At 39.6% G+C, this 144,179-nt stretch overlaps 4 protein-coding genes across 9 annotated transcripts in view; 1 reads left to right on the top strand and 3 right to left on the bottom strand.

Moving 5' to 3' along the window:
* Window positions 1–23,746: 23,746 nt before the first annotated feature.
* On the bottom strand, window positions 23,747–68,417 carry LOC308700469 (uncharacterized protein). Its single transcript, XM_081382103.1, has 3 exons — window positions 68,295–68,417; window positions 66,708–67,084; window positions 23,747–26,483 (listed from the first exon to the last, which is right to left on the bottom strand). The coding sequence occupies exons 2-3, from the start codon at window positions 66,763–66,765 to the stop codon at window positions 24,568–24,570; spliced, it is 1,974 nt and encodes a 657-aa protein (XP_081238229.1). The 5' UTR covers window positions 66,766–67,084; window positions 68,295–68,417; the 3' UTR covers window positions 23,747–24,567.
* Window positions 68,418–80,454: 12,037 nt separating this feature from the next.
* Window positions 80,455–95,780, top strand: LOC308700481 (uncharacterized protein). Its single transcript, XM_081382115.1, has 4 exons — window positions 80,455–80,562; window positions 81,838–82,097; window positions 88,823–90,710; window positions 95,523–95,780. The coding sequence occupies exons 2-4, from the start codon at window positions 82,040–82,042 to the stop codon at window positions 95,545–95,547; spliced, it is 1,971 nt and encodes a 656-aa protein (XP_081238241.1). The 5' UTR covers window positions 80,455–80,562; window positions 81,838–82,039; the 3' UTR covers window positions 95,548–95,780.
* LOC308700393 (uncharacterized protein) lies at window positions 85,470–134,292 on the bottom strand. 6 transcript variants are annotated; one of them, XM_081382000.1, is made up of 5 exons: window positions 134,157–134,279; window positions 133,481–133,696; window positions 120,434–120,532; window positions 111,429–113,523; window positions 85,470–85,574 (listed from the first exon to the last, which is right to left on the bottom strand). In XM_081382000.1, the coding sequence occupies exons 2-5, from the start codon at window positions 133,536–133,538 to the stop codon at window positions 85,526–85,528; spliced, it is 2,301 nt and encodes a 766-aa protein (XP_081238126.1). In that variant the 5' UTR covers window positions 133,539–133,696; window positions 134,157–134,279; the 3' UTR covers window positions 85,470–85,525. The 6 variants fall into 6 exon arrangements, with proteins under 6 accessions (XP_081238126.1, XP_081238129.1, XP_081238128.1 ...); XM_081382002.1 differs by lacking the exon at window positions 85,470–85,574 and adding an exon at window positions 96,502–97,101; XM_081382001.1 differs by lacking the exon at window positions 85,470–85,574 and adding an exon at window positions 104,345–104,715.
* Window positions 134,293–136,880: 2,588 nt separating this feature from the next.
* LOC308700601 (uncharacterized protein) overlaps window positions 136,881–144,179 on the bottom strand; it is a 16,904-nt gene continuing 9,605 nt past the window's right edge. Inside the window, exon 3 of the mRNA XM_081382282.1 lies at window positions 136,881–138,509. Within this exon, the coding sequence (XP_081238408.1) occupies window positions 137,497–138,509 (1,013 nt within the window). The 3' untranslated portion in view covers window positions 136,881–137,496. The remainder of the gene's footprint in view (window positions 138,510–144,179) is intronic.

The raw sequence follows: 144,179 nt of genomic DNA, 5'->3' as shown, positions 1-144,179 counted from the left end.
GAGCACGTCAGAAAACAGAGGTGTGTGTGTGTGTTCATCTCAGCCTCATTGGTCTGTCACTGCTTGTCATTTCAAATATTCTGACATTGACCAATCAAATCAAAGTAGGCGGACTTTACGTTCACAGAATTTTAGCAGCTGACGCGACGCTTCAGTTTGCGGTCAAGTGCGAGGTAAGATGTAAGTAGCTAACAGCGTAAAAAAAAAGCCCAAATGTAAATTCACAGATGATTTACAGAGAAAATTCCTGCGTTTTCATTTCGGTCGGGATCCGTGTAAAGCAGAATGCATGAACAGCAAAGCTGGCACGCATGTGTCAGTGTCAAATACAGGTGCTATGTCAGGTTGGGGGTGAAGGAAGAAGCGAGGACTCAGGTGCAGAATTGATGGGCTTTATTTTAAAAATAAAATAAAACAGGAACAAACAAAAACTACCCCGAAGGGGAAAACAAGACAGACTTGACTTTGACTCGGCTTGACTTGACTTGACTTGACGGCAGGGAAACACACAGTGTACGACGACAACGAACCAGCACAGGACTGAAGACACAAGGAGAATAAATAGGGAGCACAAACAAAGCAGGTAACGAGGGAGGACAGGTGGGGAAAATGAATCAATAATCAGGTAACAAGGTGGGCGGGGTTAGACAATCGACAGGAGAGCACATGGCACAAGGAAACACATGACAAGCCATGTGCTCACAACAAACAGGACTAGAACACAAAACGAGACATGAACACGCAGCTAGTGAAAACTCATAAGCCACGTGTTCACACAAAACATAACATGAAAGCACACAGCCAGTGAAAAACTAGCTGTGTGCTACACAGCACAAGACAAGAAAAAACACGCAGACAGAAGAGCGCGCGGCTCGAGCGAACTCGAAACCGCGCGCGCTCACGTGACAAGACAGAGCGCACGAGAACGAGCGAAAGCTCATTCCGTGCGCTCACAAAAGAAAACAAACACGCGGAGCATTGATGCCCGAATCCCGACACAGAACCGAAACCTAACTAGACAGACGTGTCGGGATCCAAACACCATGCCCCGCACATATAACAAGGCACGTAGACAAGTGAGTGCACGGCCCGAGCGTGCTCAGAACCGCGCACTCACACAGAGACGAGAAAACACAGGGAGTGTCAGAGCTCTGTCACAAAACCAAGAAATTGACTAGACCGAAGTGACAGAACCCTGACACTACCCCTCCTCCAAGGGACGCCACCTGGCGTCCCAAAGCGGGACATCAAAAACAAGACAGGAACATGACAAGACAACTCACCAACAGACAACACAAGACAGGAAGATCAAGACACAGAGACAAAGTGGGGAGGGAGGGAGGGAGGGAGCCAAGTCAGAGCCAGCAGGAACATCCACAAAGTCAAAAAGAGGGACCAGGGAGGGACGGGCGGGTTGAGCCAGGGAGGCTCAGGCAGATCTGGGGTCATGGCAGAAGACCAGGGTGGAACCGGAGGGACAGACCAGGGAGATTCCGGCGGGTCTGGAATCCTGGCTGAGGGCCAGGGCGGTGCTGGGGGAACTGACCAGGGAGACTCCGGCGGGTCTGGAATCCTGGCTGAGGGCCAGGGCGGTACTGGAGGAACTGACCAGGGAGACTCCGGCGGGTCTGGAATCCTGGCTGAGGGCCAGGGCGGTGCTGGAGGAACTGACCAGGGAGACTCCGGCGGGACAGGAGTCCCAGCTGAGAGCCAGGACAGTACAGGGGCCTTGGGTTGCGTCGACAGGGCAGGTTGCAAGGGCAGATCCATCAGGGCAGGCGGAGCAGACTGGCCAGACTTGGGAAAGACAGGGATTATAGTGAGGAAGGGAAATCCCACAAATATCACTGCTGCAAAGGATGCACAGTGGGCATAGGACAGACGGTTCTCTGGGACGGCCTCCGGGCTGGCTGCGGGCTCTGGGACGGCCTCCGGGCCGGCTGCGGGCTCCAGGCCGGCTGCGGGCTCTGGGACGGCCTCCGGGCTGGCTGCGGGCTCTGGGACGGCCTCCGGGAGCTTGTCCGAAACCGGCATGACAGGGAGCATGGGTGGCGCCGGCAGGGCAAGGAGCTTGGGTGGCGCCGGCAGGGCAAGGAGCTTGGGGGGCGCCGACAGGGCAAGGAGCTTGGGTGGCACCGGCAGGGCAAGGAGCTTGGGTGGCGCCGGCAGGGCAAGGAGCTTGGGTGGCGCCGGCAGAGCAAGGACCCTGGGTGGCGCCGGCAGGGCAAGGAGCCTGGGTGGCGCCGGCAGGGCAAGGAGCCTGGGAATGGCCTCTGGACCCGCAGCAGGCTCTGGGACGACCTCTTGGTCCTGGGGTATGGAGGCAGCCTTCCTCCTTCTCCTCCTCCGTTTCCGAGAGCGAGGTGGTGCTGCAGTCTCTTGGACCTCCACAGGGGGCGCTGCAGCCTCTTGGACCACCAGTGAGGGCGCTGCAGCCTCTTGGACCGCCAGTGGAGGCGCTGCAGCCTCTTGGACCGCCAGTGGGGGCGCTGCAGCCTCTTGGACCGCCAGTGGGGGCGCTGCAGCCTCTTGGACCGCCAGTGGGGGCGCTGCAGCCTCTTCAGCCGCCAGTGGGGGCGCTGCAGCCTCTTCAGCCGCCAGTGGGTAGGAGGCAGAACTGTTCTTCCTCCCTCTCCCCGAAGGGGTCATCGGAGGACTGGGGACCTGGCAGTTTGTGAGGTGAATAGGAGGTGGACCAAGAGGTGGAAGGCCACCCTCCTCTCCACGGTTGTATACAAACCCCACAAACTGCCAGAATGAAAGTATCCCCAGCATTCCCATCTCCCAGGCAGGGACAGGCTCATTGAGGCCGTTGTTGAAAATGTCCTTGAGCGCAGTGTTGTTAATATCAAGCCCCTCCGCAGTGATGACAAACTGGTGGGCAAACTCTTTCACTGTAGACACCCCTTGGCGAAGAGAAAAGAGCTTGCCATAGTGCTTCATCGTCTGACAAGTGGAGGGGCGAGCACTGGGAGATGGAAACAGGAAGATGACCATCTTTCTGCTGAGTCCTCTGATGGCTGGTTCGTTCTGTCAGGTTGGGGGTGAAGGAAGAAGCGAGGACTCAGGTGCAGAATTGATGGGCTTTATTTTAAAAATAAAATAAAACAGGAACAAACAAAAACTACCCCGAAGGGGAAAACAAGACAGACTTGACTTTGACTCGGCTTGACTTGACTTGACTTGACGGCAGGGAAACACACAGTGTACGACGACAACGAACCAGCACAGGACTGAAGACACAAGGAGAATAAATAGGGAGCACAAACAAAGCAGGTAACGAGGGAGGACAGGTGGGGAAAATGAATCAATAATCAGGTAACAAGGTGGGCGGGGTTAGACAATCGACAGGAGAGCACATGGCACAAGGAAACACATGACAAGCCATGTGCTCACAACAAACAGGACTAGAACACAAAACGAGACATGAACACGCAGCTAGTGAAAACTCATAAGCCACGTGTTCACACAAAACATAACATGAAAGCACACAGCCAGTGAAAAACAAGACAAGAAAAAACACGCAGACAGAAGAGCGCGCGGCTCGAGCGAACTCGAAACCGCGCGCGCTCACGTGACAAGACAGAGCGCACGAGAACGAGCGAAAGCTCATTCCGTGCGCTCACAAAAGAGAACAAACACGCGGAGCATTGATGCCCGAATCCCGACACAGAACCGAAACCTAACTAGACAGACGTGTCGGGATCCAAACACCATGCCCCGCACATATAACAAGGCACGTAGACAAGTGAGTGCACGGCCCGAGCGTGCTCAGAACCGCGCACTCACACAGAGACGAGAAAACACAGGGAGTGTCAGAGCTCTGTCACAAAACCAAGAAATTGACTAGACCGAAGTGACAGAACCCTGACATGCTAGCGACCTAGAAGCCCACATAAAGAAAGTATAGGCTACAAGAGAAGAACAGGAGGATTGAATTTATTTATTTATTTATTTTACTTAAATAGTGTAGTAGATTTTTTATTTTAGCAGTAGATTTTTAACCTATGCTTATGGCAATGAAAATAAATAGTGTCATCATGTAAAAGGTGTTAAAAGCTAAACCTTTTTTTAATAGTATTCTATTTTTGCGGGCCAAACATTGAATGGAAAGGATGTATTCCTTTATGTATTAACCCCCTGAGGTCGGCTATCGCGCCGGCGCGATAGGCTCGTTTTTTTCCGTATGAGTGCAAAAAAATAATAAAATAAAAATATTAATTTTTATCTTATATGCTTGTGTTATACATCAATCTATCCTGTTAAGTGTGTATTATTTTTGTGTACACTCACAATAAAAACAAAGTGTTGTGCTTTTCGCCAAATAAAGAAAAATAAACACGAAGCGAGTTCTGCCTTCTCTCTGTCCGTGTAGTCCATTCTGAAACGCGTCCGAAAATGAATCATAACTCAGCGAATACTTCTCACACAGGCACGTGAGATATGTCTTTATGAAGCTTGAAATCTCCCCTTTTAAATGAAGTAATTTATATAAAAAACAAATGTTATCAACTCATGTAATCCGTTTGAAAGCAAGGAGAGGTACCGTTTTTCCTTCTGCCTCATTATCTCTATAATCAGCTGCGGCCGCCCCGCCCCCGGCGCGATTCACATGTAAATCGTTAGATGATCTAGTATGCAGCGCACCCGCCCCCTGATCAATGCCATAAAAAGTTTCTTCATCAGACTTACTGATAATTCATCGCGTTTTGAGTATGAAACGCTTCTCCGGTAATAAAGACTCCCTTCAGATGATTCTGGACGGCGAGGAAGAATGCACCTTTTCCTCAGAGAAAGATTGTAACTCAGACGACGAACGGCAGCATTTTGAAGAGCGAATTCCGCCGAGAACACAATTTCGGAGTAAGTTTTACTCAAAAGTCTTTTGTCTTTTATTTTTCGTGTTCGCATTTATGAGGAAAAAACAATATTACGTGACAGTTCTCCATTATGGACGCGAGCGCTCTAAAAAAATCACTAAAAGACTTTTAAACTTTCACAGAGACCTCAAAACAGAAAGTACAAATCCTTTCTTTAAAACGAATTTCGTTTTGTATCAATTGTATCTTACTTTTAATAATTTTTTCATTAACAAATTTCCTGGATTTAAACTGCAAATTAACATTTATATTTCTTATAATAAAAATGAAAGACCTATGTTACAGACATATGAAAGACAACATTTCGTTGATTAGTTTTGGATAGATTATACATTTTTACTGTAAAATATCTGCCACCTCAAATAAGCTTTTGTTTGCCAATATTTGCTTATGTTAAATATAATATGTTTTGTCAAAAATAAAGTTATCAAATAATCAATCAAATCCTTAACTTTGAAATATGTATGATAAAATGTATACTTTAGTTTTACAAAGAAAGATTACACTTGAATTGTTGTTGTAATTGTAACCTTTTTAATAAAAAAAAATATATTTACAAGGTAGATGTAAACAAACTAGTAAAAGGTAAATATAAGCCTTTTCTTTAAATAACTTTTATTGTGTTTTATTAGTGACAAATTTGGGGAGAGGATAAATATTCCAAAACTGAAAATACAGTATGAGAATTAACTGCACAATTACTAGACATGTTTTCCTTGGATATTATAGGCCAAATTGCAAGCACAATATGTGGAAAAATAAAAAAGAATTGAGATGCTTCCAACTGTTGCTCTTGCATTCTTGTGGCTCAGTGACTCACCTGAATGAATGGCTAATTAAGTATGCAGGCCCCATTGTCTCCTCGGGTGTGAACCACTAAATATACATGACCGTTGACTCCCACTCCGCATATTGTCTTTCCAAACAGAAAGTGCTTTGCAAAATTCAAATCAATGTATTGTGTTATGTGAATAAGGCAGGGTGATTTTCACTTCATTTTGAAGAAAAAAACACTAGGCGATGACATCTTTTAGACAAAAGTCTTATTGGCACATATTTAGAATGTGTTTTATGCCCTTATTTCAGAAACTTTAGTTTTTAGTTTTTTCAATAACCATGCATAAACATTATTCTCTCAAAAATGCAGACATGTACATTCTTGTTGCTCACATTTCATGGTAGCCCTGTTTGTGCTAAATAGTGTGTAATTTTTTTTTTTTGCCATTAATATGTTTATAAGCAACTGAAAAAAGCAAAAATGTCAGGGCATGTCAGAACATCTCAAGGACCCCAAAAACCCCTTAGACCTCAGAGGGTTAAACAAGCTACAGTTAGTCCAAAATGCCGCCGCTAGAGTTCTAACTAGATCAAGAAAATATGATCATATAACACCAATTTTATCATCACTACATTGGTTACCTATAAAGTTCTGTATTAATTACAAGGTATTGCTACTGACTTATAAAGCCCTAAACGGCTTAGCTCCAGTCTATTTAACGGATCTTCTATCGCCCTATAATCCATCGCACTCTTTAAGATCAATAAATTCGAGGCTTTTGGTCATACCTAGGATATCCAGATCCACCAAAGGAGGGAGAGCAAGATTAAAAGTATTATATGAATGCCTGGCTTAAGAGATGTGTCTTTAATCTAGTTTTAAACTGAGAGAGCGAGTCTGAGCAACGAACAGTATCAGGAAGACTATTCCAGAGTTTTGGAGCTGAATGTGAAAATGCAGTTAAATCCGACCTCTAGTTCATAAAAACGCCAGAGGAGAACTGGCCCCCGACTGAACCTGGGTTCTCCCAAGGTTTTTTTTTTTTTTTTTTCTCCATTAGGTCACCTGATGGAGTTTATTTCTGGTTCCTTGCCACTGTTGCCTTTGGCTTGCTCAGTTGGGGATATTTAATTTAATTAATCGATCAACAATACTATTGATCAGCATTACCAAACGTGGACGTTTTCCACTAGAAACAAGCATTGATGTATTTTAATTAAATTTTAATTTAATACTGTAAAACTGCTTTAATACAATCTGTATTGTGAAAAGCGCTATATAAATATACGTGACTTGACTTGACTTGACATAGAGTGTCTGTGCTGTGGCGAGTGGGACAAGGTACTGCCATCGATGACCAGGCTCAACGTGTGGGGATTTCAGGTGTTGCGTGATATCTCTGGTCATAAGGTCATACACACTTAAGATGACTTGAGGGTGAGTAAATCATGGGCTATTTTTCCTTTTTGGGTGAACTATCCCTTGAAAATGCTTTCTCAATGGATCTGCCAGCTCTGTGTAGTAATGTTGTTGCGTGATCGAGTTCGGCTCACGAGTAAATTGCTCCGAGCGGATAAACTGTTTGCGCTGCGCAGCTCAGACGAGTAGTGTGGTTTCATTCTGCTTTCGTTTGCTGTGTGATGTTTCTCGTATGCAGCAGAAATGGCAGCTCTCTCTTATAAAAAGTTTGCAAAATGTGACCATTTAGTCTCAGTCCAGAGCCCTGTATAGTGCTGCATTTCTGCTTTACATGAGCGCCACCTACTGTCAGAGAGTGAATTTGTGTTTTTTTTGCATTGATTTGAACTGACAAATTAGACATTCCTGTTGGTTGAACATAAGTTAACCATTGTTTAATCCTCTGGGGTTGGCAAACGCGCCCGTTCATTTTGCTGGATTTTCTTCACATTGTAACACAATAAACTTAAATTACTCCGTCATTTATGGTCATACAGAAAAAAGAAATATAAAAAAAAGAATCTGTGAGATGTCTACTTTTATATGTGTCCACTTACAATTGAATCAAAGCATTGTGCTTTTTTAAAATAAAGAAAATAAACAGGGTGTGCTTTCTGCCTCTCCGTCGCGGTGAACTTTTCTTGAACACGTCTATAAACTGAAACAACTCAGCGAATACTTGTCACACGTTTATGAGTCATATATCTTTATACACATTTAAGTGTGTACTTTTAAATGATCGGATTCAAACTGAAAACAAATATTCTCTGCTTAAGTAATTTGTATAAAACCAACAAGATGTCCAGTTTCTCAAGCGCTTGCTCATTATTTTTAATTTGACCACACCCACACGCACAAAAGATATTCACATGCAAATCTCCACATGGAATGCGAACGCGTTACTGTCTCTGCTTTTCGTCGACTTTGGAAGACGTGCCGTGAGCTTACATTGGATTTACCTCAGAAGAAGAAGAACGCTGTTAATGTTATTGTTGCATAAATTTCACATTGAAGTTGAACTGTTACTAGATATATGGTGAATATTATAAACTTTAGACCCGTGTTTACTGTTAAATATTGTTTGTGGATTTCTGCTCAAACATGGATATGTAAAGCCTAATATGGTGTAACAACAATGCCTCTAGTTAGGGAATTTATTAGCTCGAATAAGAGGTCTTATTCCTGAGATATGAATATGCATATGTCGTTTACACAAATTAAATTATGCCTAAATAGGGAATAGGTCAAAACCTCAACTTATATCATCAATTACATTTAGATATTTTTATAATTCAATTACATAATTTAGATAGGAGTTTAAAGCTCATTCATTGCACGCACAATCCATCCGGCAGATCGGATGCACAATGTCTGAACAAAACTCTGTTGTCTTTAACACCGACAAATAACCCTTTCCTGTGGCCACAAGGAATTGATTATTTTCGCGAGTAGACAACTTTCAATATTTTAATAGTAAAAGGTTGGTAGAGCTTAAGAGGTAAAAATCTGCACTACTCAGGGACTCAGAATTGAAACAAAACAGGCAATCTTAATTCAAATGATTTAACAAAGTTTATTTAAACGATCTACCGGTTACAGATACTATTTCAAATCACACAGGTGTAAATATGCATAAACAAAACAATATACGATCGCAATAAGGAATACAACAAAATAAACGTAAGAATCAAAGGTTAACGCAGAGGAAGAAAAAGGGAGAATATAAGAGAGAGAGAGAGAGAGATGAGAAAGAAAGAATAAGAGGGATTTTAAGAATGGGTTTGTGTGTGTGTACAATGATAGCGTGGTAAGGAGAGGTGTGTGTGTGTGTGTGTGTGTAGGAGCACACCTATAGCAGCACGTGGTCGTGTGTTTCTGTCTAGGAACACATGGGTATGGGTGCGGGTATGTGTGTGTGTATGTGTAGGTGTGTGTGTAAAAGATTGTGTAAGTGTGAGTGAAAGAATTTAGAGATAGGTAGAAACAGCTCAGTCATTCATAACAAAACCCCAATAGGCACAGTAATTTAAGACACTTTAAACAGCACTTCAGATTGCAAATTTAAGGTCTACGTTACTCTGTTTGAAGCTCGGCCTTGTTGTGTGTGGGTCGAGTCGGAGCAGACAAAGCGCCTGGATCACGTGGTCACCGGAGTGGGTTGCTACGGCTTCTGGTTGCTATGGAGACTTGAAGCGAGCGAAAACTTAGCAAGATGATCTTAGCTTTTAAGTTGGTTTCGTTGGTTGGTTGAAGAAGACTATCAACTGAAGTCAAGTAGTTTTAAGAAAATAAAACTTGGAAGAAAATGAAAATAAAAGCGAGTGAGGGTTTCCTTGAAGGAAGGAGGCGTGGTCTTCTCTCTCTGGCGGAATGCGAAGTTCAAGAGATAAGGCGCCGTGTTTTGAAGGAGCTAAAACCACGCCTTCTCACGTACCTACTCCAAGTACACGCCCTCTGGGCCACATATTGGAGAAATAAACTTTGGGTATAAAACATTTATAACTTGGCATAAATGGAAGAATGCATAATTTTATACCTTGAGTTGCAAATTCCGCATCTTTGTTTTTTTCTGAACGCAACGATACCACGGGTCGTGGTTCTGGCAGTTAATAACACAGAGTTACATGCTTCTTCAATATAATGAGCATTTCACCTTTTGATTATACCATAAAACTTAGTTATAACGGTCTTTCATATAAGGACCATGACATATAACACAAATACATTTCAAGAGTGTATAGGAAAAAGTGATTTTGATCATAATGTCCAGGGATGATATTGTCTCGGTGTGTGTGCGTGTCGAACAGAGTCACTGAAAGTTCACCATGCTGCTGAACTTTTGCTCTTGGAGCCACGGGGTGATGGTTTATGTGTGTGTGTGCTGGCTTGGGTTGATTAGATTAGCGGCCAACACGTCCGGTCGGACACTGTTCTGTTGTCCTGAGCTGTTAATCAGTGTCTCAAAAGATCTCCAGGGGTTTAAAGATTGTAGACATCACGGCGTTTCTGCTGCTCGTGACTCCCCGGAGGGCAATAAAACCAAAAGGCGCTTGTTGGTTCAAGAATAAGAATTCTGTGTGTTTAGGTAGCAATCGATGAGTTATTCTAATTGTCGGCGCAATTTGGGTCCGCACGTCCTGCGCGGCGGCATTGTGAGACAATAGAGGTGTTTGTAGAGGCTGATTTCAGTAATTTAAATATATAGAGAGAGAGCTGGTAATCTGACCATCTGCTTTGTGTTACAATGGTAACCATAATGTTTAATATTTTGGAGCATGCTGTGCGTTTGATTGTTTCATATTCAAAATGGGCTGTGCGTTTGAAAAGCAAAATGCACCAAACATTAGGCTTCATGTTTTACTCCAATCTCATTTCATATCATCATAACAAATTGAAACATTTGAAGTAATATATGATAATCAATATATTTTATATCTAGCGTAGCTGTTACTCTGAAATGTTGCTTTTGAAAGATTTATAGGCTGCTATAGGTTATTGTTGTTATTATTATTATTTTATGCAGCACTGCGTGTAGCCTATGCCTACAAGGCACAACAAACCTGTTCATTATATATTGTTGGAAACATTTGTGTGTGTGTGTGTGTGTTCTGTGAATTTTAAAATGCAAATTTTAACCAGAAAAACGTCTCAGGTTACGACTGTAACCTATGTTCCCTGAGAACAGGGAACGAGACACTACGTCAGAATGACGCTATAGGGAACGCCTCAGGCGTGACAGGTGTCTGAAATCAAATATCAACTCACGTCAATCATGTTGACCAGCGACAGCCCGTGAATCATCAGCTTGATTGATTAACGAGCGACCTGGATGTATAAAGGGGAGCCTTGCACACATGACAACATCCTATCGTCTGAAGGGACTGTTGCAGGCAGGCCCCTAGGCATGGCAGGGAGACGTAGTGTCTCGTTCCCTGTTCTCAGGGAACATAGGTTACAGTTGTAACCTGAAACGTTCCCTTTCGAAAGGGAACTCTACACTACGTCAGAATGACGCTATGGGGAACGATATACCAACTCCACCATGCTAAGGGGAGTGCATGCCCTCAGGTCACACTGGGCTGTCAGTGACAGCATTCCCTACGGTCATAGCCCAAGCTAAAGGATACCACAGAAAAACCTCCACAGCTTTAAAGGAAGGTCTACCTGGGCCAGCTCAAAGGCCTAGGACCACAATTCAAAAACTAGAAAGGGTCCCTTCTAGGGAATGTGGCTAGGGGACCCGAGGGAACCCCAGCCAGTCACTATTCAGGGGAGCGTGCCACCTGAAATGCCACCAGGCAGGCCTGACCTGGTGTCACTACATAAGACACTACAGTCTGGCCACTTTCTGTCTGTCCGAAGACAGAGCCTCTGGAACTTGCCTTAGGAAGGCATCCAACCCGAGGGACTGCGAAGCAGGCAGTGAACCACTCAGCCCGGATCTCAGAGACGGGACATCCTGGAGAGTATGACTCAGCATAGTGCTTTACAACCCTTGCCAGCGAGGGGAGTTTCTCTACTCGATCCATGGATCTACCCAGTGTTTGTGTTTCAAAACACTGAGGAGGCCTGTGAGGGCCTAAAGGGAGCTTACCTCCAGGAAAGCCTGGTAGGACCTCTAACCTGGCAACCACAACATGGGGGAGCTTGTATTCAACCTCAATATGTGGGAGCTTACATTCAGGAAGGCCGGTGAGGCCTCTAGCCTGGCGACCACAGCATGTGGGAGCTCATATCAGGAAGGCCGATGAGGCCTGTAACCTGGGGACCACAACCTGTGCTTACTTTCAGAAAGGCCCTAGAACCGAAGTCTGGGCCACGTAAGAAAGGGAATTAAGCGTACAGCGCACAACCCTTACCATAAATATGGATTATAGAAAGTACATGAAAGAAAGTGCATGTACTTAGCCATTCTGAATCCAAGAAGGCCTGATGAGGCCTGTAACCTGGCGACCACAGTAAGTGGGAGCTCATTCTTAGGAAGGCCACAGTATGTGGAAGCTCACAACAATACGACCCTCATATGTCAAGTCAAGTCAAGTCAAGTCAAGTCAAGTTTATTTATATAGCGCTTTTCACAACATAGGTTGTATCAAAGCAGCTTCACAGTAATAAATTAGAACAATACATCAATGTTTGTTTCTAGTGGAATGTCTACGTTTGGTAATGCTGATCAATAGTATCGTTGATTGATTAATTAAATTAAATATCCCCAAATATCCCCAACTGAGCAAGCCAAAGGCAACAGTGGCAAGGAACCGAAAAACTCCATCAGGTGACCTAATGGAGAAAAAAAAAAAAAAACCTTGGGAGAACCCGGGCTCAGTCGGGGGCCAGTTCTCCTCTGGCGTTTATGAACTAGAGGTCGGATTTAACTGTAGGATTAAAAGTATTATATGAATGCCTGGCTGAAGAGATGCGTCTTTAATCTAGTTTTAAACTGGGAGAGCGAGTCTGAGCAACGAACAGTATCCGGAAGACTATTCCAGAGTTTTGGTGCTAAATGTGAAAATGCTCTCCCTCCTTTGGTGGATCTGGATATCCTAGGTATGACCAAAAGCCTCGAATTTAGTGACCTTAAAGAGCGCGATGGATTATAGGGCGATAGAAGATCCGTTAAATAGACTGGAGCTAAGCCGTTTAGGGCTTTATAAGTCAGTAGCAATACCTTGTAATTAATACGGGACTTTATAGGTAACCAATGTAGTGATGATAAAATCGGTGTTATATGATCATATTTTCTTGATCTAGTTAGAACTCTAGCGGCGGCATTTTGGACTAACTGTAGCTTGTTTATTGAGGATGCAGGACAACCGGCTAATAACGCATTACAGTAATCTAGTCTCGAGGTCATGAATGCATGAACTAACTTTTCTGCATCAGAAACAGATAGCATATTACGTAGCTTAGCAATGTTTCTAAGGTGGAAAAAGGCTGTTCTTGTAACATATGAAATATGATTTTCAAAAGACAGGTTGCAGTCTAATATAACACCCAGGTCTTTTACTGTAGAGGATGAAGTAACAGGACACTATGTTAAAGTTGTATTGTGAGAGGTTTTGTGGGTGGTTTTTTGAACCGATAAGTAGTACCTCTGTCTTGTCTGGATTTAATAAAAGAAAATTATGCGTCATCCAATCTTTTATATCTTTAACACACTCTGTCAATTTGGATAATTTAGCGTTTTCATCTGGCCGTGATGAAATATAGATTTGAGTGTCATCAGCATAACAATGGAAACTAATTCCATGTTTCCTTATAATATTTCCAAGTGGCAGCATATATATTGAGAATAATAGAGGGCCTAACACAGATCCCTGCGGCACTCCATAGTTTACTGGAGTTATGATAGATTTTTCTCCATTTAAATAAACAAAATGGTAGCGGTCAGATAAATACGATCTAAACCAGCTTAATGCTTGTCCTTGAACACCAGTATAATTTTGTAGTCGATCTAAGAGTATTGTATGATCTATAGTATCGAACGCAGCACTAAGATCAAGTAAAACTAATATTGAGATACAGCCTTGGTCAGAAGCTAAAAGTAAATCATTTGTGATTTTAACGAGCGCAGTTTCAGTGCTATGATGCGGCCTGAACCCAGACTGAAACTTTTCATAGGTGTCATTTTCTTGTAAGAAAGAGCCCAGTTGAGCGGACACAACTTTTTCTAGTATTTTAGACATAAAAGGAAGATTTGAAATGGGTCTATAATTTACTAGATTATTCGGATCTAATTGTGGTTTCTTAATGAGAGGTTTTATAACTGCCAGTTTAAATGTTTTTGGAACATAACCTAAAGATAAAGACGAGTTAATAATATTGAGGAGAGGCTCTTCCACTACAGGTAACACTTCTTTCAATAGTTTAGTTGGTATAGGATCTAGTAAACATGTTGTTGTTTTAGATGAAGTAAAAAGTTTATTTAACTCCTTTTGTTCTATAGTTGTAAAGCACTGTAATTGTTCTTGCGGGGTGATAATTGAGGCTGAATTATAAGGCGCGATTGAGGATTGAACGTTTACAATTGTGGTTCTGATGTTTTCTATTTTCTCAGTGAAGAACTTCATGAAATCATTACTACTAAACTGTAATGGAATATTTTGTTCAGGAGACATCTGTTTATTTGTTAGTCTCGCCACGGTGTTAAATAAGAACTTAGGATTGTTATGGTTGTTTTCTATTAGTTTGCGGAGATGCTCAGCCCTGGCCGCTTTTAGGGCCTTTTTATAACGTAACATACTGTCTTTCCATGCGATTCTAAAGACCTCTAAGTTGGTTTGTTTCCATTTATGCTCTAAATTACGGGTTTCTCTCTTTAGAACACGCGTAGTATTGTTGTACCATGGTGCTTTACTTTTCTCTCTGACCTTTTTTAATCTAATGGGCGCAACAATATCCAATGATCCAGAGAGAATGGTGCTCATAGTGCTAGTTAATTCCTCAAGTTCATCTGTTTGTTTGGGTTCAGGCAGCAGCTGAGACAGATCCGATAAGCTGTTTGAAAAATTATCTATGGTGGATGGAAGGATTGTTCTGCCTAATCGATAACGCGGCGCAGCATGATATATTACAGGAGTACGTAATATGCAAGTTACCATGTAATGGTCAGTGACATCGTCACTTTGTGGAATGATATCTATATCGGTTGGATCGGTTCCATGTGATATAATTAAATCGAGTGTATGATTAAATCGATGAGTCGGTCCGGTAATGTTTTGCTTGACCCCAAAGGAGTTTAATAAATCAGTAAACGCAGCCCCTAACGCATCATTTTGATTATCTACATGGATATTAAAGTCTCCAACAATTAATGCTTTATCTAAGTTAACTAATAGGTCTGAGAGAAAATCTGCAAACTCTTTTAGGAAATCAGCGTAAGGCCCAGGCGGTCTATATACGGTAGCCAAGGCTAGAGATAATAGGGATGTTTTTCGAACATCTAAGAGCGTAACATTTAGTACAAGTACTTCAAATGAAATAAAATTATAACCCGTTTTCTGAGTAACATTGAGAAAATCTCTATAGATTGTTGCAACACCGCCGCCCCGACCATTCAGACGGGGCTCGTGCTTATAGGAGTATCCTGCTGGAGTAGACTCATTTAAACCGAAATAATCATTTGGTTTAAGCCAGGTTTCAGTAAGGCAAAGTACATCGAAGCTATTATCTGTGACTATTTCATTTACAATAACTGCCTTAGGTGTGAGTGATCTAATGTTTAGAAGACCTAGCTTTAAAAATTGTTTTTGATTACCAATAGCAACATTTTCTGGTTTAATAACAATTAGATTTTTTCTAGATCCTGCAGTAGATTTATGATTTGATCTCACTAAACGAGGAATAGACACAGTTTCTATGCAATGTTCTACACTATTTATATCAGTTAAATTGGTGCAGCAGAGACTATGATTTGGACTTTTGGTTACTAGTCAAAAGGTATTTAACATTTTGGAGATGTTATCGCCCTATCATTTCCTCTAAAACAACAACATGTTTATTAGATCCCATACCAACTAAACTATTGAAAGAAGTGTTACCTATAGTGGAAGAGCCTCTCCTCAATATTATTAACTCGTCTTTATCTTTAGGTCATGTTCCAAGAACATTTAAATTGGCAGTTATAAAACCTCTCATTAAGAAACCACAATTAGACCCAAATAACCTAGCAAATTATAGACCCATTTCAAATCTTCCTTTTATGTCCAAAATATTAGAAAAAGTTGTGTCTGCCCAACTGGGCTCTTTCTTGCAAGAAAATGACACCTATGAAAAGTTTCAGTCTGGGTTCAGGCCGCATCATAGCACTGAAACTGCGCTCGTTAAAATCACAAATGATTTACTCTTAGCTTCTGACCAAGGCTGTATCTCAATACTAGTTTTACTTGATCTTAGTGCTGCGTTCGATACTATAGACAACACAATACTCTTAGATCGGCTACAAAACTATACCGATGTTCAAGGACAAGCATTAAGCTGGTTCAGATCATACCTATCTGACCGCTACCATTTTGTCTATTTAAACGGAGAAAAATCGATCATAACTCCAGTAAACTATGGAGTGCCGCAAGGATCTGTGTTAGGCCCTCTATTATTCTCAATATATATGCTGCCACTTGGAAATATTATAAGGAAACATGGAATTAGTTTCCATTGTTATGCTGATGACACTCAACTATATATTTCATCACGGCCGGATGAAAACACTAAATTATCCAAATTGACAGAGTGTGTTAAAGATATAAAAGATTGGATGACGCACAATTTTCTTTTATTAAATCCAGATAAGACAGAGGTAATACTTATCGGTTCAAAAAACCGCCCACAAAACCTCTTACAATACAACTTTAACATAGTAGGGTGTAGAGGGCTGCATTGGGATTGAGTCCCGCCGGGTCCCGCGGGACCCAACGCAAATCTCGCGGGAGCGGGCGGTTTGAACTTTGCTGCGGGCGGGAATGGGCGGCTAAAAAAAACACTGCGGGATCGGGAGGTAGCCTTGCAACATGATGGAGATGGCAATAATGGCGCTTTTCCACTACACAGTACCAGCTCGGCTCGGCTCGGCTCGGCTCGACTCGACTCGCCTTTGTTTGGTTTTCCACTGTGTAAAAGTTGTAACTGTATCTGCTTCCAGGTACTTTTTTTCGTACCCCCTCCGGCGAGGTTCTGAGCGAGCTTAGGCGATACTAAAATGTGACGTGAAAACACGGCAGACTGCTGATTGTTCAGAGAGAAGCATCACTATTCACTGCGTCATCATTGCACGCGCAAGACAGAGTATCCTGAATAAAAAACAGCAAAAACGAAAACAAAACCATCCAAAAACAGCACACTCGATTTCCTACATTATCCTGTGTGTGTATGTGTCCAGTAGGCTATGCCGGCCAGGGAAACGAAACAAACAACCCCATGAATCTCTTTAATAATAGCAATACAAATATGTGTTTTTTCCTGCGGGACGGGAGAAGACACAAAATCAATGCATCTCTATTATTGTGCGGGAATAAATTCTCAGAGTTTTGCGGGTGCGGGCGGGACTGGACATACATATTGCGGGAGCGGGCGGGAGTGAAACACATACGTTGCGGGAGCGGGCGGTAATGGTCAGAAATTCGGCGGGCGCGGGCGGGAGCGGGATGAAGAAAACAGTCCCGCGCAGGGCTCTAGTAGGGTGTCCTGTTACTTTATCCTCTACAGTAAAAGACCTGGGTGTTATATTAGATTGTAACTTGTCTTTTGAAAATCATATTTCATATGTTACAAAAACAGCATTTTTTCACCTTAGAAATATTGCTAAATTACGTAACATGCTATCTGTTTCTGATGCAGAAAAGCTAGTTCATGCATTCATGACCTCGAGACTAGATTACTGTAATGCTTTATTAGCTGGTTGTCCTGCATCCTCAATAAACAAGCTACAGTTAGTCCAAAATGCAGCCGCCAGAGTTCTTACTAGATCAAGAAAGTTTGACCATATAACACCAATTTTATCATCACTACATTGGTTACCTATAAAGTTCCGTATTAATTACAAGGTATTGCTACTGACTTATAAAGCCCTAAACGGCTTAGCTCCAGTTTATTTAACGGATCTTCTATCGCCCTATAATCCATCGCGCTCTTTAAGATCACTAAATTCGAGGCTTCTGGTCATACCTAGGATATCCAGATCCACCAAAGGAGGGAGAGCATTTTCACATTTAGCACCAAAACTCTGGAATAGCCTTCCTGATACTGTTCGTTGCTCAGATTCGCTCTCCCAGTTTAAAACTAGATTAAAGACGCATCTCTTCAGCCAGGCATTTATATAATATTTTAATCTTACAGTTAAATCCGGTCTCTACTTCATAAACGCCAGAGGAGAACTGGCCCCCGACTGAGCCTGGGTTCTCCCAAGGTTTTTTTTTCTCCATTAGGTCACCTAATGGAGTTTTTCGGTTCCTTGCCACTGTTGCCTTTGGCTTGCTCAGTTGGGGATACTTAATTTGATTAATCGATTCAACAGTGCTATTGATCTGCATTACCAAACGTGGATGTTTTACACCAGAAACAAACACTGATGTACTATTTTATTTAATACTGTGAAGCTGCTTTGATACAATCTGTATTGTGAAAAGCGCTATATAAATAAAGTTGACTTGACTTGACTTGACTTATCTGACAGAAGATCCGATCCGAATCTGCTTGGGTGTAAGCCATCAGCACGGTAAAGCCTAGGACGCTCCCAAAACAGATTCCAATTATTTACAAAGAGAAGTTTCTGCTCATTGCACCATGACATTAACCATTCATTAAGCGCAAATAATCTACTAAACTTTTCATGACCTAGTCGGTACGTGGGAAGCGGTCCTGACACAATAATCGTTATATCAGGCGATGTGCTGCGTACCGTATTGATCAGATTCCTGAAGTCTTTCTTCAGAACCTCCGTCTGGCGCAGCCTGATGTCGGCCCCTCCCGCGTGCAGGACCACGGTTCCGACGCGCTCGTTCAGAATCTCGGGAACGTGAGCAGCGATTTCAGAAACACGAGCACCAGGAAAGCAGTGACTATGCACCTTACTTTTATTTAACATAGCGTGTACGTGTCGAACGATGGAATCGCCGATGATCACAGCATCGCGTTCTGTTTCGCGAAGAGGGGAGAAGCGGTTTTGTGTGGATATCTCGAAAACCGAGAGGGTCGGAGAGAGTTTTCTTGGTCTAGACCTGACTCGCGTCTTCCGCTGCGGAAAAATCCAGGCTTCGTGATGGCATGTTGGAGCCGGAGTGAACGAGACCATGGCTGATCGCGACCTCGACGTTCGGGACCGATGTTGAGGAACGCACGGAGTAGACGAGGTCGGAGTCAGCGGGTTAGTAACGTTAATCTCTGATTTGTGTGCCTCGGCACGTGATGTTTCAAGAGCTAACCGCCGGTCTATCAGCTCGGCTTTTCTCACTAAAAGGTCGTGGATCTGTTTCTCAACAGCTTCCAGCTCAGACTGCACCGCGTGCAGCTCAAATGTGTCCTCACCTGCACCAAAAGGTAGACTACTTACATTTGATATATTCGCCATTTTAACAGATGGAAGTAAGTTAAGTTAGCAACGACGCTACCAGTGATGCTATCAATATTAATACTAATTTATGGCTTAAGTCTTGGATATAATCCGTCTTTTCAGTGGTACGGGTGTAGAGTAGACGCACTATAGGCGAAAAAATGTTTGTTTGTAAATGAGTGCGGAGAAGACGCGTTCAGCCGTGATCCACGGACGTAACCTATAAGAGTATCCAGCGTTGGATCACTGGGCTTGAGACGCGTCTGCTCAACAATCCGTTATACACAGCGTTATAACTATGAGGTGAGGAAAAGTAGAAAATGTTCGTTGTAAGTGAGTTTAAAGAGAAATCAAGAATTATAAATCAATCGATGGAGCTCCAAAGACAACAACGCGCTCAGACGCGACGCATGCGCATTCGAAACAGGAAGTCGAAAAGTATGAAGTATATCAGTATCAAGTATATTTATATGAGGCTATACTGTGTGTGTTAAACATTTCTGCTCAGTGTCAGATATTTCTCTGTTTTGTAAAAGTCATAATATGAGAAGACAAAATTTTGATCTTAACTCAAGTGTTTTCGCCTACATTTTAAACGGCACATTTTTTCATTTAATCAGAAATCAGAAAATCTTTTTCAGAAAATCACACACACACACACACACACACACACACACACACACACACACAGAGGTATTATTTTTTTGATAAAGTGTGTGCGGTTTCGTTTTCTTAAAGGTGCCCTAGAATGTGTTGAAATAATATTTTAATTTTGTCCCTGATATCTAGATAGAGGGTATGTGGCTTAAAAAGCCATTTAAAATGTCCAGAAAAGGTTTTACAGGTCAATTTCCAACCCTATAAATTGGCCCTAGAATGAAATGGTCTGTTTTTACCTTATTTGGAAGGGTCATGAATAGTAATGAGGAGTTCTGCTCTGATTGGCTCTTTCACTGCAGGCTCATTACAAAAGCTCAGAGAGTCACAGCAAACAGGTCCGACGTGCAAATGGAGAGACTCGGTGTACAACCGTATATGTTTGAGCCGGTTTCAGACGACGATGCAGAGTTTGAGGAACAAGCGGTTGTTTGTAGAATGCATAGAATCCCATAGAGAGAGGATGAGCTCCCATGAAAGCAGTAAAATCATACACCTGTGGGGGTCTCTAAAAATCATCAGCACCATTATTTTAAATTACAAATAAAGCACTTTTTCCTTCAGACTAGCATGACTTAAAAGATAGGACAAGATGCCAAACACATGGATCTCACGGGATCTCGGATCGTCAACACACTACATCCTTATGCTTAAATCAAGTGATCAAAGTGCTCATTGCCGCTGCGATCAGTGGCGCGGATACTGTGTTTGTTTGTGGCTCGCGCATTCTTCACTCGGACGCGCGATTCAATCCGTTGTGGAGACTCTCTATTCGTTCCAGTGAAATTACAAAACAAAATGCACACAAACGTGTCTCTGCCTGATATACAACCACTGATAAACATAATCGGATTTGATAAAAAGAAAAACCTATACGACTGTGGATTCGAACCCAGAACCTCTGACACGCTTGACAAAAGTTCTACCACTGGACCACTTAAGTACACGCTTAATTACCAAAATGTAACACCAAATGTAAAACCAAATGTACTATTTAAACTGAATTGTGTTACCAACGCTTTTTTTTTTAAATTAAATTTGTATTATATTTACAAATTTTTATATTTTTATATTACATTATTAAGCTACACCGCCCCTGCTCATAGGCTACTTTTTTTTTTTTTTTTAAGAGACCCCCAAAAAGATGAAATCATAATTCGAACCCTGATTATAGATGAACATCAGCCACGCCTGTTGACATTGCTTTTCTGTGGGAAGTGTATGAAAAGTCGTCACATCCCCTGCACAGCCTGGTACATAACATCTATGTCCATGATCAGCCATTTGCCCTACGATGCTCGCTTGATTCTTCACCTGCGCAGCGCAGTTCCGTGTAGCACCGTAGCTCTGAAAGGGCTTGGCTTATGCAAATTTTGGAGGCGTACATATTAATGATCCCATCGGTTACGTCACAGTTGGTGTTATGTGGAGATTCGCCCGTTTTTCAGGAGTGTTTTTCAAAAACGAGATTTAAACAAGAAGGAGAAAATTATGGTGTTTGAAACTCACTGTATGTCATGTCCATGTACTAAACTATTGTTATTTAACTATGGCAAGTTAAATTCAATTTCACATTCTAGGGCACCTTTAAGTACCGTTTCAAGAACCGTTTAAGCACCGGAACCGTTTGAAAAATACCGAGTAGGTACTGGTATCGGATAAAACCCAACCGATACCTAACCCTACTCTTGACACAGTTTTTATTTTATTTTTTATTATTATAATTCAGATCCTGTCTCTGTACATGAACATGGTGAAGTGAAAATCAAACACCTTGGAAATGAAAGGTACAATGTTTTGGATCATTGTTTTCAATAGTGTACTTTTTTGTCATTTGTTGTGTATCTTTGGATTAGGGGTGTGCGATATGACGATTTTTGATCGTGGACGATTAAAATGTCTCCACGATCTGCTTTTGAAGAAATATCGTAGAATCGTGCATTGTATCTGTTCTGGCGCCTCTGTCCCGAACATACTGAACAACGCGACGTATATTCACATAAAACGTTAACGCAGCGGAACAGGAGACTGCAGTTCACAAAAGTTCATAATTTGCATGTGCTTTAATGCCTTGTCGGTTAAACATTTAATTCGCGTGCTGATGCGCTGTTCTAACGTATGCGTTTCTCAGCGCGTACATGTGAAGCTCACTTGCACTAAAAGCCTGTCTACCAGCGCCTGGATACTGGACTAAGTTAAGTTATCTTTCGAGTCTTATTGTGCTTATACTGTTAAATACACACAAGGTTTACATAAAGTCGGTTATGTCTAAAGTGAAAGCAAACTTGAGAAAATTGAGAGAAAAACTGCTTGTCAAATGCGTGTATAATTAGACGCGTCGCGCGCAACTCTTAAAGATACAGTATAGTAAACACGCTGCCGCTTGTCCTTAAAGGGATAGTTCACCCAAAAATAAAAATCTATCATAATTTACGCACTCTAATGTTGTTCCAAACCTGTATTAATTTCCTTCTAATATTTCTAATATTTTTCTAATATTAATATTTTGAAGAATGTGGCTATCCAAACTGTAGCTGGTCCCCATTGACTTCCATAGGAGAAAAATATGGTAGTCACCGGGGTACATCAACTGTTTGGTTACCCACATTCTTCCAAATAATTTTTATTTTCAACAGAAGAAAGAAACTTATTCGAGTTTAAAACAACCTGAGAGAGTAAATTATGATAATTTGAATTTTTAGGAGAACTATCCCTTTAATGTCAATAAAACAGAATGCAAAGAGAAAATCACTCACTGCTCTTGACTGATAACTTTAATAGTAGCTTTAATACGTATCAATGTATAATTTATACAGTGAAGTCTGTTTTGTTTTATTTTCATATTTGTTCATTTAATTACTTCAATGCTACTGTTAAATACACCTACTGTAGCTGAAAACATAAAGCACTGTTTTGCCTATTTAATTTGTATATTAAGTTGTGTATATGTAATGTGTATCTTTAATCTTAAAGGAGAACTCCGGTCAATTTTAACATTGAGCTCATTTATTTGTACATTTGGAGTGCTGTCAATACAGAGAACAACGACAAAAATCGGTGTTGCCTACACCGAATTATTCTATTTTTAAAATTTGCACCCTGTTGACTTCAATGGGGCAATGTTTAAACCTGCTTTTAGCCTCTTTACATCCTTGAAGTGTCGTTACAAGTGCACCGCCAATGTGTGTGATTCCTTCAGCGTGAACACGGGTCAATCTGACTGCAGTAGATGTGAAAGATATTAATAAAAATGAAGTTAATTCAGCCAGCGCACATACCTGTTTACATCCTGTTTCCGTTAGAAGTCCACAGTAGTCGATTGCCGAGTTCATGCGCGCGATCATAGGTAACTAAGCAGCAGTGGAGACTCAGACTGTCAGCTGTCAGCCCAGCGGATGACGGTGCTGTGTGGTGTTCTGAGAATATCAGATCAGATGGATGGATTTTGTAGTTAGTTTAGAGGAATATGAGAAAATGGTTCTATGATCGCGCGCATGAACTCGGCAATCGACTACTGTGGACTTCTAACGGAAACAGGATGTAAACAGGTATGTGCGCTGGCTGAATTAACTTCATTTTTATTAATATCTTTCACATCTACTGCAGTCAGATTGACCCGTGTTCACGCTGAAGGAATCACACACATTGGCGGTGCACTTGTAACGACACTTCAAGGATGTAAAGAGGCTAAAAGCAGGTTTAAACATTGCCCCATTGAAGTCAACAGGGTGCAAATTTTAAAAATAGAATAACTCGGTGTAGGCAACACCGATTTTTGTCGTTGTTCTCTGTATTGACAGCACTCCAAATGTACAAATAAATGAGCTCAATGTTAAAATTGACCGGAGTTCTCCTTTAATATATAATAACAAAGAAAATAATGACAAATATTTTTATCTTTGCCCCTGTCTGCCATTTTTTTCTTTTTTTACCTAAGGCTTTGTTTTTAAAATATGGACATTAGTTTGGCTGTAATGCTCAGTCACAAAATAGTAAAACCAACATAAAAAGAATCGTGATAAAATCGTTAATCGTGATTTTCCTGAAAAAAATCGTGATATGATATTTTTGCCATATCGCCCACCCCTAGTTTTGATTATGTTGTGTTGTAAATAAATCCAAAATATCAAACAAACATTATTTTTTAAATCTCCTCATTCTTTGTGAAAGGTTGCTCAGAATGGCAGGGCCTGATAGCTTCTAATAGTTTTTGTTTTTCTCAGGTGTGAAAAGCCATCAATATTCAGGATGTGTTTACACCTACTTGCATAAAGCTTTCTCACACAAAACACGTCTTATAAATTTTAAATCAATATATTGTCTTATCTGAATGAGCAGTCAGGATGATTTTCCCATAGTTTTGGACCAAATATTCTAGGCTACGTGATACAATTTTCAAAAGTCTTATGAAGAAATAATCAGTATGGGTTTCATGACCTTATTTCAGTTACATTTTTTTTTTCACAAACCACGCATTAATGTCATTATCTCAAAACTACAAACTTTTACATGCATGCTGCTGATATATTATTCTAGTTTGTACTGAATACAGTGTAATTAGACTTTAGCCATGAAAATGTCACAAGTAACAGAAATAAGCACAAATGTCAGAGCATGTCAGACCCCAGAGGGTTAATAGATATCAAACAATCAACAAAGTGTCCAGTGCTCACCACACACCGGCTATAGGTGGAGAGGAGAGATTTGCCTATAGGGTGATGTGTGTCTTAACTTACACAGAAGAGACTTTGTTACTCAGCACATGGAAATAAACTACTTTTTGTGATCTCAAGACTGAGGTGATGTGGTTTCTTCACTGCATGGATCTTCATGTGTAGATTCAGGTGAGTTTTAAAAGCAAAACTCTTTCCACATTGATCACACGTGTGCGGCTCCTCTCTGCTGTGGATCCTCTCATGTGATCTCAGATTTGCTGACTGACTGAATCTCTTGTCACAGTGTGAACACTTGTAAGGTTTTTCTCCAGTGTGAATCCACTCATGTTTTTTCAGATGTGCTGACAGATTGAATCTCTTGTCACAGTGTGAACACTTGTAAGGTTTTTCTCCAGTGTGGATCCTCTCATGTGTTTTCAGAGATGATGATCGATTGAATCTCTTGTCACAGTGTGAACACTTGTAAGGTTTTTCTCCAGTGTGGATCATCTCATGTGTTTTCAGCGATGATGATCGATTGAATCTCTTGTCACAGTGTGAACACTTGTAAGGTTTTTCTCCAGTGTGGATCATCTCATGTGTTTTCAGAGATAATGAGTGACTGAATCTCTTGTCACAGAGTGAACACTTGTAAGGTTTTTCTCTAGTGTGGATCATCTCATGTGTTTTCAGAGATGATGATCGATTGAATCTCTTGTCACAGTGTGAACAATTGTAAGGTTTTTCTCCAGTGTGAATTCTCTGGTGCTGTTTTAAACAGTTTGCTGTAGTGAAAGTCTTCTCACACTCAAAGCACATGTACTCTCTCACACCAGTGTGAATTTTCTCATGTGTATGTAAATATTGCAGCAGTGAAAAACTCTTTCCACACACAGAACATGAATGCGGCTTCTCCTTCATATGAACTGTCAGGTGTGACTTCAGCTCTGATGACCTAAGAAATGTTTTGCCACACTGATCACATGTGAACGGCTTCTCTCCGGTGTGGATCATCATGTGTTTCTTAAGATTACCTTTGCATGAGAATCTCTTTTCACACTGATCACACATGAATGGCTTCTCTCCCGTGTGGATCCTCATGTGAACATTAAGTTGCTTTTTGTTAGTGAAACACTTCCCACATTGATCACACGTGTGCGGCTTCTCTCCAGTGTGGTTCATCTCATGTGTTTTCAGATATGATGAGTCACTGAATCTCTTGTCACAGTGTGAACACTTGTAAGGTTTTTCTCCAGTGTGGTTCATCTCATGTGTTTTCAGATATGATGAGTCACTGAATCTCTTGTCACAGTGTGAACACTTGTAAGGTTTTTCTCCAGTGTGAATTCTCTCGTGCTGTTTTAAATTGCTCGCTGTAATAAAAGTCTTCTCACACTCAAAGCACATGTACTCTCTCACACCAGTGTGAATTTTCTCATGTCTATGTAAAGATTTCAGCAGTGAAAAACTCTTTCCACACACAGAACATGAATGTGGCTTCTCTTTCGTATGAACTGTCAGGTGGTGTATCTTCAGGGCTGATGCACAAATAAATGCTCTGCCGCATTGATCACATGTGAACGGCTTCTCTCCAGTGTGAACTCTCCTATGCACATCAAGATTATGTTTGTTTGTGAAACTCTTCCCACATTGATCACATGAGAACGGCTTCTCTCCAGTGTGAACTCTCATGTGAACATCAAGACTCTGTTTGCTTGTGAAGCTCTTTCCACACTGAGTGCAGGTGAAAGATTTCTTGGCTCGTTTCTTTGAGCGACTCAATGGTTTTCCTCCAGGTTTGACATGATGTTCCTCCTCCACTTCACTCAGTTCTTCACTCTCCTCCTTCACTACACTCAGTTCTTCATTCTCCTCCTCCACTTCACTCAGTTCTTCACTCTCCTCCTTCACTACACTCAGTTCTTCACTCTCCTCCTCCACTTCACTCAGTTCTTCACTCTCCTCTTCCACTTCACTCAGTTCTTCACTCTCCTCCTTCACTTCCATCATGTCTGGAATCAAAGAGAAAATTATTAATTTCATTACATTCAGTACATCAAAATAATTAAAAGAGAGAAATATAAAGTGAAAGGACATTCAAGTGAGCCCTGGTGTAATAGTAGAAAGTAGACAACCGTTATAAAATATTATGATAATTTGATGTCTTTTTATAAATTGATCATATGTCCTTGAAACTTTCCAAAAATTAGGAAAATTTATCTTCCAATTATTATTTTTAAAACATTATAGGCACAAATCCCATGTTTCTTTAGCAATAACTATTACATATATTTGGTAATGACAATTATCTAACATGATATTAGCATTAAAAAATACAATACTGCCATACAGTCACCAAAAGAATTATTAGGAACACCTGTTCAATTTCTCATTAATGCAATTATCTAATCAACCAATCACATGGCAGTTGCTTCAATGCATTTAGGGGTGTGGTCCTGGTCAAGACAATCTCCTGAACTCCAAACTGAATGTCAGAATGGGAAAGAAAGGTGATTTAAGCAATTTTGAGCGTGGCATGGTTGTTGGTGCCAGACGGGCTGGTCTGAGTATTTCACAATCTGCTCAGTTACTGGGATTTTCACGCACAACCATTTCTAGGGGTTACAAAGAATGGTGTGAAAAGGGAAAAACATCCAGTATGCGGCAGTCCTGTGGGTGACAATGCCTTGTTGATGCTTGAGGTCAGAGGAGAATGGGCCGACTGATTCAAGCTGATAGAAGAGCAACTTTGACTGAAATAACCACTCGTTACAACCGAGGTATGCAGCAAAGCATTTGTCCACAACACGCACAACCTTGAGGCGGATGGGCTACAACAGCAGAAAACCCCACCGGGTACCACTCATCTCCACTACAAATAGGAAAAGGAGGCTACAATTTGCACGAGCTCACCAAAATTGGACAGTTGAAGACTGGAAAAATGTTGCTTGGTCTGATGAGTCTCGATTTCTGTTGAGACATTCAGATGGTAAGAGTCAGAATTTGGTGTAAACAGAATGAGAACATGGATCCATCATGCCTTGTTACCACTGTGCTATCCTATCAATATGGGCCAAATTTCTAAAGAATGCTTTCAGCACCTTGTTGAATCAATGCCACGTAGAATTAAGGCAGTTCTGAAGGCGAAAGGGGGTCAAACACAGTATTAGTATGGTGTTCCTAATAATCCTTTAGGTGAGTGTATTTTGACACCAACTTTGAGATTGATATTTATTTGACTAAAACCGTTAATTATCAATGGACGTTCACACTAGACTTTTCCTTGCACTGACTGGTGCAAGTGGGACACCAGAGCATTTCTTAAAACTGTGACACACAGGAAGTGACATCATCTGGGCGCTTTCTTCTGCATGATAGGAAGACAAGAAAATAATCTCAATCCTTTGTCTCAGTTTTTACACAAACTGTAGCACTGACTGTATTCATCAACCCTGTTACCAAAGTTACTCCAAGAAGAATATGAACAACATATGATATTTGACAAATACAACTTTATTAGTAACTTGGTGTTTACTGATTATGTAAAATAAAAGTTACAATAGTATTTAGCTTGATCTGATGTTGACAATCAATATACAATTCTCAAACCTTCCTCTACTGACCATTTGTTGAAAAAACAAAAAACAAACCCAGCAGGGCTCCAGATTGTGAACAATTGGTCGCATTTTTTATGGAAAATGTATAACAATACATGGACTAACAACATTGAAGACAATAAAGAAAGGAAGCATAAAAAATACTAATAAAATAAAGCTAATAAAAACACAATAAAACAAAAAAACAATGACTAAATTCCCAAATAGACAAACAGATACACAAACAGACAAAACAGTATTCCTACTACTTCAAGGATTTCTATTTCTTTTTCCTTTCTTTTTTCTTTATAAGTTTAATAACCATTTTTTTTACTGAAGATTTAAAATTATAATATGAAGAGCTCAACAGTTTGAGATTTAAAGGTAAACTATTCCACAAGACAGCTGCAGAGTATAGGAAAGAATACTTTCCCACACAGCTCTTAAAGCGGCAGGGCCTATAATCTGTGGAACTCCCCCTGGTACAGTAATTGTGCATATCACTAATTTTTTAAAAGTAATCACATAAATACTTGGGTGCCAGATTATTTCTTATTTTATAAACTAAACACAGTTTAAGTTGAGAAACCCTCTCCTCCACTCTAAGCCACCCAAGACTGGAAAAATGGTGAGAAAGAAGATGAGTTCTAGGATTTAATTTAAGAATCACTCTGATTAGTTTATTTTGACAGATCTGTAGCTTGTCTTTAAGACCTTTAGTAATGCCTGTGTACCAAGATGTACAGGCATAGTCCAGATGACATTGAACAAGCGCATCAGCCAGGATTTTTAAGGTTTTACTATCTAAGAGGCTGGATATTCTTGCTAGGAACTTAGTCCTTTGGCTTACCTTTGAAATAATTTTTCAGGCCATAATTTCGCCTGATCATTTGTTATCTAGTATACAGCCCAAGTAAGTAACTGCTTCCTTGGCTGTAATTTCAACATTACCTACAACTACCCTAAACCCCATAGCCTTTTTCAGTTTATCTCTGGACCCTAAAACAATTGACTCTGTTTTGCCAATGTGGAGAGACAGCTTGTTGTCTGTTAGCCAAACACTGAGGTTAAGGAGTTCTGAACTAAGCAGCCTTTCCACCTCTGATTCGTCTTTATGAGAGACTAGAATAGCAGAGTCATCTGCAAATAAAAACAAATTACAGTCTATAGCTGACGACATATCATTAACATATAATAAAAAAAAAGAGAGGACCCAAAATACTCCCCTGGGGAACTCCACAAGTTAATTTAAGTGGTGAGGACAAGGTCCCTTCCACATCTACCACCTGTTCTCTGTCCAACAGGTATGACCTCACCCACTGAAGAGATGCTGGAGAAAATCCTAGGGCTTTTAGTGTGTTCAAAAGGACATCATACTGAACCGTATCGAAGGCCTTTTGAAGGTCAATTAACACCATGCCACAATAATTCCCCTTCTCTACCTCTTTTCTAATAAAGTCTGTAAGATAAAGCAGACAGGTATTAGTGGAATGGGCTTTTCTAAAACCTGATTGGAAGTCAAATTAAAGGTTATGTTCTGCTAAATAACTGTCTATTTGCTCATAAATAATCCTTTCCACAATTTTTGATATTGAACACAAGATAGATACAGGACGAAAATTTCCAGGATCAGATTTGAGCCCTTTTTTAAATAGAGGTATCAACTCTTGCCACCTTAAATTTACTGGGGAAATGTTTTTTTTTTTCAATAGATAAATTAATAAGATAAGTTATGACAGGAGTGATTATTTCAGCAGCATCCTTAAGAAACCTGGCAGAGATGTTATCAAAACCGGTAGCCTTGGAAGGATTTAGGCCTTTAAGTTTTTTTAGTACCAGCTCCTCTGTTACTTGCTTAAAATAAAAAGTGTTTGGCTGAACTCCCTTTTCTTCATAAAACTTATGCACCCTCTGTGGATCACTAAAAACACCTGATGCAGATGAAAGCTTCTGCACCAGATTTCTTGCAATTGTTGTGAAGAAACTATTAAAAGTATCTGCCACCACTTTTCTATCATACAATATGGACCCATTAATATCTAAGCCTATTTTACCTTGTTTTTGCTTAGGGTTCTCTTTCGTCCCCAAAGGCCTAAGAGTTTCCCACAATTTCTTGGGATCCTTTTTATGCTCCTCAATTTTAGACATAAAAAAATCCTTTTTCGCCTCATCCACCATTCGCTGAACCTTATTTCTGATTACTTTATATTCTTTAAAAAGAACAGGCAGCTTGGTTCTTTTAAACTCACTTAAAATTTTATCCCTCAAGTAAATAGTGTCCAAGATATCATTATTTATCCAAGGCTGTGATCTTTGTTTAATCCTGGTCTCTTTTAATGGGGCTATCTTGTCAAGTATTTCCAAGAAAATAGATTGAAAGCAATCCCATGCTGTATCAACATCACATATGTTGGTAATTTCCATCCAGTTGATATTATTAAGTATGCCCTAGTGCTGGGCGGTTTGACCAAAAATCCACATCACGGTTTTTTTCTAAATTAAACCGGTTTCACGGTAAATGACGTTTTTTTTTTTTTTTCAAGCATGATGGGTGTTAACCACATTTTCTACTGAGTGAGAGAGGAAATACTGCAGTAGATTAACTTATAATGCCCTATTTTATTGTCATGAGTGAATGAAAAAATCCACACTAATATTAATAATACAGGTTTGCAAAGCTATTTACAAAGAGGTGCCAGCAGGACGCGCTTTAGGAGCGGCAGAAATAATGGTTTCCCCGGTAACGGCTGTACTCAAAGCAGCAACGCTGCTTTATCAGGAAAGATAAAGAAAGATTCAATCGTAATAACAAAGAAACTTTTCTAAAGACCGTCAGTTCACTTCAGATATTTTCATACAGTATAAAAACACGCGCGCCGCGAGAAAAAAAAAAACACTCCCCCACACGGCTGCGACACGGCTACCGGAGCTGATCGCGCCCATTCTAGTCAATGCTTGTGTTTCAGATCGAAGCTTCCCAAAAGCAGCTCTCCGCGCCGCTTCGCTAAATATAGGCGCCTAGTCTATTTTGACGCACGCGTGTGGAGGACGGAATAAAACCTTGTCGCAGACGTGTGTTCTGTGTTGTAAATGAGGTGCGAGACAGTGTCGCGCAACGCCGCGTTCCGATTAAAGCGACATACACCGGTATTGCGGTTTATTAAAAATTCATATCGTAACATAAATAAACACCGGTATTCGGTTTGAACCGGTAAACCGCCCAGCACTAGTATGCCCTGAAAATTTTTAACATTATACCCTTTTAAACTTCTGCTTTTCACAGATTTGTGACATTTAATCTGAGCCCTCTTAACTTTCCTGATACAGTAGGTTAAAAAATGGTCACTAATTCCATACACAATGACACCACTCTGTAGAATTTTGCTTGCGTCAGATACAATAATGTGGTCAATGGCAGTTTGGCTATGCTCAGTTATTCTGATTGGAACACTAATTAATTGGGTTAGACCATGCATTTTCAGAAAGTCACAAAAGCCATTGTATAGTGGCCCTTCTGTATTCAAAACATCAATATTATTATCTGCCATTAAAATGACTTCCTGGTTTAAAAAATCATGACAGCCTGCACTAACGCATTCCAAGGTTTGGATGAAGTCATTTTGATTTGGAGGTCTATAGACAACACCACACAAAATTGGTTTGCTTTTTGGAAGCAAAATATCAATCCACACAGCTTCAAGGTTAACATTGTCCAGGTCCTGTCTTAGATTGAAATCAAAATCAGACCTCACAAATATGCCAACCCCACCCCCGTCTATTCCGATCTTTGCGAACGATAACAAAGTTTTCAATTTCAACTTCAGAGTCAGTAATATAAGAATCTAACCATGTTTCTGAAAAACATAAAACACTTGCCTTGATTTTCCTGGCCAGCTCACGTACCTCTGTGATCTTTGGCAGTAAGCTGCGAATGTTTAAACGAAAACAATGCAAACCCTTCGATGCAAAAACGGATATTTGTTCCTCAGTGAAGACCAAGTTTTTACTTCTCACGGTAGTGGCCTTCGGCCTCGATCTTGTAGCCGACACCACAGGTGCCAGTTGCCAGAGACTCCGCCGACCGCAGCCGTCCCGTCCTCGTCCCCTCCAGCGCCTTGTGTCTACTAGCGTTTGGCATTGCAGCCCCAGCAGCACACTGCAGCCGCACACTCGACCGCCTCGGCACCCGGCATCCGCCGGCTCCCGAGTCCACCGCCGCGTTCGCACCAGGCATCTCTCGCTGCCAGTGTCCGCTAGCCGCATCGCTAACCACATTGGATGACACAACATCCAGCAGACCTAATGACAGCCCGTTCACCAGGTCCACGCTCTCAACAGGAGCAAGTTGCAGGTGACTGATCGCTTCCTCTGTTTGTGCCTTTGTTGGCAGATTTCCTCTACAAGCAGTCTCTGGACCAGGGCATTGGTGTATATCGCCAGATAGCAATAAATAGACCGAGATAATCAAACCGTTGTTATTTTGGCGTCTGCTCACGGCACAGGTTTTACGCTTTTGCCCAGTGCGCGGAGACTTTGCCCAAACGCAAGTATGAATTACACCCCTTCCAAAGCCGAAATGTTTGTAGCCTGTGCCCATTGTTTTTAAACTTATACTGATATGGATTTCAACTCCTTGGCATTGGGAGGAAATATTTTTCCTGTTCAGATTAACTCCAATGCTATCAGTTGGATTTCCACAAAGGCTTAATAATAAAGCATACAACAGAAGAACTACAAGCACACCTGTTAGAGCCCTGCATTTCAGCCCGAGCCCGACGGGCCCCGACTTTTTTACGCCCCTAGGGCCGGGCTTCTGGCCAATTTTCACGTCATAGTTTACATGCGGGCCGGGCCTCGGGCCTTTTTTGAGCTATCCTTCTTTTTATATTTTTAGACATTAGTAAAAAAAAAATATGAGAAGTTGACGTCGACGATAGAAAAACAAACATAGAAAGACATTTAATAACCTCATAACTTTCATAATCTTATAATTATTTACACTGACATATGATTGACATGACAGTCGCACGCACGCACGCGCACACACAAGTGGTTTCCCGTCAGCGGAACCAACGATTCACCTCATGTGCAAATAATGGAGAATATTAAGAGAAAAATCGCGAGTGATAGAAGAGAGGACTGGGTTAAAATCTTCCACTGTGGATGCTATTCTTTTTCTCCACGATGCTCTGTAAGAGACTATTCTAACTTTTCGTTTGATTGGACTTTATTTTCGTTTAACTGTTGGAGACGTCTGATGTTTTTCGTTCGATTGGACTATTTTCGTTTAACTGTTGGAAACTATACTGGAAAAAAGAATGGCCATGTTCTGTGGTGCATTTTTGAGGTAAGATAACCTGCAAGTTTGTTTTTGATTTATTTTATTTTATTTGTTTAGATTGACTATTGCTCATTTCGTTTGCGAGCGCTGTTGCGAGCAGCCTGAGCCTGCCTCAGTATTTAAAAAAAAAATTACTCACTGTGGTTTAATAAATAAACATTAAACTAACTGTCTGTGTGATATGCTTGAAGTGTTTTACATCTATGGATTTTATTGTAGCTAAGTAAAGTATTAGCGTTGATTTGAGAGGCTAAATTGATCAAACATGTTTTACTCGCTGTTGGCTCGGCTTGCTTGGCCGTCATTTTTTTTTTTTTAAATGCTCCCAACATTTGTCTAAATTAGCTTAATAAAGAAATGAAAAGAAAAGAAACATAACTAACAAAACGGACATATTTTAATGGCAGTCTGCCGCTGTGAAGAAGAAAAAAAAAAGAAAAAAAGAAAAAAAAAACGGGCTCGGGTCGGACTCGGGCTGATAATTCAGATGAGCTGTCGGACACGGGTCGGGCTAGGGCCTGAGCGTCTCGGGCCAGGGCCGGGCTCGGGCCTAGATTTGAGGCCCGTGCAGGGCTCTAACACCTGTATCACCCACCGCCATTTTTTTGCCTGTGCATTGCTGAGCAGCGAATGCAAAAAAAAAAAAAAAAAAAAAAGTGAAATGAAATGAAAATGCGCTACATTTATGCTTCCGTTTATTATACCGTTTATTTTTTTGGACCAATCATAGACAGCGCAGTGCCCCAAACTTGCCAGTCGCGGGCCGATCTCGATCACACAACACTGTTTGAAGGAGATCCAGACTCTGGAGATCCAGTGAAGAAATCCATTGAATTCGCTTCAGAATTAATATCATCATCGCTGCGAGTTCCAGTGAGAAACATTCCAATTAAACTAACCCTAACCCATAGATATCAGATCAAACAGCGCTAACAGGGAAACAAGAGAAACACTTATAGAAGGCTTTCAGTCCACAAATCAGCAACATTCACCATGGATTTAGGCTAATGTTGTAACTCTACCCATAACTACTTGGTTACTAACGTAACCTCAGTTCCCTGAGATGAGGGAACGAGTATTGCGTAAGGCTAGCTTATGCTATAGGAAAACCTCTTTCTCCAGAATATTGAAGCAAACTTTTTCAAATGCAGTGCAGCTTCACAGCGAGCACAACTGAGTGTGAGAGCGGTCATTGGCTGTGCTGCGGCAACTTCACGAACCTATGGCGAGGCTATGACGCCAGAACCAATCAGGACGCCTGGCGTGTCAGAGGCCGCCAGATGGGCGTGGTCAGAGGCTATATATTGCCGTGCCTCACCTAGGTGCTCCAGGTTTTAAACGAATGAAGCAATCTCCTGATCCTAGCACAGTAGCACGGCGGGTTACGCAATACTCGTTCCCTCAGCTCAAGGAACTAAGATTATGTTAGTAATCAAGTAGTTCCCTTTCGAGAGGCTCGCCCTATGGGAACCCCCTTCAAAACACTGTGCGTGCTAACTTCGCCCTACCGTAACCCAAGGCATATGAATGAACCACAAGGGAAGCATGATCCTAATATAAGTCCGTTCTAGATGGGCTTCATATACTGGATAATTAGGAACAGTAGTTCATGGTCATAAGGGATACATAGTAACCAGGTGAAGGCCAGAGCCAGGTATGTATGAGCCCTAAGACTTTTGGGGGGGGGGGGGGGGGGTGATTAACACTTACACTGAGAGAACCTTGGCCTGGTACCTCCAAGTTATAAAACTTCACAAATGTGGACTGCAAAACCCAAAATTCAGGTCCACAGACCAAAGCGGCTCGAATGGGGAACCTTCATGGCCTCCAGGACTTTAGAGAGGTCCCAGATAGGCACAGACGTGGGGAACAAAGGGTTTAACCTCCTAGTGCCCTTGAGAAAACGGACAATGAGGTTGTTCCTTCCCAGTGGTTTGTCGGCTACCGGTGCGTGAAACGCTGTTCTGGCTGCCACATAGACTTTGAGTGTGGAGGGGGTGCGACTGAGTGATCCAGGAGCTCTTGTAAAAATGCGAGCACACTCGGTACTTAAAATGAACGATGGGCTACGTTTAGTGTAGCACACCAGCTAGAAAACACTGCCTATTTCTGAGCGTAAAGGCGCCGTTGTTGAGGGCGCTCTAGCTTCCGAAATTTTTTGCAGCACCCTATCCGGGAGATACCCGGGTAGCTGTTGAGGGGCCATGCATGGAGGGCCCATAAGTCGGGACGTGGGTGCGAAATTTTCCCATTGGCCTGTGTGAGGTCTTTCCTCTGAGGAATCAGCCATGGGGCTGTTTTCAGCAGCTATATCAGCTCTGGGTACCATAACTGGGTTCTCTAGAGGGTGGGGGGGGGGGGCTATTAACAGCACTGCACATCTGCACTCCCTGATCCTTTCGATGACCTGTGGTAACATCGTGACAGGAGGGAATGCGTACAGAGGGCAGCTTGGCAAGTCATGGGTGGGCGCATCCCTGTTATTTGTAAAAAATATTTGGCAGTGAGGGTTGTCTTCTGAGACGGGCCTGCCCTCCTAGAGGGCCCCCCAGGCTGAGCTGGAGGCATCTGTCGAGACTGCTTTTCTCCTCGAAATCACACCCAATCTCACGTCAGACCGATACCAGTTGGTCGCTTTCCAGGGGGTCAGGGCTCTAATGCAGTAGTGACTCGCTCTGATTTGTAAGTGACCAGAGCGCCACGCGTGAGCTTGGACCCGTGGTTTTAGCCAGCACTGAATAGGACGCATTCGCAGCAGTCCTAGTTGGAGTACTGGTGAGGCCGAAGCCATGAGACCCAGCATCTTCTGGAATCTCTTGAGGGGAACACGGGTGCCCGCCCTGAAAGATGTCGCCAGGCACCGTATAGAAAGCTTGCGCACTTCGGTAAGGTGCGCTCTCATGTGTACCGAGTCTATTTCTATACCCGGGAAGGACATGTTCCGGCTGGGAGATAGTGTGCTTTTGGAGAGCTTGATCCTTAGGCCCAGGTATTCTAAGTGGTTGAGAAGCCAGGCTCTAAGTTCAATACAACATAAACACAGAGAAGAGGATGATTTTCTGCACCAAATGTGGAAAGCATGGCCACTCAATAAAAGATTGTTGGGCAAAACCATGTCAGTGTGCAAGTCAGTGTGCAAAACCATGATGAAACCTCTCAAGGGAAGATGTGGACAGAAGCACAAGTTCATCAGCTCATTGAGGGAATTATTCGTAACCGATGACTGGAGATACCAAAGACAATAAGAAAGTGCGAGAAGCTCAACAGCAATGGGATGAAAAACATACCACTACTGACATTCCACACATTCCTGAGTTAGAATTGCTAGAAAAAGGTTAGAGTCTAGATAGTAGGTGTAATGATATTAGCTCAAAGGGGAAATATTAATAATAATCCATAATTACCAATTATGATTAATTATTAATAGTTGGGTCAGTTAATTAGATTAACTTTTAGGTAAGCCAAATTAATATTACAAACCACTAATCAGTTCCAACGAACTCTTTGATTATTCATTTATTCTAAGGAAAATGTATCTTTAAATATATAAAAATATAAAATAATTATTCCTTATGTACAGTCATTAGAGCATGTAACAAGATCCAAATCGAAAAAGGGACTTTGAATTCAAACAGAGGATCAGAAACCAAATGCATAATTGTGCACAAGTTTTATTAACTAAATCACAAACATAACTAAACTAAACAAACAAACATACGTATACATACATTCATACATACATACATACATGCATAGGTAAAGTGCTGAGTGTTATGGAACCGGAAGCAGGAAATAGAACTATGGAATAAGATCTCAGTATGAAAAGAAGAACCGTCAGCTTATTTCATAGCAATCTCATCAAAGAATACTTGCATGGCAGTTGCAATCGTGGTTAATTCTTGAAGTGGTTGAAGATTGAATTTGTTGAGTCTGTGGCCTTGAAGAAGAGCATGGTGGCTTCGAGCACATGGCTGTTGTGAGTCGAAGCCTGCTGAGGGCACGCTGGACGGCGCGGCGCCCCCAAGTGCCGAGAAGACCAGGAGTGGATCGTTGTGTCAGTGATGGTAAAGTTGCCGTTGTTCTCCGAAGAAATTGAAGAGATTGAAGAAATGTCTGACTCCCTTTTGGGAGTATGAAAGCATGGCAGGCATTGCTCAGGCCTGTTTGGGCCCAGGGAGCTGGGCCCCAGTGGGGGGGGGGGGGGGGGGTTCCCTTTCCCCAGTAATAGCAGAAACTGCGTTGTTGTCGGCTGAGAAGCGCTGAGAGAGAGAGAGGCAGGGCTAACCGAAGGGCCTTTTAAAGCTTAACCAAAAGGCACGCCTTGAACCAATCAGAAAGAGGGAATTTCTGGCGGGAGTTTCCTTTGTGGGAAAGATTTACAACGCTGTCTCAAGCCCTCTTTTTCTGTTCATTAATACTCAGATAGATATAACAAATCCACACTGCATTCTAAGAGAAGGTGATGTACATCAAAGCGTGAGTCATCAAATGAAGAATAATTTGATAGGAGACATGATACAGGTAAAGTTACAATGACCGTTGGTTGTATAATAAAATACATACCATGGTGTATACATAATAGGACACAAAACATAACAATCATTCACACAGTTTCTGGGATCCACGTTCATTTCTAGATCATTTAGTTTCTGATTAATGCAGCGAAGTCTGCATGGAAGATTGTTTCTGTCCCCCCATTGTCGTCTCTCTTACACATGCAGCCACATACCTTTTGGTCGTAAACCCCTCTGTGTTTCCTGTAACAAGACACCATCCTGCCAGTGTGTTAGCGTCATTTGGGATGTCAAGTTTTGGTGAAAGTTTCACAGTGAGTTTGCTGGATTATTCATTAAATAAATGAATTGTGTGTGTCCGATTGGTCCAGACGCTACATAGGAATCATGTGAGATACTCTTAACAATCGATACAAGTGTTTGCCTTAAAAGGAGATGGTATCATTAATCACAAGTTAAACCTTGCTTAGGGAATGAACAAAATAATGAAGGTTAATGGCTCGATATTGAGCACTGTTCATGCATTAGCTTTTAAGATTGGGAACAAAGAAGTGATGTTTAATTATTTCTCTGCTTCCATTTCAGGAATCAAGTTCAGAAGCACGTTACATGATGGAATAAGTGGAAGTATGATATATGGAGGGAAGTTATGTCCAATTTCTCCTGATCCATTTTGCATTGAGATTCTCTATCCTCTTTATTTGGGTGGAATTCATGTTCCACATGTGCAATTGCTGCAGTTAGAGCCACAGTGGTGGAATAATGATTTAGTAGAGGAGAGGAATTATGAACTCTTTGAAATGGTTAAGAGAGTTAAAGGAAGTGTTAAGGCAGCTCAAGAGGAGGGAATTCAAGCAAGGGGTCATGTTATTGTAGCGAATGGAATAGCTAAGTTGATGTCTGAGAGGAAATTAACGTAAATTCCAGGGAATCTGCCATGGTTGAAATGAATAGTTTTGACTATGGTAGGAGTCTGTGTGATTCTGTTAGCAATAAACCTCATCATATGTGTTACTGGAAGGAAAAGTACCAAACCTGTTAAATTGGTTATTACTAACCAAATGGATAGAACCGGGAACGGGAAATTCGGTGTGAAATAGGAGATTTTACAAAACACAACCTCACAAACAATGAACACCCGCTTACTGATTTTCAACCCGAGGGATAGAATCCTTTAACATCAACATTTATTTTAGTTTATAATAATGGAAGAAAATCCAAGGCACTCTTCTTTTGGAAATTAATAAAAAGCCTTTATTAGACTGGCTATTTCATTGGGAAACCTGTACATACATACAAATACTCATATACACATTGGAGAAAAAAAAAATAAAAAAATAAAAAAATAAATAAATAAAATAAACCTGTACATACATAAACATACTCATATACACATTTAAATTTTTTTTTTTTTTTTTTTTTTTAAATGTGTATATGAGTATGTTTATGTATGTACAGGTTTCCCAATGTGTATATGAGTATGTGTATGTATGTACATATGTTTTTTTTTCTTCTTCTTCTTCTTCTTCTTCTATCTTCTTCATCTTTTCTCTTTGATGTAATTTGTAATGCAACCTCCTAGTGGATCTTCTCTGTATGTGCATGTAATTTGTCATTCAGGTGTTTCTAATTAGCACCTATAAAAGAGGAAAGTGTTTGATTGTAAAACATACCCTGAAGAAGGCTGTTTGTGCCGCTACGCGTGGGTTGTTTTTTTCCCATGTCTTTTAAAATTTTCTAATATGAAATAGCCAGTCTAATAAAGGCTTTTTTATTAATTTCCAAAAGAATAGTGCCTTGGATTTTCTTCCATTATTATTCACTGAATTCCCGACCCCAAAGAGCACCTTCTAAAAAAACTTTTTTGAACTCCTTGAGCACCCTGGACATTCTTCTCTTTCTATTTATTTTAGTTTGTTGTTTTGGCCAGGAACTTGAGGAGTGAAGTAATTAACGAGTCAAGGCACTGACGGAAGATTTATTAGTTTTTCTTTTCTTAGATGATTGGGGCTCATTTTTAAATGCTTACACATAGACGTTAAAATAACACATAGTATACGGGGACATGACATGAGGGTTCTTTGTTGTTTTGTTCTTTGTTCTTTTGTTTTCTTTTCGGTTTCTATTCTTCTGTCTATGTTTATGTCTTGGTCTGTTTGTACTTCCTTCACTATCGCTTCATTAGGTGGCCACTGGTGGAGTGATGGTGTGGATCTTACTGACGTAGTTCCAGAGGAGGGACTGAAGACACAAATTTCACCATTTACTGTTGTTTTGGTATTATTACTTTTTATTAATATTCATAATCAGTAGTATTATGTATCTATTTTATACTTTTTATATACATTCATAATTATTTGTAATCATTGTATTTTGTGAATATGTGGGAGAGACTTTGGGAGACTTTGGACTTGAGTGTGTGCTGGAGAGACTGAAATGTATATGCAGTGTTTCACCAAGCATAGCATAAGAGGGTATACATTCCAACGTTAATGGAAACCATATGCTCTTCTGCTGAATGTATGTGTTCCTATGGTGATGTAGTTTTTTCCTTGGTCAGTGGTATAAAAATCAAGCCCTTTTGTCCGAAAATCAGGAAGAGATGGAAATGTAGAGAAGATGACTGAGAAGCTGAATTAGACCTTCGCTTGGTCCATTGTCTCTTCCTCCTATGTTTTATAAACCAAATAAATAAGAGATTTCTTGGCAAAATCACTGGTGTCTGTTTCCATGAAATCAAACAACAGGGGAAAGCAAGATTTTTAAATCAACACCTTCTTTTCCCTGAAAGGGGAAAAAGATGACACCGTGTTGGAAGTGTTTATGTGTAGGGGCGCGCACATCATAATGGACACCTGAACTAGGGGTGGGGGATATGGCAAAAATATATCACGATTTTTTTCAGAAAAAGCACGATTCACGATTTTATCACGATTCTTTTTTTTAATGTTTGTTTTACTATTTTGTGACTGAGCATTACAGCCAAACTAATGTCCATATTTTAAAAACAAAGCCTTAGGTAACAAAATATAAAATAAAAAAGAATAGCACACAGGGGCGAAGATTTTTTTTTTGTCATTTTCTTTGTTATTAAATATTAAGATCAAAGATACATTACATTACTCATACATTACTCATACACAACTTAATATACAAATTAAATAAACAGTGCTTTATGTTTTCAGCTACAGTAGGTGTATTTAACAGTAGCATTGAAGAAAGTAATTAAAATAACAAAAATAACAAATATGAAAATAAAACAAAACATAGACTTCACCGTATAAATTACACATTGATACTTATTAAAGCTACTATTAAAAGTTATCAGTCAAGAGCAGTGAGTGATTTTCTCTTTGCATTTTGTTGTTTTATTAACATTAAAGGGATAGTTCTCCTAAAAATTCTAATTGTCATAATTTACTCTCTCAAGTTGTTTTAAACTCGAATAAGTTTCTTTCTTCTGTTGAAAATAAAAGTTATTTGGAAGAATGTGGGTAACCAAACAGTTGATGTACCCCGGTGACTACCATAGTATATTTTTCTCCTATGGAAGTCAATGGGGACCAGCTACTGTTTGGATAGCCACATTCTTCAAAATATTAATATTAGAAAAATATTATAAAATATTAAAAGGAAATTAATACATGTTTGGAATAACATTAGAGTGCGTAAATAATGAGAGAATTTCTATTTTGGGGTGAACTTTCCCTTTAAGGACAAGCGGTAGCGCGTTTACTATTGCTACTGTCTCTTTAAGAGTTGCACGCGACGCGTCTATTATACACGCATTTGACAAGCAGATTTTCTCTCAATTTTCTCAAGTTTGCGTTCACTTTAGACATAACCGACTTTGTTTATGTAAACCTTGTGTGTATTTGACAGTATAAGCACAATAAGACTTGAAAGATAACTTAGTCCAGTATCCAGGCGCTGGTGGTAGACAGGCTTTTAGTGCATTTGAGCTTCACATGTACGCGCTGAGAAACGCACACGTTAGAACAGCGCATCAGCACGCGAATTAAATGTTTAACCGACAGGGCATTAAATCACATGCAAATTATGAACTTTTGTAAACTGCAGTGTCCCTTTCCGCAGCGTGTGAATATACGTCGCGTTGTTCAGTGTGTTGGGAGTGGGACAGAGGCGCCAGAACAACAGCAACTAATAGAATGCACGATTCTACAATATTTCTTCAAAAGCAGATCATGGAGACATTTTAATCATCCGCGATCAAAAATCGTCATATCGCACACCCCTAACCTGAACTACACTGGCAGCGTGAGCTGGCTAGAGACTGTATGCACAGTGTTTATGTGTAGAGGTGCAGAGCTTGTGGTGGGCACACCTTCTACATTTGTTAAACTCCAGTCTTTGTGCTAAGCTGGGCTAGCGGTGGGTGCGTCAGACAGAGTTACAGCACACACGGAGATGAGTAGGGATGCAATCAACCAAAGAACATCTTGGTTGACTGAAGTCCTGACATTTTCTACTAAAAATCGACAAAAAATTATGTTAGGAAAAGCACTGTGCGCAGTACTTGGTAGCCTTGTTGTCCACCTAATAAAAAATAACTAGTAGGCTATTTGCAGTATATTTAATCGTTTTTTACCTAATTATTTTGCACTGAAATGAGTCTGACACACGAGTTTGTCGGCTCTGACAGCGTTGCATCATGTGCACCTGCGCAATATAACGTTGTAACGTAAATATATCTGACTCTGGGTCAATGCGAATTAGCTCAAAAATATAGGGAATTTTGGAAATATTACTAATCATAACTCATGGTCATAATTCATAAATCGCATATACATTTACCTTATCAATTATCGAGATTACCTTGTTCTGTAACTGGTCTGGTCATCAGTCATTCGTCCAGCGAATAAAAGTAAGATTATCACAGTTAAGAAGGGGTATCCCTGCTTACAAACTCCAAGGAAGTTTATCTTCAGGCCACGAACATAAAACTTTCTGAGTTTATGAATTAAAACTACTCAAAGTAGTCTATAATAGAGCGTGTAGCTTAATTAGATCTTTTTGCATTTCATTGACTTCATAAAGGTGGGTTTTCAAACACAGAGACAGTCAAATTATGAATGGGTTAAAAACTAGAGAAATGTCAAAACTAGAGATTACATAAGCTACAACAATAAACGTACGTAAAAATGCAAACAATAAAACAAACAAACATTTAAAGGTGCCATGTGTAAAAATTGAGGTAAAAATGTCCAAAAAATGAGCTACACGCATCAAAAGAATGAGAAGAAATAAGGGGTGATGATGTCATTAAAAAAATGACAAGTTATAGTGCTGCAGAGATATCAACCTGAATTAGCATTAGCATTACTAGCCACGGCCCGACAGGTGTCGTAATACCAGTTTCGGCCATGGGAGGCGGTATGCGGGCAACATAACCACCAGTCAAACATGCAATACACGAATAACTTGCACGGCTTGTGGGCGTACTTGAACCTGATGTCAATCGTGTGGAAAGTAGCCTATAGCCCACTACTACATTCAAATAAAATCTGATAAAAAAAGGAGCAGAACCAGAGTAAAAATTGGCACTGCTTTCCATCGCTGGAGACAACTAATGGACATGAAAGAAATGAGGTTCGACTCCGAACTTGCAACATTTCTTTTGGATTGGTAAGTAAAATGCTGTTAGTATTTCGTTAGAAGTTCTTTTTATATGTTTGTGTAGTTTTTTCGGGAAGTTATAACATAGAAATGTATCGAAGGCTGTTCGATAAACGTATATATAACGTACATAAATATAGTATTGTAATAGTACATATATAGCACAATCTCTATAGCTCTTTTTTTCTTGCCAACTACGTGACCTATATTATGTTTATTAAATGGCTTTCCTGAGGTAAATCTGACATAATTGTTCTCCAGCTGTGTTATTGACCTCTTCACGCTGATAAAAAAAACACTGATTGGTCGATATTATGTATGAGGAATACATTTTGGTAAGTTGTAGCCTACTGTATCTTTTAACAGTGTTCGTGTTTTTTTTACTATTAGTAGAGATGATCGGTTCACGTGCGCTAGGGATCTGTCGTATAACATTTACAAGCGACAAAACGGTATTTATTGTTTGAATTGCGTAATAAAATTGGCAGAATCTGAGAGCTGAGATTTTTTTATATCATAACTAACCTGCTCTGTCTAGTCTGTCGGTATCCGTGTCCTCTTTGCTTCGTGATTTTTCTATGCGTGAGAAAATTGATGTGTGGCGTGAGAGCGTGTGAAAAGTGTCAATTGCGTGTGTCTCACGGTGAACGCGTGAGAGTTGGAAGCTCTGGTTACGTTGGCGCTAGCTTGGTCAACATCAGCGAATGCTGTCTGTCAAATTAATGTAATTCAAACTAACAATAAAAATGTAATCTGAACAAAACGAATATGAACATATTCACTGGTAAAGGTGAAGGGGAGTAGCTTGAAGATGTAATATTCATACTCTAGACTAGACCAACTCACTTTCTGGAGGTATACTGCCCCCATCTGGTATGGAATGTGGAGTATGATTTCTTTTTTTTTTTACACAAGGCACCTTTAAACAAAAAAAAGAGAGAGAGAAAGTAGCTTGGTAATTATTACAGACAGAAACCTAATTTCAAGAAGCACCTGGAATCAGCTTTTATAGAGATCAATATACTTGCAAGTTTGTTCTCTGTTCGGGTGATGCTGAGAGGCAGGAACGCGCGGACGGTGTCCTGTTTGTGCTACGTCTTCCGGTGTCGCGGGAAGCTTAAAAAGGCTCACTGAATGTAACGTTTACCAGAAAATAAGATTCATCTCCCGTGAAGGAAGAGGCAAATATATATATAACTTAGTTGCAAAGAACGGCAGCTACGACTCGAACATGTGTTTGTCCGAGGGAAAACGGCGGAGCCTTTTCAGACGTTCCTTGGAGAAGCGTTGCGCGGGGGAGAAAAAGATAAGAGGGAGATGAGAGAGATAAGAGGAGAGGGTCTCTACTTTTAAAGGGCATCTGCTTACGCCCTCTTTTTGGGAAAACAGCAAATCGGATCTTCTGATCTGAAGCAGGAAAAGGAACGCCTACTTTGAGAGATAGAATTCGTATTTTCTCTTTCAGAAAGATAATACCCATAAGAATACATTTCATTGTAATCTCATACATATATGCAATTCCGTGAGATCACTACGATTAGAATGATGCCAGAAATGATGTGTACAGAGTGTGGGGAAACAGGTATGCATGTCAAATGTAGCATTCTGAGCATTTTAGGTGTCAATTGATTTCTATAATAGAACATAGACATCTCAATCTGCCATGGAAATTATACACACATAAAAATACATATAAAAAACATTGCTATTGGATCACGTGTGGAAATTTCTGTTTCAAAGTCCACGAGTGTTCTTGTGCGTGTGTGTGTGGAATATCTGGAATGTCTTTGAGGCTTGTCACGTGATTCACAGGCATGTGGGTTTTAGAGAGAGGGGGGATTTTAACCCCCTGAGGTCGGCAATCACGCCGGCGTGATCTGCTCGTTTTTTTTTTTATCAGTGCAAAATACTCTGTTGATTTTGATTTTACATGTGTTGTACATCATTCAAAGCTGTTAAATGTCTTCTTTTATTTGTGTACACTCATAATAAAAACTAAATGTTGAATTTTTCATAAAACAAAGAAAATAAACATGATGCGCGTTCTGCCATCAGTCTCAATGTGAAACTCATTCTGAAATGTGACAGAAAATGACCTGTAACTCAGCGAATGTTTGTTACACAGACTTGAAACGCATGTCTATACAACGCTTGGAATCTCTATTTTTAAAGTATGTAAATTATATAAAAAACAAATATTATATTTTTAAGTAATCCATACGAAAGCAGGGGCATGTACAGTTTCTCAAACGCGTCCTAATTAACTATAATGTGACCACACCCACGCGCGCACGAGCGATTGACATGCAAATTATCCATGTGGAGAAATGCAGACCTGTATTGCCCTCATTACCTCAAAACAAAGAAGCAGAGACTTCAAACTTACTCCTCTCTGCTTTTCATCGAGTTTGGAAGACCTGTATTTTTTAGCTGTGCTGTGCTGTGCTGTTTACCTTGAATTTACCTCAGAAGAACGCGATTTGAAGATGAGACTATTTTTAAGGTAAGACATGTTCAACTGGTCGTGCCAGATTAAAATGTATGTTATAAAATGAGATTGGAGTAAAAACATGAACTAAGCCTAATGTCATATATGTACATGTATAGACAGAAACATGAAATGTGAACTAGAATGGTAGGCAACCTTTCAGTGCTTGTACATGTTCGACACGAGGATGTTTTTATATTCTATAATAAAACACAGCATGGTAAAAGGAGGCTAATATATATATATATTAGGGCTGTCAAAGTTAGCGCGTTAATAACGCGTTAACGCAAAATCATATTAACGGCACTAATTTTTTTATTAGTTTTTTTTATTTTATTTTTTTACTCAGAAGGGGTGTTTTCGGCGGCTGTACTGGCTGTCACCAGGTTGCGGTCGCGTCTGATCCCAGATCATGTCAACATGCTTATCTTTTTCAACAGAAATCAGTAGACTGGTGCAGAAGTTCTATGGGAACTTCATGCGTTTTCTCAGATCGGATAGCTATCTGAATTATCAAAACGATTCCATTTACACCTGGTCACATAAATGTGTTTTTGCAAAACGGATATAAATCCGATCTTGAATTCCCGCGATATGCATATTTAAATTGTTGCACGTCACTGAAAGCAACTGATATGAGCTGCATTTTATTGATCATCAGCGAAAATGTCTAAATCAAAGACTGCAACAATATTGCGGCAACAGCCCTGGTAAGATCATCTCGGTTCTTTACTTTTAATGAAGATGATTGTGTGTTGATGAATGACTTTCACTTTGATTTGCGATAGTTTGCATGTTGGCTTGATGAATAGATGCTCATCTGTGGTGATGCGTGTTGAAGTAGCGTCGTCATATCTGGCTATAACATGACATATAGCCTAGATAACACGCTCTCACACGTTTATTTCTTAGCATTTTTGGGATAAGTCAAATTTACATATGTGGTTTCAACAACCAGATGCATTTACACTTGCCGAGTTTCGTCTGGAATACGCCTCAGATCTCCTCCTGAAGTGGTTTGAGCGATCGGGTTTAAATCCGTCTCGAACGCGTTTCGGAGGGCATTTACACCTGGTCTTTTCACGATAGCTATCCGATCACAGAAAACGGATGAAGTGGCCATGGGTCCGTTTAAGAACGCCGCTCGCAGCTGCAGGCTCCGCTGTTTTAGAGCACCGCAGGGCATTTCTTCAAGTCTACCGAACGTCCAGTTTCACTGCCACAAGTTGATCTTCTTGTAATAGAGATCTCATCGAGGACAAACAAACTGTATTTTTGTATTTTCATTGCATTTTTGATTTATAAAAAGTTAAAGAAATAATGAATTTCAATATAAAAATATTAATGATTAATCGATAGTCGATCGTTAATTCTCCCGACGATCGACTAAGAAAATTTAATCGAATGCCCATCCCTAGTTGTGTTGTAAATAAATTAAAAACAAATCTAAAAGCCATTCTTTTTTAAATCTCCTCATTCTTTGTGCAAGGTTGCTCAGAACGACAGGGCCTGATAGCTCCTACACTGTAAAATCCAATAGCTTTGCTGACTCACATTTTCTTAGTAAACTTTACTCAGTAATATAAAAGACATACTTCTTACTAGGTTGTGTTGAGTTACAGTCAATTGCAGGGTGAAAATAACAAGTTACTCAATCGTTTGAGTGACACTTACTTGAAATAAGCAAGTAGCAACAAAGGATGCAATGACGTTACTAAACCAGTGAGAGGCAGCAGTGAATTAAAGCATGCCTGATGTGCAGAAAAACAAAGAAGAAGAAGCGGCACTTGTGAGAGCATGCGCAATAGATTCCGTGCGTATTTTATTTTCGGGTGTGAGCATGCTCAGTAAAAGCTACCAACGTTCAATCTCCTGTTCTCGACGACAACAGTGGTGCCTGTCGGACTGTGCTGACACATTTGCTGGAAATTTAACGATTTCATCGCTTGTGGAATAATAAGGTAAGTTTAAAAGCAAGTTAGGTTAATTTTTGTGTGTGAATTTGTGTTTCTGTCTGCTGCCTCAACATTAGCTAACATTTGTTAAACATTAACAAACAAGCAGCTAAAGTTAATAGGCAGAGCACATGTTCGGGCATGTTTTGGCGGCTTTCCACCACCATCCAGGGAATCTTGGTTTCACCTGAAAAATCTATTTAACTGAAAGTGAAAATTTAAATGTAGCTACAGCAAATTTTAGTTTTCCCCGAGTTGACACAGTGGATGTTTATTGTTCGAATGTTGGGTATTATTAACAACACAGAAATTTGAGCAGCAGTGCATTTCTAGATTGATAAAATGCCAACTTAAATTTTATTTTCATGAAGATGTTTCATAAAAATAAGTTTCAAATGTTAAAAATGTTTCATAAAAAGCTTCAAAGTTTTGTAAAGTTATTAGAAATTTTATTTTTATTAAACATTTTTAGCTTAATTTTTATAACTATTTACTTTAAATAATTTTGTTGTATAAAGTTATTAAAAAAACACTTTCTTTCAAATAAGTACTATTATTTCTTTAAGTAAATGTGGTTGCTAATATTTCTGTAATTATACTTAAGTGAGGAATGTTTATAGCCTACTCTTAATTTTCCGAATTATTTAAACTCAATCTGATTCTTCAAATATTAATATAAGAGGCTATATATATATTTTATATATTTATATTGGAAAACAAGCATTATTCTGTAATGCTTGTTAAATATTCCCACCTGTACAAATCACATCACTGTAAGTGGAGATTTCTTTTAACTAAGATATTCTTTTTTCTTTACAGAAGTGCTTGTGGTGACTGCCTTGAGGGCTCTTCACAGCTGCTTTTGTCATTGTTGGCCTCAGTACATTGGAGGTGAGACAACAGTAGACAACATTTTGGTGGACATATACAGTATATATATATATATATATATATATATATATATATATATATATATATATATATATATATATATATATATATATACATATATATATTAGGGCTAGGCACTTGAACCGGGTGAAGTCTGTGCGAGTGAACACATGCACATTAGATGACCGAAGACTTAGAACTTGTACTTAAAATTTCCACTTAAAATAATTTATTGCAGATGCAGTGGACCTGTAAGCAGTGCATTTTTTCTACAGACAAAAGAGGACAGTTGTTAAAACACTATCGCCTAAAACATGGAGGCTTTACTCGGCAACAACCAATACCATGTCTTCATAACGATTGCTTATGCACGTTCAAATCTTTTAATGCACTCAAAGTGCATTTATCTGTTTGGCACTGTCAATCAGACATTGGACAAGCAAGTAAACCCACAGTTGTATTTCACTGCCAATTATGTGAATACATAGCGCCCTGCACTGAAGCAGAGTTTTTCATACACTTGCGCAGCCATTTGAAACTTAAGCAAAGAGTTGTGTGTCCATACGAAGGCTGTGATTTTCAGAGCAATGTATATTCAACATTTAATGCACACAAAAGTAGGGTACACAGAGGGAGTTCTACTACACATTTTAAAACCGGAATAGTATCAAACATTGACGACCAAGATCAGTTGACTGAAGTGGAGAAAGATGTTTCCTCACAGGATGACATGGAGTGTGAGATTGAAGAGTCTGTAAGTGACATACAGGACCTGGAAAGTCAGCTTGAACGTAACCTTGCTTCTCTGTTTTTGAAAATGCAAACAATCCTGCATACATCAGAAAGTGCTACACAAGAAATTATTCAGCAGCTCAATCAGATCCACTTACTTTCACAACCACTACTTCAAAGTAAAGTCCAGGAGATTATCAGTCAGCATTGTGGTGATGTGGATAATTCCATCGTGAGTGACGTTGTAAATGCAGTTTCACAAACGAATATCCTGCTGAAATTCACTTCTGCAGGAGGATCCTTATCAACTGCTAGCAGGAGAGCAGGGCCTGAATTTCGTTTTTTAAACTGGGGGGGAATTCCCCCCTTACATGGGTCACATAGGGGGGATCTAAAGATTATGGGGGGGGGGGAGAATAACTTTTGATGCATCGGTCTAATTTAATCATGTTCATTTATTAATATCTAAAGATTTGTATGCATGAATTTTGCATTTCCAGTTCTCAAATCAGTTAACAAAACAAAACAACTTTATACAAAATACACCATGCTCTTCTTCAAATTGACATTAAGACCTCTGTCTTAACTAGGCCTATTAATGTCTCTCTATTTCAGTGTCGTTCATGTGTTTCAGTTCAGTTCAATTCTTTGCTTTTTTTTTAAACGTTTGATATTGATATCGTAAATTGATATTAAGAACTCAGTTTAACTATATGTATTTATGCATTTCAGTTCTATTTCAGTCACTTTTTTTCCATTTCTTGTTACTTTTTTCATGTGACTTTATTCTAAGTTTCTCATCTGTCTCCTCATCTTCATCTCTTTCCATTTGATGATGGCTCTGTTGAAGTCAAACTGCTCAAGGGAAGGTCCAAGCTCTGAAATGATCATTAGATTTGTGAGACTTGTATTATTCAGTGAATTTCTGAATTTAGTTTTGATCCTGTTTTGTGTGCTGAATCCACGTTCACACGACACACTCGCAACTGGTATGACCATGGCTGTCTGAAGGAGTTTCTCCATTTCAGTGAAAACATGACTATGTTCACTTAACACAGTCTCTGCAAACTGCTGAAAGGACAATGAAGAATATGAATCACAGGAGACCATGACTTGCTTCAGGTTTGTGAACTCCTGATGAGCTTCCTGCATTTTCACATTGGATGAGAAGTGTTTCAGCAGATTGTTTAATTTCTCAACACCATAGAGACTGAAATTCCCTGAAGACTGTTTGGCAGCGGTGGCCTTTTTTGGCTCCAAAATGGTGAACCATGAAAGAAGACTGATTGTGTCAGCAGGGAATCTTCTGTCGATTTCATCAATCAAGGATCCAACATACCTGCTCTTCAAGTTATCAAAGGCTGGCTTTTGAGTATGGAATTCAAAAAGTTTGTCTCCTTTAAATTTGTTTCCCTCAAGACAGCTGAAGAATTCTTGTTCTGCTGGACCAGGATGAGCTATTAATTGTCTCAGTGCTTCTTTGGTACCCTGGGTCATTGGTTGGACTGTGGAAAAGTCCAAGTCTTCCCTTTGAAAATGCTTAGAAAGAAGGACTATATGTGTAAGCACATCCTTCATCATGTGACACAGTGCCACAAAGTTGAACTGCCGAACAGCAATCAATAACCCTTTGGTTTTTCCCGAGTCCTGACTGTTGGAGGCAGCCATGTGTTCCAGGACATCTCTTAGGGCTTTCAGGGATCTACATACCACCGATACTGCACTGTGAATTGACAGCCATCTCACTGTGTGGGGCTGGGTAAATTTCAGTTGTTGCTCATCTAGTTGTCTTTGCAATTCATGAAGCTTGTTGCTTCTGACAGCAGAGTTGCTGAAAAACACAAAAATTGCTCTTAAATCTTCCTGAAACTTTTTCACCTGTTCAACGGATCTGGCTGCATCACTTGCAGAGAGAGCGAGACGGTGAGCTGTACAGTGCACTCCTACCAATTCAGAATTGTATTCCTCTCTGAGTTTTTGAACAACTCCATTACGGCATCCTGTCATAACAGCAGCACCATCTGTACAAACTGCTACAAGTTTTCTTCCATCTAAATTCTTCTCTATTAACAGTTGTTTCACATCATCCACAATTGTGTCTGCTTTTCCATCCACAATTTCAGAGTTTCTGAACAATTTTGTTTGAATTTTGTTGTTTTCTATGTACCGAACATAGGTAATCAGCCGTTTGCTGTTGCTTATGTCTGTGGACTCATCCAGAATTAAGGAAAACACTGGACTTTTTAGGACAGCCTTATTAATGTCATCAACCAGTGTACTTGCAATAGCCTGGTGCATTTCTGACAATGCTTTGTCATTAAGATAGCTTCCATAGCTTGAGTCTGTCTTTAGATGTTTGAAAGAAGAACAATCCATCTCCTTCATAAATTTCACAAAATTATGAAATTTTGAATTTGCCAGTTCATTTTCTGCAAGGAAATAAGCAGTTTTAAGTAACCCCTTGAGCTCCTCTTCTCCCTGCAGCTGTGCAGTTTGGATAGCATTAGCCATAGCATTTTTGGATGTTTCTGCTTCTTTCTTTCTTTTTAAAGCTGCTGTATGGCCAGTTCCATTGGCATGTCTAATTAATGTAGATGTTTTGTAGCATTGGCTGGTAAATTGTGGACTGCTGTACATCTTACACACTGAGCAGCTCATTATCCCATCATTCATTTCTAGCCAAGGGTAAATTTTTAGCCAGTTCGTTTGAAATTTATCCTTTGACTGCTTCACCTTTTCTTGTGGATCTTCGGTTTGGCTGCTTGTCGGCCTTTCGTTGTAGGACACTTTTTTCTTTGGATCGTCATCATCCGAACTTGTCTTTCGCTTCAGCCAGCGGTCCATATTTAAACTAACGTTACGCTAACCAAACAATTCATTGTATGTGGCCGTGTTTGTGCGCGCGGGAAATATGCTGCGCATAACGAATAGAAAACAAGGAGAAACGCGCAGTCACATGCTCAAACAATCAACAACGTAGCTCGAGATGTGAAAAAACAAGTGGAAAGCACGGGCGCGCGCGCTGCTGTCTCCTTTCCACAAGCGCTTGCACTCTCGTGGCGTCTGTCGTTGCCATGCAACCAACTGCGCTCTCCATGATGACAAGGAAGTATCAGCAAAAGATTAATTGATTTCCAGCCCTTGCGTTAACTTTATTACTAGATATATTTATGGAGATGAAAAATAATAAGGCGCCCTGTACAGCTATGATCAGCTGTTCGGCTGAACATTCAATGTTGTTACGCTGCAAGCTGATCAGTTGGTTCGTTGCTGCCGCGCTCTATCACTTGCACACCATAAAGAGCAAAATGGTTTTAGAGGATACTCACCAAGACCGAAATTGACATTATTTTCGCATGTTTTTGACTGTTAAAGCGATATAATCTACGAAAAATAACTTCTGTTACCCACGAGCTGTTTGTGAGGCGGCTTTACTCTATGTATGTGTGCCCAGAAAAAAAACATCTCTCAGACAGCGCGCAAGTACCGAAGAGTTTAAAATTACGTGAATGTTTAAACTGGTAAGACTTAAAAAGACGTGCAAATGGTAAACTTTAGTTACTCATGATGCAATGCTGGCCCGATTATGCAAGTGACAATTCTGTCTATCACGACTCCCGAAACGCGAGAGTGTATTATCGCCGCCTGCAGCGCGCTTAACGATTGCCTTGTGCAACCCATTTTGAGAGACGAGAGAGAGAAGACGCAGCCCCGCTGAATCACTCACGCTGTTTGTGAAATTGCGTCTCGCAGACAGTTTTAAAATGACTGATTTGATTTTATAATCTGTGTGGATTCATTTACTAATACAACCTACATGCTAAAGCGAATCAATGTTTGCGGGAATTTCCCGCATTATAAATGGCAGACCTGCGGGAATGATTAAAATTATGCGCAATACCCGCAATCCCGCGCCGAAATTCAAGCCCTGGGAGAGCATCTTATATACAGCAAGAATTTCCTCTCATTATGCCAGTTGAGTTTCGTCTTGACAGAGATAGTTCTGTTGTATATGTCCCAATACTTAAAATGTTGCAGGCTTTGTTAAGCAATCAGGATATTTTGGATAGGTTGCTGCATGCAGAATGTGGTGCTTCACCGGAAGGATACCACTCATTCAGAGATGGCTCTCATTTTAAAGAAAATGTTCTTTTGAATGTGGAAGAATTTAGGATCGCTCTTGGGCTATATATAGATGATTTTGAGGTTGCTAATCCACTGGGAACATCCAAGAAAAAACACAAACTATGTGCAGTATATTGGGTACTTGCTAATCTTGACTCCAAATATCGTTCAGCTCTTCACTCTATACAACTTGCACTTTTATGTAAGGTCAAGACTGTGAAAGAACATGGCTATGCAGAAGTTCTTCGTCCTCTCATTCAGGATCTCGTCACACTTGAGGAACACGGTGTGTATGTTGAACAGCTAGCAGAAAGTGTTAAAGGCACTGTATTGTATGTAGCAGCGGACAACTTAGGGGCTCACTCTTTGGCAGGATTCCAGGAAAGTTTTGCAGCAGATTTATTTTGTCGGTTTTGTATGTGTAAACAAGATGACATACAGGATAAGGAGGTCAGATCAGGTCTACTCCAGCCAAGGACAAGAGAGGACCATGACCGACATGTGCAAGAGGCTATACATGACCATACTATGGCCAGACATCATGGTGTAAAAAGAGGGTGTCCACTGAATGAAAACTTGAAACACTTTCATGTGGTGGATAGTTTTCCACCTGACATTCTGCATGACTTTTTAGAGGGCATAGTACCAGCAGAAATGTCACTATGTCTTCAGGACTTGATGACCAAGAAGTTTTTTTTCTTTGGACTCTTTGAATAAGACTATTCAACAGTTTCCATACACATTCTCAGATAAAGCTGACCAACCACAGATCATTCCAAAGACCTTCATCTCTAAGAGAACCATTGGGGGCAACGGCCATGAAAACTGGGCTCTCCTGAGGCTGCTTCCATTGATGATGGGCCATAATATCCCAGAAGGAGACCAAGCATGGGAGATACTGATGCTTCTAAAAGACATACTAGAAATAGTAATGTCATCACACTTTACTGAAGAATTAATCCACTTTCTGGCTTGCAAAATCTCAGAACATAGAGAGTTACTGCAGCAAACTTTTCCGACCTACAAACTCCGTCCAAAACATCATTTTATTGAACATTACCCTCAAATGATAAAAACCTTTGGCCCGCTAGTTGATGTGTGGACAATGCGTTTCGAAGGGAAGCACAAATTTTTCAAAAAGGTTGTGCATGACACTCGCAATTTCAAGAATGTAGCACACACCTTGGCTGTAAGACACCAGAAGATGATGGCCTTCCATTTAGATTCTGCGCCATTCTTTAAGCCTTCTATGGAGATTGATAAAGTGAGGTCAGTTATGATCACATCTTTCCCTGAAAATGTTCAGCGCTCACTACATCAGCAAAATGCCAAGCAAAGTACAGTGCTGGTTGCATCTTCTGCTTGTGTTCACGGTGTAAAGTACAGTGCAGATATGATCATTTCAGTTGGATGTTGCTCAGGTCTCCCAGAGTTCCAGCAAATAGCACACATTGTTGTTATCAACACAGAAATCCTGCTAGTCTGTAGGCTTTTGACCTCATGGTATGTTGAACATTTACGTGCTTATGAGTTGTGCTGCAGTGGGGGAGGGTCTCTCACAGTTACCCAGCTGTCCGAACTGAATGATGTTTTCCCCTTATCTTCCTATAGGGTGAAAGGCAATGTGTATGTGACACTTAAGCGTTACATTAGATGCTGAATGACATTATGTGGAATGGGTACTAAAGTGATCTTTATCTCTGTCTAGGACAATGGGAAGCTATAAACTAAGAGTCATCATAAATGAAGAGGACATACGGAAAGTGTCACTGGATGGAAAACCAGAAACGGTTGAGGAGCTTAAGATAAAGGTCAAAGAAAAATGCCAGCTGCAAGATGACTTCAATCTTATGTATGAAGACCCTGACTTTGGTTATTCCCTCTGCAACCTTAATGACATAGGAGACTTGCCAGCTACAAAAGCAACTGTGAAGGTCATTCCATTGGTGACACTGACACTGGTACCTGCTTCCACCACCACCGTGTCTGATGCCTCAAATGCCTCAGATGATACAGAGATTCTGTCAACATGCAGCTCATCGTTATCAACAAGACAAGAGCAATGGCCAGAGTTTTTCGACATTCCAAACTTCTCAGTTGATGTGGAATTTAGACTGAGACAGGCTAATCTTCAGTTTTTAAAAGACCAAACTTACCTTAATGTACCAAGAGACATGAAGCATGGAATTTTGGAGAAGCTTGCTGAAGCAATCTACAAATTTGATGCCTATCCTAACGAAGAAAGATGCCGTTCTGTAGCATTGGCGCTCATTAGCAAACATCCCTGCCTGAGGGAACCAGGCTCGCCAGATGGGTGTTCTGGCTTGAAAAATAGCTTAGCATACAAAATGGGGAATTATCGCACCAAACTGAGAAAAGCTGGATGTGCAGAGATTGTTATTAATCGGGGGAAAAAAGGCAACCCGGAAATGGCATCAAAAGGCCTCAAAAAAACAAAAAGGTTTGAGGTCAATTACTTGCCAGACCTCCCTGAGGGGCAGAATGAAGATAGATTAGAGGCTGAAAGAAAGCTTTTGGTTGAAGAAATGAAAAAACGGAACCCCTGTGGAACTGTCATTGGATCTAAGATGGACCAGACCTTCCCACTGCGGAGACAGGAGATTGTGGAGGCTGAACTTCCAGTGAAAACTCTGAAGGAGCGCTGGCCAGCTCTATTTACAGAGAGACAAGTACGTACTTATATTGATATGCTTTTTTTGTTTTATCCTATGACAAAGTGTGTATTTAGGTTTTAGGACTTGTAACCAAAGGTTTTCCAAAATTTCCACACTGGCTCAAGCCAGTCTACTCACTCACATTTTTTTCTGTGTCTTGTAGGTGTTTGCTGAGTTCAACCGGATAGCTACGACAAACTTGGAGAATAACTTTTTTGGTGCTGTTGACCGGTACACACCACGCTTTACCATGATCTTCAAGTCCAAGAAAGGAAGTGTTGGAGAGAAACTGGCTGAAATTGTGCAGCATATTGATTCAAGGGTCAGTCGACTGCAGACTTGTTAGTCTGTACTGTTCTTTGCACTGTTAAGCATAAATGGTGACACCTTTTTCATATACACTTTTAAAAATGGGTTTGTATTGTAACTTTTGAATGTTGCATAATCTTGACTTCTAGAAACCAGATGTGACAGCAGTGCGTACCCTTGTTCTCCAAGGCATTTCTGTTCTTCTTGGTGATGACCCCAGTAACTTCTACAACACCACCTTTGTAAGTTCTCACATCTTAAAGCAGCACATACTGTATATAACTGTGTGTTCAGAACAAAGATGGGCTACATGCTGTGACAGTTCAGTGTATGCCAGCAGGGTGATGCTACCAGCCTAGCTCCTGTGAAATCAGAGAAATACAGCTTTTGCATATTTAAGATTCAGTTGAGATAAAAAAACAACACAACCCCCCGCCCATTCATGTCACAGGGTTGCACTGCTGAGTGCAACAATGCTAAGCCCACTTGTAATGCTGCAATTGTGGGTTCTGCACAAAAGGTATAACCTTTTTCTCCCTCACATACACTAGCTGTAACAGCAATAACATCTGAATGAATTGTATATTAGGACAGACATCAGAGTTTAATTTCATTCATGTTCTTAAAGGGATAGTTCACTTTGAAATTAATTTTTTATATGTTTTAGCTTACCTCGAGGGCATCCAAGATGTTGGTGTCTTTGTTTCCGCAGTAGTTTCAATTTTGATATTTTTAGGTCAAACCGTTCTTGTCTGGTTCTGGTCTGTGGTCACTGTCTCAAACCCCAAGCACAGAGTCCAAATCAAAACAATTCCCCATCGTCCAAATGAAACAATTCCCCATCATAAGTACACATTGATGGCCTAAGACACGAAACGAGCGGTTTGTGTGAGAAAACGAACAGTATTTATATCGTTTTTAGCTCTTGAAAACAGCACACGTCCAAATGATCTGACAGCGCGGGCGGGTATAGATGTATACTTAGATGATGCCTTGGCTACGGTTTCGTTCCAATGAACTGCAGTAGCGAAGGCGACATCTAGTGTATACATCTATACCCGCATAGATGTATACACTAGATGTCGCTTGGCTACGGTTTCGTTCCAATGAACTGCAGTAGCCAAGGCGACATCTAAGTATACATCTATACCCGCCCGCGCCGTCAGATCATTTGGACGGTGTGCTGTTTTCAAGAGCTAAAAACGATATAAATACTGTTCTTTTTCTTACACAAACCGCTCGTTTCGTGTCTTAGGCCATCAATGTGTACTTATGATGGGGAATTGTTTCATTTGGACGATGGGGAATTGTTTTAATTTGGACTCTGTGCTTGGGGTTTGAGACAGTGACCACAGACCTGCATTATATGACTGACAGACAAGAACGGTTTGACCTAAAAATATCAAAATTGAAACTACTGCGGAAACAAAGACACCTACATCTTGGATGCCCTCGAGGTAAGCTAAAACATATCAAAAATTAATATCAAAGTGAACTATCCCTTTAAGCTGGGTGTACAGTGAAAACTTAAATAAAAATAGGCTGGAGGGAAGTGTTGGCAGGACAGATGACTTGATGACAATTGATAATGCCTATCAACATTTACCTGTTGTAATGTTGTTTTTCTTTGGTTGTATACAGGATTGTGACAGTAATGATGCCTGGGACCAGGTATCTGTTGGGTTGCTGACTGTCTTCAGTGAAGATGCGCCTCACTCTCCAAATCATCTCCATCTTGACCCAATGTCTACTGCCATCATTATTGAAGGAGGTATAGTAATGGACAATATCCAGAACCTACCTCAAGCACTTTGCCTCTTGTTTGGGCTGTCCTATGCGCTACACTTGGACTACCCTAAAGCTATGAAAAACACATTCAACTTCATTCAACGAGTGATGCTTGGCCTGGGAGAGAACAAACTCCCCCCCAAACTTCAAACTCTTAAAAATCAACTGTTGAGTTAGAAGGGTAAAAATCAAGAGTGACATTTGGCAATCTCATTTGTTCATGAAAGTGGGTCCAGTTGTAGGGCTGAAACGATTAGTCGACATTGTCGACAACGTCGACAATAAAAAATTGTCGACAAATATCTTTGTTGTCGAGTAGTCGTTTGATCCCACGTGACCTAATGTAAGGGCCTGCAATATCGCGATTTGACCGCTACGGCGCTGTAGCGCTAGAGTGTAATGCAGCCGTTACAAAATGCTATTGCGGTAGAAGAAAACACAGCGCGAATTATGACGGAGTGCAAACGAATCCGAACTAGCAAGGTGTGTAAAGTTTCACAAAACTGCAAACCAAGAATGCTGTCGTATGCAATACATACAAGGCGGAACTTGCTTTTCACGGGAGCACAACATGCATGTTAAAACATTTAAAGAGGAAAAACACGGCACAAGACGAGCCAGTGAGAGGTGAATGTTCTCCAGCTGAAGCTAAATAACTAGAAGTAAATCTTTCTTTTTAGAGAATGCAATACTACTAATAATAGCAATAATATTAACAATAATAATATAATTACAGTAATGTGATGATTTATTTTTGCATAGAATAAAGCTTGATCGAGCTTAGGAGTCAGGGCTGTTTTTATTATTGTAGCTCTATTAGGTAACGTTATTACAGTATTATCCCTTGCCTGTATTTTGTTACATATTCATGAAGACTTACAAAAGGAGATGTTATGAAGAATATCATGTCAGTTAATTTTTTATACTGTAAATTAAAAGGGGAATGAGAATGTCTCTGTCAGCTCAGCTCAATTGTCATATCATTAAAAAAAAAAATATATATATATATTCTTATAATAATTGCAGTTTAAGTGTGTCTGTAATGCAGCTGATAATTTTTTTGTTTATTTTTTTTCTATTGAAAGAGAACAGAATATTTAACCAATGCTTAGAGAGCATTTGTGTGTGATTTGAGTTGGACAGAAATCTGAAAACTTAAAGAGAATGACCTGTTTAGTTGCTCAAAGTTCATTAAACCAACCATTTCAAAAGCTGAAGTGATTTTCTTTTTTCATATTATAGTTAGAATGTATAACTCAGTGTTTTAACTAATTGAAAAGGCTGAATAATCGTTCCAAACGTACTGATTAGTCGGCAAAATAATCGATGAATAGTCGATTAATCGTTCTAATAATCGTTAGATTAATCGATTATCAAAATAATCGTTTGTTGCAGCCCTATCCAGTTGCTTTTAATTGTTAACTATATTAAGGCACTTCTTTCATATTGTTTTATATCAGCCACTGGGTTCATCAGCAAGTTACATTTAGAGGCTGCAGTTCATTCATACATGTGAGATCTGTGTCCATAGTCATTACTCTGTCATTTTTGTACACAAACTGAATGTCACTTGTATGTCAGCAGTTGATTCTTTACCAAGTTTGGTCTTTAAACTTTGTTAATACAAAAGTAAAGCAGTTGTTCAGGATTATGTTAAATTAAAGGTCAGGGATGGAATTGTTTTTCTACAAATTACAATTTTATGTACTGTATATTACTGGGAGATTACTGAAAAACAATTCTGGTACCGTTGTACATGTGCAGATAGTCAAACATTCCGTTGGCCGTTCCGTTGTTCACACCGCTGGGTATTGCTTTCACTCTGTACTTTGAAGAATGTTTTTAATTTAATATTTTATGGCAGTGTAATAAGCGTGTGTGCGCGTTCTGGTTCTGTAAGAAGACATATTCTGGGGTTGGTGCTAATACCTTGACATTGATCATTTTAGTCTGAATTTTGTCTTCAAGTGGTACTGATCACTTATAGTAATGACTAACATTTTAATCTCTTCGAAACCAATTAGTATCTCTATCAGCTGTCTAAAGTACAAATTTAACTGGTTTCCCAGTAAACATCTATGTACTGGATACACTCATAAAAACAAGTATATTTCTCAAATTCATACTCCTACAAATAATCAGGTTAAAAAAAGTTAACTTATCCAAGCTAAGAACTCAAAATTGTTAAATCCTGTGCCAAAATTTTATTGATTGAAATTAGGTTTATCTGGACCAATAAGATGATAAAATACAATCAGAATAAAATTACAAATGTCAAGGTAATGCATATCAGATTCAAAAAGTTTTAGGACTTTGATTTTAACATTGGAAGCTAAATACCAGTTGTTAAGATTCAAAGAATAAACCTCTTTTTCAACTATAATGTGGCTGTGTGTTAAATATTTCTATTTATACTTATTCTCTGGTACATTTTTGACAAGTGTATAGTGAGTTTGCAGAACAGAGTTAACATAGGTGAGCATTTGGTGTTTGAGATTGTTATTCTGAAGATATTCTCAATGTCAATTGATTACTGTAAATGTAAAAAGGTAAAATAAATGTTTGAAGAATCGGTTTACATGGTTTTAACAAGTAAATCAGAATTGCTCTTTAAGTAACTTAAAACAAGAAATTCTAAGTCACAGGAATTGTCACATTAGTTAGCCCAAATTAAATAATTGTGTTTAGAGTACACACAAAGTAAAGTTCACATGGCATTACTTAGTTGTTTGAAATAGTAATTCTGAGTAGTCTATACTAAGTCAGGAGTACATCTAAAGTAAATTGTCATGTACACCGCACAAATATATTTTAGTAACTACAACTTAAGAGTAAGTTTACCATACTAAACAAGGATTAGTTAATACAACACGCAATACCTATTCCACTGTACTTAGTTTTTTAAGTGCAATCGGTTTGCATGCTTTTTTTGAGTAAGCTGAACTAATCGGATTTTACAGTGTAATAGGGCCATTAGGGGAGGGTCTTTGTCTATCTCTGGTGTGAAAAGCTTACATATTAATGAGATGTCCACGCCTCTTGCATAAAGCTTTATCACACAAAACACGTTGTACAAATTTTAAATCAATATATTGTCTTATCTGAATGAGCAGTCAGGGTGATTTTCACATAGTTTTGGAGCAAATATTCTAGGCTATGTCATTCAATTTTCAAAAGTCTTATGAAGAAATAATCAGTATGGGTTTCATGGCTTTATTTCAGTGACAATTGTTTTTTTTTTTTTCACAAACCACAAATGTTATTATCTCAAAACTACAAACTTTTATATACTTGCTGCTGATATATTATTGTAGCAGAGTTTGTGCTGAATTAGGGATGGCGAAAACTAAACATTTTCTTGACCGACCACCGAGGCTCATTAGCCGGTTGAAACCGGTTAACCGATTAGTTTAAAATATGCTACGCACTATTTGAAATAACAGCCATTTCGAGCCGCGCCTGCAATTTCGCAACTCTGTCGCATCTCTCTGCCTCCCGCTCACACACACACTGCCCGGAGCCGCCCTTCCACTTGAGTCATGAGTCCCGCAAATGCGGCACCGACTCCGCCGAGGAGTTGTGTGTAATCGGAGAACAAATGGCTCCTTAGTTTCGAAATGGTTTTGGGTATAAAATGATCACGTTGAAAATAAAGGCGCTTGTCTAGCGTTAGAAGCCGCGGCTCATTTAAGAAAATGACAGCTCCTAAGAGACGCCACTTTAGTTTGAGGTAGTCAGGGTTTTTCCTGGGTCAAAATTGGTCTTCGGTGGTTGGTGGCTGACCGTCATGGTCATCCACACACAGCAAAGAGTACCCTAGTACCCACATGATCCGCAAGCCCAATATTGACAATAAATGTTACATTTAAAATAAATACAAAGAAACAGGTTGTGATTTTTTTCTTATCCTATTTATTCATAAAAAAATGATCACTGTCAGGCTAGTAAAAGAAAGCGATTACAACTTATTTTATATCTATACCTTGATGTTTGTTTCTTTTGTTCCTCGTTGTTAATATTTGGTTGTTCATTCTTTTTATTTAATTTTTTGGGGGGGCCATCATAGGGGTGGGCGATATGTCAAAAATATCATATCACAAATTTTTTTTTTTCAGGAAAATCACGATTCACGATTTTATCACGATTCTTTTTATATTTTGTTTTTACTATTTTGTGACTGAGCATTACAGCCAAACTAATGTCCATATTTTAAAAAACAAAGCCTTAGGTAACAACAAAAAAACAAAATGGCAGACAGGGGCAAAGATAAAAATATTTGTCATTATTTTCTTTGTTATTAAATATTAATATCAAAGATACACATTACACATACACAACTTAATATACAAATTAAATAAACAGTGCTTTATGTTTTCAGCTACAGTAGGTGTATTTAACAGTAGCATTGAAGAAAGTAATTAAATTAACAAATATGAAAATAAAACAAAACATAGATTTCACTGTATAAATTATGCATTGATACTTATTAAAGCTACTTAAAGTTATCAGTCAAGAGCAGTGAGTGATTTTCTCTTTGCATTTTGTTGTTTTATTAACATTAAAGGAATAGTTCTCCTAAAAATTCAAATTGTCATAATTTACTCATTCGAGTTTGAAACAACTTGAGAAAGTTTGTTTCTTCTGTTAAAAATAGAAGTTATTTGGAAGAATGTGGGTAACCAAACAGTTGATGTACCCCAGTGACTTCCATAGTATATTTTTCTCCTATGGAAGTCAATGGGGACCAGCTACTGTTTAGCCACATTCTTCAAAATATTAATATTAGAAAAATATTAGAAAATATTAGAAGGAAATTAATACAGGTTTGGAACAAGACAACATTAGAGTGAGAAATTGGGAATCCTGGCTGTTATGACATCACGAAAGATTTGTCAACACACACAAAAACACTTCAATTTTTTTTTTTTTTTTTTTTGCGTTTATGTAAAGTTATGTCAGCTGCATGTGCGGAATGCTTGTCACAAGGACAAATGGTTTTGGGTACAAAATGATCGCGTTGAAAATAAAGGTGCTTGTCTAGCGCTAGAAGCCGCGGCTCATTTAAGAAAATGACAGCTCCGAAGAGACGCCACTTTAGTTTGAGGTAGTGCTAAGTTAACAATAATAAAGAAAGATGATCATCATCATCCCCTTATCTGCTACCATTGATGATCCTTCCTCAAATGTAGATGTAATGTATTTCCAAATTTGCACGCTTCACCCTGTCGTCTGCCCTGGCTCTAACCTCCAGTGTTTTGTAGCCTTTATTTTTCGCAAACTTTGTGAGCGCGCGCTGCGAACCCAAACACGGTGACCGCGCGAAAAATGTTTTTATTGGTTTATTACGTACAAACAGGCGAGTTATGAAAAATTGAGTGTGAGGGATACTTTGTTCAATTCACACGAAAAGATCTTGGAATTAGATGGCTAACTGTAGTAGCGTTTAGTCCATTGTCTATAACAGCCAAATTTAGAGAGCACTTTTTTTTTTTTTTTTTTTTTTTTTTTACCGACTACTGACAACTTTGATCGGTTAACGTTGATACGGTCAATCATCGGTCAAACGGTCATCGGTTAACATCCCTATGCTGAATACAGTGTAATTAGACTTTAGCCATGAAAATGTCACAAGTAACAGAAAGCAGAAATGTCAGAGCATGTCAGAACACCTCCAGGGCCCAGAAAACAGCTCAGACCTCAGAGGGTTAAACAACATGGTTCCTTCTGTTTAAGTGTGTCTGTTTAAGCCTTCTGTGACACAAATGTCTCTCTGGAGAGCCACAAAGTTGCCATTTTGACAGTCCAAGCAGACGGTTGGGCGCCAGTGTGGACATGAACAGACTTGTTGTCTGAAAGAAGTGTTTGCGAGATCAGGGTTCCCTAATTTGAAAAGCAGCTGACCGGATGTCATTGTCATTGTTGCTTCAACGTTATAGCCTAATTTCCAAAAATAGTACTATGTTGTCAACTAGTGATAATCAGAATAACTTTTGAGGAATATGCAACATAATTTAGACAATTGTTTTTGTCATATGTATTATAATAACTGACAGACAGGTCACACAAATCCAATCAATAATCCTAGAAATATTATTACACTGAAACACTGAAATATGGCAATTCTGATATGTTCATATAGCCTACTCAAAACAGACGGGCCAACCTAACGCAGACAAGTTAGCTTACCATTTTTAGGTGATATGACATGTTTTTCGTCGAGCTTTGAAATGAAAATTGTTGCTTGAAAAATTTGCATTTGACTTTTTTCCCGTTTTCTATTTAAAGGTGCCGTAGAATGGATTATTTTATTATTTTATAATGTTTCCTGGGGTGCCCTTATAATGTTAGTATGTTTTTTAGATCAAAATTTGTTATAATTTAGAAATAAAAGGCATATTTCCTAGCCTGATTTCATCCATTGATTTGAACACTCTGTTTGAAGGGGTGTGTCTGCTGTGAGACTTCAGTGTTGTTGCCCACTGCTGTGATTGGCTGACATGCTTGCATATGAAATATCTGGCATTAAATGTAGAGCTATCTGGAAAACTTTTACTATTACAGCTTTTATACGTTTTTACTATTACAGCTATCGGGATTAACGAATCATGAGAAGTTTAAGTATTTAGATCTATTCCAGCATTGAGCAGATGACAGCCTGTTGATCGCGAGAATGAAGATCTTATCACTGCAACGCGATTTACTGATGCATAAACAGTGTTGAACGACTTTGAGAGAAAGATTATCTGTCTGAACTTGAACAATTACACATCAGAAATTCACATAACCCACTGTTCTCCAGAGGCTCGGATGAAGGAGCTAAAAAAATACCTTTGTGTTTATTTGTACATCCAAACACTGAGCAACTGCCATGCTTCGCTCGCTCGTTTGCAAGCCACGATGTCTCTCGAGGAAAAAACAATATCGCGCTGGATCTAGATAACACAGTGTAAATTATTGTTAATAAAATCACTACTTACCGCTTGCGGGAATATAACGTTGGTTGAAATTGCCCCCTTCGTCCGTTTGAGACGCCGAGAGAAGCCTGGCTGCTTGATATTGTTCCAGGTTAGAAAAACAGTCCGTGGTGAAATGGGCAGAACAAACTAACAACTTCGAATTAAACTGTAGCGGTATCCGATTATAGATAGATTATAGATAGATTATAGATAGATCTGCCATTTTCCCTATGATCCTCCTCCTGCTTGTTTCTTCACCTGCAGAACTTCTGATGATTCGGCTGCGCAGTTCCGCCTGGCACTGAGCATGGGCTGGCATATGCACATTTTTAGAGGCGTACATATTAATGATCCCAACTGTTGCGTCACAGTCGGTGTTATGTGGAGATTCGCCTGTTTTTCAGGGGTGTTTTTCAAAAACGAGATTTAAATAAGAAAGAGAAACTATGGTGTTTGAGACTCACTGTATGTCATGTCCATGTACTGAACTCTTGTTATTTAACTATGCCAAGATAAATTCAATTTCACATTCTAGGGCACCTTTAAAAAAAATGCTGCCACACTGCCGATGTCTTTGTTGACATGGTAGAAGAGGACTGACTATGAATTAAACGCTCTCACAATTAAATAAATAATATTCAGCAAACCTTCTAGTAGCCTACTTTCTTCAATCTGTCTCTCTTCTCCAGTGGGATGGGCTAATCCAAAAGAAGTGAAAACAAGGGGGTGTTCTGAAGACAGACTGTTACCTGGGAAACAGGGGTGCTCTGAAAACACCCCCATTAGCAATTAGTGCTTTCCACCTGATGAAATGAACGCGTCAACGCAGCAAAACTGATGAAATGAACACGGCAAAAAAATCTACCAATCAGAATTTTGGTCGAGCCAGAACATATCAACCAATTAATCGACTAATCGACTGGGAGATTACAGCCCTAGAGATGGGAAGTGTATGTATGGACTTATCTAACTCTGGGGGATACGGAGAATAAGCTAAAGTCTCAAAAAGTCGGCGTATTCCTTTAAAATAAAACTGCACATTGTAAAATCTGTACGTTGTCTATTTATTGTTAAAGAATTTGTCAGTAAAAAAAGTTAGTCTGGAGCCCTGCCCAGAACATTCGGTACCATTTCATAGTTGAACTGTTTATCTAAATGTGATGAAGGCTTGAATGTTTCTAACATGAATGTTCTTCAGCATCATGAATGAATGAAGAATAAACACCAACCTCTTTGTTCTTCAGGATCTTCAGTGTGTTTCATTCTGCAGGGTTCTGGATCACTCATGTTCTCACTGTCCTCTTTAATAAACTCAGTCTTTGCAGATTTCAGCTCTTCCTGATGCTCGTCTTCACTTGTAGCTGATGGGAATTTACAGCATTTATTGGAGAATTGCTGTGGGAGGAGCTTCACTGATGATGTAATTACAGTGGGGGGAGCTTCACTGATGATGAGATTGCAGTGGGAGGAGCTTTTCTGATGATGTATTCCAGCATGGGAGGAGCTTCACTGATGATGTGATTGCTGTGGGTGGAGCTTCACTGATGATGAGATTGCTGTGGGAGGAGCTTTTCTGATGATGTATTCCAGCGTGTGAGGAGCTGATCTGCCAAAATCAAAAATATAGATCATGTGTTTTAAAAAAAAAAAAATTACTACACTAAGAATTTATGTCTGTCTATCTATTTATTAGACATCCATCTATTTGTATTGCTAATCCTAACATTATTCTGCTTCTTCATTAAAATACAGAAATTAATATAAATAATTTAAATTTTTCCAAATATAAATAATGGTAAAAAAAAACAGTTAAAATCACAAATACAGAAATAAACGTGCATATAGTAGCCAACAAATCCCCTCAGTCTGCTGACACCAATGAAATGAGCTTTAAGTGTCAATTTACAGGAGATTTGAAGACATCAGCATAATAAATGAGGTGAAAACAGGAACTATAGTCATGAAATAAAGAGTGTTTTCAGCAGATCTGTTAATATTGATGAGCCTCAGACTATCAACACTCATTCAACAAGCCATTCAGGATCATCAGCAGATCATCTCACTTTATTCTGAGTGTTTGCTGTTAGAAACACATTATTTGAGTCAGGATACATGATAAAAGCCTGTAAAACTGCTATATTGAAAGACAATACTGTAATTTCTCACTATATGACATGGATAAAACATCAATAACACAAAAACAATCACTAATGACACTCATCTTCATCAACCACTACAGAGAAATAATATAGCAGCATAATATGTCCACATTAATCTAAATCTAGTTTGATTTTGACATTAATCAAGTACTTAGATCTATCATTAAAATAATATGCGCTGAAACTAACAATGATCATAAAACATTTAAAACTAAAGAGCATCACAAAGCAATATTGTTACAGAGTAAAACACTATTCATTTATTAACATTTACCCTAAGAGTTGATTTAATGTCTCACGTGGCTCATTATAGGCTCAACGTAAAGTAAGAGATCGATTCACATAATTCCCCTCACAGATCTCAAACTTTACCTCTTATCTCTTGACATTCAGTAACAGTTCTCACTCCAAACATCGAGACAATCACACAAACGAACACAACATCGCTCAGGTCTGAATGAACTCAACATATTCTCCTCATGCTCGCTGCTGCTGCACTAAATGTTTATTTCAGAAGGAAGACGCCAGAAAAGACGCACAAGTATCGCTGTGATCGATGAAAACAATACAGAAATGAGCCTGTCGCTTAATCAAACTGTATAAAGTGTGTGTGATGGTTGTGTAAATATGAGAAATACCGTGAACTGCTCTCCTCACCTCAGTCAGAAGACTCGACGCTGCGTCCCAATTCTGTACTATCCGCCCTAAATAGTCTCAGAAAATAGAATCAGTATCCCAGATCGTAGTATGTTGGTTTCAAAGATACCCGGATGGTCTACTATTTCCGGTCAGAATTCGAAGTGCAGATCGCGCGTTGGCCGAGGATTCGGTTAGAACTACAAACACGAGTGAAAAGTGCTAAAAACTACAGACATGGAGGACGCGCGAGTCTGGCGATTATGTGGAGATGTTTAGATAAAGGTTTTTTTTTTTTTTTTTTCTATCTATTCAACAATAGTCTTAAAAAAGAAAAAGAGAGAAGAAGAAAAAAGAAGAGGGCACAAAAAAGAAAAACATATTAAGGAAGAATATTAAACATGGCACAAATTCTGGATGTTTTCATTGCTTTCTTGTTAACAGAAGTTGAAATTGTATTTAAATACAACTTCAATTCTTCTTTGAAAAAGCTAAAGTGGGGTTTACTTTTCATATATTTAAATTTATGGATATGAAACTTTCCAATAATATTAAAGAAGGTTTATACAAAAAATTGCATTAATTAGACTCCCCAAAAATATGTCTATATGATAAAGAGAAGTTACAAAAAAACATTTTGGACAATCAGAGCATCAATATTATTCCAGAAAGACGGAGAAAAAGGACATTCCCAAAACAAATGATCAACAGTTTCAGAAGAGGCTTCACAAAAGGAGCAGGAAGTATCAATATCACTTCTAAATTTCTTTAAAAGGTATTTAACTGGATAAAATCTTTGAATAATTTTATAGGATATTTTATTTGTTAGAAAGAATTTCTGAGGAATTAACCTTGTCTTACACCACGCTTTAAAGAAAATCTAGGAGAAGTGCCATTATTATATTATAGACTTTCAGTGTGTGCTGGAGAGACTGTGTATATTCAGTGTTTATACAAGCATACACTCTCAGAAAAAAAGGTACATACCGTAAATCCTCTAATAGTGGCCGGGTCTCTAACATTGGCCGGTCTCGCTGTTGGCGGAGGTAAATAAAGGCCGGTCTCTAATAGTGGCCGGGGCTATTATTAGAACCAACGTTTTTCTGGGCAGGCCACAACATTATGCTTGTGATAGTAACATGCAAATACCACAGGGGGGCAGTGTTTGCTAATGAATCCAAGCCATAGCTATGGTAGCCTGGTCATGTCAATCACTTCGCTCTTGACTCGCACGTGAGAATTCAGTCACCGGTAGGCTAATGTTGTTTACCATGGCAGCTGCGGAGCCAAAGAGGATTTTTGGCGAAAATCTATTTTTTAACCCCCTGGGATCGACAATCGCACTGGCGCGATAGGCTCGCTTTTTTTCTTAAGTGCAAAAGAGTTTCAAAATACTCTGTTGACTTTGATCTCTTAATAGGGCTTGGGCGTCGTGACGTCATACTTGGCGTGGCGGCCATGTTGATGGCCTCTTTGCTACTCGGACTACTGCGCAGTATAGACGTATACTATAGTCGTGTCTCGTGTGTCTTAATTTGATTAATTAAAAATATATTCAACCATGGTAAACCGTTGCTGTATTGTGGGGTGTAACAGCGCAACACACAATCGCCATGGGGTAAAAAACTGAAAATGGATTAACTTTCCACCGTTTTCCTGCTTGGAGGCGCAACCACGGAGACCAAGTATCAGAGATTACAAAGAGTCGTCGGCTCGCTTGGATCGCGGCTGTAAGACGACCAAACATAACATTCCACAGTATCCCGATGTCGATGAGAGTGTGTTCCCTGCATTTTCATTCTGGTAAGTTAAAGATGCTGTAAGATTTTCTTTTTATACATTGTTTCTTTCCTTCAACCGCGACACCACATACATACACATGAATGCGCGCGCACACAAACATAACACAACATTATGGTTCTAACGTTACATGTTTTCAACACTTCTGCTACGGGATGATAATTTTGATTGTGTTACCAGGAAAACCAGCAAATGAAATGTATAACTCGAATCCGGATTGGGCACCATCTCTAAACCTGAGCCACTCTGAGATGAAGGCCACAAAGACTGCACGCTATGAGAGACAGGAAACGAGAAAACGGCAAAGGACTGACAGTACACCTGCGATGGATGAGACAGTTATTGATGACCTTGTTCCACCAGGTAAGCCTTACAGAGCCAGCAGATACACGACCTTATATTGTTTTTGTTGCAGCTGCATGTGGAACATTTAGCTAAAAAACTCCTTATCTGATCCACAGTGGAGACACCAGCCCCAGTAGAGGATGGAGCTGACCAGAGACTGCTGACAGAATGTGACTTCTGTCAGCATCGGCGCAATGAAATCGCCCGGCTGCAGGAAGAGAACAGGGCCCTGAAATGTGAGCTTGGCCAGAGAAAAATGGATGAACATTTCCTGAAGGATGACAATGTCAAAGTGAAGTACTACACTGGACTTCCACACCTCGAAGTTGTCATGGGTCTTCTAGCCTGTGTTGGACCGTACGTGACACAGAGTAGTAAAGTACTGTCACCTTTTCAGATGCTTTTCCTGACTCTCATGCGCCTTAGACTAAATTTACCAATACAACACATTGCCCACATCTTTTGTGTAGACAGAAAAACTGTTTCCAAAACCTTCAGTAACATCATAAATGTTTTGCATGCGCGCACCAGCCCTTTGATTAACTGGCCAGGGCTGCGTTTCCCAAAAGCATCGTAAGCCTAAGTTGATCGTAAAAACGATCGTACGACTGATCTTAATATTATAGTCTGTTTCCCAAAAGCATCGTAGCTTAAGTAGCACTTAAAAATCTTCGTAGATCTACGAGTGCTCTGGAGTAATCGTACATCCCCAAGTGCATCGTAAGAAGACAGATTTATGAGGACACCTGCAGGACAACCGGCAGATTACACCTTTAACTTTATTCAAACGCAATGTGATTATAATAGGCTATAAGGTTGTGATTGTACTTTATTGTACACTTTATTACTGTTTTTTTGTTATTGTTGTTGGTTAAATAATGTATAAATAAAATAATTAAAAAGGTCAGAAAACAAAACAAAAAAATAGAAATAATTTAATCTAATAATTTTAATCAAAATTAATGTAATGAACAAAAAAATAAATTAAAAAATCTTTTAAATCTGTTAAAAATTACATCTTTGTTTCACTCTATCTCCTCTCAAAGGACATTAATTTCATCTTTTTGAAAGGTATCTTTTCGTTTTTTTTCGTTTTTTTTTTTTTTTTGTTCAGCCATTTTGTCAGTGCCTCCGCCTGTAGGTGCTTTATATAGACTTGTCTTGATTGCTAATCCACAACAGATGACAATTATTAGGTTAAACGTTCAGAATACGATTCCATATAAGGTTATGTTTCAGCACTTCAGGAATGGACAGCGACTCTTAAGTAGCACGTAGAGCGCGTTCTCGCGCGTTCATGTTAAGTGCATTTTTGGGAAACGCTCGTGGAATTGCTGCGAGCGTTCGTAACGTTGCACGTAGAAAGCGCTCTTAAGAGCTAAGATACATCGTTATCGGGAAACCCGGCCCAGGGCGAGATGCGTTGCATGCAACTATGCCCCATCAGTTTGTGGAGGCCTTTGGGAAGGGTGTTGCCGTTATTCTGGACTGTTTCGAAATATTCATACAGAGACCATCAAATCTTAAAGCTCAAGCTCAGTCATATTCCCACTACAAACACAACACAACTATGAAGTACCTTATTGGTATTACACCACAGGGCTCAATTTAATTCATTTCAAAGGGATGGGGGGGGGGGGCGCATCAGTGATAAGCACATAACTGATAACTGTGGGATTCTGGACAAACTGTTACCTGGGAATTTGGTGTTGGCTGATCGTGGCTTTGACATACAGGACAGTGTGGGACTTATGTGTGCCGAGGTAAAGATCCCTGCTTTCACAAAAGGACGCTGTCAGCTTGATGCAAGAGATGTGGAGAGCACAAGAAAAATTGCCCACCTCCGAATTCATGTGGAAAGGGTGATTGGAACCGTCCGCAACAAGTACACTATTTTGTCGGGTAAAGTACCAATCCACATGGTGTTGCCATGCAAGGATGAAGACATGACATTCCTCGATGAGATTGTGTCTGTATGTTGTGCTCTGACAAACATGAGCCCTAGTGTTGTGCTGAAATAAATGTGCATTAAATACAGCCATAAGTGTCTGTTGCATCCATACCCACAATCTTCACAATAAACACTTAAATGCATGTGTCTTATAAACAAGAAGCAATAACAGTATGATGTGCAAAAGCAAGAAATGTCACACAATCAGATGTTTTTCAGTGTTTATTTGCAAGTAGTGCAACCTGAGAACACAGAACGGTGCAGTGAGGTAGGAATGCTTCAAGGCAAAAGGTTACAAATAAAAAATGGACACAGAAAATGGAGTGCAATTTCTTATATAACAATAAATACACAATTTTTATAAATTCTTTCAATACTATAAATAAATAGGTATCTATAAAATAACAACAATGGACACATTGAAAATGGAGGTAGTGCAAATTATAAATATAGTAATAATAATGCAATAACGGATACAAATAAAAATGGAGGTAGTGCAATTTCTTATGTAATAATAATAATAATAAATACACTTTTCTTATAATTTCTTTCCATGCTATAAATAAATAGGTATCTATACAATATATATTATATGTATATATAATATACAATATATGTCTTTGGACAGCTGTGTGACTACAGACATGCATCACAAAACCAGGAGTCACACAGCTGCAGCGGTTGCATCAAGTCCAACACAGGAAAGGTGGAACCACTGCGTTGCACAGTTCTTGTTGTCACACGCAACCATGTCATCCAGTTCCTCAGGCCCTTGGCACACGCACCACATATTCTCTTTATTTTCTGTGGTCCTCTTCCTTGCTCTCTTTTGCCCTCTTACTTGTGGGACTGTTGAAGTGTTACGAGATTTTACAGCCGTAACTCTTGAGGGCTGCGGTGTGGAGGCATCTTGTGTGTAGTGGTGGCAAATGAGCTCAGGGAGGGAAACCTTCAGGAAAAATTCCTGTGCCTTCTGCAGACATGACTCCCAGAACCTGACATCTGGCATGAGTCGGACAACAACGAGATCTTTCTGTGTCCACACTACAAAGTCACAGTATTTGGACTCAGTCACAAAGATCTGTGTCTGCACCTGTGTGTAGTATCTGTGGCCTCGTTTAAGTTGAAATGTGTTGTCCACAAGTTGGAGACAGAAGTCCCTGTCACCATCACAAGCCTCCTGGACAGTGGTATTCTTGTGCTTTGATGGACACTTTATTTCCAGGCAGCCTTTCCCACAGCAGATACAGTGAAGTAATCCATCGGGTGAAGCGCCTACTTGTGGAAACCCAGGGTTGATGCAGAATCCAGACAGCTCAATTTTCAGGTCAGTGTGGTGTGGTGCTTGTTTGGCCTGATAAGCACTCCTTGCAGTCTCCTCATGCTCAATTCCCCATCTTGTGTCTTGTGTAGTTAACAGTGATGTTGGGTAGCACAATTTTCTCACCGTGGACACAGCCGGCTTCTCAATGTTGCAAACAACAACTGCATGCATAGCTGAGGCGGTTACTCTGCCTGCCCGTACTCCATACCGTACGGCAGATGACTTATGCTGCTGCTTAGTGTGTGTGCTGATGATGTCGGTTTGTTCCTTTGTCACAGCTGCAATGTCTTTCACTGTCTCACAGTGCTGGAGAAGGACAGATAGTGGAGCATGATTAAACTGTGGGTCACGCAGACGGTCTTGCAGGGGTTTTGGCATCACAGCTGGCTGGACAGGGTCAGCGTAGTCGTGATAGTAGGTGTCCATTGTCGACATACAAACTGACCTATGTTTATGGAGAACAGGGAGCAGTGAAGACAAGTCGTCCAGTGTGGCTTGGGGCGTGTGTCTGCTGGCTCGCGTCCGTAGACCAGGCATGGGACTGTTGTCATTGATGACACTGTCCAGAGCAATCCTCTGAGCTTTAGCAGAAGTAAAGTCCATCTTGTGGGCAACCTCTCCGTGGACTTTGTTAATTCCAGATGGAATGCTCCAGTCAGGGCCGTTTCTAGCCTTTTTGGCACCCTAGGCAAGATTCCTATATTGACCCCCCCCCCCCCCCCCGTTCCTCTAGGGGGGTTCGGGGGCATGCTCCCCCGCAATAATTTTTTTTTACATTTTAAGGTTAAATTAATGCATCAATCTGGTTCTTTGAGAGCTAAAAATTAAGAGCTTCAACCCATGAACTGTTCACACTGAACAAAGAAAAACCATCGACTTGTACCTGGACACTAAAGAGGGCTCAAACATCTTATTAGTTATCATGATTTAGAGTCTCAGACTCAGTCTACATTACATTTTCACTGGTGTTTATTATTTATATAAGTATTCCTATGACGTAAAATCCATATAGCCAATAATATGTAGGCTACTTTATAAATTAAAATGAATATTTCAAAAGCATATTTTACATTACACTATAGTATCGGAAAATTACAATACTTCTGTTTTCTTCTTTTCTTCACTTGCAAGAAATAAACCCTTGAGCTTTTATTTTGGAGAAAAACACCAGATCACCATGCTGATCGCATGAGCAAAGTGCGCACTTTTCTCTAAATCACGCAGCACAAACAGAATGCCTATATAGGCTACTTAATTAAAGTCTTGTGCTGTTTTATAAAGGCACAAAGCCATATCACAATTTCGATTTTAATTCGTTGACAAAATATAATGCTAGAGACCTTTATGTTAGGCTATATATTTTACATCTCAAGTGTTGGGAAAAGGGAGAAGAGCGATTTCGGCAAAAGCGGATTCGAACTCGGGTCGAACGCATCTAAAGCTACTTTCAGGCACCTCACACCCTTACGACCTATGCCACTGTAGATATATAGTGGTGGGCGTATTTTTGCTAAAAAGACAGGCACTTAGTGCAAATATACGCTCCATTATCGGAAATGTAAAAAAGGAAGGATTTTTCTTCCACTCGCTTGGGCAAAAATCTCTTGGTGTGGTGGGGGCTCTCACTGGCGCCCCCCAGCTGTTTGCGCCCTAGGCGACCGCCTAGTTTGCCTATGCCTAGAAACGGCCCTGGCTCCAGTAAGCAGGCACATCTGTCACTGTCTTTTTTCCGCGGATGCGGACTGCTGCCTCAATCTTAAATAGTAGAGCCCCAACATGTGTACATGACTCTGCAATGCCAGCCATGCATGTACAGTGTGCACAACAAACCTGTCCATCGTTGGTAATGATGACCCATGGCTTCAGAGGAGTCTCATTGATGCGTTGAGAGTGCAAGACCTGAGGAGACATAAATGAACATACATTACGCATTTGTTAATTTGTCTTAAAACTGGAAAAAACAGCAGTAATAATAAAGTAACATTTTACATTAAAAATGACAGATAAGGACAACACTTCATTGTTTCATTCTATGCAGGAAACCAAACATTAACCTCAACCCCTCAGTAATGTGTATACATGACATATAAATGACATTTATATATACGACAGTAAAGTATAACATCTGAATATTAATTTATATAACTTAAGTCAACATTGAACATTGAAAATAAGGGAAATTTCCCAAGTTACTCATCCAAAATGCGGGAAAATGTCAACACTCATCTTTCTGTTGCTATCCCTCTGCTGACAAAACAAAAATTTGTACTACAAAACTGTAACGTTATTAAAACACGGGATATTTTACAGGAAAATACTACAACGGGATGACAGAGGGAAAAGAGCTCAAATACGTGAGAAACCCGGAAAAACCGGGAGGATTGACAGCTACAAATTACACTTTTGAAACACATAGTTAAAAGTAGCAGCTACATGTGTGAATGGTTGTTACTAAACTAACGTTAGCAGTTAACTTAGGTGGAGCACAGCTTACCTTTGTCCGGATTACTGTGTTCCCACTGTTTGCCGGCTTTATGATATAAGATGATATCATCGTGCGAATCATGATCTGGCTAACTCGGTTCTTCGAACACACTTGCCGGATATGATTAGTATAGCTGGTTTGAGTCATCTGAGATAATCGCGCGTTCATGCGCTGGTTAAAAGGGGATATGTATCGATAGTAGAAACATTGATCAGCAACGCTGCTATTGGCTGCTCAGCGTGGCCAAAGAGCGCGCTCAGTTTTTCTCCTCAGCAGAGCAAGAACTAATAGTCGAAGTTTATTCGGAATTTTAATGTTTAATCAAAACGCCAGGGAACACCTCAAAGTCTGCAAAAGCCAGGAGAGAGGGCTGGCAAAAAGTAGCAGACAATTTAAATCCGTTAGAAGTGGCCATGTAGATGTTTTTATCACTTATTAGCCTTTTTGTATTTTAATAATTGCATAATTAGGCTACTTTGTTCATTGTAATGTCAGAGTCACCACACTAGAACATGGGAACAAATAAAAGTGAAGTACAAAAATATTCTACATAATGTTAATATTTTGTTATATTATAGTCTCTTTTATTAAAGGCACTGTTAAATAAATGGTTGTCTGTTTATAAAAGCAACCAAGAAAAAGGCTGAAAAAAAAGAAAAGAAAAGATCTTAGTAGCCTACACTGTAAAATCACCTTTGCTGCATTAAATGAAGGCCGTATAGTCATTTCAACTGTTAAATCTTGAGTAATGATGAATTGCTTTGACTTGTGAAAGTGAAAACTGATAAACTTATGTTAAATGTAAAAATATTTTGCCATGAGTTATTGATCACATTTTTCCCGAGTGTAGTTCATTGTAATGACATTGTGTTTTCCTCTTTTGTGCACTTTTACACAATACACCAACACTTGTATTTGTTCCCAAGAAAGTGGTGGCTGAAATATGTGCAGTAAGTGGACATTTTCTAACTTTCCAAAGGAAAGAAAGTATAAGACTTTGTAATGTCCATTTGTTTCCATTGCACTGGACAGTGAATAAACCCTCTCAGATAACTGTCATATGGAGGAACTAGCCTACATGCAAGGGCATAAATAACTTTACTTCATTTATACTTGTATGCTTTATGGCTGCAATATAAGTTGCATGATTCCACATCTACAGAAAGGCCTACAGAAGAGTCTGCACAGACAGAGGACACATAGGCCTACAGGTGGGCAGTGTATAGCCAACTTTTCCTTTTTATTTGTTGCATGAGGCATGTGTCTAATATCTCTTGGTGCAGGCACTTTACCACTGGCTTTTCTTTACAAAGAACAATTTAAATAAAACTCAAGGAACTAATCATATTTGTCTTTTATTATAAACATTTAATGAAAAGTGTTTTTTTTTGGCAATGTTGTGTAATATGGCACATGTAGCAATGTCACAGGCCCTGTCAGGTGTGCAACCCTCAGACTTCTTCAGACTCTGAAATCTTCCCTTTAGTTAGCCAAAGTTAATTTTCATTGTGTGCCCTTGTCCTGGCTAGAGCTGCATTGTAACTGGTTTGGGTCAGGGAATGGGGTCATAAAACACCTGTCTGCAGGAACATGTCATAATCACCTATGAAAAAGGTGTTAGGATCAGCATAAGTGTATGTAATACAGTGAGCTTGATATTTAATTGTGAAACTTTTCTTACCACTTTCAAATAATGTGCATAAATGTGAATCTCTGAAAACTCTTAAGTCATGCACAGATCCTGGCCATTTTGCTTTCACATTTGTGATTATGGAAGATTTTAGTCAACTGCCTTTTTTTAATTTTATATAATATTACTAATCTGGAATATTAAGAATCACAATAGTAACTGGGCTGCACATTTACATTGTGAATCCCCTTTCTGTTCACATAATCCCCTTCATTGAGGCCTTGATGGCAGTCTATGGTCAGCCTATAGTCTATGGTACCAAATTACCAATCACGTTAGTGAAGCCTGAGTGACATATCTGTAATCGGCATGGTCATGATTGTATGATCTTCATAAAAAAATATGATAGCCTAAAAAAAAAAACTGCTTTACAACATTGGGTCTTAAGTGGCTTGAAAATGCCACAAAAAAAAAAAACGAAAACTGTTTTTTAAACATAAAAGCGACAAAAAACGACAATCTCACGAATCACGAGAAAAAATATATATATCTCAGAAAGAAAGTGCTGCGCTGGACTTCCCGTATCAGCTCCGTTTATGAAGCCGGGATCTGATCCTGTTTACATGAAATAAGCCTGCTCCCGAGCAGGTTTAAGTTTGCGCACATGTTGCTATGACAGCAAGTCCAGGATGAGCGTTGAAGAACCAAACAATCCAAGATCATGCCAAATCGCCAACAATCAAATCCAGCTAAGTGAGTTAGCGACGTACGAAGAACGGACCCCAGGTCACGAAGCTATCAATCATAAGCTCAGTAACCAATGAGAACACACTGCTACTAGCCCCGCCCCCACGAGAGAAATGTGTCAGAACGGCGAACGAAAACTCTGGGAGCGTAAACGAAAACTTCAGAAGCGTAAATGAAAACTCTGGAAGCGCATTTGTAAGTTCAGATCAGCGATTGAAATATGAGAAATAGTTAGCAAAACATGCAGTGTATTAAAAACGAAGTCAAACAATTTGCCTACGATTTCTTCTTTTTCAGTTTTAGAGATAATTTATTTAATTTCAATTTATATTTTCATTAGTTTCTTAAAAAGCAACGTTCATTTTTCCGTTCCGCAGCCGGACTTTACAGGCGAAAACACTTTTCAGACTGGATGGAGATGATCCTCCTCTGTTTATTATGACTATTTTGTGCTTCACTTTAAAAATTTCCTTTTACCTTTAGTAACTGGAGTCACTTCAGTTTTAAAATAATAATAATGGAAGGCTACTAGTAAAGCTGAATCTGCGTGGCCCTGATTGGCTGCGGGGGTGTCCCGTACGCGCGTGGCCGCGTGCTTTAGAGGCAGATGACGTCACCGCTAGTGATGGCAAAATGAGGCTTCCTGAACCACTGAGACCTTGCAGGCCATTGCTTCAGCTAAAGGTTCATTACTCGAAGCTTCATTCAGCATTGCTCACTAGTGACACCTAGCTACTGTGCAAAGAAATAGCAGACAAATAAATTCATTCTGAACCAGTGTCGCACCCTCCCTCCCTCCCTACTTTTATAAAAAATATTTTATATATATATATATATATATATATATATATATATATATATATATATATATATATATATATATATATATATAAAAATATATATTTTATAAAAATGCTTTTATAAATAAAAATATTTATTTGTAATGTAAATATATTTATATTTAAATGTATATTTTATAAAAATATTTTTATAAATAAAAAATATTTATTTATTTATTTTGTACTCACTGTTGATTTTTGTAACCTTTCATTTGCAATAATAAAAAGACATGATCAGACATTTGTCCATTACTGTGTGTAATATAACATATCTTTCTCTGTCTGAATTTACTTGTCCAGAGTAACACACACAGTTCATTAATTATTCATAAATTGTTTGGATAGGGACAGTATGAACAACAACAGTGACACTGTTGAGTGCAGTGCTTATGTTAGAGGGAGTGTAATAAAGTACATTTATTAATTTAACAGATTATAGATAACGGATTAAAGTTAACTGCAACAGAATAGTCCAGAAGGAAGGAAAATAAAAATAGATTTTTTTATTGAGAAACAGAATTATTTCAAGTGTGTTGGGGTTTAGATGATTCCTCTTCTTCTAGCCTGATAAAAGATCCTTTCACAAGGAACAGAGGATGCAGGGGAACGTAAAAATGGCAGTGGTACAAATGAGGACACTGATGTTTCTGTTGAGCCCAGACAGGGGAGGATTCCCTCTTTCTTGCTGCTCCATTACCAGGAAAAAGGAAGAGTCACAAAAAGCAAACAAATCCAAAAGGGCAATCCGAATCAAAATGCAGTCCAGTCCAGATCCAAAAATCCAAAGCAATCCAAATAATCTTATCTAATTAATACAACAAGACTATAATATAGGCCTACTATAATAATAATATACTATAACTATTCTAACCTGATAATGTAATAATATACAGCCCTCACATATGACACAATAACGACAATGACAATGATAGTTTTCTAACTCTCTGACTCTCTGACTCTACAACTGCTTCTACTACTCCAGACAACACCCACAAGGTGGCGCGAGTTTCGAACCGGCTTTAATCCGGAAGCGACACTCAGACCGAACCGATGACGTAGCCACACAAACACGCTCCGACGCCTCGGTTCACATGTCACATCACTAGTCACCGCTCGTTCGCGCCTTCTCTCTTCCCTCATTGAGAGTTTCAGCGTCGAGTCTTCTGAGGTGAGGAGAGCAGTTCACGGTATTTCTCATATTTACTCAACCATCACACACACTACAGTTTGATTAAGCGACAGGCTCATTTCTGTATTGTTTTCATCGATCACAGCGATACTTGTGCGTCTTTTCTGGCGTCTTCCTTCTGAAATAAACATTTAGTGCAGCAGCAGCGAGCATGAGGAGAATATGTTGAGTTCATTCAGACCTGAGCGAGTTTGTGTTCGTTTGTGTGATTGACTCGATGTTTGTGTGAGAACTGTTAATGTCAAGTTAAAGTTTGAGATCTGTGAGGGGAATCGATCCCAAGTGTTTCTGTTGCCGTTTTCATGTTTACCTTTATTTATTGGTCGACATTTATCTTTGGCAGATTACATTTACTTATTAAAATTGATGTAGACACTTTATATTGCCCCTGTATGAGTAATGAATACGTGGGAAATATGAAATCTATACACGCATGGGAATATAGTGAAGTTTAGCCTAACACAGGAGACGTTAGGCTACATTTTCTTTATTTTTAAGGGTTTTATGATCATTGTCAATTTCTGTACAAATATGTAACATGTTAATGGAATTACTTTATTGCTATTAATATATATTATCAAGTCAAACGATATTTTCACATATTATGGTGTTGTAGTTATTTGCCTGAAGAGGTTATTTATGTAATTATTTTCTTTTATTATTGGTGATTTATCACTTATTTGGTGGTTATATTGTGAGAAATAACAGTATTGTCTTTCAGTAGAGCAGTTTTAAAGGATTTTAATACGTATCAAATACTCAAATAATGTGTTTCTAACAGCAAACACTCAGAATAAAGTGAGATGATCTGCTGATGACCCTGAATGGCTTGTTGAATGAGTGTTGATAGTCTGAGGCTCATCAATATTAGCAGATCTGCTGAAAACACTCTTTATTTCATGACTATAGTTCCTGTTTTCACCTCATTTATTATGCTGATGTCTTCAGATCTCCTGTAAATTGTCATTTAGCTTAAAGCTCATTTCATGTCAACAGACTGGGGGTGTTGGCTACCTTTATTTCTGTTTTTATGATTTTAACAGTTTTTCTTACCATTATTTATATTTGGAAGAATTTAAATTAGTAATATTATTTTCTATATTTCTAGATACCTGTATTTTAATGAAGAAGCAGAATAATGTTAGGATTAGCAATACAAATAGATGGATGTCTAATGAATAGATAGATAAATGCTTAGTGTCATGTATTATTAAAAAATGGAAAAAACATAATTGATATTTTTGATTTTGGCAGATCAGCTCCTCCCACGCTGGAATACATCATCAGAGAAGCTCCTCCCACAGTAATTCCCCAATAAATGCTGTAAATTCCCATCAGCTACAAGTGAAGACGAGCATCAGGAAGAGCTGAAATCTGCAGTAATATTAATAAACTCATTATTAATAAACTCAGAGTTTTAATAAAGACTGGGTTTATTAAAGAGGACAGAGAGAACATGAGGGATCCAGAACCCTGCAGAATGAAACACACTGAAGATCCTGAAGAACAAAGAGGTTGGTGTTTATTCTTCATTCATGATGCTGAAGAACAGTCATGTTAGAAACATTCAAGCACTTCATCACATTTAGATAAAAAGTTCAACCATGAAACAGTACAGAATGTTTTGGGTTTACAGTTAGCGTAACAGTGAAGTTGCGAAGATCATTAGTCATTAACTTAGAGGACGGTAACACAACACCGTTCTAAGAGAAAACCCTTAACGCGCCCATCCGCACAAAACAGTGCCTAGTGTCTCCAGAACGCACTCCCTGAAACAGGTTCGAAGGTGCAAACAATTATCCGTTTTCTCTGCGCAAACCTCTGAAACGCAAACCTGGGACAACGCACACGGCGTGCACATGCGCCTCATGTGTTCGATCGATACGTATGTGCGTTTGAATAAGTGTGCAGGAGTGTAGTCCTTCACAAATCAACCCTCAAACAACTATGTTTTACGCCTTAAAAACTTATAATGCAGAAATTGTCGTCGCATCTGCATAGCCACGCAAACCGGAATGATCCAGACAACATTTTATCTGTAAAGAGGTAAAGGAGGCCTTCACAGAGGAGAGACTAGTGGACACTTCAGCACTGCGTTGTTGTCGTGTCCAGGCGAAGGTCCTTAATCAGATCTGGATACGGCCTGGATCCGGCAGGCTGCGGTAAACCTCGGGATATACAGAGAGACTAAGGCTGCGTCTCATTTCTCTGTCTTACCCCTTACTCTTACCCCTTCCCCTCGGTTTTGCGCGTTCATGTGAGGGGAAGTGGTGTCCCAATTCTCATTTTAATTAAGGGCTAGGGCCAAGGCGTAGGGCTATATAGCCCTTGAAACGAAGTCTGCGGAGGACCACACTTGAAAGAGAGGGGTAGGAATTTCTCAGAAGTGAGTCGCACAAATGTATGTATTTTCAGCAGTTTAATGACACTCGTGTTTTATGATACCTTTAATAAAACGTTCAAGCGGTTTTAATTGTAATGTTTTTGTTTTGAATCACTAGTTAACCGCTAGCTAGCAGCTATGCGCTATTTGCCGTTTGCTAATGTTTTGCTTATGGTGTCGCCGGCGCCGCCATTAAATACAATGAAACAATGTCTTTGACTGATGGCACACAAGCGTGCAAAGACAAAGGGAGACCAGGCAATCGATATCACAACCCGAGACGACGGCATCTTCGTTTGTTTATGTCAACGCGTATCGCCTCTGTTGACGTAGCAGCCAGCTAGCGGAAAGGGAAGATGACGCAAACGGTAATCGAGTGGTGTCTCATTTCTTAGAGAAACGTTCTTCCCCCTACCCCCCTTCACTCGGTATCGAGGGGCCAAGGGGAAGACGCAGACAAAGGGGTAGGGGAAGGGGTAAGACAGAGAAATGAGATTGGCCCTAATATTAGCGTAGACGTCATCCTACTTATGATGTACCAAGTACATCAGGATTTATGGGAAGTGTTCCTGGTTCCGGCTGGCCTAATCTATGCAGCCTAACATTAAATTATAGAAGTCTATAATATATTATGTGAATGCTAGGTCAAAGAGATGTGTCTTTAGGCTAGCTTTGAACTGACAGAGTGTGTCTGCTTCCCGGACAATGGTAGGAAGACTGCTCCAAAGTTTTGGCGCTAAATAGGAGAAGGATCTACCGCTAGCAGTCGATTTTGATATTCTAGGTATTATCAACTGGCCGTAATTTTGAGATTGCAATAGACATGAAGGACTATAATGCGTTAAGAGCTCGCTCAAGTACTGCGGAGCTAAACCATTTAGTGCTTTGTAAGTAATCAGCAATATTTTAAAATGTATGCGATGTTCAATAGGGAGCCAGTGCAGTTTTGACAGAACTGGGCTAATATGGTCATACTTCCTGGTTCTGGTAAGAACTTGAGCTGCTGCGTTTTGAACTAGCTGTAGTTTGTTTATTAAGCGTGCAGGGCAACCACCCAGTAAAGCATTACAATAATCTAGCCTTGAGGTCATGAACGCATTAACTAATTGTTCCGCATTTGTCATTGAGAGCATATGGCGTAATTTAGATATATTTTTAAGATGGAAAAATGCAGTTTTGCAGTATTCTAGGTTATTATGTGAGTTTTTTTGTCCAATAATTAGAATCTCTGTTCTTTTTTTCAGAATTAAGTAGAAGGAAATTACTAGTCATCCAGTTTTTTATATCTGTGTTATGACTGACTCAGGGCCATAACAATAGATTGGAGACCATGCCACAAACAAACAGTGCAAAACATAAGTTTATTGTGTAAATAGCAGAAATTTAAACAACAGAACCAAATATGGAGTGTGAACGTCAGTATCAGTAGTGTAGGGCAGGTGCAAGTGTTGAGTGTAAAAATAAAAGACAAACTTAAATAAACTTAAATGTGCATCTGTGTAAAATCCTGGCGTCCCGAGCGAGGCGTGAACCCGGACAGGCCACAACAGAGCAGCGTTCGAGCCTTTAGCCACCAGACCAGAGCACGAAGAAAGAGATCAATGCAGCAGAGAAGCTCCTATTTAAACACCAACTTCCCAGGTGACCGCAATTAGGCCTGAAAGAGAGGAGGCGCAGGAGAATGACCAGAAAAAGGCCAAGGGCCATAACAATATGCTATGCATCAATTTTGTGAATTGGTAAGTTTCGACTGGGTGTGAAGAAATATACAGCTGAGTATCGTCAGCATAACAGTGAAAATTAATGCCATGCTTCCTAATGATATCTCCTAAGGGTAGCATGTACAGAGTGAACAGTAACGGTCCTAGTACTGAGCCTTGTGGTACGCCGATCAGCTTGTCGATCACTGAACTTGTGATCGATAAGACATCTCTTTATTTACTGCTACAAACTGATAACGGTCAGATAAGTATGATTTAAACCATGCTAGTGCAATTCCACTAATGCCAACATAATGTTCAAGTCTATTTAAAAGGATGTTGTGGTCAATAGTATCAAATGCAGCACTAAGATCGAGTAACATTAATAGAGAGATACAACCACGAATAGGATGAAAAGAGCAAATCATTTGTGACTCTAATGAGAGCTGACTCTGTACTATGGTACGGTCTAAATCCTGATTGAAAATCCTCGCAGATACAATTTCTTTCTAAAAAGGAACACAGTTATGAAGATACTGTCTTTTCTAGTATCTTTGACAGAAAAGGTAGATTTGAGATTGGCTTATAATTGACTAATTCTGTAGGATCAAGTTTGCGTTTTTTTAACAAGCAGTTTAATCAAAGCCAGCTTAAAAGCTTTTGGTACATATCCTAATGACAAAGAGGAATTAATGACATTAAGAAGAGGATCTATGACCTTTGGAAGCATATCTTTCATTAGCTTAGTCAGTAACGGAACAGCTGCGGTGATGAAATGCTGGCTGTATGTATACTGGCCTAATCCTCCGGTCAGAGAAGACGCAGAAACTTCTTTCCTTTAAATGAATTTATTGGTCTTTTACAACTCTACAGGGCACTGTAATATGTGTATGTGTGGTTTGTGATGTCTGCAGAAAATAACAACAGTAAAACAATATTAATACTAATTAAAGTTCAGTGGCATCAATGGTAAATAATGATAAAATAACATGAATTACAACAGATATGAACAGTGTGTAATACTTCAAATCGCCACTAAGGGTCAGTGTAGGATCATTAAACAACACCACAGCTTCGCGCCACGGGTAGGTCACGTGACCGAGCTAAACTGAGAAAACCCTGTCAACTACCGATCTGTAATTTGACACATTAACGTCAAAATAATAACGACCTCAATAAACAAAGCTACACAGCTAAATAAACAGTAGAATAAGGAAATAAAATGTGAGGTAATTAACTACATGTCGGGCCGTCTGTTTCACGGACTCAGCAACAATATATAAAAATATATAAACAACATCTACTCATCATGTAACTTACATCATCACCGACGAACACTGTTGTACAAATTAATAATGAAGACCACGGACTGTCGGTGGAAGGCCAATTATTGACTACACAGGAAATTTTCCCCGAACACACTGCGCATGCGCAAACAGTCCCTCAGACTCTATATGAAGCAGCTTGCTGTGACGTGACCTCCTCACAGCAGGGAATTCACAACATAGTCAGCATTGGGTCTAACATACATGTTTTCAAAATGGGTTCTGCAGTCTGGCAGAATGAAGACAGCGTCGTTCCTCATCCCCGTCCATCCGACAGAGGGATATTCCGAGGACTCCTGGATTGGCCTGCACAAATTGTGGTAGAATTTCTACTCAAGTGTGTCTCCAACCTGAGTTTCTCTAGCTCTGTATCAGTCGACAACTGGCTTAGAGTTCCTATATACTGTACCTATACTCGAGCGTGTCTCCAGTCGACGCCTGGCCCTGAGTTTCTCTAGCTCTGTATCAGTCGGCAACTGGCTTAGAGTTCCTATATACTGTACCTATACTCGAGCGTGTCTCCAGTCGACGCCTGGCCCTGAGTTTCTCTAGCTCTGTATCAGTCGACAACTGGCTTAGAGTTCCTATATACTGTACCTATACTCGAGTGTGTCTCCAGTCGACGCCTGGTCCTGAGTTTCTCTAGCTCTGTATCAGTCGACAACTGGCTTAGAGTTCCTATATACTGTACCTATACTCGAGTGTGTCTCCAGTCGACGCCTGGCCCTGAGTTTCTCTAGCTCTGTATCAGTCGACAACTGGCTTAGAGTTCCTATATACTGTACCTATATACTCGAGTGTGTCTCCAGTCGACGCCTGGTCCTGAGTTTCTCTAGCTCTGTATCAGTCGACAACTGGCTTAGAGTTCCTATATACTGTACCTATACTCGAGCGTGTCTCCAGTCGACGCCTGGCCCTGAGTTTCTCTAGCTCTGTATCAGTCGACAACTGGCTTAGAGTTCCTATATACCTATACTCGAGCGCGTCTTCAGTCGACGCCTGGCCCTGAGTTTCTCTAGCTCTGTATCAGTCGGCAACTGGCTTAGAGTTCCTATATACAGGTACCTATACTCGAGCGTGTCTCCAGTCGACGCCTGGCCCTGAGTTTCTCTAGCTCTGTATCAGTCGACAACTGGCTTAGAGTTCCTATGTACCTATACTCGAGCGCGTCTTCAGTCGACGCCTGGCCCTGAGTTTCTCTAGCTCTGTATCAGTCGACAACTGGCTTAGAGTTCCTATGTACCTATACTCGAGCGCGTCTTCAGTCGACACCTGGCCCTGAGTTTCTCTAGCTCTGTATCAGTCGACAACTGGCTTAGAGTTCCTATATACTGTACCTATACTCGAGTGTGTCTCCAGTCGACGCCTGGCCCTGAGTTTCTCTAGCTCTGTATCAGTCGACAACTGGCTTAGAGTTCCTATATACTGTACCTATACTCGAGCGTGTCTCCAGTCGACGCCTGGCCCTGAGTTTCTCTAGCTCTGTATCAGTCGACAACTGGCTTAGAGTTCCTATATACCTATACTCGAGCGCGTCTTCAGTCGACGCCTGGCCCTGAGTTTCTCTAGCTCTGTATCAGTCGGCAACTGGCTTAGAGTTCCTATATACAGGTGCCTATACTCGAGCGTGTCTCCAGTCGACGTCTGGCCCTGAGTTTTTCTAGCTCTGTATCAGTCGACAACTGGCTTAGAGTTCCTATATACAGGTACCTATACTCGAGCGCGTCTTCAGTCGACGCCTGGCCCTGAGTTTCTCTAGCTCTGTATCTGTCGGCAACTGGCTTAGAGTTCCTATATACTGTACCTATACTCGAGCGTGTATCCAGTCGACGCCTGGCCCTGAGTTTCTCTAGCTCTGTATCAGTCGACAACTGGCTTAGAGTTCTTATATACCTATACTCGAGCGCGTCTTCAGTCGACGCCTGGCCCCAAGTTCTAATCCTATACTCTAGCGCGTCTACTCATCGACGTCCTGCTCAGAGTTCTAACTCTAACTTGTTAACCTAACTAACTTGCTGCAGCACTAATAAACAGACTTCAGACAATGCCTTCGAATATGCTTTAATTACGGCCGGGAGAGTCCTCTAACAATTCTCAGAGAATCCCAACCAAAAAGAAGAATACGTCAGGTTTTATAGGATAAAGACAGTCACAACAATAAGATCAAGTGCATTCATTTATCGAAGAACTGATTAACATGAAATTAACATGCATTCCAGAACATTTTGTGAATGATTTACTGTCTTGTGTTGTCTTTTAATACTATTATCTGTTGATACTATTATCTCTTTGATACTATGTACTTTATTATAGAAACCAACAGTCAACGTAACCTCACGCATACCATGTTTTGTCTCTATAAATTGGTACTTTGAAGATCGAAATGATTGTGTACATGAGATGCCGATAGCTGTACAACATATTAGTATTATAAGAATCTTTCTTAGTTTCATCATCAGACACCAATCCAGCGTGCCATTGCAAATGAGCACGCTTAGAACAAAGACTCACAAATCCTCCCCACAGAGGAAACTCTCGCTTAGAAATTCTTCCTTTCTTATTGGTTGAGCCAGCCCTGCAAGGTGTGACCTTTGTCAAGCTTTGAAGGGCCTCTTCGCTAACCCTTCTCTCTCTTCTCTGCTGGCCTCAACTGCTGCTCCTTCAAGTTGATACTGTGGGGGGACCAAGGGCCCAAGCATTATATTTTAATGTTAAAGGTTGTATCAGTGAGTTCAGGAATCAATTTCATGTCCTTTCACTTTATATTTCTCTCTTTGAATTATTTTGATGTTCTGAAAATTAAATTTAAGATTTTTTTTCTTTCATGTCAGACCTGATGGAAGAGAGCGATGAGGGTGAAGAACTGAGTGAAGTGGAGGAGGAGAGTGAAGAACTGAGTGAAGTGGAGGAGGAGAGTGAAGAACTGAGTGAAGTGGAAGAGGAGAGTGAAGAACTGAGTGAAGTGAAGGAGGAGAGTGAAGAACTGAGTGAAGTGGAGGAGGAGGAGGAGGAGAGAGAAGAACTGAGTGAAGTGAAGGAGGAGAGTGAAGAACTGAGTGAAGTGGAGGAGGAGAGTGAAGAACTGAGTGAAGTGGAGGAGGAGAGTGAAGAACTGAGTGAAGTGGAGGAGGAGGAGGAGGAGAGAGAAGAACTGAGTGAAGTGAAGGAGGAGAGAGAAGAACTGAGTGAAGTGAAGGAGGAGAGTGAAGAACTGCGTGAAGTGAAGGAGGAGAGTGAAGAGCTGAGTGAAGTGAAGGAGGAGAGAGAAGAGCTGAGTGAAGTGAAGGAGGAGAGTGAAGAACCGAGTGAAGTGAAGGAGGAGAGTGAAGAACCGAGTGAAGTGAAGGAGGAACATCATGTCAAACCTGAAGGAAAACCTTTGAGTCGCTCAAAGACTAAAAATACATTTTTAAAGAAAAGAAGAACCAAGAAATCTTTCACCTGCACTCAGTGTGGAAACAGTTTCACAAGCAAACGAAGTCTTGAGATTCACATGAGAGTTCACACCGGAGAGAAGCCGTTCACATGTGATCAGTGTGGAAAGAGTTTCAGTCAATCATCAAACCTTAATGTTCACATGAGGATCCACAATGGAGTGAAGCCGTTCTCATGTGATCAGTGCGGCAAAACATTTCTTAGGTCATCAGACCTGAAGTCACACCTGACAGTTCATACGAAGGAGAAGCCGCATTCATGTTCTGTGTGTGGAAAGAGTTTTTCAGTGCTGCAATCTTTACATAAACATGAGAAAATACACACTGGTATGAGAGAGTACATGTGCTTTGAGTGTGAGAAGACTTTTACTACAGCAAACTGTTTAAAACTGCACCAGAGAATTCACACTGGAGAACAACCTTACAAGTGTTCACACTGTGACAAGAGATTCAGTCGATCATCATCTCTGAAAAGACATGAAAATACACACACTGGAGAAAAACCTTACAAGTGTTCACACTGTGACAAGAGATTCAATCGATCAACAAATCTGAAAACACATGAGACGATCCACTCTGGAGAGAAGCCACACACGTGTGATCAGTGTGGAAAGAGTTTTGTTTTTAAAGGTGACATGAAGATACACATGAGAGTTCACACCGGAGAGAAGCCGTTCTCATGTGATCAATGTGGGAAGAGTTTCAGTCAGTTATCATCCCTTAATGTTCACATGAGGGTCCACACCGGAGAGAAGCCGTTCTCATGTGATCAATGCGGCAAAACATTTATTAGGTCATCAGTCCTGAAGACACACCTGACTGTTCATATGAAGGAGAAGCCGCATTCATGTTCTGTGTGTGGAAAGAGGTTTTCACTGTGGGACACTTTACACACACATCAGAAAACTCACACTGGAGTGAGAGAGTACATGTGCTTTGAGTGTGAGAAGACTTTTATTACAGCGAACAGTTTAAAACTGCACCAGAGAATTCACACTGGAGAAAAACCTTACAAGTGTTCACACTGTGACAAGAGATTCAGTCGATCAACAAATCTGAGATCACATGAGAGGATCCACACTGGAGAAAAACCTTACAAGTGTTCACACTGTGACAAGAGATTCAGTGAGTCATCAAATCTGATATCACATGAGAGGATCCACAGCAGAGAGAAGCCGCACACGTGTGATCAGTGTGGAACGAGTTTCTCTTTTAAAACTCACCTGAAGCGACACATGAAGATCCATGCAGTGGAGAAACCACTTAAGCACAGTCTGAGATCACGGTAAGTAGTTTATTTACTTTAAACTTTTGGACTGATTACTACGTGGACTGATTTCAGGGGGTACGCAAATTGCCGGTAATCTTGACAACCGCACCACCGCGGTACGCGGTTGTAAAGCGCCACCGCGGTGGCTGAGTAGTACTGGTGGTGGTTTGCCAAAAAAAAAAGAATGCTGTTTTACATTAATATTATGACACACAAAGCTTTGTTTACAAAATAAATAATAGGTTAGCAATTAAATGTTATATCGCAGCCATGGAAAAGTTTGAATTCATGACGAATGAGAGAGTTGTGCGTGAGCCAATAAACTTAAGCTTTTTCGGATTTGAATTCTGGTTTGCAATCTGGTCACCCGATTATTAGTGAATTTAAAAATATTCCATTAGTTATTCCTTATAGAGAGCTTGAACCGTCTACTTTTAAACAAAACAATTCAAAACGAAAATAAACCGACTAGCATATGCATGTAATCCGTATGAAGTGTGCATTTCTCTCTATAGGCGCGTTCACTGCGAAGATGACGAGTCAGCATCGTCAACAACTAACACTGACACAAAAAAACAAACACTTTATTAATAAACTATTCAAATGTCTCATTGCTATATTTGACACATTCATTACTTTTGCCGGCTCTTTGTGACAGCTGTTATGTGCGTTATTGGCAGCGTCACCCTCTGGTTACATGAACTCGTCACCACCGCATCAGCACCAGAACATGGAGATTTTATTTTAAAGAATGATCGCACAACAGACATTAGAACATTAGATATTCTATAATTAAATCAACTAATCGAATATTCAAAAATCGTGACTCATCCCTGCATGGAATCTCTTGTTTCTTTTCCCATATCTTCACTCGCGTCTCACCCATTTCCAAAGGGGATTATAAACGTTTCTTCCTTTGTTCGCTTTTAGGTCGATTATTTTCGTATTCTTTACTGTGTTAGGACAGATAGCCTACATTTTTACTTGTACGTCAAATTCTTTTTAACACAGTTTGTGCTTGTTATTAGACATATGATAATTGGTAAGGCGCGTCAAGTTCATTTGTAAAGCGCGTTTCACACGCGCGGGTGATTTTAGTTTGGCTTTCTCTGGCAGCGCGCAAACATAGCCTAAAATGCCATATCAGTGGCTAAATGCCCTTGTGGAAGATAGAATTCGCTCTTCATACCTTTTACAAGTAGAAAACATGAAGATATCAGAAAATAGATTGATGGTCTCTTTCCTGCTCGTGTCCCACATCCCTCTCAAAGAGCAGAGCGGTAGGCTGTATCACGCGTCTTTGTGTGGAAAATTTAACGAAAGTTTTTATTTATTTATTTATTTTTAAATAGATTCAACTTTATTATATTATGCAAGTTACCAGTATTTACTGATATTTATTTCAATGCTTTACAGGCTTTATTGTGTTGTTTCTTTGTATTGTTTTTTTATTTATTTCAAAACAACCCCCCGACCACCGCAACACCGCCGGTATTTGGGTCCATTACTACCGCGGTGGTAAAAAACTGCCACCGTCACAGCCCTATTTGTATCATATGTTGACTTTTGATTAGATTTGTATCATATGTTTATGATTCTATTTACTATTCTCGACAAAATTGATAAAAATAAATATTAATAATAATAAAAAAAAACTTGTTAACAATTGGTGGTGTTGGGGGTACTCCGGAAGATCTATAATGTCTCAGGGGATACATGCCTGTTAAAAGTTTGGGAAACACTGCTGTAGAGCAATTAGTTCTGCAGCAAGAAATAGACACAGGACAGACACAAATGCACAAATACAAGACCGAAATACATTGCCAAGATACTTGTACGTTTGTACGAATCCCACCATTTGCCCATTGATGGTAGTGTTCTGTGGAGTTGATGACTTACGCCTAAAATCAATCAGCATATCCTTTGTTTTTTTCTACATTTAATTTAAGGAAGGCCCTATCCCACCAGAGCACAAAATCTTCAACAACAGGACCATGATTACTTTCCTCAGAGGAGAGAAGACTGACAATAGCAGAATCATCTGCAAATTTTAAAATGTGTCTATTTTCATACCGGCTGCGGCAATCATCAGTATAAAGAATATAGAGGAGTGGTGAGAGGACTCACCCCTGAGGAGACCTCGTGGATGATGACATCCTCGATTGATCGGTGAAACAGTTGAGGTTAGGGAAGATTAAATCCGAGGAAGGGTTGTTGACCTGAAGTTGCTCCATTTTAAGAGAAAGTCCCTGCTGAATCGGATGTGCGTTGGGTTGGGCAACTCATTCAGAGTTTCCAGCAGGTGGAACGCCGTCCACAATAAAAATCAAAGCGGTTCTCTCTATGCTATTTGTTTCTCAACAAAACAGCGCAAGGAAAAAGTCAATAAATTTCTTCTCACTTTCTCAGGCCGTTTCTATTTAGTGCAAAAATAAACAAAACAATAATAAACAAACGTAACATAAGACAAAACGTGCCTCGCTGCATGAGCATGCGCCCTCTACAAACAAAAATTTATTTTCATGTGCTGAGCAACAAAGTCTCTTCTGTATAAGTTAGACACACACCACCCTATAGCCAAATCTCTCCTCTACACCTATAGGCGGTGTGTGGTGAGCACTGGACACTTTGTTGATTGTTTGATATCTATTAACTCGCGTTCAACCAACAGGAATGTATAATTTGTCAGTTCAGATCAATGCAAAAAAACACAAATTCACTCTGACAGTAGGTGGCGCTCATGTAAGGCAGAAATACAGCACTATACAGGGCTCTAGACTGCGACTAAATGGTCACATTTTGCGACCTTTTTAACCACGCTACAAGAGGTGGGCGATATATCGTTTAGACGATAATATCCAAATTGTTGTCTGGACGATATGCAAAATTGGGATATCGAATATTTCATAATTTGTACAATCCGACCCCCCAAACATGAAAAGAGCTGAAAGAAGTTAAAGAGAAAACAAATAACGCACACTATAACCTTCTAAACAATTATATGTAGCGATTTTTAATACTGTAGGGCAGAACTATTCCCGCAAGCAACCTCCGAGTGGCCCAGGCCATGGTCCCGTGTCGTCAAAAACGCACATTCATACGTAAATTCGAAATAGTGCGTGCAGAAGCACGGGCGCAAAACCGTTTTGTAAAATGATATAAGAATTTTTTTTATTTTATCATATGTCATTTTACAAAAGGACATTTTACAAACATACGTTTTGCGCATGTGCTCCTGCACGCACTTTTTCAGTCATAACACAGCAATCAGAGGAGGACGCGCTGAAAACTTTAATGCTGTTCTCTTCCTTCATAACTCGTACTGAGAAGGTTTGAGTTGCAGAGGAATTTGTGACTGTTTCACCTGTTCAACCACATCAAAGTTTCGTAATTAGTAAGTCCGTGCTTTTTCTCTTTTTGTTCCTATAAGGGCCGCTGTGCCTTGGTGAAACGGTGTTTGTACGTGAAGAGCTCTTTTCCAAAACGCCATAAACCTAAAAAGCTGCCTCAAAGAACCAGCAAAATTAATGATTATGAATATGTAAAATAGACCTATTGCAATAAGTAATTTTAATTGTTTATTAACTTCTGTGTCGGCTGCAAAGATGAAGTTGACGATAGGCTATAGACTCGCGATCTTCGCAGTAGGCTAGTGAACGCACCAGAGAAATGCACATTTATTAGGCTACATAGTTTTATTTTGTTTTGGATGGTTTTGTTTAGAACCAGCTTTCTGTAAATATATTTCACATTTTTTAGGCCTGTGAGGCGAGTAGGCTACGGTCCGGTTCATGATGATATAATCTCCAGTTCAAGCACCTTATGTTGTGCTAGCCTATATTTACTTTTTATGTATTAAATCCAGAAATTGGTTAATGAAAAAAATATTAAAATTAAGATACAATTAATACAAAACGAAATTCGTTTTAAAGAAAGGCGTTGTGCTTTCTGTTTTGAGGTCTCTATGAAAGTTTGAAAGTCTTTTAGTGCCGCTTTTCAGAGCGCTCGCGCACATAATGGAGAACTGTCACGTAATATTGTTTTTTCCTCATAAATGCAAACCCGAAAAATAAAAGACAAAAGACTATTTAAAAAAGACAAACCATCAATTTTTGGGAAAAAAATATTACGGATTTATAGCGTTTTGGGAAAAAAATTGATGGATTTATAGCGTTTTGAAAAGATTTTTTTTTTACTTTGAATTTATCATCAACAATATTGTTGTTTGATTTAATAATCACTGTTGCAAGAGGTGCCTAGTTCCGTTTTTTTTTTTTTTTTTTGTAAGTGGAAAAAGTAGGGGCTACCTCAGATTCTGTTTAGTTAGCTCCTTTATTGTTTTTTTTTTCTATAGCCTACAATAATAAGTCAAATGCAGCAAGTCAAAAGACCAACTGGACCTTCTTTGCCAGTTTGCACACATTTCTTTGAAGGATGGCAAAAATATCGTCTGAATATCGATATCGAGATATTGGAAAAGAATATCGAGATATTCATTTTTGTCAATATCTCCCACCCCTACACGCTACTCGTCTGAGCTGCGCAAACAGTTTATCCGCTCAGAGCAATACTAGACAGCGGTTTACTCGTGAGCCGAACTCGATCACGCAACAACATTACTACACAGAGCAGAGAAAGGCTTTACAATAAGGTTTCATTAATGTTCCTGGCACCAAGTTTACTCCACAAAAGAAAGTAGTCCTGGAAATATTTAAAAGTGAGGACGTTCATTTTTCAATATCCAAAACTGAAGCCTGCAGTTGTTAAAAAAAATTAGTATGACTATCAGTGTGCATTGAAACAAATCTTTATGCATTTCATTTGCAGGAAGACCTACACTTCAGGTATTTAAGAAGGAACTGACAGACATTTGACCAGGCGACCCATGGACTTGGGCCTGGTTTAATGGGAAGCACATTCAAGTTCAACGTCTCCTGTCTTAAAGTTAATATTCAGTTAAATGCTTTCTAATACATGTTTCGTTTCTCTATTCTACTGTTTTGCTTACTAAATGACCTTAACATTCAGTGTGGTATTTTTCTTTATAAACCATTTTCTCAATAAATAAATGATTTTACAGCAACAATTGCAGTGTTTTTCTTTATGCACACACTGTCAATGTCAATTGTCAACTTCCAACAAAGAAGCTTGTCCATATAAACCCCCAGGTATCTATAAGATGTCACTTGCTGTATCACTGTGTCTTCAATGATCACAGACTTGTATTCAGATACACTTCTAGGGTCAAGGGTCTTTTTTACATTTAACACAAGAAAGTTCTTGTCACACCACTGAATGAAAGTATCTATTTCACTGTGGTAGGATGACAGGTCCATATCTCGAGGAGACTCAAAGGTTTTGTTTATCAATGTTTTATTATAATTCCTCTATATGGAGTAATTAATGTTGTGCCTCACAAGACCACCGTGTTACATATATAAACATACAGTACTGTGCAAAAGTCTTAAAAGCATGTTAATATCCCAGTCCCCCCCACCCACCCCCAAAAAAATGGTTTTAAGTCAGTTATTTATAATTTTTGCTGTAGTGTGTCAGTAGGAAATATCAGTTTACTTTTCCAAACATTCTTTTTGCTATTAATTGTAATGATCCAGTGAGATTTGTGTAGGCACAAGGAGTCTGACAACAGCCGGTATGATCTGATCCCACCATCATCGAGTCCGTCTGTGATTACATGTTTAAGATGTAAACGTGTTTAAGATGTAAACGGGATGATTGCGCGACACTTACGTGAGACACTGTTGCCGTGTGTGCAAGTAGCAGAAACAACGAGGAATACCAGAGTAAACGTTGAAAACGTTTAATTTGAAAAGGTGTGAATGACGTTACAAAACATGAAAAATGATAAAATATAAGAGGAAAACAAGAGTGTCGCCAAATCAATTAAATAATCAAAACATAATCCCCATAACTATTTCACCCAAACCTCTAAATCTACCTATCAAAAGAAAAATGCAGAAACAAAACCTGAAATCTTCAGAAAGCAGAAAAAAAAATAAACTACGCTGTCTAAAAAAACTCAATAAATTCAATGCGTGGTGATCACTCTCCAACTAAATAACAGAAAACAATTCTAACTACCGTGGTCTTTAAAGATGGAACACACACACATCTCTTTGACCTAGCATTCACATAACACATTAAAGACTTCTATAATTCAATGTTAGGCTGCATAGATTAGGCCAGCCGGAACTGGGAACACTTCCTATAAATCCTGATGTACTCGTTACATCATGAGAAGAATGGTGTCTATGCTTATATTAGTCTCTCTGTTTATCCCGAGGTTTACCACAGCCCGCGGGATCCAGATCTGATGAAGGACCTGCGCCTGGACGCGACGACAGCGCAGTCCTGAAGTGTCAACTAGTCTCTCCCCTGTGAAGGCCTGTGGAAAAAAAAAATCATTTGACACAATCTGATTCCATATTGATTAAGTTGGGGCCTATCAGGTACAGTACATAAGAAAAAAAATATATATTTATTTGTAAGCTGCTTCTTTAAATCACACATAAGGAAGTTTATATACTGTGTTAACACACTTTTAAAGGAACACTCCTCCATTTAGTTAAAACAAACCTTTCCTACATTTAGACAGGTGGGCATACACATCTTTGTCTCAGTGCATGCATTGTTTTAGTTTGGCAGCGCTAGCCGCTAGCTTAGCTTAGCATAATTAAATGGAATCCTTTGTTGCCAGCTAGCATGTGATTTAAAAAAAAACAAAAGCTATATATATATAGCTGTTTGCAATTGTAATCTTTTTCTCTATGCGGATGATTCAGCCTTGGTGTTCTCCCATAAGGACAAAGAAGTTATTGAGAACCATTTAAGTGAGGAGTTAAAGAACATAAGTGAATGGCTGATAGAGAACAAATTGTCTTTGCATCTGGGGAAAACCGAATCTATTCTATTTGGTTCAAAAATAAAGTTGAGTAGAACTCCTGAGCTCAAAATTTCTGTGGGTGGCACCCAGATTGAAGCTAAAAATTGTGTAAAATATTTAGGCTGTGATTTGGATAGTTCTGTGAGTGGAGAAAGTATGGGTCAAAGGGTTATTATAAAAGTGAACCAAAGAATTAAATTCCTGGCACATAAGGCTCAGTTTCTAAATAAAGAAACTTTAAAAATGTTAGCTAATGCTTTAATTCAGCCACACTTCGATTATGCCTGTACTACATGGTACAGCAGCACCCCAAAGAGGATAAAAGTTCAACTTCAAATGGCACAGAATAAATTAGTCAGGTTGATTTTAAACCTCAACAATAGGAACCATGTTGGCTCTCTCGAACGTAATAAATTAAAATGGTTGACAATTGAAAACAGGGTGAGACAGTTGAAACTGAGATTGACACGAAAGATTTTGTATAGGAATGAGCCAAAGTATTTTAAAGATTATTTTAAGCTTATTAGGAATTCTCATAGCTATTCAACTAGAGGTAATGCCACTGACATAGTTCCTTGTAGATTTAAGAGCTGTTCTGGGCAAAACACCTTCTTGTACACGGCAGCAATGGAATGGAATAAACTCCCAGTTGAGATTAAGTTAAACCAGTCAGATCATTGTTTTAATAGTATTGTTTTAATATATATAATATATATATATATATATATATATATATATATATATATATATATATATATATATATATATATATATATATATATATATATATATATATATATATATATATATATATATATATATATATATAAGCAGTCGCAAAAGGATTCCCGACCAAGTATTGAGTGCATAACTGAACAATTATTTGAAGGTTGACTTTTTTTTGTATTAAAAACACTTTTCTTTTATTGGTCGGATGAAATATGCAAATTTTTTGAGATTTGGGGTTTTCATGAGCTGTATGCCAAAATCATCTAGCCTGGGAAAACCCAGACTACTTCCGGCGAATTTCAATTCTCTCTTCAGCAAAGAGTATAGAAGCCCAAGAGGCGAAACTCAATAGAACGCTCCATAGCAACAGTTGCCCCCATGACGTTACGGCGCGGCCGCCATTATGGACTGAAAACTGAAGGAAAACGCCGAAAAATAATGGGAGTCAATGGCACTGAAAAACTTAACATAACAAAAACTTAACATAACTTAATTTTTTCTGGCCGTCATATCTCAATATGAAAACAATTTAAAATACATTAATGAGGATGACCGACGTTAAATGACGTTAAATGACAGAAAATATACGTCTATGTGTTGGTTATGCATGGCCTAATTACCCTTAGGAAAATAGTATTTTGGGACAAAATATTACTATAGAAGTACTATAAGACTACTATAGAAATACTATAGCGGCTCTAGGATATTATAGAGGTATTACAGAACATAACATACTTCTGTGATTTTCTGTAATACCTCTATAATATTTTAAAGCTGCTACAGTATTTATATAGTAGTCTTATCGTACTTCTGTAGTATGTCCCAAATTACTATAGTATTCCTATAAGATTACTATAATATTTTGTCCCAAAATACTATAAGATTCCTATAGTACTTTTTAGTAAGGGTATGTCCCCCACCGAATCGGCTTCATTAGCCTACCACTTACGGTTTGCAAAGATAAAATTATAAAATTACTGCAAAACTTTAATCTATCAATATTTATGTTCTATTATGCATTTTCCTAGTTATATGACTAACAGAAATTCATGAAATAATATAGGCTAGGCTATAGGCAGACACACAGTAATAAGATATAAGTAATAAGATGTTTATTCAAATGTTGATTTTGAAATTAGTGAACATCACCATATATATGATTTGGAAAAATAAATAAATAAATAAAATTATAAATGAACATTTCTAAAGACAGTTAATATTTTACATAGAATATCACAAAAATATTAACTTGTTTTTTCAACATCTTCAGTGAAAGTGCACACAGTAAACGTTTCAATGGGAAGAACAAAAACAATCTATGAATGTCCTATTACAGGCGGAAAGGTACAAAAAAGATGTGCAATCTAGCAAGTGCACACATGAACTATAAACGCCTATTAAAATGGATTTTGCCATTGACTGGCGCTAACGATTTCAGCAGCTTTCAGTCCATAATGGCGGACGCGCCTCCGCAGCGCCATCTACAGACTGTTACCCATAACACAACAGAGTTTCGCCTCTTGGGCTTCTATACTCTTTTGCTGAGTCCCAATTCGCATACTATCCGTCCTAAATAGTATGCGAAACTAGAATTAGTACGTCCCAAATCGTAGCATGTTGAAATGAGTATTCCAAAGATACCCGGATGGTCTACTATTTCCGGTTAGAATTCGAAGTGCAGATCAATGCACACTCTAACGGCTAATATTGCCCACAACCCATTGCGTGCGGGAGGGAGGAGCTTTGCGGTGATGATGGTGATGTAAACCTGGCAGTCGGATGCAGCAACGGAGATGCGCCCTCAGTTTTTAAGTGTAAGAATTCAAATGTTTAACCCTAATTAAAGTTATATTTTATTGTCTCGTAATATTAATGGGTTTATGTTGTGCCAAAAAAGTACCGTGTTTATCTTGTAGGGTCCGACGAAGATACCGAGCGCCTCATTGCAGGCTACAAAACAATAAATAAAAAGGCTCTAGTAGCCTACAGTGTCATGCAAGTGTCTTTTTTATGTATTTCTGTTTCTGTCTGACTTATATGTTAACTTTATCAGTCCAACCAAAGAAACATGGTTACTACACTTTTACTATAGTAAAAGCATGGTTCATTTTCATCGGGGTATTTTTAAGGATTATACATAAGTATAAGATTAAGTATAAAATACGTTAAACAATAGTTACACTATAAACTTTAAATATTTTAACTCAGAAAATAAGTAGCGCTAGCTTTCGTTACACACATTTGCACATGAACGTCAGAACCAGCCGCCTCACAAACGACCTGCGTTTGGTTGATCTACGACGACGCCCTGCTTCACTCCTCAATTTGGTAAACACATTGTAAATGTATTGTGGAAAAAAAGATGGGAATAGTAAATAAAATTATATTGGATATATAAGAATGAATGGAATGTTAAATGTTTTGTTAACAGTCGCGGTGTGCGTAACTAGGCAACCACGTTCAAGTTCACGTTGCATGACGTCATCGAAGTATGTCCCAGAACGTGCATACTTTTTTGCTACACACTCAAAAGTATGTACTTTTTCATCACAAAAAAAGTACATACTTTTAGGTCGTAGTATAAGTAGGCGAATTGGGACTCAGCCTTTGTCTTCAGGATAGTCTGGAGAAGAGCCCATTCAAACTCATTACTGTGCCGCCGAAATCGCGGCACCAATCAGAAACGTTTGGGGAGGGATTTACATGATGACGACGGCGCAGCGACGTTGAAGGAGTTCTCACGCAGTGAAAAATACATTGCGGAGCAGAGAGGAGACTGACAACACGCTGACAGACAGGACAGAGCAGGCTACTTTTCGGTTACGTTTGATATTAAACATATTAAACAAAGTCTCAGCTTTCAAATTTTGTAATTTTTTAAAAGAAATTTAAACAATAAATACCGTTTTGTTGCTCTTTAATGTGCCGTGACAGATCGCTGTAGAGCATCAGTTAAAGCTGTTCTTGTGAACCGATCATCTCTTCCTTCTAGTTAATTTATAGCCTCAAATAAACATGAACAAACATAATGAAGGAATGTTGTTTTAACCACGGAAAGGCGTCAGTACACTCCGTTTTTCAAGTTCAAATCCTCCTATGTTAATCTACTCTCCTGACTGCTTTGTCGGACAAAATGGCGGATGGCGAAGTATGATTGGTCAGATCACCTGTCAATCAAGCTGAGCTACGTCGGTTGGTGACGCCCCTTTGGAAATGATTCGTCTACATAGCTTCCCCAGACCCTTCACTCAGTTTCAACTGAGAAGGGTCTGGTTTTAACCAGGCTAAAAATCATCAGTATTAAAACAATAAAAGACCTGAAATATTTCAGTTGGTGTGCAATGAATCTAAAATACATGAAAGTTTAATTTGTATCATTATATTACGGAAAATAATGAACTTTATCACAATATGCTAATTTTTTGAGAAGGACCTATATATATATATATATATATATATATATATATATATATATATATATATATATATATATATATGGTGTGGCGAGGAACGGGCAGAGAAGAACAAACTTTTTTTAGTTCATTCCTACTTCCATAGGAATTCATTGAAAGCGCTCGCTCTGCACCATTATCTATGTCAGTGCGGACAAACATATTTTTCTTTCGTTTTTAAGTTAGCAATTCAAAAGCCCCCAGCGGTGTCACACGTTGATTAACCGCTGGTAAAATATTCCTCACTGTCACATATCTAGTATATTTTTATATAGATACAATAGGCTAACCTGACTTTGAACACTATTTTGACTTATTACTTATGAATGACAATTTATTTTTTGGACAAAAAAAAACATTCTGGATGTTTTTAAACTTAAACAATTATTAAATTGAAAAAAAAAAGAATAAAATGGGTTTAGTTCTGATATTTGTATAATTTTATATAGAAATAAATGGTGTATAATTTTTAGTGTTTCCTTTTTTGACATTACTTTAATCCCTCGCCATTGCAAAACCGTTTGAGATATTTATTATCGGTTTACAATTAAGCCTCTTTAATGTATTTTCATCATGTTGAAAAAGTTTGGTGGGAATAAAATAAACCACTTAAGAGGAGTGGGTAAAAATTCAGAGGCTGATTTTGCAAAGAAATCCACATTCAAACCAAAATATCTGACTTCCTGTTGCTCGGAGCTAATTACTGTAAATTAGAAATTTGTCCGGCTCGATGAGACCAATATGTGTACTGATTTTTGTGACTGTACATAAAATTAACCCCCTCACTTTTGTCAAAAGCATTTAGAAAGTGACACACTTCCTGCTGCCAGTTGGTGGCGCTATAAATTTGACTCACAATAGTTACATACATGTGATCGGCCTCTTACCACGAACACTGCTGAAGTTTCATCAAGATCAGTTAATGTATGCAGAAGTTATAACACTTCATTTTTATCTTTTCTCGCCATAAATTCGTTTCCTCGCCACGGCCAAACCGTTCGAGATATCAAAAATCCGTCCGCAATTTAGCATCCTCAATGTCTTGACTTTATGCTGACCGAGTTTGGTGGCAATTGAAAGAACTGCCTAGGAGGATTATTTCAAATACCAGAGCAAGCGTTCTCCAAACAACCCATAATAGCTGACGGGGTTGGGCTGGCGTAAAACTTGACCAAGGGAAAGTTGTTTGGCCCGATGAGATCTGTACGTGTACTGAGTTTCATATTAATTCATGCAAGCGTGTTTGATCTATGGACCAAGTTTTCAGACCCTTTTCAAGGGTGAAACTAAGTTTTTGGGGCAGACCTGACCTGTTGAAAGAGATGGTATTCATCCCTCCTGGGATGGTGCTGCTCTTCTCTCTAGTAATATGGCTCATAGTCTTAGAGCTCAAACATGACAATCTGGGGCTCAGGTCAGGAAGCAGTCAGACTGGCTTAAGCGACCATCTGCTAGCTGTCTCACGTCACCCAGGTCAGATAAATCCAATCACATAGAGCCTCTTTCACCTATATATCATCATATAGAGACTGTGTCTATTCCCCGAATTAGGACATTAGGAAAAAAAAAACGTTTAAACTCATCTAAGGTAAAAATTTTATTGATGTTCAAAATATAAAAAACAGCTATAATACAGATGAGCAAATGATAAAGCTTGGGTTGCTGAATATTTGATCCCTTACTTCAAAAGCACTCATTGTTAATGATATGATTTCAGATTATAACCTAGATGTGCCGTGTTTGACAGAAACCTGGCAAAAACCAAACGATTACATTACTTTAAATTTACATTTATGCATTTGGCAGACACTTTTATCCATAACTTTCAAGGTACACATTTTACATTATTTCAGTTCTTGCTTTCCCTGGGAATCAAACCCATGACCTTGGCGTTGCTAGCGCCAACACTCTACTGTTTGAGGTACAGGAAAGCCTAAATGAGTCCACACCGCAAGATTACTGTTATACAGAATTAGTCAATTACAGGCCGATCTCGAATCTACCTTTTCAGTCAAAGATATTAGAAAATGCAGTATCCTCACAACTATGCTCCTTTTTAGAAAGAAATGATATCTGTGAGGATTTTCAGTCAGGATTTAGATCGTATCATAGTGCCGAAACAGCTCTCATTAGAGTCACAAATGATTTGCTCTTATCATCCGATCGTGGTTGTATCTCGCTATTAGTGTTACTCGATCTTAGTGCTGCGTTTGACACCATTGACCACAACATTCTTTTAAATAGACTTGAACATTATGTTGGCATTAGTGGAATTGCACTAGCATGGTTTAAATCATACTTATCTGACCGTTATCAGTTTGTAGCAGTAAATGAAGAGATGTCTTATTCACAAGTTCAGTATGGCGTACCACAAGGCTCAGTACTAGGACCGTTGCCAGAGTCCTGCACGGGTCCAATTTTGTAAACCCGCACCCGCAGTGCTTAAACCCGCATCTGACCCGTTTTCCGACAGCAGCATTAATTAAAATCCGCACCCGACCCGCTTAAAATAGAACCGATACCCGAACCGCACCCGAAATAAAATCAGTTTAGACTATCACATTATAGACACAATTACAAAAATGTTTATTGTCAGGTCATACATAAGTTATTACAGGACAATTAACATAAGGACAACTGCCGCCGAAGCTGTCAAAAGGCTGGAACATGAAGAACATGGCAAACGTTACCACAAAACATTATAAATATAATCTATTATTATGAAAATACCTGGCATGGCTTGAAAAACATGTAACTCAAATATCATTTCAATCATGTTTATTGTCTTCAAAACATCTTTATCTGCATGTTACGGCGCGATCTCTGATAGCTGTGTGTGTATCAGTGACGTCCTGGAATGTCATGTCACATGATTATGGCACTTCTTCATATGGACTATTCTTGTGCACAGGGCGGCGAGGGCGCCCTCAGGCTGCTGGTATGGATTGAAAACAGTATCAGAACACCAAACGCTCATAAAGATTACATCAACGCATTTAGGAATAAATTCAATAAATATTATTCCTGTCTATAGAAATATGATGTAAATCTATGAGAATCTATCAATATTTCTCCAAATCTGCCCATTTTTGAGCTAAAGCCCTGAGGGATGTTGTTTTGTGAATCGCTGTCATGACGACAGCACGGAGTTTTTTATGAATGAAAGCGGCTGACGCGCATAATTCATATCAAAGGTATCGACTCATTTATTCATTTCATAACTCCTGACACAAATTAAGACTTAACTGTCACTATGAGTTTCTCAGAATACAATAGTGGTCAAATACTGAAACTTGAGTATTATATCTTTTTAATAATGTACAGTTTGCCAAGGTATAACATTAAATCTGATAGTAATTTTGAATTAAATAAATAAAAAATGCTTCAGTGCGCCGGCGCACTGGCAACGGTTAACAGGTTAAATCTCCTCATTCTTTGTGCAAGTTTGCTCAGAATGACAGGGCCTGATAGCTCCTAATAGGGCCATTAGGGAGGGTCTTTGTCTTTCTCAGGTGTGAAAAGCCATACATATTAATGATGCGTTTACGCCTCTCGCATAAAGCTTTCTCACACAAAACACATCTTACAAATTTTAAAGGGATACTCCACTTTTTTTGGAAATAGGCTCATTTTACAACTCCCCCAGAATTAAACAGTTGAGTTTTACCGTTTTCGAATCCATTTAGCCGATCTCCGGGTCTGGGGGTCTCACTTTTAGCATAATGAATTGAACCGGACAAGACCATTAGCATCTCTCTCAAAAAATGAACAAAGAGTTTCGATATTTTTCCTACTTAAAACTTGACTCTTCTGTAGTTGGGTCAATGACGTGACGCCTAAATTTTCTGTCCGATTGCATTTTTTCAGGCAAAAATGGGTTTAAATGCATAAAAAGATACTGTATATTTATAATACCTCTCCCATGTATGTACTCACTTTAACTTTTAAAAAACCTTTACTTATTTGTTATTTTTTTTGTTATTTAAAGTGTCAAAACATCATGTGGTGCGACCGTCCGGCCATAACTTCTGTTTTGAAAACGTCTTTGAAATTACTCTGAATTTATTCAAATTTATTTTCTGCACTATTTGGCATGATTTCCAAAGTGTTTTGTAATCCTTTAAAAAAATTCAAAGCATTTGTATTTATATTTCCATCATAATATACAAACAAACTTTGTCCGATGATGTCCATTTTATGAAATATCATGTGGTGCGACCATCAAGGAACTACCATTTTGGGACTTATATGTTGAAAACTATTCAAACACAGGAAGTTACATCATAAACCAATTTACCAAGGACCCATGGAAGCAGCAAGCAGGTTTGTAATTCTCTCAAATTGGGAAAAAAATAAACCTTTGTAATGGTTGGTATGTAGTTGCCACATTTGGATGTCATGTGGTATGACAAATTGAATTTATCTTGGCATAGTTAAATAACAAGAGTTCAGTACATGGACATGACATACAGTGAGTCTCAAACACCATAGTTTTCCCTTTCTTATTTAAATCTCGTTTTTGAAAAACACCCCTGAAAAACAGGCGAATCTCCACATAACACCAACTGTGACGCAACAGTTGGGATCATTAATATGTACGCCTCTAAAAATTTGCATATGCCAGCCCATGCTCAGTGCCAGGCGGAACTGCGCAGCCGAATCATCAGAAGTTCTGCAGGTGAAGAAACAAGCAGGAGGAGGATCATAGGGAAAATGGCAGATCTATCTATAATCTGATACCGCTACAGTTTAATTCGAAGTTGTTAGTTGCTCTGCCCGTTTCACCACGGACTGTTTTTCTAACCTGGAACAATATCAAGCAGCCAGGCTTCCCTTGGCGTCTCAAACGGACGAAGGGGGCAATTTCAACTAACGTTATATTCCCGCAAGCGGTAAGTAGTGATTTTATTAACAATAATTTACACTGTGTTATCTAGATCCAGCGCGATATTGTTTTTTCCTCGAGAGACATCGTGGCTTGCAAACGAGCGAACGAAGCATGGCAGTTGCTCAGTGTTTGGATGTACAAATGAACACAAAAATATTTTTTTAGTTCCTTCATCCGAGCCTCTGGAGAACAGTGGGTTATGTGAATTTCTGATGTGTAATTGTTCAAGTTCAGACAGATAATCTTTCTCTCAAAGTCGTTCAACACTGTTTATGCATCAGTAGATCGCGTTGCAGTGATAAGATCTTCATTCTCGCGATCAACAGGCTGTCATCTGCTCAATGCTGGAATAGATCTAAATACTTAAACTTCTCATGATTCGTTAATTCCGATAGCTGTAATAGTAAAAACGTATAAATGCTGTAATAGTAAAAGTTTTCCAGATAGCTCTACATTTAATGCCAGATATTTCATATGCAAGCATGTCAGCCAATCACAGCAGTGGGCAACAACACTGAAGTCTCACAGCAGACACGCCCCTTCAAACAGAGTGTTTAATCCAGGGAATGAAATCAGGCTAGGAAATATGCCTTTTATTTCTAAATTATAACAAATTTTGATCTAAAAAACATACTAACATTATAAGGGCACCCCAGGAAACATTATAAAATAATAAAATAATCCATTCTACGGCACCTTTAAAGTTATTTCTACAAATATATATCTTTATTATAAAATTCATAGTGACCTTTTTTGGCAAGCTAGCTTGTTTTGTTTAGGTGGCCAATTCTGTGCCTGTAAATTATGACTGAATTTGAAAATATCATGTGGTGCGACCAAATATCATGTGGTGCGACCACTGCAGATTGTTTTCCATGATAGATATATGTCCAAGATTGGCAGTTTTATGCTTTTATATTCACTTGACGGTTTATATAAAAAAAGTACTTTACTTTAGTATCATTTGGAACAGATTTTTATGCAATTTGGGGTCTTTTTTATAGATTTCAGACAGTTTGTGTTTACTCTTTGTACAATATGAGAAAAATGCAACAAAAAAAAATTAGAGCATGTAATTTCAGTTTAGTAATAATGCATTTATTAGTAGTGTATTTATTATTGTCTATTTATTTATTTAAAACTATTTTAATCTATTTTACCAGATGCCACCGCCAAGCGAAAAAATTCTGACCCTGCAACAAGAGCAGAGTACCTTGATAGGAGAAGAGTGAAATATTATTACAGTTTAAAAATATTTTTTCTATGTGAATATATAGTAAACTGTAATTTATTCCTATGATCAAAGCTGAATTTTCAGCATCGTTACTCCAGTTTTCAGTGTCACATGATCCTTCAGAAATAATTCTAATATGTAACCCTAAACCACAAAACCACTCAATGGGTCAATGTCACATGGGTAATTTTTTTAAATTGAGATTTATACATCATATGAAAGCTGAATAAATAAGCTTTCCATTGATGTATGATTTGTTAAGATAGAACAATATTTGGCCGATACAACTGAAAATCAGTAATCTGAGGGTGCTACAAAATCAAAACATTGAGAAAATCGCCTTTAAAGTTGTCCATTTATGTTTGCAATATTGCTATATTCACTCACAAAAATAAATGTTTATAAATTTATGGTAGGACATTTACAAAATATAAAACATGATCTTTATTTAATATCCTAATGATTTTTTGGAATAAAAGATAATTTTGACCCATACAATGTATTGTTGGCTATTGCCACGAATACCCTGTGCGACTTGTGACTGGTTTTGTGATCCAGGGTCACTAATGATTTGCTGCTCAAGAAACATTTCTGATTATTATCAATGTTCATATTTTTTTTGGAAACTGTGATACATTTTATATGTCAGGATTATTTGATGAACATAAAGTTCAAAAGAACAGCATTTATTTGAAATAGAATCTTTCGGAACATTATAGCCTGCGCCTGAATGTGAAACTGAATGTGTAAACTGAAAACTATTGACTCCAAATGTTACCTGTATACAATACTTTTATGAAATAATTTATATCTATAACATTATTATTTGTTAGAAAGAAATTCTAAGTCAAGTTAAATTGGTGCACTTGTGTTTGTGAAGTGATTTTTTTTTATAAAAGTGAGTTTATAAAATGTTTATGTTCAGGAAAATTCTGTGAAATGTTTATAAAACCAGGTTTAAATAAAAAAATTTGTATAAAATGGATTGTTCATTGATCTCTTTAAATAGATTTTTAACTATATAAGGTTTTCGTGTAATTTGGAGCGACCACTTATGTGGTGCGACCAATAAAAGCTATCCCTGTATTAAATTTAAAATAAAATATCTTATTTCTGTGGCTGAAATATGAATCACTGATACAATATGCTTTAGTAAATTATATTTTTAAAACATTTCAATCCGTTTTATGCGATTAACAGGAAAAATAAGTCTGTTAACTGCATTTTAGAAGGCGACTGAAATTGCAGAACAAAAATATGAGATCATTATATACAAAAACTTAAAAGAAATTCAAATACTCTGTTTTTAAACACTTTAATTACCGAGAACATGTAAAAAAAATACATTTATGTTTAGGAAATTAATTAATTTTAAGATAAATCACGGTCGCCCCACATGACATTTTTTAAGCCTATGGACAATTCATCTAGATGAAAAAACACTAAAATCACTTAATTTAAATTTTTTATTTGAATTTATATGTACACAACATTCTTAATGATTGAACAATTGCAATATATATTGTTAATTTTCGTATTTTAAAATTGGCCTGTTGAAAATCCTTATACGTCATTGACCCAGTTACATCTTGTACTAAAACCGACGGAAAATGAAAAGTTGCGATTTTCTAAGCTGATATGGCTAGTAACTATACTCTCATTCAGGGTGGGAATTATGTCATTTTAGGGGCAAGGCCATTTGGCCTCCACCTTTTCTTTTTTTCCGTATGACGCCACGTATGAAGCGTTGTGACGTAGAACGAACGTTGAGTTTTGATTGCTCTGCTCTCTGACTGCGGTTATACGTCACGACGCTTCCTGCGTAGCGTTCTACGTCATGCGCCAGCATCTATCTCCATGAACGCGCGCCGACCGCCACCGGAAGCTAGTTATTTTCGTTTATAAAGTTTTAAATATGTATATTTTTATGACAAAACCGCACGGATTACCCTCAGAAGCCCTTCGTTTATCCCCCTGGAGCCGGATGGATTACTTTTGTGAAGGATACATGTACATTTTCGAACTTCAATGAGGTGAGCCCCATAGTTTCACATTATAACCACTGAAAGATCTAAGACATTTTCTAAAATAACTGAAAATGTGTTCGTCTGAAAAAAGATTGACATATGCATCTCGAACGGCTTGAAGGCGAGTAAATCATGGCTTAAATATCATTTTTGGGCGAACTTTTCCTTTAAATAGAAAAAGAACAGCATTTTGTTTTTCACTTAGGCTAGTTTAAGTATATTAGCATGTTTTGTAGTATTATATTTTTTTGTTAATTGAAAATTTTCTATGCTCAATTACTTTGCGATTATTTCTTCCCAAAAAGTACGAGTGGATTTGGAAAAGCAGGCTGGGGACTTTCATTTTTTTGTTGTTGTCTGTAACTATTTAACAGACGTGACATAGCCTACAAACAAGGTCTTGCAAAGACTGCAATACAATATTTGTTCCTCCATCATGAAAAAAAAATGCGAGGGACAGAATCGTTACCTTGTTTCAGCAACGCTAAAAGGAAGCGATCCCAAACTTTAGACATTATCTGCCGTTTATGGACATCTTTACTCTCCGCCATCGGGCCAAATAAATTCAAAATGTATCACGGGCTATGGTGTGCTTCCTGAACACTGAACAACGGTTCGTGTGAAACAATCAGATCCCCGCTCGCTGTAATTCAAAGCAAGCCCACTATGCCGCACTGGCGCTTTATACATGGAACTTGGACAGGGCCAGGGCACACAGGCCACTGTGGCCGTACGATGATTTTTTTTTTTCCACGGGGCATGAAGGCCAAAGTGTAGGGCAACGGCGGCCATGGCCGCGGTATAATTCCCACCCTGCTCTCATTCCTGCGTAATAATCAAGAAACTTTGCTGCAGTACCATGAGTGAAGCAGGCGTAATGATATGACGCAGCACCTGATAATAGTCCCCAGCTCAGTAGCCTATTATCAGGCGCTGCGTCATATCATTACGCCTGCTTCACTCATGGTACTGCAACAAAGTTTCTTGATTATTACGCAGGAATGAGAGTATACTTCCTAGCAATATCAGCCTACAAAATCGCAAGTTTTCATTCGAAACTCTTTATTCATTTTTTTGAGAGATGCTAATGGTCTTGTCCGGTTCAATTCATTATGCTAAGCTATGCTAAAAGTGGTACCGCCAGACCTGGAGATTGGCTGAATGGATTCGAAAACGGTAAAACTCAACTGTTTAACTCTGGGGGAGTTGTAAACTGAGCCTATTTCCAAAAAAAATACATTTAAAGATTTAAAGTATCCCTTTAAATCAATGTATTGTCTTCTCTGAATGAGCAGTCAGGATGATTTTCACATAGTTTTGGAGCAAATATTTTAGGCTATGTGATACAATTTTCAAAAGTATTGTGAAGAAATAATCAGTATGGGTTTCATGACCTTATTTCAGTGACATTTTTTTTTTGTATTTTCACAAACCACGCATAAGTCATTATCTCAAAACTACAAACTTTGTTGCTCAGCACATGAAAATAAACTACTTACCGTGATCTCAGACTGAGGTGATATGGTTTCTCCACTGCATGGATCTTCATGTGTAGATTCAGCTGAGTTTTAATAGAGAAACTCTTCCCGCACTGATCACACTTGTGCGGCTTCTCTCCAGTGTGGATCCTCTCATGTGATCTCAGATGTTCTGACCGACTTAATCTCTTGTCACAGTGTGAATAGTTGTAAGGTTTCTCTCCAGTGTGGATCATCTCATGTTTTTTCAGTGATGATGACTGACTAAATCTCTTGTCACAGTGTGAACACTTGTAATGTTTCTCTCCAGTGTGGATCATCTCATGTATTTTCAGAGATGATGACTGACTGAATCTCTTGTCACAGTGTGAACACTTGTAAGGTTTTTCTCCAGTGTGAATTCTCTGGTGCCGTTTTAAACAGTTTGCTGTAGTAAAAGTCTTCTCACACTCAAAGCACATGTACTCTCTCACACCAGTGTGAGTTTTCTGATGTCTATGTAAAGATTGCAGCAGTGAAAAACTCTTTCCACACACAGAACATGAATGCGGCTTCGTATGAACTGGCAGGTGTCTCTTCAGGTGTGATGCACAGAGAAATGTTCTGCCACATTGATCACATGACAACGGCTTCACTCCAGTGTGGATCTTCATGTGTTCTTTAAGATGTTGTTTGTAAATGAAACTCTTCCCACATTGATCACATGAGAACGGCTTATCTCCGGGGTGGGTCCTCATGTGTTTCTTAAGATTACTTTTGCATGAGAATCTCTTTTCACACTGATCACACATGAATGGCTTCTCTCCCGTGTGGATCCTCATGTGAACATCAAGTTGCATTTTGTTAGTGAAACACTTCCCACATTGATCACACATGTGCGGCTTCTCTCCAGTGTGGATCATCTCATGTTTTTTCAGAGATGACGATTCACTGAATCTCTTGTCACAGTGTGAACACTTGTAAGGTTTTTCTCCAGTGTGGATCCTCTCATGCGTTTTCAGAGATGATGACTGACTGAAACTCTTGTCACAGTGTGAACACTTGTAAGGTTTTTCTCCAGTGTGAATTCTCTGGTGCTGTTTTAACTTGTCTGCTGTAGTAAAAGTCTTCTCACACTCAAAGCACATGTACTCTCTCACACCAGTGTGTATTTTCTCATGTTTACGTAAAGATATCAGCAGTGAAAAACTCTTTCCACATTGATCACATGAGAACGGCTTCTCTCCGGTGTGGATCCTCATGTGAACATTAAGATTACTTTTGCATGAGAATCTCTTTTCACACTGATCACACATGAATGGCTTCTCTCCAGTGTGGATCCTCTCATGTGTTTTCAGAGATGACGATTCACTGAATTTCTGGTCACAGTGTGAACACTTGTAAGGTTTTTCTCCAGTGTGAATTCTCTGGTGCCGTTTTAAACAGTTCGCTGTAGTAAAAGTCTTCTCACACTCAAAGCACATGTACTCTCTCACATCAGTGTGTATTTTCTCATGTTTACGTAAAGATTTCAGCAGTGAAAAACTCTTTCCACACACAGAACATGAATGCGGCTTCTCCTTCATATGAACTGTCAGGTGTGTCTTCAGGGCTGATGCACAAATAAATGCTCTGCCGCACTGATCACATGAGAACGGCTTCTCGCCGGTGTGGATCCTCATGTGAACATTAAGATTGTGTTTGTATGTGAAACTCTTCCCACATTGATCACATGTGAACGGCTTCACTCCAGTGTGAATTCTCATGTGAACATCAAGACTATGTTTACTTGTGAAACTCTTTCCACACTGAGTGCAGGTGAAAGATTTCTTGGCTCTTTTCTTTAAAAAAATATTTTTTGTCTTTGAGCGACTCAATGGTTTTCCTTCAGGATTGACATGGTGTTCCTCCTTCACTTCACTCAGTTCTTCTCTCTCCTCCTTCACTTCACTCAGTTCTTCTCTCTCCTCCTTCACTTCACTCAGTTCTTCTCTCTCCTCCTTCACTTCACTCAGTTCTTCACTCTCCTCCTTCACTTCACTCAGTTCTTCTCTCTCCTCCTTCACTTCACTCGGTTCTTCTCTCTCCTCCTTCACTTCACTCAGTTCTTCACTCTCCTCCTTCACTTCCATCAGGTCTGAAATCAAAGAGAAAATTATTAAAGGGGGGGGTGAAAAACTCTGTTTCAGTCAATCTCATGTTAATCTTGAGTACCTATAGAGTAGTATTGCATCCTTTATAGCTCCAAAAATTCTTTAGTTTTATTATATTTATAAAAGAAAGACAGGCTGTACCGAGTCTTTTCGGAAAAAAAACGAGCGGCTGGAGGCGTGCCGTGTGGGCGGAGCTAAAGAATCACGAGCGCTGTTCACTGTTTACTTGCTGTGCTTACTCGCCGATAGCTAACAACACACAGGTATTTGAAGCAGTTTTACTCACCGCCTGCGGTTCAAACGCACGACCGTGACCCTTTTTTGTTGGGACTGCTCCATCCTTAAGCATTAGACGATCTGTAAATCCGGCGTCGAACTGGGCCTTATGGCAAACGTGTATGATTCACGTTTGAGGGCGTTAAACTGTGACATCTACATGTTTTCCAAAGGGGACCACGTCTTATTGTGATACCGGGGAATCTATTTTTTTTTCCTAGGATGGTAGGAGAAGACTCATGGTATTAACCCCAGTGACGGGTAGGTTTAGGAACGGAGTTGGGGTAGGTCATATATTTATATAAACAGTAATGTAACGTTAAGTCAACGGCGTTGATAAACACACTGAAAAGCGATTATGCGTGTTGATAGCACGCCAAAAATGGAAATCGAATTGGCGTGTCATACAAAAAGGAGGGAACTGATCTTCATGTGGTGTTCCTGGATCTTGCTAACGCCTTTGGCTCAGTCCCTCACAACCTATTGTGGACAGCCTTTGACTACTTCAGGATCCCAGCAGCTCTCACAACCCTTGTCAAGGCCTACTTCAAGGATGTCCAACTCTGCTTGACAACAACAGAGTACACAACAGCATGGCAACACCTGGAAGTGGGTATCATGGCCGGCTGCACCATCTCCCCACTGGCCTTCACCCTGGCCATGGAGATCATCATCAGGGCCTCTCGATGGACAGTTGGCGGACAGCGTATAAGACCAGGGCTGAGGCTGCCACCGCTCAGAGCCTACATGGATGACCTCACAACTCTCACCACGACTAAGGTTTGCACCGTGCGGCTACTAAGAAAGCTCCAGGAAAACATTGAGCGGGCTCGCATGAAGATCAAGCCGAGCAAGTCTAGAAGCATCTCCATTATCAAGGGGAAGCTGTCAGACCACCGATTTCACATTGGCGAGGAACCCATTCCAGCGGTCTCCGAGAAGCCAGTGAAGAGCCTAGGTCGTTGGTATGATGCCCCCCTCAAAGACAAAGAGCAAGTAGAGCAGCTCAGGAGGGAGGTAGCCAGCGGCCTGGAGAACATCGACAAAACTATGCTTCCTGGCAAGCTGAAGCTCTGGTGCATGCAGTATGGGCTACTTCCACGTCTCCTGTGGCCGCTAACCCTCTACGAAGTCCCAGTCTCAAAGGTGGAGAAGCTGGAGAGACTAGTCAGCTCATACATAAGGAAGTGGCTTGGCCTTCCCAGGTGCCTCAGCAGGATCGGGCTCTACGGCAAAGGGATGTTACACCTGCCCATTTCCAGTTTGACAGAGGAGTACAAGTGTGCCAAAGTCAGACTGGAGGTGATGCTGTTGGATTCGTGTGATCCATTCGTAGCCCAAACTGCCCCCATCCTGGCCACCGGGAGGAAGTGGACCCCATTGGCTGCTACTGAGCAGGCAAAGGCAGCACTCAGACATAAGGACATCGTGGGCCGACTGCAGGAGGGGAGGAGTGGTCTTGGCCTTGGGGCGAGTACACCAGTGTGGAGCAAGGCCTCTACACCTCAGAGGCGCAAGCTGGTGGTCCAGGAGATATGTCGGGAGGAGGAAGCAGGAAGGTGCGCCCAAGCTGTGGCGCAGGCAAAGCAAGGACAGTGGATGGCATGGAAAGGAGTGGAGAAGAGGAAGATCTCCTGGAATGAGTTGTGGGAGATGGAGGCATTCAGGGCAAGTTTTACCATCAGGGCTGCCTACGATGTCCTGCCTTCCCCCGCAAACCTTAGCCAGTGGTATGCCGAAGACCCCACGTGCCCTCTATGCCCAAGTCCAGCAACACTGAAGCACATCTTAGTGGGATGCAAGACCAGCCTCACCCAAGGCCGTTATACCTGGCGGCACAACCAGGTGTTAAAGAGTCTTGCAGCAGTACTAGAAAGTCGATGGACAAGTGTGAATGCCCTTCCTCTCCCGTCTTCCCGGTGGCAGCCGACACCATTTGTTCAGGAAGGCGAGGGTCAAGCCAGCTTCACCACCACAAGACCAGACACTGGCCAGCTGGGCAGAGCACGGGACTGGAAGCTGCTGGCAGACTTGGACAAGAAACTCATCTTCCCAGCTGAGATCACAGCTACAAACCAGCGACCAGACCTTGTTCTGTGGTCAGCCACACTCAAGCTAGTTTATATCATCGAGCTCACCGTGCCCTGGGAAGGTGCAGTGGAGGAGGCTTATGAATGGAAAAGGATGAGGTACGCTGAACTTGCAGCCGATGCCCAAGAACAAGGCTGGAAAGTGAACATACGCCCAGTGGAAGTAGGTTGCAGAGGGTTCGTAGCCACCTCAACATCCAGGCTACTCAGGGAGATGGGAGTGCGAGGGAAGGCCCATCGGCAGACAGTCAAAGAACTCTCCAGGGCTGCTGAAAAGGGGAGCCAGTGGCTGTGGATGAAGAGAAAGGACTCCACCTGGGCCCTCGGTGAGTAGATGGCACCTAGGAAGTGAACCTGGGACGCTGGGATTCACTGCTGAACCCTCTGGAGGTGTCGTGGGTATATCAGCGAAACACAGATGAAGAAGGGGAAAGACTTGATAACCCTAAGGGTGGCCTCACTCATTTGACCATCCCACGGACTTCCATCGGTGCCCCAAGTACTTATTGAGGGATATCAACATCTAGTCCTATACAACAGACCATACACCATTTCATGAGATCAGTCTGCAGCAGGATAATGCACCATGTCACAAAGCTTGAATCATTTCAAATTGGTTTCTTGAACATGACAATGAGTTCACTGTACTAAAATGGCCCCCACAGTCACCAGATCTCAACCCAATAGAGCATCTTTGGGATGTGGTGGAACGGGAGCTTCGTGCCCTGGATGTGCATCCCACAAATCTCCATCAACTGCAAGATGCTATCCTATCAATATGGGCCAACATTTCTAAAGAATGCTTTCAGCACCTTGTTGAATCAATGCCACGTAGAATTAAAGGGATACTTCAGGATTTAGCATTAAGCTTTGTATTAGTAGAAAACCTGTAGTATTTTCGAATTACCATGCTTTCCACCCTCATATCCCCCTGAGACAAGAGATTTATGTATTTTTTGTCTGGAAAAAATCCTCCGATGACGCAAAAATCGTCATTTTGCGTCATCTGAGGATTTTCTGGCCAGAGGCTAAAGACTACAGCCAGTAGGAGGAGCTGTCCCGCATGTTTTCAACCCGCCCATAGAGGGATCTCACTCACAGAATGTACACAGTGTCAGCCGTCTTTCTTTGGAAGCTAAGCTAGCAGGCTCTTGTTCTGTGGAGAAAGCTGAATAGTAGGAGAAAGCTGAGTAAGTAGGGGTTACCATCTTCCTTTTCCCGGACTTGTCCGGCGGGCGAGAACGTTCAAAATGTCCGGGATTCGGCTTTTGCGTTCTGCGGGCGCCATTCATTGTTTACATGCACACCTTTTGTTTCAGTCTAACTGAATCCATTCCGATTGGTGAATCTGAATGTAGTGTTTACATGAACGCTAAACAAGAGATCGGTTGATGTGAGTTTTACCCTTGCTAAGAAAATTCCCGCTTCTCCGTGAGAGATGCGAGACCCGGCGCGTCTCAGTAACGACGCCACCAGCCTCGCGCCATTCTCCCGCGGCCGTCAGCCTCGTCCTGCTCGCCACAGTAAACATGATGAATGAATGGCGACTGTAGAACGCAAAAGCCGAATCCCGGACATTTTGGGCGATCTCTAGAGATTCCTGGCAAACTCATCACGTAGGCTAAGTTAACCTTGTTGTTTTCAACTGCGCACTCTTACCGGTAGGCGTGGCCTCCTAAGGCAGCGAAGCCTCCTAAGGCAGCGAAGCAAGTGCATTCTGGGAGTTGTTGTCTTTCATCCACATAAGCCAAACATACATTTTCTGGCTTTTCTCAGTCTAGAAAGCTCCACATTCAAAAATTTCTTCACATTTCTTCAACTTAAATGACCTATTTTAAATACACATTCATCTTCCCAGAGGTGAAGTATCCCTTTAACCCCCTGAGGTCGACGATATCACCGGCGATACCAGCTCGCTTTTATTTTATCAGTGTAAAAGAAACTCATAAATACTCTGTTGACTTTGATTTTCAATAGGAGTTTCATCAGAGACAATTTATATAAGAGACATGCCACTTCCTCAATCCTCAATACAACTATATAAGGAAAACCCGTAATGGCAAAGATGGTGGCTGTATGCACATGTCCCGCCCCTCCCGCTGGAAAGCCAATCATCTGCTTTTAACAGTCAGCAGCTGACCACTAAGGAGCGAATGTACAGTGACGTGACATAACTGCCATATTCAACCTGTGCTTTCGCGTTGTGACTGGCGCTGAGCCAAAGACAGACCAGCTCAGCACTTGTCATAGGCTATATCACAACTGTTCAGTGTTTTTAACCACATGTTTATTTTAGGTTTCAGACATTTAAATACATGTAATTGTTTAAGTGCTGGCACAACACCGGCATTCTGGATAGAGACGTAAATTAAGTTGGTATCGTGAACGTGAACCCTTGCGCATGCGTAGTAAAAGTATAACCTGTGGGGAAAAAGGTGTTTTAAACCTTATTTTGGGGCAAAGTCATCAAACTTTTTCAGCGATTTTTATCATATTTTACTGCTGTTTCTATACATGCAGTTTTTATGTCCCGGTGACCAGTGCAAAGTGCAGTTCTGACTCTCTGCCCATTCATTTAGATAGGAGCCTGGTCTTGTTAGTCCGAAATAGCTGCCCGGAGGCGTTGCCAAGATGGCGGCCGAGTGGCACGACTTGCCTAAAAGGACTTTGGTTTCATACATCAATCGATTCTGTTAAATGTGTATTATTTTTGTGTCTCGCAGCGCTGTGAGGAATAATGAGGAATACGAGGAAAAAGAGCTGAGGAATACTAGTAAGTTTTTCCTTCTCGGGTTTCTGTTAATGAATGAATGAACGGCATAGATGCGCGCTGTTTACCACAGCTGGCAAAAAACAGTATTACGTGACAGTTCTCCAGTATGGACAGCGCTCTAAAAAAAGCACTAAAAGACTTTCAAACTTTCACAGAGACCTCAAAACAGAAAGTACAAATCCTTTCTTTAAAACGAATTTCGTTTTGTATCAATTGTATCTTAATTTTAATATTTTTTTCATTAACAAATTTCCTGGATTTAAAGTAAATATAGGCTAGCAATCACAACATAAGGTGCTTGAACTGGAGATCATAACCAGACCGTAGCCTACTCGCCTCATGTCTAAAAAATGTGAAATATATTTACAGAAAGCTGGTTCTAAACAAAACCAACCAAAACAAAAAACTATGTAGCCTAATAAATGTGCATTTCTCCGGTGCGTTCACTAGCCTACTGCGAAGATTGCGAGACAAAAGCCTATCGTCAACTTCATCTTTGCCAGAAGTTAAATTTAAATCGCGTGTGTGAATGAATGATGATGTTTTAGCAAACTGTATTGCTATACTGAGATGAGTAAAAATCGACTGAAATATGTTGAAATAAAATGTAGGCTATTTGTATAAGCAACGTATTAAACTGCAAATTAACATTTATATGCCCTAATATTTCATGAAAACAACGTTACAGTCAGGCGAAATATGAAAGACATTTTGTTTAGTAGATTTGGGTACAGATTTACTGTAGAATATACTGCCTCGTCAAATAAGCTTTTGTTTATCAATTTCTATATATAAAATAGCCTACTATTTTTGTCAAAAATAAAGTCATCAACTAAGATGTTAGCTGTTCCAATGTTGGCTATATTCAAAGTAATGAATACATAGATAAAATGTTGGCCTATAATCTTTTTTTTTTTTTTACAAAGAAAGAGTACACTTGAAATATTGTTGAAATTGTAATTATTGTTGTAATTGTAACCTTTTTAATAAAATAGCAAAACATATTTAGAAGATAGATGTAAGCAAAATCTTAAATGGTCAATATAATCTTCTTCTAAATATCTTTTGTCCTTGCATTGTGGCTCAGTCAGTTTCACAACTGAGTGAATGGCTCATCATTATGCAGAGTGGGTGGGACATTGTTTTCTAAGGTGTAAACCACTCCTCGTTCACGCCCCCCTCGCATATTGGCTTTCCAAGCAAAACCTGTTTTACATCAATTTAAATCAATGTATGGTTTTATGTGAACGAGAAAGCAAGACTATTTTCACATAATTTTGAAGAAAAAACTCTAGGCGAGGACATCCATTAGTCAAAAGTCTTATTGACACATATTTACTATGTGTTTTGTGGCCTTATTTCAGAAATTTTAGTTTTTAGTTTTTTCAATATCCATGCATAAACATTATTCTCTCAAAAATGAAAACATGTACATACACGTGGCTCACATATTATTGTAGCCATGTTTGTGCTTTATAGAGTGAATTTACACCTTTGCCATTAATATGTTTATAAGCAACTGAAAAAAGCACAAATGTCAGGGCATGTCAGAACATCTCAAGGGCCCCAAAAACAGCCTAGACCCCAGAGGGTTAAGGCAGTTCTGAAGGCGAAAGGGGGTCAAACACAGTAATAGTATAGTGTTCCTAATAATCCTTTAGGTGAGTGCATTTTGACACCAACTTTGAGACTGAAATTTATTTGACTAAAATTATTGATCGTTAATTATTAATGGACGTTCACACTAGACTTTACCTTGCACTGACTTCCATTCATACGCATGTGAAAGTGGGACACCAGAGCATTTCTTAAAACTGTGACACACAGGAAGTGACATCATCTGGGCGCTTCCTACTGCATGATGGGAAGACAAGAAAATAATATCAATCCTTTGTCTCAGTTTTTACACAAACTGTAGCATTGACTGTATTCATCAACCCTGTTACCAAAGTTACTCCAAGAAGAATCTCTATAAATATGAACAACATATGATATTTGACAAATACAACTTTATTAGTAACTTGGTGTTTACTGATTATGTAAAATAAAAGTTACAATAGTATTTAGCTTGATCTGATGTTGACAATAAATATAAAATTCTCAAACCTTCCTCTACTGACCATTTGTTGAAAAAACAAAAAACAAACCCATCAGGGCTCCAGATTGTGACCAATTGGTCGCATTTTTGCAACCATTTTTCCTGCCGGTGTGACCAAATATTCATTTAGGTCGCGCTGATGCGACCATAGCGTTGCTAAGCAGCGAATGCAAAAAAAAAAAAAAGTGAAATGAAAATGCACTACTCATTTAAGCTTCCGTTTATTATACCATTTATTATTTCGGACCAATCATAGACAGCGCAGCGCCCCAAACTTACCAGTCGCGGGCCGATCTCGATCACACAACACTGTTACTAGGAGATCCAGACTCTGGAGATCCAGTGAAGAAATCAATTGAATTCGCTTCAGAATTAATATCATCATCGCTGCGAGTTCCAGTGAGAAACATTCCAATTCAACTAACTCTAACCCATAGATATCAGATCAAACAGCGCTGATGTGGAAACAAGAGAAACACTTATAGAAGGCTTTCAGTCCACAAATCAGCAACATTCACCATGTTGAATGTTTAGGCTAGGAATTTAGGCTAATGTAGTAACTCTACCCATAACTACTTGGTTACTAACATAACCTCAGTTCCCTGAGATGAGGGAATGAGTTTTGCGTAAGGCTAGCTTACGCTATGGGAAAACCTCTTTTTCTCCAGAATATTGAAGCAAACATTTTATTGGTGATTAACACTTACACTGAGAGAATCTTGGCCTGGTACCTTCAAGTTATAAAACTTCACAAATGTGGACAGCGAGGCCCAGCCAGCCGCCGAACAAATGTCCTCAATGGGTATTCCACTGGACCAGGCCCATGAAGAGTCCATACCTCTCGTGGAGTGAGCTCTGACGCCCAAGGGGCAAAGAAGGCCTTTGGACTTATAAGCTAGCGCGATAGCATCCACTATCCAGCGCGACAGTCTCTGCTTTGTGACGGCTAAACCTTTAGTGCAGCCGCCAAAGTATACAAGGAGCTGCTCTGACTGCCTAAATGAGGCAGAACACTCCAGATAAATCTCCTGAGAGCCATTACGAGGCAGAGTAAATACACATCACTCTCATCATCTGGCGAGGATAGTGCCTTCAGGGAAATGACCTGTGCTCTGAATGGAGTGGAGAGTACTTTAGGAACATAACCTTGCCTCGGTTTAAGGACGACCTTGGAGTCGTTTGGCCCAAATTCCAGGCAGGAGGTGTTCATATATAATGCTTGTAGATCACCCACTCACTTGACTGAGGCGAGTGCCAGCAGAAAAGCAGTTTTGAGAGAGAGCAAATTCAGGTCCACAGTCCGAAGCGGCTCGAAGGGGGAGCCTTCATGGCCTCCAGGACTTTAGAGAGGTCCCAGATAGGCACAGACGGGGAGCATGAAGGGTTTAATCTCCTAGTGCCCTTGAAAAAACGGACAATGAGGTCGTTCCTTCCCAGTGGTTTGTCGGCTACCAGTGCATGAAACACTTTTATGGCTGCCACATAGACTTTGAGTGTGGAGGGGGTGCGACTGAGTGATCCAGGAGCTCTTGTAAAAATGCGAGCACACTCGGTACTTAAAACGAACGAGGGTCTACGTTAGTGTAGCACACCAGCTAGAAAACACTGCCTATATCTGAGTGTACAGGCGTCTTTGTTAAGGGCGCTCTAGCTTCCAAAATGGTTTGCAGCACTCTATCCGGGATATACCCGGGTACCTGTTGAGGGGCCATGCATAAAGGGCCCATAAGTCGGGATGTGGGTGCGAAATTTTCACGTTCGCCTGTATGAGATCTTTCCTCTGTGGAATTGGCCATGGTGCTGTTTTCAGCAGCTTTATCAGGTCTGGGTACCATGACTGGGTTCTCCAGAGGGGGGCTATTAACAGCACTTCACATCTTCACTCCCTGATCCTTTCGATGACCTGTGGTAACATCGTGACAGGAGGGAACGCGTACAGAGAGCGGCTCGGCCAGTCGTGGTCCTGTTATTTGTTAAAAATATTTGGCAGTGAGCGTTGTTCTGAGGCGAAGAGGTCGAACTACGCCCTGCCGAAGACATCCCCACAGCAGCTGAACCGTTTGTGGGGGAGGAGACCATTCCCCTGGAAGAACATTGCGTCTGGATAACATATTCGCACCATGGTTCAGAATGCCTGGCAAATGCGCCGCCTTCAGCAAGCACAGGTTGTGCTGGGACCAGAGAAAAAAAAAATTCTCTGCCATGCTATGCAGGTTGTGTGACCTGAGACCACCCTGGTGGATTATGTACGACACCACTGCCCGGTTGTCTATCCGGACCAGGACGTGGTGGTATGGGAGAAAGGCTTTTAAGGCTAAGGCTACCGCCTTCATCTCTAGACAGTTTATGTGTAGGCGTTTCTCTTCGTGAAGGTACGGGGCGCTAGGGACAGGCCGAATGCTAGTACTGTGTACTGATAAGCCTGCTCTTCGAATGCAAACCTCAGGAATGGTCTGTGATGGGGTGCTATCTGGATGTGAAAATAGGCGTCTTTCAGATCTACTGAGAAAAAAAAACGATCTCCCGGGCCAATATGTGCGAGAATTTGTTTGGTTTTCAACATCCTGAACGGACGAGTCATAAGCGCTTTAAGTGTCTGAGATCTAGAATGGGTCTGAGACCGCCATTCTTTTTGGGGACGAGGAAATAGTGTCTGTAAAAGCCTGACTCGCTCTGTAACATAGGAACTGTTTCGACAGCTCCCTTTTCCAACAGTTTTGACACTTCGGTAAGGAGAACGTGGGCCACACCCTTTTCAACCGTTGTCTCGACCTTGGCTCGAAAGTGTGGAGGTCTGCAAGCAAACTGGAGCGAGTTTGCTCATGAATGTTCAACACCCATTTTGATATTTCGGGGATAACCTCCCAGGCTTCGGCCCTCATAGTTAGGGGTTGGATGAAGACAGGACCCGGGTCGCTGTGAGAGAGGTCTACCACTGCCTTGGTGAGTACGCGGAGTAGTTCTGTGTCGGTATTGGTCCTCACGCTTTTTTGTATGGATGGAGGGGGGCCGGAAACAGACCCCGCCCAGTCGTCGCAGTCCGAAGCCTGATCCTTTTCCTCTTCTTCCTAGTCCGAAGTCCTGAACAACACGAGGTCCTCCGCTCACAGAGAGGGTCGCTGGTCGGCCGGTGTAAACAGGACTGGCGAGGGAGACCGCTGGAGAGAGACCGAGGCACCCGGGGACTGAGCCGGCGTGAGCACGCTCGTCTCAGCTCGCTCAGGCTCCCTTTGTGAACGGCGCTTCTTGCGCGGCTCAAGCAAAGGGGCGGGAAGCGGGTCGTCATCGGTGAAGCAGGCGAGTCGAGCCGGCAGAGTGGTAAGATCCATCACATCACATTCCGGGCAGCTGCCCTTAGCGAGTGCAGCTCGGCGTGGTCGCGGCCCTGGCAGGAAGCGCACAGAATGTGGCGGTCTCCACCGACGACTGGGCCTCTACACGAGGCACGTGTGGTGCGAGGCATTTGAAACAACGCCACGGAAATATAATCTTTTAGAGTGTGAACGCATGCTGAATGAAGCCGGCATCCGCTGAAAGCCGTTTCGACGGCGACGAGTGCTTCTATTCCGGAGGTCAGCGAAGTGCACAAGTCGCTGAAGGAGTAAAAATCTGGAGCACCTAAGCGAGGTCAGCGAAGTGGAGAAGTCGCTGAAGGAGTAAAAATCTGGAGGACCTAAGCGAGGCACGGCAATATATAGCCTCTGACCACGCCCATACTGGCGGGCTCTGACGCACTAGGCGTCCTGATTGGTTCACGCATCAAAGCCGCCTCACCATAGGTTCGTGCAGTTGCCGCAGCACAGACAATGACGGCTCTCGCACTCAGTTGTGCTCGCTGTGAAGCTGCACGGCATTTTAAAAAAAAGTTTGCTTCAATATTCTCGAGGAAAGGAGGTTTTCCCATAGCGTAAGCTAGCCTTACGCAATACGAGAGACCTCTCGAAAGGGAACTATGAATTGTGACAGAAATAGTCAAAGGCTTACAAGTACTACACATCTTTTTCCAGCACTTCAAAACTATAATATCATGTGATATTTTTAATGTGATGACACATTTTGTTCATCCTTCAAAGATTCCACTAAAACCAAACATTTTAAGATGTAGGAAAACTCTTATTTAAACACTAAATTACCATTGTAAACAGTAGGATGATTATTGGCTATTTTCACTCCCTAATGTCAAATTTTTCACTCATTTTGCTTTTAATTATATATAGATATCATTCCGCAAAGTGATGATGTAACTGACCATTACATGGCAACTTGCATATTACGTACCCCGGTAATATATCATGCTGCGCCGTGTTATCGATTAGGCAGAACAATCCTTCCATCCACCATAGATAATTTTTCAAATTGCTTATCGGATCTGTCTCAGCTGCTGCCTGAACCTATACAAGGGTGAATGACGGATAAGGATTTAAAATGTGAAGAAAAATAAAACTGGCAAAAAATTAAAATTGTAGGACTTTCTATACTTATTAGAGTGTTGTGTATGTAATGCAATGATATTTACACATTTCAAGAATGTAATTAACCATTTTTTTGGTGAATCAGATCTTTTTCCCCATGAAAATGTCATTCCTGGGTAACGTAATGAATTTTAAAATTAACTACATTTCTACCATTGTTGGCATATACAAATGTACTGATCTCTATATTTGGAGCTCAACAAACAATTAGTGCTCAGAAAACTACATTTTAATCACAATTAATATAATAAATTTGGGATTTCATATAGACATGGGCTCATTTTTGGCTGCTGATAACTCAAAATTCAGAACCAAATAAAAAAAAAACCTGGAAAATGTTTAAAAATGTTTTCCAATAAAGTAAATAAGACTTGTTTTATCATTAACTCAACAAAAAACTGAATTGTGTAATCTGACACACAAATATGGGTTAAATTAATTGCCCGTGTCATTGTTAGCCGGAATGACATTCTGTTAGCCGGAAGGACATTCTGCAATATTTTTCAGGATTACCATAAAAACCATCCTCAGTATCATTTTTCTTTCCAACACTCAAACTTGAAACAAAGTAAGAGACACTGACAAGTTTTTAATGATTTAAAAATCTGTAAAATTTATAGTAAATCTGTAAAATTATAATGCTTAAAGGGGGGGTGAAATGCTCATTTTCACTCAATCTCCTGTTAATCTTGAGTACCTATAGAGTAGTATTGCATCCTTCATATCTCCAAAAAGTCTTTAGTTTTATTATATTATATTAAGAAAGATAGGCTGTACCGAGTCTTTCCGGAAAAAAACGAGCGGCTGGAGGCGGGCCGTGTGGGCGAAGCTAAAGCTGTGCTAACGCGCCGAGCTAGTAACAAAACACAGACAATAGAAGCCGTTTTACTCACCGAACCTTTATCATTGTGACTGCTCGATCCTTAAGCATTAGACGATCTGGCGTTTGTTTATAAAACAATCATCGTCGAAATGCAGGGAACAAACAGCTACACAACTCCGTTTATGCTCAGGAAAAACAAACTCCATCCACTGGTCCCTTAACGCCGGGTTCTTTGGGAATCTGTGCAGGGTTGTCTTGCCCTGGCAACCAAAAACACACTTCTTTGGTGACATTGGCTTCCCAAAAGCCGGGCAGGGCGCTTTGATGGCGAACTGCTTTCGCTCTCTTGCTCTGGTCTAAGAGTGCCCGCGATCGCGATCTTACCGGAGAAGTGCCCTTAGGACCCATATAAGGAAATTCCGCTACATCTGACGTCACACATGCCCATACTCGAAAAAAACTTTCCGAAACTTGTGACAAACCGGAAGGACAATTTTTGGCACAGAAATACTCCTTCAAACGTACAATTTAATTTTTGAAACTTTGTCCATGTTTAGCATGGGAATCCAACTCTTTACCAGTGTAAAAAAACTCAGTATGCATGAAATAGCATTTCACCCCCCCTTTAATAAACAATGGCCAAGGGTATAGTCCAACACATTATACAGCTAAAACATTTAGGGCCCTATTTTAACGATCTGAAACGCAAGTAGCCTATCAAACGCGAAACGCAAGTAACTTTGTGGGCGGATCTCGCGGATCCCGACGCAAATCTAAAATGTGTTGGTCTGAAGTAGCTTCATTACTCATAGGTGTGGTTTGGGCGTAACGTGAAATAAACCAATCAGAGCGTCATCTCACATTCCCTTTAAGAGCAGGTGCGCTTGTTCCATGGCAGATTGCTATTATAACGGCGGATTTGCCAGGAGCGGTTCACAGCCGAGGAGACCGACGTTCTCGTCAGGGCCGTAAAAGAGACATTGTATGGGGATGGAGAAACCCACCCAAATTAGCTTCGGTTAAACAGGCGTATAATAATTTGGGTAAATGTGTAAGCTAGATTTATGCCTATTTTTTCACATCTTCATGGACACAACAATGATTTCCCTCATGTGAAATATTTTTCCTTGTAATAATGTATGGTTTGCAAAAATGGGAACTGCTGCTTCTGTGTAGATGAGAGAATCAAAGTGTATGCGCGTTGTGCACACGCTACATTATGGCCAAGTATGCGCCCTTAAATAGATTCTGAATAACACGCCACTGACTTTAGACTAGGTTTCTCCTGGTCAGTGGAGGAATTGTTTTCTGAAACTGCAAAATAGCTCCAGGGAACGTTTGCACCGGAACACGTCTCCTCTTTTCGCTGAACCGCCCCCGGGAGCGCAAGTTCATTCCCTAATTTACAGAAGTGCTAGCCTGGCAAGCCAGACCTACATCAAGATGTTAGGTCTGGAAACTCACCATAGTCACGGCTCAATCCGAGGGGCGGGATAAACGGCTGTCTTTCAAATTCCCTCTGCACGCAATAGGAGAGCGTTTCAACCAACCAGAGCGTTTTCCCAACAGCGGAGCTTAGTTGATAGATTCAACTTTTGCCATATCTGGCCGGCAAAACGATGAACACATCTTCCTTTTTTTAAGAATGACTTAAGTGCCGTTCTTTGCTCTTTTCTCAAAGAAAAACTTAACTCCAAGTTCTCCAGAGTCGCGGCCAAAGCCGATTCGAAAGACCGTTGTTCTCCATCAGCAGCCGCCATTCTTTGTTTTCAAGTAGCAGCAGCCAGGTAACCGTCGCAACTCTGTCGTGTATGTTAAGCCCGCCCCCACCTACTCTATACACAACGTGATTGGCCTGACCCAATCTGGGTTTTTGCAGCGAGAAGGTTTATTGAGAGTGTCTAGACTACCCTGGCTGCGAAATACATTTTGCTGCCGCTAGGGTGCGTCTAGATTTCTAGGCTACAGAAGTGCGTCTGTGGAGGGAAAAGTCCGCTGTGCACGGGTGCAAAATAGGAATGATACATGTGTCGGTGTACAAAGTCAATTGCGCTGGGTGCAAGATAGGGCTTATTAATAATGGGTAGAGTTACAAATAAGTCAAGTCAAGTCACCTTCATTTATACAGCGCTTTAAACAATTTAGATTGTTTCAAAGCAGCTTTACAGAGATAATAGGAAATTAAAGTAACAGAGATTGTTTTGGCTTTATAGCAGCTCTAGAATAAAGTTATTGTCCAGCTAAAGTTAGTTTTGATTGATTCACTTCCGTCGCAAAGATCATTAGTTATTAACTTAAGGGCCGCTAACACGACACCGTTCTAACAGAAAAGCCTAAAGTTCTTTCTGCGCAAACTTTAAAAACGCTAACCTGATGGCCTGCACATGCGTATTACGTGTTTAGATTATAGGAATGTTTATAGGAGTGTGAACCTATTTCGATTAATATTTCAAGTTTGCTTGTTACTGATACATTATCACTCCACTGAGTCATCACTATAATACCTTGCTCTCTTTTGTCCAAGATACTCAGCCCTAGTTTCTGAATCTGCGTTTATCCTGGCTCTGAACCGGCTCTGCCTCTCTTTATTAGACAGAGGCATCTGGCAGGACAGAATTGACCTTAAAACACCAGAAGATATACTAAAGCTTTAATAAAATGTTGATAATTAATAAATTTGATTACATTATTCTTAATTTGACCATTAACATTACAAAATTTTATTCAATGATAAAGACCCATGTGACTCATTGAATCATATGAAATCAAGTTGAATGACAGCAAAAATATGGCAAAAAACATACAATTATGTAAATAATGTTAATTTGAATAATATAACTATAATAACCATGCCTAAAAGTTTACAAATGTTAATTAAAAACTAGATTTTTATGCATATGTCATTCTGGATAACGGATGACATGTCCTGGCTAACAGAGGTTTTTTGTTATCCAAGAATGACATGTTGTTATCCAAGAATGACAAAACAAATATTTTTCTTTATAATCAGGCACTAACTTAACCACCTATGGAAAACTACAATTTAGCTATCATCGCTTAAGGTAATCTTTTTGATCAAATAGATAGGTTTTTAATATAAAAACATTATAAATGGTTTATCAGTGTTATCCAAAAGGACACATGATATTGCTACAAAGTGCACCAGTGACTGAAAAGGTCAAAATATCAACATTTTAAGAGACACTTATTGACCTTTGCACATTTTCTGGTGTTCCTTCAGGGTCTTCTTTTTGATACAATATTATGTCACATGACATACCAAAATGCATTATGGTGTAAAATGGTCATTGATGTCTGTTATCCAGGAATGACATTAGAGAAATCACAATTTGGGGACAAAAGTCTTTCTGTCATAAAAATGTAAATAAGCTTAGTATTATCACTATATTTGTAGGTATCGTTGAAAACATCAATACAATTATGCCCAAGTAGATTTTAAATACTTTTATTTATATTTTTTACATTTTTGTCGTATTTTTGTATTCAGATTTTAAGCCGGGACAGTTACCCGGAATGACATTTTAGGACTTTTGAGCTCAATAGTTCCTTAAAGATTAATTATTTATAATAAATTCTCACATGAGTAATTAAAGAGGGGGAAGTTGAGTCACTTATGAAGTGCATTTAAAAATGTATACATTTTTAATATTATGAATATGCTTTGGACACCAGAATTGACACGCCACGTCATTGACCCACAAACAGATGAACTAGACGAACTAACCAGCACTATGAGCACCATTCTCTCTGGAAAATTGGATATTGTTGCACATATGAAACTAAAAAAGGTCAGAGAGAATATTAAAGCACCATGGTACAACAATACTACTCGTGTTCTAAAGAGAGAAACCCGTAATTTAGAGCGTAAATGGAAACAAACTAATTTAGAGGTTTTTAGAATCGCTTGGAAAGACAGTACGTCACGCTATAAAAAGGCCCTAAAAGCGGCCAGGGCTGAGCACCTCCGCAAACTAATAGAAAATAACCAAAACAATCCTAGGTTCTTATTTAACACCGTGGCTAGACTAACAAATAAACAAGCGTCACCTGAACAAAATATTCCGTTACAGTTTAGTAGTAATGATTTCATGAATTTTTTCACTGAGAAAATAGAAAACATCAGATCCACAATTGTAAAAGTTCAATCTTCAATCGCGCCTTATAATTCAGCCTCGATTATCACCCCGCAAGAACAATTACAGTGCTTTACAACTGTAGAACAAAAAGAGTTAAATAAACTTATCATTTCCTCTAAAACAACAACATGTTTATTAGATCCCATACCAACTAAACTATTGAAAGAAGTGTTACCTGTAGTGGAAGAGCCTCTCCTCAATATTATTAACTCATCTTTAACTTTAGGTCATGTTCCAAGAACATTTAAATTGGCAGTTATAAAACCTCTCATTAAGAAACCACAATTAGACCCAAATAACCTAGCAAATTATAGACCCATTTCAAATCTTCCTTTTATGTCCAAAATATTAGAAAAAGTTGTGTCTGCCCAACTGGGCTCTTTCTTACAAGAAAACGACACCTATGAAAAGTTTCAGTCTGGATTCAGGCCGCATCATAGCACTGAAACTGCGCTCGTTAAAATCACAAATGATTTACTCTTAGCTTCTGACCAAGGCTGTATCTCAATACTAGTTTTACTTGATCTTAGGCCCCGTCCACACTACTGCGTTTTCGTTTAGAAACGGAGAATTAAAACGAATACGATCTCCGTCCACACCAGCGTTTTAGCTGCGTTTTAGAATTGATCTCCTTAAACAAAAACGCAGTAGTGTGGACGGGGCCTTAGAGCTGCGTTCGATACTATAGATCACACAATACTCTTAGATCGACTACAAAACTATACCGGTGTTCAAGGACAAGCATTAAGCTGGTTCAGATCATACCTATCTGACCGCTACCAATTTGTTTATTTAAACGGAGAAAAATCGATCATAACTCCAGTAAACTATGGAGTGCCGCAAGGATCTGTGTTAGGCCCTCTATTATTCTCAATATATAGGCCTATGCTGCCACTTGGAAATATTATAAGGAAACATGGAATTAGTTTCCATTGTTATGCTGATGACACTCAAATATATATTTCATCACGGCCGGATGAAAACGCTAAATTATCCAAATTGACAGAGTGTGTTAAAGATATAAAAGATTGGATGACGCACAATTTTCTTTTATTAAATCCAGATAAGACAGAGGTACTACTTATCGGTTCAAAAAACCACCCACAAAACCTCTCACAATACAACTTTAACATAGTAGGGTGTCCTGTTACTTTATCCTCTACAGTAAAAGACCTGGGTGTTATATTAGATTGTAACTTGTCTTTTGAAAATCATATTTCATGTTACAAAAACAGCCTTTTTTCACCTTAGAAATATTGCTAAGTTACGTAACATGCTATCAGTTTCTGATGCAGAAAAGTTAGTTCATGCATTCATGACATCGAGACTAGATTACTGTAATGCTTTATTAGCTGGTTGTCCTGCATCCTCAATAAACAAGCTACAGTTAGTCCAAAATGCTGCCGCTAGAGTTCTTACTAGATCAAGAAAGTTTGACCATATAACACCAATTTTATCATCACTACATTGGTTACCTATAAAGTTCCGTATTAATTACAAGGTATTGCTACTGACTTATAAAGCCCTAAACGGCTTAGCTCCAGTTTATTTAACGGATCTTCTATCGCCCTATAATCCATCGCGCTCTTTAAGATCACTAAATTCGAGGCTTCTGGTCATACCTAGGATATCCAGATCCACCAAAGGAGGGAGAGCATTTTCACATTTAGCTCCAAAACTCTGGAATAGCCTTCCTGATACTGTTCGTTGCTCTGACTCGCTCTCCCAGTTTAAAACTAGATTAAAGACACATCTCTTCAGCCAGGCATACATATAATATTTTAATCTTACAGTTAAATCCGGTCTCTACTTCATAAACGCCAGAGGAGAACTGGCCCCCGACTGAGCCTGGGTTCTCCCAAGGTTTTTTTTTCTCCATTAGGTCACCTGATAGAGTTTTTCGGGTTCCTTGCCACTGTTGCCTTTGGCTTGCTCACTTGGGGATACTTAATTTGATTAATCGATTCAACAGTGCTATTGATCTGCATTACCAAACGTGGATGTTTTACACCAGAAACAAACACTGATGTACTATTTTATTTAATACTGTGAAGCTGCTTTGATACAATCTGTATTGTGAAAAGCGCTATATAAATAAAGTTGACTTGACTTGACTTAATTAATATTAAGACATTATGAATGATAGTAATTAAAGTTAATCATTTACACCCTAAATTAAGCTTAGTGCTTTATTGTCAGCCCCAGCACCACCAGATACTCTCTGCAGAACTCAGTGGCTCCGGTGCCGCCGCCCTCAGATGTTAGTCTGGAGCCTGTGAACTTAAAGGAACAGACTGACTTTTTGGGACTTTGGCTTATTCACCATATTCCCCAGAGTTAGATAAGTCTATACTAGGGATGCAAATTATCGATTAATTCATTAATCATTAGTTGATTGACCTTATCGATCAATTAACGATTAACTGATAAGCGGCTATTTTCCTGAGAATGTAAATTTCTCACGGTAGCAATAGTGTCTTTAACATAAAAAGCAAAATATTGCTTATATACGGAATAAAAATGCATGTTATATTGCTCAACTTATGTTTTATTGTAACAGTTGGGATACGGTACAGATAATGACATTTATGTAGTTAAACAAAATAAATTATGCATAGAAAATTTAAATACATAAAAAAAAATGTAAAAATAATAAGTGTATTGTGATTGTCACTAACATTTTAGTAACTAAACTGAATTTTATTAGGTTTAGAGACAATATAAGATAAGTCTATACTAGGGATGCAAATTATCGATTAATTCATTAATCATTAGTTGATTGACCTTATCGATCAAGCCCCTGCCCCTTTTTTCTCAAACTGTATTGTGCCTCTCTCTGATAAATGTAAATGATAAATATTATTAAAATAAATAGTTTAATAAATAACAGTACACTTATACACCATTGCCACGAACAATAATAATACAACCAAATATTAAATATTATTTTGAGATGAGACAGAGATGAGAAGGGTATGTATGGACTTATCTAACTCTGGGGGATACGGAGAATAAGCTAAAGTCCCAAAAGTCAGCGTGTTCCTTTAAAATAAAACTGCACATTGTAAAATCTGTACGTTGTCTGTTTATTATTAAAGAATTTGTCAGTAAAAAAAGTTAGTCTGGAGCCCTGCCCAGAACATTCTGTACCATTTCATAGTTGACCTGTTTATCTAAATGTGATGAAGTGCTTGAATGTTTCTAACATGAATGTTCTTCAGCCTCATGAATGAATGAAGAATAAACACCAACCTCTTTGTTCTTCAGGATCTTCAGTGTGTTTCATTCTGCAGGGTTCTGGATCACTCATGTTCTCTCTGTCCTCTTTAATAAACTCAGTCTTTGCAGATTTCAGCTCTTCCTGATGCTCGTCTTCACTTGTAGCTGATGGGAATTAACAGCATTTATTGGGGAATTACTGTGGGAGGAGCTTCACTGATGATGTATTCCAGCGTGGGAGGAGCTGATCTGCCAAAATAAAAGATATCAATCATAAAAAAAATTTTTACAGCAGCATAATATGTCCACATTACTCTAAATCTAGTTTGATTTTGACATTAATCAAGTACTTAGATCTATCATTAAAATAATATGCGCTGAAACTAGCAATGATCATAAAACATTTCAAACTAAAGAGCATCACAAAGTAATATTGTTCAAGAGTAAAACGCTATTCATTTATTAACATGTAACCTAAGTGTTGATTTAATGTCTCACGTGGCTCGTTAATGAACTCAACATATTCTCCTCATGCTCGCTGCTGCTGCACTAAATGTTTATTTCAGAAGGAAGACGCCAGAAAAGACGCGCAAGTATCGCTGTGATCGATGAAAACAATACAGAAATGAGCCTGTCGCTTAATCAAACTGTATAAAGTGTGTGTGATGGTTGTGTAAATATGAGAAATACCGTGAACTGCTCTCCTCACCTCAGTCAGAAGACTCGACGGTGCGTCCCAAAATCTGTACTATCCGCCCTAAATAGTCTCAGAAAATAGAATCAGTACATCCCAGATCGTAGTATGTTGGTTTCAAAGATACCCGGATGGTCTACTATTTCCGGTCAGAATCTGAAGTGCAGATCGCGCGTTGGCCGAGGATTCGGTTAGAACTACAAACACGAGTGAAAAGTGCTTAAAAACTACAGACATGGAGGACGCGCGAGTCTGGCGATTATGTGGAGATGTTTAGATAAAGGGGTTTGAGTGATTAATTATCCGTTTCTAACCTGACGAACATGTATTTATTCAATGTTATCTACATTATATTGCATCTGCAGCAGCATTGTGAACTTTTGTAAAGATATGTTTAGCCAAATGTTCATAAATGTGTGGTGATTGTCCGGGTTGGTGGCCTCTGATAGTTATTGCCTACTCTCGCTCGTTACACCATGCCATTTTTTGTTTTATGCATGTTATGAGTTTCACAGAAAATACATTGTCATTTTGCTTCTCTGATAAATGTCCTTTAATTTAAGAATATTACTTTATTAACATATTAAATATTAACATATTAATATTACTAAGAACATTGTTGCCTCTATTGTAAGTTGTTGTGAATAAAAGCATCTGCTAAATGTAAGTTTATTTAGATTCATAACATTTCTGTAGATCAGCAACAAACACATCATATCCAACAGATGTCCTTCTTAATATGTCTTTAATATAAATATAACTTAAAATCTAAAGTAATCATTTTATTTACATAATTTTAGTTGTTGTTGTAGGGATCAGTTTAGGTAGGGATAGCAACAAAAAAAAGTAAAGGATAACTGTTGTGGGATTACAAATTTATTAAAATGTTTAATTTAGGTTTACATTGGATTTAGCATGTTAAGGTTAACTGTCTTATGTCATTTAAGAGCAAGTGATATTGATTTGAATTTTGTGGACCTAAATATCTGCATTTCACCTCTGCTTTAGCTGGTATCCTATAGCAAATCTGTCTTTATGTTGTATGAATATCACTGGCTCTGTGATCAATTGATTGATTGGGATTTGATTGAACAAATGTAAATGAAGCTGCTGTTCATGTTTTTAATGTTGTTTATTCACTAGTTGTTGTTGTTGTTTTTTTGAGAAATGTCTCAGTGTTTTTTGTCCATACAGTGAAAGATGTGACGAACTGGAAGTTGTCACCAAAAATGGTTGTGATGTCCACAGGAGGGCGATGTTGTCACAAAATGAATTGAAACAAAATGAAAGCAGAATATTGAAAGTCTAGGTCTTAAGTTATATGGGAAATCTCTTGAAAGAGTTAGGGTCTTCAAGTGTCTTGGGTCTGGGTAGATGAGAAGCTAACGTATAAAGAACATGGCCTGGCAACCGAGACAGCTGCCGATGATGAGCGCGAGAAATACTGGACTTTTTATAATAATAATAATAATAACTTTATTCTTATATAGCGCCTTTAAAGCAGCTTCTCAAGGCGCTTTACATACTAGAACAAGCAAATTTAAAATACAACACTACAATAAAATACAATACAACAATACAACAAGATACAAAAAATAAGATAAAAAATCATGTAAAAGCTAACCTAAAAAAATGCGTTTTTAAAAGAGATTTGAAATTACTTAGAGACTGTGCATCTCTGATATTTGGAGGAAGAGCATTCCAAAGCCTAGGAGCAAAGGATGAGAAAGCCCTGTCCCCCACAGTACGCAATCGAGTCTGTGGGACTGCCAATAGACCAGCTTGTTAACCCCCTGAGGTCGGCTGTCGCGCCGGCGCGATAGGCTCGTTTTTTTCCGTATGAGCGCAAAAAAATTATAAAATAAAAATATTAATTTTTATCTTATATGCTTGTGTTATACATCAATCTATCCTGTTAAGTGTGTATTATTTTTGTGTATACTCACAATAAAAACAAAGTGTTGTGCTTTTCGCCAAATAAAGAAAAATAAACACGAAACGAGTTCTGCCTTCTCTCTGTCCGTGTAGTCCATTCTGAAACGCGTCCGAAAATGAATCATAACTCAGCGAATACTTCTCACACAGGCACGTGAGATATGTCTTTATGAAGCTTGAAATCTCTTCTTTTAAAAGTAGTAATTTATATAAAAAACAAATGTTTTCAACTCATGTAATCCGTTTGAAAGCAAGGAGAGGTACCGTTTTTCCTTCTGCCTCATTATCTCTACAATGTGCTGAGGCCGCCCCGCCCCCGGCGTGATTCACATGTAAATAGTTAGGTGATCTAGTATGCATCGCATACGCCCCTCGTTCAATGCCATAAAAACACAGTTTCTTCATTAGACTTACTGATGGTTCATCGCGTTTTAAAAATGACACGCTTCTCCGGTAATAATGACGCCCTTCAGATGATTCTGGACAGCGAGGAAGAATGCACCTTTTCCTCAGAGGTAGATTTTAACTCAGACGACGAACGGCAGCATTTTGAAGAGCGAATTCCGCCGAGAACACAATTTCGGAGTAAGTTTTACTTAAAAGTCTTTTGTCTTTTATTTTTCGTGTTCGCATTTATGAGGAAAAAACAATATTACGTGACAGTTCTCCATTATGGACGCAAGCGCTCTAAAAAATATCAATCCTTTGTCTCAGTTTTTACACAAACTGTAGCACTGACTGTATTCATCAACCCTGTTACCAAAGTTACTCCAAGAAGAATCTCTATAAATATGAACAACATATGATATTTGACAAATACAACTTTATTAGTAACTTGGTGTTTACTGATTATGTAAAACAAAAGTTACAATAGTATTTAGCTTGATCTGATGTTGACAATCAATATAAAATTCTCAAACCTTCCTCTACTGACCATTTGTTGAAAAAACAAAAAACAAACCCAGCAGGACTCCAGATTGTGACCAATTGGTTGCATTTTTCCTGCCGGTGCGAACAAAATATTTATTTAGGTCGTGCTGGTGCGACCATACCGTTGCTGAGCAGCGAATGCAAAAAAAAAAAGTGAAAGCGGTATTGTGGAATGAAGTGGAATGAAAATGTGCTACTCATTTATGCTTCCGTTTATTAGACCGTTTATTATTTCGGACCAATCATAGACAGCGCAGCGCCCCAAACTTGTCAGTCGCGGGCCGATCTCGATCACACAGCACTGTTACTAGGAGATCCAGACTGGAATTCGCTTTAGAATTAATATCATCATCGCTGCGAGTTCCAGTGAGAAACATTCCAATTCAACTAACCCTAACCCATAGATATCAGATCAAACAGCGCTGACGTGGAAACAAGAGAAACACTTATAGAAGGCTTTCAGTCCACAAATCAGCAACATTCACCATGATTAGAGGTTACAGGTATTAGAGGGGTTACAGGTATTAGAGGGGTTACAGGTATTAGAGGTTACAGGTATTAGAGTTGCAGGAACACAGCTGGAGAGTTTGGTCAAATAAAATACTGCAAGTGGTTTCTCCACTGCATGGATCTTCATGTGTCGCTTCAGGTGACTTTTAAAAGAGAAACTCTTCCCACACTGATCACACGTGTTCAGCTTCTGTCTGCTGTGGATCCTCTCATGTGTTTTCAGATATGATGACTGACTGAATCTCTTGTCACAGAGTGAACACTTGTAAGGTTTTTCTCCAGTGTGGATCCTCTCATGTGTTTTCAGATTTGATGACCGACTGAATCTCTTGTCACAGTGTGAACACTTGTAAGGTTTTTCTTCAGTGTGGATCCTCTCATGCTTTTTCAGAGATGAAGACTGATTGAATCTCTTGTCACAGTGTGAACACATGTAAGGTTTTTCTCCAGTGTGAATTCTCTGGTGTCGTTTTAAACCGTCCGCTGTAGTAAAAGTCTTCTCACACTCAAAGCACATGTACTCTCTCACACCAGTGTGAGTTTTCTCATGTGCATGTAAAGTGTTCCACTGTGAAAAACTCTTTCCACACACAGAACATGAATGCGGCTTCTCCTTCGTATGAACCATCAGGTGTCTCTTCAGGACTGATGCCCTAATAAATGTTTTGCCACACTGATCACATGAGAACGGCTTCTCTCCGGTGTGGATCCTCATGTGAATCTCAAGACTTTGTTTGTATGGGAAACTTTTTCCACATTGATCACATGTGAACGGCTTCTCTCCGGTGTGGATCATCATGTGACGCTCAAGACTATGTTTGCATGTGAGTCTCGTCCCACACTGAGTGCAGGTTGTAGATTTCTTGGCTCGTCTTTTCTTTAAAAATGTCTGTTTAGTCTTTGAGCGACTCAAAGGTTTTTCTCCAAGTTTGACATGATGTTCCTCCTCCACTTCACTCAGTTCTTCACTCTCCTCGCTCTCTTCCATCAGGTCTGACAGGAAAGTAAAAATTATTAATGTCATTTTCAGTACATCAAAATAATTCAAAGAGAGGAATATAAAGTGAAAGGACATGAAAGTGAGCCCTGATGTAATAGTAGAAAGTAGACAACTGCTATAAAATATTATGATAATTTGATGCCTTTTTATAAATTGATTATATGTCCTTGAAACTTTCCATGAATCAGGTACATTTATCTTCAATTATTATCTTTAAAATAGTGGTTCTCAAAGTGTGGTACGGTACACAGAGGAATCACTGAATTTCGCACGCAAGATCAAACCGGTGTGATCTTATCCTGTCTATTCTTGGCTGGTCCCTGGAGCGTGCGATACGATTACACCGGTGTGAGTAGAACGGCCAGTGCATCACGTGATCAACTGCTAAATTCAAATGTGCTTTCGCAGTTGGCCAGCGCTGAGCCAGAGACGGACGCGCGCCACTCAGGCGCTGTCAAATATCACAATTATTGATCAGTTCTGAATAATGATCGCCTTGAAAAACTCAGTAAGCCAGAATATTTTAAATGTACGTTTAAAAAGGTTAAATATCAATACACAGCCTGTGTTTTTTTTAAATTAAGTACAGCACTTTTATTTACTTAATGTTTTAAGTACAGTAGGCTACAGTTTTTATTTTACTTTTAGGTGCAATACATTTGAATTGAATCATTATTTAAGTTTTTTATTTACCTGTATGTAAGCAGGACAGTGCAGTGTTAATGTTCAAACTGTGTTTTTACAATGTTTAAAGTGGCTGACAATAATAAATATTCTTATTTGAAATTAAGCTGCCTCAGTTTTGAGCTGTGCATAACCGTAGCTGAATAGTTGCGCCTACTACGCTACTGTATTTTCATATTGGTCATTATGGTGGTACTTGGAGAGCCAAATATTTTCTGAGGTGGTACTTGGTGTTAAAAGTTTGAGAACCACTGCATTAAAACATTATAGGCACAAATCCCTTGTTTCTTTAGCAAGAACTATTAAATATATTTAATCAATGACATAATTATCTAACATGATATTAACATTAAAATATAGCCTGACTTCGTCATACTCATATTCTAGGAAGAATGTGAGTCTGAAACTGCTCCATAGGGCTTTGATTTGATTTGATTTGTGTCTTAACAGGAGAGATCATCAGTCTGTCCAACGTTGGAGATTAATATCACTTAATTAATATCGTTGGAGATTAACATCAGTCTTTGAGTGTTTACTTTTCCCTGTAGATTTTAGCGCGGCTCTGTGTTGCTAGGAAGTTTGTTTTGTTTACTGTGTTTTTACTCTGGTAAAAGCGCCCGTGTGACGTTGTTTGTGCGTCGTAACTGGTTTAGTTTTGCTTGACTAAACAGGAGGGCGGGGCCTGCTGTATTCAATAAAGAGGTATTAGGCATGTATAAAATAGGTTAGTGCACCGCGGCAGCCCTTGTGTGAAGCCCTAATCGTGTGAAGACCGAAGAGTGTAAAGACCAACGACTCTACCTGTGCGACTGGTCTGCTCATCTCAGACGATTGGAAATTTGATCATTTACCACCTCTATGTGACAACAGCTCATTTGAATCACATTCAATTACTATCACTAGCCCTATTAAAATCCATTTTGTAGTTGTATATCGTCCCCCAGGGCAGCTCGGAAGTTTCTTGGAAGAGCTTGACGTGCTACTCTCATCCTTCCCGGAGGATGGTACTCCTCTCATAGTTCTTGGAGACTTCAACATCCACCTAACCTAACACCCACATAACCCCTGGTTATCTGATGTTCTCCGTGAACATCGTTCGAAACTCAGGGGTGCAGAGAGGAAGTGGCGCAAATCGAAATTTCTTACTGACCTTGGTCTTTATCAGTCCCTTCTCTCTTCCTTCTCTGATAATATCTTTACTGCTAAAATGACTTACTATCACAACAAAATTAACAATTCTTCAGACTCTCGCATGCTTTTCAAAACATTCTCTTCTCAACCCTCCTCCATCAACACTAAAAGCTAATGATTTTGCTACATTCTTTATAAAAAAAAAACAACATCCATCAGCGGCCAATTTACCAATCCACAAACTGACACACACACTTTTCCAGCTAGCACACACTCTCTACCCTCCTTCTCTCTACTCTCAGAGGCAGAAGTCTCCAATCTCCTCCTTTCCAGTCGCCCTACCACCTGTCCGCTTGATCCTATTCCCACTAACCTACTTCAAGCCATTTCATCCTCGGTTGTACCCACACTCACACATCATAAACACCTCTCTTCACACTGGTACCTTTCCCACAGCATTTAAGCAGGCTCGTGTAACCCCACTGTTTAAGAAACCCACTCCAGCACATCTGGAGAATTACAGACCGGTATCTCTCCTTCCATTCGTCGCGAAAACACTTGAACGAGTTGTTTTCAACCAGATCTCTTCCTTCCTTACACAGAACAACCTCTTGGACAACAATCAATCTGGTTTCAAAAGCGGACACTCAACTGAGACTGCCCTGCTCTCAGTAATTGAAGCTCTGAGACTGGCAAGAGCAGCTTCCAAATCCTCAGTTCTCATCCTGCTGGATCTGTCTGCTGCCTTTGACACAGTTAACCATCAGATCCTCCTGTCAATCCTAAAGATGAAGGGCATCTTGGGAACTGCACTCCAATGGTTCAAGTCTTACCTCTCAGGCAGGTCCTTTAGGGTATCATGAAGGGGTGAGGTGTCTAAGACACAACATCTAGCTACTGGAGTGCCTCAGGGCTCAGTGCTGGGACCGCTTCTCTTCTCCATCTACATGACATCACTAGGATCTGTGATTCAGAAACATGGCTTTTCCTATCACTGCAACGCTGATGACACACAACTCTACCTCTCATTCCAGCCTGACGATCCAATGGTTGCTGCTCGCATCTCAGCCTGCCTGACAGACATTTCTGGCTGGATGAAGGACCACCACCTTCAACTAAACCTTGCGAAGACAGAGCTACTCGTGGTCCCGGCCAACCCAACACTTCACCACAACTTCACCATTCAGCCAGACTCGTCAACCATAGCTCCCTCTAGGTCAGCTAGGAACCTTGGTGTGGTAATTGATGATCAATTGAACTTCACAGACCACATTGCTAGATCTGCCCGGTCATGTAGATTTGCCTTGTACAACATTAGGAGGATCAGGCCCTACCTATCAGATCATGCTACTCAACTCCTTGTCCAAGCGCTTGTTTTATCCAGACTTGACTATTGTAACGCTCTCCTGGCTGGTCTTTCAGCTTGCACAGTCAAACCTCTGCAACTGATCCAGAACGCCGCAACTAGAGTGGTCTTTAACGAGCCGAAAAGGGCACACGTCACTCCTCTCCTCACAAAATTGCACTGGTTGCCAGTTGCCGCTCGCATCAAATTCAAGTCACTGACGTTTGCCTACAGAACAACCACTGGTTCTGCTCCCTTTTACTTTAACACTTTACTTCAGACTTATGTGCCATCCAGGAACTTGCGCTCTGCAAGTGAACGGCGTCTTGTGGTGCCATCTCAAAGAGGCACAAAATCTCTTTCTCGGACCTTTACCATGACTGTTCCCTGCTGGTGGAATGATCTGCCTAACTCAACCAGAGTGGCTGAGTCCATAACCACTTTAAGAAACGGCTGAAGATGCTTCTTTTTCGACAGCACTTGATCCAGTAATACTAACACTTTCTCTCTCTACTACTCTATTCTATTCTGTTATATATATATATATATATATATATATATATATATATATATATATATATATATATATATATATAAATAAAAAAAACTGCATTAGTTTAAACTGAGAAGGGTCATAGCACTTGCATTTTGTTGTCGTTAGTTTAACTGCTTCTATTGTTCTCATTTGTAAGTCGCTTTGGAAAAAAGCGTCTGCTAAATGAATAAATGTAAAATGTAAATGTAACTAAACCAGGAAAGCAAAAAACTCTGCACTCAATTGGATAGACCTACAACCAATCAGAGCAACGCAGTAAGTGACGTATGTTGAGCGACGCATAGTTGTCAACAGAGCTCAACTGCACACACACAGGAAGAAGTAGTAAAGTAATGAGTAAAGTAATAATAAAGCACTCCATGAGTGTGACCAAAGGAGAAACCACAATGACCACAGGGTTTTCATTGCGTCCCATCTTCTTAGCGACCATCGGAGTCAGCTGATAAATTAAACTTTTGCCGAATCCCGTAGGAAGGACGGCAAACACATCTTTCCGATCGACAAATGCCTTGATTGCGGTTCTCTGTTCGTCTTTTAAAATGAATGTGCTGTTGATTTCTTTTATAACAGAATCTAATAGCGGAATCTAAACATCTCACTTCTCCTGCTGCAGTCATCTTTGTTGAAAACCAATTCAACCCAAGCGCTCTTTGGTGACATGGGTGATTACGTACCCGCAGATCATCTGTCCATCATCGATTAAAGCCCGCCCTGGCCATTTGATTGGCTCTGCCTTTTAGGAGCCGAGCATAATTACTCCTCAACGGATCGAGTCCAGACCGAAATTCCCAACAAAAAATGTTGTGGGCGGGGTTCGGGCTGGCACCCAGGCTAATTAAAATATACAATACTGCCATTTTTGACACCAACTTTGAGATTGATATTTATTTTACTAAAACGTTTTCCTTGCAATGACTTCCATTCATGCGCATGTGAAAGTGGGACACCAGAAACACAAGCTCAACTGAATAATCCTGTGAGAAGTAACACAAGCGTTTAACATTCAAGTCGAGTGGATTGTTCATTTTTAAATTTAGTATTTTTTATGATATGTTATACGTTAAATTTATGTTATTAAAAAAGCTGCAGCGGAATGTGACGTCATTTCACAAACGTTGCAGCGTCTGTAGACACTTCACAAGCTCAAAGTGTAGAGTGGCCACGGCTTTAACTAGATTGAAGTTCAGTGTTTTACTGCATAGAGAATTATGAGGCGGCCGCCTCCGTCAAATACCGTGCCGCCTCCGGCTCCCAACAATAAAAAATAACTAGAGAATCACCGAAGAATCACCGTGAGGATGATTCTGTTTTATTTCATTTAAAGTAAGTGGCGATTGATAGTTTGAGCAAGCCATTCACTCATAACACTGATTTATAGAAATGTAAGTGTAACTTGTGATTATTATGAGGGGTTTTTATATTTAATTCAGAAGAGAAATATATGTCTACCTCAAATTCAGAAGAGAGATATATGTCTACCTCAAATGTAACATTTGTTCCGTACATCAGCATCAGGGGAATAACATTATAATCTCGTTCACCGTAGAGAAAGATGCATGTAGGCTACGCAGGGACCGTGAAGACACTGAATTAAACATAAAAACCGCCTTCATAATAATCACAAATACACACATTTCTATAAATCACTTTTATGAATGCCTTGCTCTAACTGTTGATCTTCGTCAACAACCATAGACAGTATGTCAATAACACGCACTTGCACGACCTGTTGGTGAGGTCGACTAACAGCAGATGGAGAGTTTGCTCGGTAATCTACTGCTTTTCCTGCAGTTCATGAATGTCAATGTTGAATTTACTGTCGAATTTGAACCACTGAATTTGTAAAGCGAAAAATTTAACATTATAGGTTGTATTTTTAAACAGTTTGACTATTTTGGAAGTGAAAAATGAAAGGTGAATATGGATTATTGAATTTTTATTAATGAA

This window comes from Scardinius erythrophthalmus, assembly GCF_964197995.2.
Source record: "Scardinius erythrophthalmus genome assembly, chromosome: 1".
Classification (NCBI taxonomy): domain Eukaryota; kingdom Metazoa; phylum Chordata; class Actinopteri; order Cypriniformes; family Leuciscidae; genus Scardinius; species Scardinius erythrophthalmus.
This window is presented reverse-complemented; position numbering and strand designations above follow the sequence as displayed.

Coding starts and splice junctions, on each gene's coding strand:
- LOC308700481 (XM_081382115.1), top strand. CDS start 82,040: ATGAGGGATCCAGAACCCTGCAGAATGAAACACACTGAAGATCCTGAA. Junction 82,098..88,822: donor AGATCCTGAAGAACAAAGAG/GTTGGTGTTTAT, acceptor CTTTCATGTCAG/ACCTGATGGAAGAGAGCGAT. Junction 90,711..95,522: donor AAGCACAGTCTGAGATCACG/GTAAGTAGTTTA, acceptor TTTCATTTGCAG/GAAGACCTACACTTCAGGTA.
- LOC308700393 (XM_081382000.1), bottom strand. CDS start 133,538: ATGAGTGATCCAGAACCCTGCAGAATGAAACACACTGAAGATCCTGAA. Junction 113,524..120,433: donor TGAATGGAAGTCAGTGCAAG/GTAAAGTCTAGT, acceptor CTTTGATTTCAG/ACCTGATGGAAGTGAAGGAG. Junction 85,575..111,428: donor CACCTCAGTCTGAGATCACG/GTAAGTAGTTTA, acceptor TATTTTCTGCAG/ACATCACAAACCACACATAC.
- LOC308700469 (XM_081382103.1), bottom strand. CDS start 66,765: ATGAGTGATCCAGAACCCTGCAGAATGAAACACACTGAAGATCCTGAA. Junction 26,484..66,707: donor AGATCCTGAAGAACAAAGAG/GTTGGTGTTTAT, acceptor CTTTGATTCCAG/ACATGATGGAAGTGAAGGAG.